This window comes from Chelonia mydas, chromosome 25, assembly GCF_015237465.2.
Source record: "Chelonia mydas isolate rCheMyd1 chromosome 25, rCheMyd1.pri.v2, whole genome shotgun sequence".
In the NCBI taxonomy this organism is placed as follows: domain Eukaryota; kingdom Metazoa; phylum Chordata; order Testudines; family Cheloniidae; genus Chelonia; species Chelonia mydas.
Window position 1 is genome coordinate 7762327 of NC_057858.1, and position 137714 is coordinate 7900040.

At 54.9% G+C, this 137714-nt stretch overlaps 6 protein-coding genes across 17 annotated transcripts; 5 read left to right on the forward strand and 1 right to left on the reverse strand.

Moving 5' to 3' along the window:
• The first annotated feature begins 1931 nt into the window (after positions 1-1931).
• Positions 1932-4355, forward strand: LOC102941370 (relaxin-3 receptor 1). Its single transcript, XM_007072231.3, has one exon. The coding sequence runs from the start codon at positions 2003-2005 to the stop codon at positions 3116-3118; it is 1116 nt and encodes a 371-aa protein (XP_007072293.2). The 5' UTR covers positions 1932-2002; the 3' UTR covers positions 3119-4355.
• Positions 4356-20532: 16177 nt separating this feature from the next.
• Positions 20533-42696, reverse strand: SIRT6 (sirtuin 6). Of its 5 annotated transcripts, none has more exons than XM_037885704.2 (8): positions 42435-42688; positions 40925-41052; positions 33764-33946; positions 26006-26113; positions 24700-24795; positions 23367-23447; positions 22229-22352; positions 20533-21006 (listed from the first exon to the last, which is right to left on the reverse strand). In XM_037885704.2, the coding sequence occupies exons 1-8, from the start codon at positions 42498-42500 to the stop codon at positions 20659-20661; spliced, it is 1134 nt and encodes a 377-aa protein (XP_037741632.1). In that variant the 5' UTR covers positions 42501-42688; the 3' UTR covers positions 20533-20658. The 5 variants fall into 5 exon arrangements, with proteins under 5 accessions (XP_037741632.1, XP_037741633.1, XP_043391771.1 ...); XM_037885705.2 differs by having other exon boundaries at positions 26054-26113; positions 42435-42684; XM_043535836.1 differs by lacking the exon at positions 33764-33946 and having other exon boundaries at positions 42435-42696.
• A 781-nt stretch (positions 42697-43477) lies between these two features.
• On the forward strand, positions 43478-74260 carry ANKRD24 (ankyrin repeat domain 24). 7 transcript variants are annotated; one of them, XM_043535832.1, is made up of 21 exons: positions 43478-45171; positions 46642-46722; positions 55496-55626; positions 56054-56142; positions 57677-57741; positions 60145-60202; positions 60527-60597; positions 62496-62602; positions 63198-63496; positions 63880-63908; positions 64189-64281; positions 65934-66035; positions 66126-66233; positions 66538-66582; positions 66914-67012; positions 67288-67360; positions 67837-67958; positions 69034-70569; positions 71291-71452; positions 72065-72130; positions 73684-74260. In XM_043535832.1, the coding sequence occupies exons 2-21, from the start codon at positions 46687-46689 to the stop codon at positions 73759-73761; spliced, it is 3369 nt and encodes a 1122-aa protein (XP_043391767.1). In that variant the 5' UTR covers positions 43478-45171; positions 46642-46686; the 3' UTR covers positions 73762-74260. The 7 variants fall into 7 exon arrangements, with proteins under 7 accessions (XP_043391767.1, XP_043391763.1, XP_043391764.1 ...); XM_043535828.1 differs by lacking the exon at positions 43478-45171 and having other exon boundaries at positions 45183-46722; XM_043535829.1 differs by lacking the exon at positions 43478-45171 and having other exon boundaries at positions 45183-46722; positions 66541-66582.
• EBI3 (Epstein-Barr virus induced 3) lies at positions 74123-84554 on the forward strand. The gene is made up of 8 exons (XM_027834327.3): positions 74123-74190; positions 76138-76413; positions 78813-78928; positions 79979-80224; positions 80542-80659; positions 80964-81136; positions 82093-82256; positions 83210-84554. Exons 1-8 carry the CDS (start codon positions 74123-74125, stop codon positions 83360-83362), a joined length of 1314 nt encoding a protein of 437 aa, XP_027690128.2. The 3' UTR covers positions 83363-84554.
• Positions 84555-88270: 3716 nt separating this feature from the next.
• On the forward strand, positions 88271-97866 carry YJU2 (YJU2 splicing factor homolog). The gene is made up of 8 exons (XM_037885756.2): positions 88271-88470; positions 89452-89552; positions 90684-90828; positions 91300-91434; positions 91843-92024; positions 93693-93813; positions 95069-95234; positions 96775-97866. Exons 1-8 carry the CDS (start codon positions 88447-88449, stop codon positions 96891-96893), a joined length of 993 nt encoding a protein of 330 aa, XP_037741684.1. The 5' UTR covers positions 88271-88446; the 3' UTR covers positions 96894-97866.
• Positions 97867-100165: 2299 nt separating this feature from the next.
• Positions 100166-125328, forward strand: SHD (Src homology 2 domain containing transforming protein D). Of its 2 annotated transcripts, XM_043535882.1 has the most exons (7): positions 100166-108053; positions 108151-108727; positions 115010-115136; positions 115699-115920; positions 117197-117368; positions 118679-118798; positions 122542-125328. In XM_043535882.1, the coding sequence occupies exons 2-7, from the start codon at positions 108395-108397 to the stop codon at positions 122726-122728; spliced, it is 1161 nt and encodes a 386-aa protein (XP_043391817.1). In that variant the 5' UTR covers positions 100166-108053; positions 108151-108394; the 3' UTR covers positions 122729-125328. The 2 variants fall into 2 exon arrangements, with proteins under 2 accessions (XP_043391817.1, XP_037741687.1); XM_037885759.2 differs by having other exon boundaries at positions 100170-108727; positions 117200-117368; positions 122542-125325.
• Positions 125329-137714: the final 12386 nt, after the last annotated feature.

Consider the following 137714-nt stretch of genomic DNA (forward strand, 5'->3'; position numbering starts at 1 on the left):
TGGGGGCTCGCTCCGGTCACCGCTATGCTCGTGACATGCCTCTGATGCTCACGGGAAGTGCTTTTGACAAAGGTGTAATTTAAGATTAAATAGCAAGCAGTCAGCCTCTCCAGCCAGAAGCTGCCAGGTGAGCTGCCAGGTGAAATTAGGAGAGCATTCAATTTCCCCTCTTGCGGTTTTCAATCTGACTGGCAGAGGATTTAAAGTGTGGGGAGAGCAGTGGTTATCCACAAAGTGGGTCTCTCCTCTGGAAATAGTGGGTTTTTTCAGAGGATTAAATTGGGTCAAAAAGCATTTCACGATTCCTGTATCCAGTTCTGACTCCTAATGCCACCACCAGGGAATGCTGGAAATGAAGATCTGGACCCCCTGGATATTCAGCCTGGTGAACTGAAATGCCTCCCCCAGTGCTTGCTTCCATGGGTTGTTTGAAGACGACACTGGCTGATCGGTAGGGTAGAAGAGATCAAACTGCAGGGGCCGGATTCTTCCCCCATTGGTGTAAATCAGGAATAAGTCGAGTGAGCGTGGAAGGAACACCGGGCCAGATTCTCCGCTGCCCTGCAACTTGAATTATCACCAGAGCAAAGTGGGTGTGAAGCGTGACCTGCCTGTCATACACGACTGTGTAAATTTGCTGTATTCTGGTAATCAGCTGCCAACATTTCACACCAGAGGGGGCTGCATTGCAATGACAGGTGGTGCAGTTCCCCACCACAAGCTTTGGGATACTATAGCGGGAACAGATAAAAACTGGAGTGGAATGGAAGGCCTCTCTTACTTAGACTGTAGGGACCACCTTTTTGTTCTGTGTTTGTACAGCGCCTAGCGCAACAGAGTGTTGGGCCATGACTGGGGCCCCTATGTGCTATGACAATACAAACAACAACTTACAGTGGAGGCGTGGCTGAGGTGCTGGCAAACCTGCATGAACAGAGTAATAGACACAGGCAGCTGGAGGGCTGCGTTGCACACGGCTCGTCTGCACTGAAACGAGTTCATGCTGCTGAGGCCACCTCCTCTCCTGTCCCCCACCCCACCCTCCGATTGTCTCTCACCCACCTATTGCACCCTTGCCATTGCCCTAGGACTCCAGGCCCTGCGTGAGACGAGCCAGGGGTTAGGGCTGAGCTAGCCTAGTGCTCGGGAGACACAAGTTTGAGCCCCTGCTTTGCCGCAGATGTCCTTGGGTGCATCCCCTAATCTCCCAGCCCCCCTGCTGTACAGTGGGGATCACAGCACTGCCCTTGGGAGGATAAATGCATTGGCGATTGGGAGGAGCTCAGATATGGTGGTGATGGGGGGCCAGAAACCTACCACAGCTAGTCAGATTATTAGCAGGTATATTCCAGTAGCACCTAGAGGTGGTATGGACCCTGGGGCACTAGGCGCTGCCCAGACACACAGTGAGAGACCGTCCCTGCCCCAAGGAGCTCACGGTCTAAATAAACAAAGGGCGGGAGGGGAAGCCGTTTGTCCAAGGTCACCCAGCAGCTCAGTTCCCGGCTCTGTGCCTCAGTTTCCCCTGTTTCGAGCAAGGTGTGTCATTTGACTACACGTCTGGATGGCGTCGAACGCAATGAGACGCTGACGCCAAGTCAGGGGGTCTGGGCGCTGCTGTAGTGCAAAGAAGAAATAATCATCCTACGAGGGACGTTGGTAAAAGTCACCTTAATATTACTCCTGCTCTCCTTGCACAGCGTGCGCTGCACTGGCCACACTGCGATTCCTCTCCCCTCCCGCCCCCTTTCCTTGTCGGAGCCGCTCCGGCACACCGTCCTCTCCTGCTGTTTCCCTGCCAAGTGCAGGAGAGGAAAGAGTTAGCTGGGGGAGCAGGCAGCAGGTTTGTGTGGCAGGGAGGGGGGCTCTGCGTGGGCTGATCAAAACGGAGCGGTGCCGCGAGATCGGATCAGAAACTTGGTGGAAGCAGCAAAAAGCAGAGCCCAGTGCGAGCCGTGGCTCTGAACGGGAAGGCGAGGAGAGGCCAGGAGCAAGCACCAGCATGTCTGAGCACAGCTGCTGCAGCACGGATGAGAAACTCCTGGCAGGAGGCAACAGGAATATCTCCAATCACAGCCTGGTGGACCTGGTCTCCTTCCTGCCTTTGGACAGCACCAAAGCCACCCGGATCGCTATCGCTATTGTCTACTCCATCGTCTGCACCTTGGGGGTGCTGGGCAACCTGCTGGTGTTCTTCCTCCTGGGCTCCAGGCGCCGCCGAAGAATGTCCAGCGTGACTTTCTTTGTGCTCAACCTGGCGGTGACCGACTTCCAGTTTGTCCTGACCTTGCCCTTCTGGGCGGTGGACACGGCCCTGGATTTCAGCTGGCCCTTTGGCAAGGTCATGTGCAAGCTGATCTCCTCGGTCTCGGCCATGAATATGTACGCCAGCGTCTTCTTCCTCACCGCCATGAGCGTGGCCCGCTACTGCTCTGTTGTGTTGTCCCTGAAGGCCAACCAGGGCTCCTCCTCCACGTGCCTGGCTAAGGTGGCCAGTGCCATCATCTGGCTCTTTGCCGCCATAGCCACCTTGCCACACGCCATCTTCTCCACCACCCATAGGGTCTCCGGGGATGAGCTCTGCCTGGTCAAGTTCCCAGAGCTGAAAGACATCGACCCCCAGTTCCTGCTGGGCTTGTACCAGACCCAGAAGGTCCTGCTGGGCTTTGTCATCCCCTTGGTCATCATCTCAGCATGCTACGTCCTCCTCCTCCGGTTCCTGAGCAGGATGAGGATGAGCAGCAGCAACCCCAAGATGAGGTCCCGGGTCACCAAGTCGGTCACCATCGTGGTGCTCTCCTTCTTCATCTGCTGGCTCCCCAACCAAGCCCTGACGGCCTGGGGCATCTTCATCAAATTCAACCTGGTGCCCTTCACCGAAGCCTTCTACAACACCCAGGAGTACATCTTCCCCATCACCGTGTGCCTGGCTCACACCAACAGCTGCCTCAACCCCATCCTCTACTGCCTGGTGAGAAGGGAGTTCCGAGAGGCGCTGACGGGACTCTTGCTCAAGGTAACCCCTTCCTTCAGCAAACGTGCCAGCAAAGCCCACCCCAGGCAGGGCTCAGCCCTGCCAGCAGAGCGGGAACTGCCTGAGCCTCTGTCCTGTGCGTGAAGCTCCGCTCATCTCAATTTAGAGGTGTCACGGCTGAGGCACCAGATTAGGACCCAGGACAACTGGGGTCTTTCCCTGACTCTGTGCCTCCGTCTTCCCTCCCACCTTTTGTCCGTCTTGTCTATTTAGATTGTGAGCTCTCTGGGGCAGGGACTGTCTCCTGCTTTGTGTATGTACAGCGCCTAGCACAAAGGGGCTGCAATCACTACGTGCTATCCGGATACATTTAGGGCAGTAGCATCTGTTCATTCAGCCCCCTGCACTATGGGGAGCTGACTGGAGTCTTTGAGGGCCCCTGGAATACAAATAATGACACTAAAGGGGGAGCTGTGTATGTGTGGGGGGATCTAGTAATTTTTTTAAATTTATGTGGGATCCAAGGGTTTAGGGGACAAAAATCCCTGGAGATCAGGTCTAGGCAGAGATTTTCCAAGCTGTCTAAGGGCTTTGGACTCCTGATTCCCATTCAAATGAATGGGAATCAAGTGTCTCAATCCCCTCTGGTACACTGAAAGTCACAGACTTACAGGGTAAAGAGAAGAGTTGCTAAGGCAGGGTGCGGGGAGGAGGGCGAGCGGGGAGCTCCTCTGTACTGTTCTTCCTTTAAAGTCTTGCGTTGATGCCCCAAGCGAAGAAGGATTTCAGCACTCCGGACAGCTCCTCAAGGAGCCTTGGGAAACCCCCAGCTGAGGCAAGAAACCCAAGACAGAATGGTCCTGTGGACATGAATTTGTGTTTTGGTGACAGCTGCTCTGTCCAATTCTCCCTTGCCTGGGGGAACGAGACCGGGGCAGCGCCCAGGAGCAGAGCCGGAGCTGGGCACCCAGCAGTCCCTGCTCCGGATTGTGACACAAGTGCTTCGGGAGGTGGCGGTTTTGGGGACAAAGGGCCCTTTGTGCCGCGCAAAGAAGGGGATGTGCTGTTGCGGGGGATCTGTTCCAGTGTTTCAACTGCTGCCACTGCGACAAAACCCAAGTGGCGTGTGAAAGGCTAATGGTAAAGTCATTAAAGAGGCCGGGTGTCTCGGCCCACAACTGGGGAAAGCGATACCGCTTCTGTACTGCTGCTTGGCTGCGAGAGAGAGCGCGTGTTGGTGAGTGAAAACAAGTCACTGTGTGCGAGAGAGCAGGCACACGCACACACTGATCCTACCGACTGCCTGGCAGAGAAGAGAAGTCCTGTTCCCATGAGCCCTAAGCCCCTTTTCTCCCTTCCCCACACAGAGACGACCTCAAAATAAACAGCAGGCTCTGGCTTAATGCAGTGGGGGAGCAGGGAGTTGAAATCTGGCTCTTTGATCAGCCCCCGGGGGCGGGCAGGGCTTGTGAACAGTAAGGTTCTGTCTCAAGCCCTGTTTTAGCAATCACACACCCAAGGGGGCAGGAGAGGATGGAGTCTTGATTGCTCATTTCAAGTCAGGTTTAATTGCAAGTGTGTGAATTAGCAGATGAGGAAAACAGAACAACATGCCTCTTCTAGCTGTTCCGGGGGGCTGGCTTGGGGCAGCAGGGACTCCTGCATGCCTGTGCCTGTATGTCCCGTCATCAGGTATGCAGGAAAGGCAGTTGTGTAAAAGGCCCTCATTGGCATATGTGACGAAGTGGGACTGTTCTTAATGTTTCCTCTGAATAGTGTGGGGGTGCCTCAGTTTCCCCTATGCAGTTCTTAAGTATCTAGGGGGTGGGGTAAGGGTGTATGATCATTGCAGAGCCCTAGAGGGCAGGTGTGTGCAGGGGTCTGGACACAGACAATGGCCGACACCTTGTTTCCTGGCAACTGATGGCCTGGGCCCTTCCCCCCTGCAAGGTGAGAGCTAAAGGGTTGGAGAACAAAGGAATCAGGTGACCTCCTGGCCCGGGAAAGGAACAAAGCCCAGAGGAGGAGGGGCTGGAGGGAGTTTCAGTTTGGGGCTGGCTGGGACATGGAGTGAAGGGCAGACGTGGTTGTCTGGCTCACTGCCCCCCAAAATGGACCCAGTTGAGGGGTCCGGTTCTCTGCACCTACAAGCTCTGTGTTAGACCATGTTCCTGTCGTCTAATAAACCTCTGTTTTACTGGCTGGCTGAGAGTCATGTCTGACTGCGGAGTTGGGGTGCAGGACCCTCTGGCTTCCCCAGGAGCCCCGCATGAGCGGACTCACTGGGGGAAGCTCACGGAGGGGCAGAGGATGCTGAATGCTCCAAGGTCAGACCCAGGAAGGTGGAAGCTGTGTGAGCTGTGTGTCCTGCAGACAGGCTGCTCCCAGAAAGGAGACTTCCCCGGAGTCCTGCCTGGCTTCATGGGGAGCAGTTCCAGAGCATCGCCCGGGGACTCCGTGACAGCATGAATGAAAACAGGCTTGAGCTCCAAAGGTCCGTTGCCCAAGCAGGCGTTGTGCGGCGCGCCCTGCATGAGTGGCTCTGGCACATGCAGGCTTGGATGCCAGGCAATGCCAGCCCTTTGGGAACGTCCTAAATCTTTGTTTCTTCCAAACACCAAGAGCAGGCAGCCAGGGTCATGTGTGTTATGGGGCAGGAGCGAGCTGCACCCGGGATCTCTCTCTCCATGGGCACTTCGTCCTACACCTGCACTCCTCTCTGAAGGGAACCCCACCGTACACGCCACATTTGATCTGACCACCAGGTTACAGCACCCCACTGCTTCCCAACTGTATTACCTCCAGCCTGGCCGGCTGGGTTTGGTCCCTGCTCTAAAATCTCCTTTGGGAGCTGTGACAGCTGCTAAACGCAGCGAGAGAGAACAGCTTGTTCCAAGCAGAGCTAGGTTTATCTAGCCCTAGGAACATCACACACAGAGAGAAAAGGGCTAAAATAACAAGACCCCAAATGCGTCTTATCTCTTTTCATTCTTGTACTCTCCTTGCCCACTTGTCCCAGCCACCCTTTCTGAGTCTGAGGCTCAGCCAACATCTCTCTGAGTAAGTGTCGGACTCTGAGTTCAGAGGCTGTCCTCGATCCAGTTCACAGCTCCTTGATCTTCCTGAGACCCTGAACCTGCTCCAAACTGGAGCAGGGGAAGGGTGGGAGGGTCAGGTTAGACTTCAAAGCAGTAGGCTCTCTGCTTTGTCCTTTAATTACTGGTGAGTGGTTAGCTATTGGAAGTATTGGTCTACTCCTCCTGTCTACAGCCCCTGACCTGGGGTACTACAGGATTAGCCAGAAATACAATACCCATCAAACCTGCAGAGAAATGTATACAACTTTCATAAAAACTAATATGGACACTTCCCAGGCCCTGTGCACCATGTTATACACTCCTAGGAGTCTCTTACACCTCCAGCAGCGAGATCGATCGGGTTGGAGGCACAGCTGAGCTTTACGCAGCTGGGGTCCTTGGGAGGAGCCCCTAAGAGCCACAAAATCACTGCACCACAAAGTCTACACAGTGTTGTGGACCCCACTGATATTTTCACGATCTCTACCGTTTTCCTTACAGCCCCAGCTGCTGGAATGAAGCAATTGCAGGAGAATCTCAGCTTCCGGGGGGGAAAGTAAGTTTCAAGCCCTCACGGTTGCAGAGAAAAGCTTGACAACGTGAAGCCAGGGTACCCGAAAGGCTCAAAAGCCAGAAGGGAAATAAAAAGAACCCAACATTTATTGTTCTAAATCCATCACTCAGTAATCTCATGGCATTCTGAAGGTCGGGGCACGGCCACAATGTCCTTGCGTTACGCTGTTTTGCACCATGACACTGCCACGTCTGCAGCCAGCAGCAGCATTGGGTGGCACCCCTGCGGCAAACACTGCATGCACGGTCACAAGAACGTCAGCCTGGCTGGGCCCAGCAGACCTGAGGGCCATGACCAACACCACATCCTTCAGAGCAAGTGGCAAGAAAACCCAGAGGTGGGACAACCTGCCCCTGGGAACCCTTCCCCACCCCCGCTGATCGCTCTTTATGACCCCATTCAGCACAAAGGGCTGAATCCAGGCCTGGGGATTTCAAGGGGGTTTCACCCAGACCTCTGCTCCCTGGCATGCCGTGATGTTCTACCTCCTCCCGGCTTCTCGGAGGGTGAAGGAGCTGTCTCAGTCTCTCTTGCTCCAATCTGCCTTATGCACACCCAGCAGTCTGAGGAGGAGCCCTGTGTCTGGTGCGAGTCCGTTGTCCCAATGCTCCTGGCAGGGGAGCTGTGCTGGCATAGCTGAGTGTCAGGCCCCCAGCTGTGTCCAGTTACAGCCTAGACACAGTCAACGTTTCTGCCAAGAGAGCTCAGCACCCATTGTTTGCCGGGGCAGCTGCTAGGCGCTGAGCACTTGGGAAATCCGACCGTTTCATCTAGGTGCCTAAGTGGAAGCCGTGAGGTTTTGAAAATCCATCTCTTAGGCCCTTGGCATAACCCCCAAGCAAAACCTGGGCCCAGAGCTTTCGCTGGTGTCATTCGCCATAGCTCCAGCCGTCGGCACCAGCTGAGCATCTGGCCCAGGGTTTGTAACGGGAACGGTGACAGAAGCATGGTCCAGGAGTGAAAGCACAGGACAGGGGGGCAGGAGAGCTTGACTCTGGTCCTCACTCTACCACGGTCTCACTCACGGTCTCCCAGCCCCGCTCTGTGCCTCAGTTTCCCCTCCATAAAAGGGGGATCAAGAGAGTGACCCAGTGCGTGGGTTAGGCGTAATTGCGGTTGCAAAGCCCCATGACTATGAGCCTGTGGGGTGGTCTCAGACTCCACTCCGTCCCGTTTAATCTCTTGTCAGACATACAGCGTCAAGCATGGCAAGCCCGGAGACGCTGGAGGCTGTGCTGTCCAGCGCAGCTCCCTTATCAAGGACTGGAAGCCGATAGGCGCTCCTGCGGGAGGGCAGGAGTGCTGGAGAGGCTGGCGGCTGGGAATTAATCAAGGCACGCAACAGAAATCACAAGCGGCTTTGACAGCAGAAGCCCTTGTCTGCTCGTGGATCAGGGGAGACGCAACCTTTTGGATAAATGTAAAACCCAAATGTCAGCGCCCTGATTCTAATGAAGTATTTTATTGCTCGTCTCCGATCCCACCTGGGAACGTGACGTGTCACCCTCTGATGCGATCCCCACACGAATGCACGGCTGGAGAAGCATCTGCCTCGCCTCCCTTTTGCTGTGGCCACAAATGGAGCCGATGGATATCTACACACACACACACACACACACACACACACACACACACACACAGCTTTGCTCTGCTCAGTTCAAGAGGCTGCTCCGGGCAGCTGGGAAAACACCATCAGAGCCCTCGGTGGTTTAAGCGAGACTAAGAAACAGCATCGGCGATCAGCCAAATCGCCTCGAACGTGACACTTCCCTGCAGCTCGGGAGCCGGGAAATTCTAAGCTGGAGATTAAAGTGATTGACTTGCTGTCTCCTTTGCTCCAGGGGTCAGATCTCTCTGCTCCAGGCAGTAGATGCCATAAGACGAGGGCCTGAAGGGGTGGGCTGGGGGAAAAAGGATGAAGAAGAGGTTAAGGACCAAGCTGCAGCCCCAGAGCTTGGGAGAGGGTGGGAGCGGCAGCTCAGTGGTTTGAGCATTGGCCTGCTAAACCCAGGGTTGTGAGTTCAATCCTTGAGGGGGCCATTTAGGGATTGGTCCTGCTTTGAGCAGGAGGTCGGACTAGATGACCTCCTGAGGTCCCTTCCAACCCTGAGATTCTATGATTCCTGTCTCAGTCCCCGAGGTGTAAATTGGGAGCAGTGCTGGACTTGTATCCAGTGAGAGGACAACCAGACCCTTCACTTTGCTGTCACTGGCAAGTTAAGGTGTTGAGTGCAGCGGGGGGGGGGGGGGGCAGACTAGCCTCGCCTGGGATTGAGCCCTAAATGCTTGATCCTGGTCCCAGTCTAGCAGAGGGCTGAGGTATGCGCTTCCCTCCCAGCCCGTGCGTGGTACTACTGACCGAGAGGGCTTCATATGTGCTTGAAGTTAAACATCTGCTTAAGGGCAATGCTGGGTCAGAGAACCATAGGGTCAGCAGGGACCACAAGGGTCAGCCAGTTTAACCCCCTGCCAAGGTGCAGGATTTGTTGGGTCTAAACCATCCAAGACAGATGGCTCCAGCCACCTTTTGAAAATCTCCAGCAAAAGAGCTTCCAAAACCTCCCTCGGCAGCCTGGTCCATTGGACTACTGCTGCTACAGGAAGTTTTTCCTGGTCAGGGCCAAGGCGCTCAGCACCCGCAGGATTGGGCCCTAAATCAGACTCTTTAATAGATTTTTAAATTCAATTGAGTTTTTTTGTCTCCTTGCTTAAAAAAAAGACATTTTTATCAACTTTTCTGAACTAAGAATCAATTCATTTTCCTACAGATTTTTCAACAGTCTTAAGCAAAGCAGATTTGCAGGGGGAAGGAGGGGGAAAACCAGCCCCCACTCCCAACCAGCCACACACACAGAACACAACTCTACAACAGCAACTCTGCTACCTCAAGGGCAGAAAGCGGTCATCTCCTGGACCTGGGGAAGCATCAGCCACTGGCCCGGGTTCTGATCTCAGTGTCAAGCCGGAGTCACTTCCTGGCAGTCAGTGGGGTTTACCAGCATCACTGAGATCAGAATCCCACCCTGCGAGTGAGGACAGATGTCAAGAAGAGACCCATCATCAGACCTGACTCCATCACTGACTTCTCCTAGCAGAAACAACTTGCAAGGCCCCAAACTTTGGCCAGTCGCTTGGATCAAAAGGGGTAACAGCATCATTGTGGGTCTCTGGCTGCTGGCCTGATGCACGCACCAGTGGGGATGGTGGGGATGAAAAGAGAGCCCGCAGGGAAATGACAGAGCTAATCCCTCCAGGAGATGACATGGTCTCAGGGGAAGTTGCCTGAGATTTCAGTTTGATGGACGCTATCAGTGACAAACACTGCTCTGCCTTTGCCCGGTGGCTGCTGGGGGGAGGGGATGTCCCCCCCCTTAGTGCTCAGCATTAATCAAACCTTCCCTTCCCCTCGGATCCAGTGTTTGGTGGATGGTGCCTATGCGGGGGGGGGGGGGGGGGGGGGGGGGCGATCAATGGGAGAGGGCTCCTCGCTTTCTCCCAAGTGCCTGGCCCCATGGCGGGTGGGAACAATCACTGAAGGCTGGCAGCTGCTGTCCCGCAGAGAGGCTCTAATTGCTTTTTCCCCAGCCCGCCACTTAATCCTAGAGACCCCAGATCGCTGGCCACTTAGGAAAACGTTGGCTTAAGAGACAGGCACAGCCAGCAAGCCCCTGGCAGAGCCCTGTGCTAAGATTACTGCGGACAACAAACAGTAACGAGTCCCCTGCAATGCTCAGAAAGCCCCCGCAAGCCTGGTCGCTCTTCACCTGCCATGCAGGGGGCAAACGTTTTCTCTCTGGGCCGGGGCAGGCATGTCCCACTTCAGTGGAAGCCTCGGGGGACAAACACCTCCCTGGCTCAGGGCTTCCCGTAGTCTCCAGCACTGCAAGATTGAAGTTCCTCTCTCAGGTGAAGGAGATCCACAGGGTGATTGCACTAGAGGACTCCAGGGAAGGCTTCCTGAGACTCCGGAGAAGCGTCTCTGCCAGGGGAACAGAGAGCTCTGTATAGTTTGCCAGTGCTGGTGGAAACGCTGTGGCAAAGAGGAGGGTTGTGTAGCGTGCTCTGCTAGCGACCAGATCCTGGAGTTGGGTTGATGGAGAAAGACGGCTCCAAAGGCCAATCCCCGCTCTCCGTCCAGCTTGTACGTGCTCCATAACACCCTGCTTTCTCGGTGCACCTTCGCTAATTGGAATACACTCAGTTACCGGGTCCTGAGCCCGTACCCACCGCTGTGCTGAGGCCTGGACCCCCACCACAAACACCTCCTGGCAGGCCCCTTCGTTCTACCTCTCCCCACCTTCGAGGCGGAGGGCTGCTCACTCTGCAGCTAGAACTCTTCCAGCAGCTCGTCAAACCGGGGGCTGGACGTTCCCTTGTGCTTGAAGCCTAAACGAAGCAGGGGAAGGGCTAGCTCAGTGGTTTGAGCATTGGCCTGCTAAACCCAGGGTTGTGAGTTCGGTCCTTGAGGGGGCCATTTAGGGATCTAGGGCAAAAATTGGGGATTGGACCTGCTTTGAGCAGGGGATTGGACTAGATGACCTCCTGAGGTCCCTTCCAACCCTGAGATTCTATGATTCTAAGCCACGTGAGCAAAACAGATCGTTCACACTCAAGCTGAGGTTGCTGTATTGGAAACTACAGCAGGGAGCCTGAGAAAGCACTGAAGGGAGGCCGTGCCAAGAGGATGGATCGAACCCGGCTTGAGGTGCAGCAATGGCTCAGAGCAACAGTCAGGAACCTGGGATTTCGGACTGTTCACGGGCTCGGCGTCACCTCCGTTGCGTTAGATGTGTAGGGCTGAGCCGCCGAACGAAGCGAGCAGGGGGATAAACATGATTGTATGCAAGAAATGCAGAAGCCCTGTCAATGCAGCAAGGAGTTTGCAAATGTTGACAAAAATGTCAGGCAACTAAACAGCCAGGCTCTGATTCTCATTTCCACTACAGCCAATACTCCAGCAGCATGTTTGCCAGAAGCTGGGAATGGGCGACAGGGGATGGATCACTTGGTGATGACCGGCGCTGTTCATTCCCTCTGGGGCACCTGGTACTGGCCACTGTCGGTAGACAGGATACTGGGCTGGATGGACCTTTGCTCTGACCCAGTCTGGCCGTTCTTATGTCACTTCCCCCAGCCCGAGGCCCCTTTATGCTGACAGACGTATAAATGCCTTCCGTGTAAATGAGACAACGGCCCTCGGGGAAATCGATCCTGTGAAATGACCCCCTCTTAGGCAACCGGCCTGCCCTGCCCTGTGAGGGCTGCAAGTGGGAACTGCGCCACGTAACGAGATAACTGCCTGCTCCCTCTCATGCATTGTCGGTGGGATTGTTCGGCTGGCAGCTCTGATCTCTGTTCAATCGGGAGCCATCAAAAGCTAATTCCACCCTTCACTGCAATCTGAGACAGTCGCAGAGGGAGGTGACGCCACTCGAGGTGCAGAAATAGAGGGAGACATATAATGGCCCCAGCAGTAACATCACTGCCTAGCTCCTATGTCGCAAAGCGCTGGGCCCTGCCTGGGAGGGTCCAGCAAGGATCTGGAACCCCTCCGTCTCCTAAAGACCTCATGAGATCAGGGCCCCCATGTGCCAGGCCTTGAACGGGCAGTGAGAGACAGCCTCTACCCCAGAGAGCTTACAGTCTAAATGGACCAGACAGCTATGGGGTGGCGGAGGAAGACACAGACAGGGGCCTGATGTCACTCAGTGAGTCAGAGGCAAAACTGGGAGTACAATCCCCTGAAACATGCTGTCTCTCCCCCTAAACTACGTGGATACTGAGAACAGGGGTGAGGCCGGATGACTGGAGGGTCAATAAGGGGGTATGGCGCCTTCAGCGTCTGACTCAATAGATAACAGTCCGGGCAGGCCAACAGCGGTCAAAGGCCTTCACCAGCTGCTGCCTTTGGAAGAGGGCACGTACTTGCGATAGGACAGGTGCCCATGGCACAGCCAGCGCCCCCCCCACTTGCAGAGAGACTAAATCACGAGTGGGCCACAAAGAGTAGACTTGGCTCATTCGTAGAGCTGACCCCTCCTGTTCTAGGGGAAGGATCCATCGGCTGAGTGCCGATGGCAGCTTGCAATGATGCAGTCCATGCTAGACGGCTGGAGGAGCGCTGGGCCGATCTTCCACACGTAATTCCACCTGGAAAACAAGCACCAGCATGGTTTCCTCCTGTTGCACCAGGCTCGGGTTTAGCTACATCTTCTTCGAGTTTTTGCCTCGCAGGACAACACTCTGCTCTGCTAAGCGCAGACACCCAGCAAGCGCCCAGCCCAATGGACACTTCTTCACGCTGTTTGCCATCTGACGTGCAGAGCCCAATCCATTTTCAGGCTGCATGGAGCCACTTCTCCCCTGCCTGCCTGATCTCCCCACTAAACGCAGTAGCAGCAGATGGGGATGCATCTGTAACGAGGCTGCCTGTTGCCACCTCCTACCCACTTAGCCCTCTCCTGTTCTTCACACGGCTCCTCCACGGAGCAGAAGGCTTCCTTCACTCCTTCCTCTGCCCCTAGAGATGGCGGTCGGCAATGGTCTAAGGTGGCTCAACTCCTTCTCAGCTGTTCCAGGGACACCAACCTGCTCCTACTGTCCCAGACTGATAGGTGAAGAAAACGGATTTATGGTACTTGGGTTGCACAGTTGGGTGTTAGACGCACCTTAGGGATCCGGCCAAGTCTTGCTCAGACCAGTGGGTCTGATGCGTGGCCCAGAGCACTGGTTAGACTCTTGGGACCAAATTCCAGACACAGCCCCTGCTGCTAGACAATCCACAGGAGTAGCGACAATTCACAGCAACGGGGCTCCTCTCCGTGTTTGTTCCATTCTAGGCATTTTAGGTACTTATTTGGTCCCCGTTACCATAGTACGAGCACTTCACAATCCATACTGTATTTATCCGTCCAACACCCCTGTGGGTGATTCACTTCCCCCCTCCATGCCTCAGTTTCCCCTTCCACCTGCAGGGTAGGGCAGAGCTATTATCCACAATGGATCGGGCTGGGGGGGGGGGGGGAAACTGAGGCAAAGAAAAATGAAATGACTCGCCCAAGGTCACAGAGGAAGTCTGTGGAAGAGCAGGCTCCTGAACACAAGTCTCACAAGCCCCGAGATAACGCCCTAACCCCCGGACCATACTTCCACTCCAGGAACAGGAAAGTAGAGCAAACGGCTGCTTCCTTTGCCTGCCTGGACAGGTGGCCTAAACCGCAGCAGGACCGAGATCCTCAGCAAAGCGCAGCCTCCTGAGGGAGGAGCCTTGCAATCGGAAACCCGAAGAGCCAGCAAGCTGCGATCACCTTGCCCAGGATTAATACCTTACGTGCAACTCTGGCATTGTTCCAACCAACTTGTTTCTTTCCCCCCTTCTCTCTAAGAAACTCAAGATTTCAGGAGATATTTTTAAGCTACTGATCAGTGACCTGTTGAATCTATTAAACCGGGGGCCAGAAGAGTGGGAATGTTCTGATGGAAATGGTGCTCAAAGGTCATTAGATGCCTAAACTCCTTTAAGGATCTGGGCTTTTTTCTCTGTGGGCCTCCCCTCCCATCTGTAAAATGGGCTTGCAGTGTAGTTTAGTCCAGTGATTCTCAACCAGGGATTCAGGTACCCTTGGGGGTAGGCAGAGGTCTTCCGGGGGGGTCCATCAACTCATCTAGGTATTTGCCTAGTTTTACAACAGGCGATATAAAACGCACTAGCAAAGCCAGTACAAACTAAAATTCCATACAGACAATGACTTGTATACTATACACTGAAATGTAAGTACAATATTTATATTCCAATTGATTAATTTTATTATATGGTAAAAATGAGAAAGAATCAATTTTTCAGTGATAGTGTGGCTGGGACACTTGTGTATTTTTATGTCAGATTTTGTGAACAAGTGATTTTTAAGTGAGGTGAAACTTGGGGTACACAATCAGACTCCTGAAAGGGGTACAGTAGTCTAGAAAAGTTGAGAGCCACTAGCCTAGTAGGTAGGGCGCTGGACTGGGAGGTAGGAGACCTGGCTTCTACTCCCAGCACTACCACTGACCTGATGAGTGACCTTGGGTAATTCACTTTGCCTCTCTGTGACTCAGTTTCCCCTCCCACCATGTCCATTTAGACTGTAAGCTCTTTGGGGGGAGGAACCGTCTCACTCTGTTTGTACAGCACCATAGCACAGTGGCGTTCCAACCCTGGCCAGGCCTCCCAGACACTCCTGTAATACAAATAAGGAATAATAATAGCTGCGAGCCCTGCTTGAGCTTGCAGCTTGTTGCTCAGACAGCTCGTGTTTCTATTCCACCCTCTGGATCATTCCCACTGAGATAAATCATAAGTGATATTCCAGATGATGATATGCAAGCTCTGGGAGTGGGGCAATCCTCCATCGGTTCTGCTTAACAGCCAAGGAACAAGATGTTGACACAGTAAGTCAAGCAGGAGCCCCCAAGGAATAGGTCAATATTCCACGTCACCGTAACGCTCATTTCAAGAGAATTCTGCACACTTGGGATAATCCGCCAGTGCTGTCAGCAACATGATCTCCACACCAAGGAGATGGCACCAGCCCAAGGTCAATTTGCCTTTAGACACCATGTTAAATTTTACCAACCCTCTTCAAATAATTGCTCTCAGATGTCACGCTGGGAAAGATTAATAACGTACCCCCCCCGGCCCCCAGAGATCATCTCCAGGAAGGATGGAATCCACAGCCCAATCTCAGACAGCACAAAGAGCAGCCAAAGTCAGAGAACTGTGGGATTTAACTGGATTTCCCAGGAACCTGGCAAGACTTCCAGGGGCAGTTTGATGGACACATGCCAGAGAAGGTTTCGTACACGGGCCACCTGCCAGCTGCCAATGAAAACGTTAGGGTGCATTTTCTAGACATCTCTTCCCCCGCCAGGAAAAGGACATTAGGATCTGGGGGGAGCCTTTGCGGGAGAAGGGTGTGATGCCCCAGACTCATCTGGTGAGCAGAAGAGCTAGGTCAGTGGTCCCCAAACTTTTGAGGGTCATGCCCCTCCTTACCCTTCTGCGCCCCCCCTCCATCCTAGGGCTGGGAGCAGGGATGCTGCTCGGGGTGTGTGTGTGTGTGTGGGGACAGGATGAAGGGGGCTGCCGCTGGGGTGGGTCTTGGCCAGGGGCAGCGGCTGGGGGCGGGAGCCAGCAGCCGGGGTCGCGGCCAGCTGCGGTTCCACTCCCGGCCCGCCCCCAGCCTTGGCCCCAGGCCAGGAACAGAGCCATGTTGAGGCTTGGGGTGTGGCCAGGTAGGTGGCTGGAGGTGGGACCAAAGCAGAGCACGGGAGGAGGGGCTGGATGGCACTCCCTCCCCGCCCTCCATGGGAGCTGGCCCAGGTCCTGCCATCTCCCCCTCCCCTGAAGATTCCTCCGCGCCCCCCTAGGAGGGAACACCCCACAATTTGGGAACCTCTGACCTAGGTAGAGAGAAAGGATTGTCCAGGATTAGGGCGTAACATGGGAGCCTGGGTACAATTCCCTGCTCACAGACTTCCTGGTTGACCTCAGGATTGTCACTTAGCCCCAGGTGCTCAAAGGTCATTAGATGCCTAAACTCCTTTAAGGATCTGGGACTTTTTCTCTGTGGGCCTCCCCTCCCATCTGTAAAATGGGATGACAGCCCTTCCTCGCTGCCCAGGGGTGCACAGCGCATTAAAGACCGTGAGGTGCTCCAGCGATTGGGGGCCATGTTCTGTAGGGAGAGCACTGACCTTTTCCCAGGGCTCTGAAAAGGAAACACGTGGAAGTCATTTAGGAAAATGAAACCCCTGCATGGCATTCAAAGCCAGTATCTTACTTTATACATCTTCTATATGCAGACCCAGAGCTAGTCCTTCATGCTGCCCACACACAGGAATAAAAAAATTAACAAATTCTGATCATTTGGAGTAAATCATTATATGATCCTTCCTCTCCCTTCTAACATACTTTAATGAGCAGTGAAATAGTTAAAAATTGTCATTAAAGGGATCATCTTCAGCCCCCACTGATATTCACAGGGTTGCCTCTTGTTTCAGGCTCTCTGCAAACTCAGGCAGACACTACTGCAGGAGTCAGACTTGCTTCACATTTTCTTTGCAACAGTCGGAGATTCACTAGGCAAAGCCTGTCGAAAAGGCTAAGTTTTCCCTCTCAGGGAGTCAACAGGCTACTGAAACAAAGCAATAAAAACTTCCACAGACTGGGGAGAAAAACTCAGCTTCTGGTTTTAGTTCAGGCATGGTTTTCATTTACAATTACACATACATTTCAATATCCCTATCCATTACACAGACATGCGGGTGGGTTTTTATAGCACTCTCTTCCTGTTCTTTCAACTCAAATCCGATTTCTTTTCTATTTTTGTACCTAGTCTGTTACACTGGTGCTCAACCCTAAACACGTGGGGTCCTTTTATCTGGTTCCCTCTCCATGGTGAATGTTGCACTATTTAAAGTGCCATTTAAAAAAATAAAGAGGGTAAAAAGGTCACCTGGGCAACTCACTTCCCCTCTCTGTGGCTGTTTCTCCTCCCACCCCTCTTTGTCTCCTCTGTTTAGATTTCAGTAGCTCAGGGTAGGAAGTCACTTCCCCTGTATGTACAGTGCCTGGCCCAAGGGGATCCTGATCTTCGCTGGTGGTCCTGCCCCATATTATAGCGAGAACCCAGGAAGGCAGCCCTCAACACTCAAAGAAGGGTAGTGTCATGACAGCAAAATCTAATGGTTTACCCTCCCTTGGATCAGTCCCCAGCCCAGATTGTGTAGAGCAGCCAGCCAGCTGATCAGATAGAGAGGAGACCTGTCTGGAGACTGAACACCATAGGCCTTTCAGCCCTAGTGAGCACTCACACCCACAGCAGGACACACACACTCACCCACAAGCCCCATGCCACGCTGCCCTCAACACAGAGCATCGCGGCAGATTACCCATGTGGCCGGTACCTTGCTGCTCATGCGGAAAAGGAAGCATTGCAGGGGCAGGGGAATCACAGCAAGGAGACCGGGACAGCGAGTTATCCTGTCACTTTGAATGAGGCTCATCAGACGTTTGGGCTCCCTGCCCAAACACAAGGACACTCCAAAGGGGAGCTCTGCTGGAGAGCACGGCTGTAAATCACTCAGAGCCACTGGGGCCCAGAACTAGCAGCTCCTCGATCCAGCACCACCGAGGCTTTCAATTAACGCAGGACCCAGGCCTGAGGCACGCTGAGCTTACCCAGTTCTCATGGAAGGCAGCAGAAGTCAAAGGTGCTCAGCATCCTCCTATCTCCAAACTATTATCCCAGAACCCCCGGGTAACTGCTAACACGGGCCTCCTGCTTTTCGATCCAGATTCAATCCCCAGGCAGACGGCCCTTGCAGGGGTGTTGGAACAAGGCCATATGCAGCAGCTTTAAAATCCAATGGGAAAAAATTAGGGATTGGGAACTGGGCAGCCTTCAAGCTTCCAGGTGTTCTGGGTATTCTATGCAACTCCATCCCCTATCAAATCAGCAAGGGAGGGAACTCTCAGCTGCAGTGCCTGTTGAAGGTGGTGCCTGATGCCACCAGCTAAGAGTGCCCATGATGCATGGGTGCCCAAACTTTGGCCATACGGGGGGACACAGGTAACTTGCCAGGGTCCCAAGAACTGCACCTAGTTTGCATGTATATTTACATAATATTAAAACAAACGAGCCCAGCCCCAACATTCGTTGTAACTCCCTTAATAGCAGAGCCCCACCTGTTGCTGCAAGGCAAAGGGGTGACCATGAGCTGTGTTTTAATCCTGTGAGGCCTCATGTAGATTGTACACCAGACTTTGAGGAGTCCTGTCCCACAGTCATCCCTGTCTAGCTGCAGGTTTATGGCCTGCTTCCTTGCTGTAGCTAATAAGCTGCATCTCAAGGATCTCCGATTGCTTTACAAACTTCAGTGAAGGGTCACATCATCCCTGGTAAGAAGCAAAGGGCTGTGCAAGTGTAGGGATTACTGAAATGCAGCCATGTCTGGGGTGGATCCCAGCAGCAGTTTAACAGAGCACAGGAATGCCCCCGGCAGTTGAGGATAGGAAGTGAAGAACATACTATCCCGTAGAAACCACAGGAAAAATGGGGTAGGCAGAATAACTACCAGAGAGGAACGTCAGGTCACTGGGGTTAACTCAAACTCTTACACCAAGTACCATGAGATCTTTACGTGACAAATGGCCAGGGCCTGAAGTGTAAGTCTTGTCCAACAGATACAGTCTTTGTCAAGCTGTATTTTTATACAGCATCTCGAGGCGACTCCTACAGTACCCACTGCTGTGTTTTTGGGATATACTGGAGGTTGTAGATACAGCATGTTCTAGGACTTTTCAAATTCTGACCAGGAGACTGAGACTGGAAACTGGCTCCAAGGAAAGTTTCTGTATCCCAACCCAGACTCTCCCAAGTGGCTCAGAAGATCCGCACCTGGGCTGTTTAACATCCAGACTGCACTGGAAAACTGGCAGGAATATAAATACTGAGAATTTATCCGCAGCCAGTCACCTGCACCCCCAACCATTTCCATTTCTCTTTACTACTAAGACACAAATGGCTGCAAGTAAACTCAGTCCCCAGTGGCAGGCTTGAATAGGGGAGTGGAGACAGCTGGGACCACACAGCTTGCGTTCCCTACAACCCACCTTCAATCAGAAAAATGATCACACCATATGTAAGGAGGCGGCCCTCGGACCACAAAGCAAATCTCTGCCATGTCTCTTATCAGCCAGTTGCAATTACCATCTGTTTACCTTAGCAGAGGCCAGGCTGCATTCAAAGGGCAATCGCTGCATCTCATTATGTCAACAAAGGCGTCTGCCCCTCTTGCGCTCTGGTGACAGCATCCCGCTACCAGGCCATACTCAAAGAAGAGACATCCCGGCTTGTAGCGCACATTAACAATCACACAGAGCCATGCCAAATGGAGTCTGGCTGAATTCCTCTTGCTGCTGGACAGCAGCTGCCCTTTCGCTGCTAGGAACCTCAGCTAGTAAGTCTGCAAGGCAAGAAGAGTAACAGGCAGCTCGACTGCAAGTGTTCCCAGGGGCCCACAGAGCAGACCTGTGAGGGCACTCAGCCAGCTAGAACGCAGACTTAGCCAAAGAAACGGATGCAAGTCAGGCTCTTCCACTGACCTGATCTGATCTGACCGACTGACGTCAGTGATTGGATTTAATGCCACGCAGCAGGGAGGGAGGGTTAGTAGGGAAAGGACAATGAGGGAGACAAGCCAGGCTCTGCCACTGGCATGGAGGAGCCCTGGGCAAGTCTCACAGGGTAACATTTTCAAAAAGTGCCTGTTGACTTAAAAGCCTGTGTCCCATTTTCTAAAGCGGCGCCTGACTCTCACCGACTTTCCATGGGACGTCTTCAAAATTTTACCCTCACTTCTCTGCATCTCCGTTTGCCCACCTGTCAAATGGGAAATGAGCGTCACCCCTCCTGCAAGAAGCGTGCACGCGTAAACGTGAGATCTTCAGGCGAACGGCTCAGGAGACGTGCAACCGACATACCCACGCTTCCCGATTATGGCAAGGCTGCAGTTCTCATGCCGTGGGCAGCGCAGGATTTGGGGGTCGTGAACCCATCCAGACTTCAGCTCATCAGTGTTGTCGCCTGGCTAAGCGCTGCTCCCCTTACTCAAGGACGAGTCCTTTAGCTCCTGCTGCGCCTCCCACAACGCCGAGCCAGACCTTGTAGCCCTTAGGCCAGATCTGCCAGAGAGGTCGAGGGAATTCTGCAGTCCTTCCCCAAGCAAGGCAGACGGCAGCGTGTGGGTCAGCAGCCAGCCACCCTCACAATGGACGGAGCAGCAGCAACTGACCCCTACACCATAAGCGCCGCTGGGTAGCTGGAAACCAGCTCACCCATGACTGGCGATGCAGCCGCACAGACACACACCATTGAAGTATATTTAATACTTACAAAAAGGGAGGTGATATTTCAAGGTATAAAAAGGACGGTAGGAAAAGCGGCCCAGGCTAGCTGCTAAGACCAACGACCAACTGCCAAGATGTGAGTAAGTCAGGTGAGCAGCGACTCCACTCTCACTCTCTTGGCTGCTACGGGGCTGCGGCCTGAGCCAGGACTTTCCTGTTTCAGACGGTCACCGTGCTCCTCGCGTGCCGTGCCGAGCCCCGGGCATGTCCCATCAGCCCCCTCTGCCGTGCCATTGTGGTGGGAGCAGGGCTCTTCCTTGGCTGGGCGCTGAGCATCCGGGTCGAGTTTTAGGGCTGGTTCGGGCTTCACAAGCTCAGAACTCTCCACCACCATCGGCCCCGTCCACTCGGGGATCTCCAGACCAAGCTGCTTCATCAGCCTTGTCATGACTTCATCCACGTAGCCATGGATGCGCAGGTCGGCTTGCCGGTCCTAGAGCCAAGAGACAGGAAACCAGCTCAGGAAGCTGATGTCACTCCAGCCCTAGCATTTACACGTGCATCCAGAGGGCAGGTGCCTTTCAGCTCTACAACAGGCCACAATCCAGCCCAGCTCTGGATCCACCAGCTCTGGATCACCATCCAACAGCTCTCTGGTCGCCCAGATGACAGGAGCTGGTGACCTCCTTTTACTAGAGAAGCCCCAAATTCAGCCACAGGCCCCTAGTATGCAGCTGCTCTCTCCCCGTTAGGACAGGCGGAGGACAAAGCTGACTCGCCTCAGGGGAATTCCAAACACCAAGCAATTTGAGGACTCTCTCAAGGGAGATCTGACCTCAACGATTTCGCTCTTGTTTTCAAGGGCTCTGCGTGCGCGTGTGAATTGGGCGAGGCCTAGCAACTTGCATCACACCGTGGATTAACTCTCAGCTCCGCACTGACCAGGCAACATTTGGGACAGATTTCAAAACTGGCCCTACAATTATCTTGATGCAGAACTAAGGGTGAGTTGGCGGTGTAAGGAGGCAGGATTATTCCTCCTGGAGTTTAAGAGACAGGGATCTGTGCGGATTTCAGGAACACAGCCCCCGTGAAGTGCTCAGTGAGTATCACTCTCAAGACAGCTAGAAATGTAGAGCCTTTCAGCCAAGATGTGAAATAGACTGGTTCAATCACTACAGAAAAAGTTCTGTAGGGAAGACTCCTGCACTGCCTGGGACAGGGACTAGATGACCCGAGTGGTTTTTTCCACCTCTAACCTTGATATACTTTGCAGATCTTGGAAACACACTGCCTTGGTTATGTAACAGGATCCTAATGATTCGGGTATTCGAAGGAGGTCGGAACATAAATAAAACTGGTCAAATTCTATAGTCTCGCAGCAAGGACTTAACTCAGGGGCTTAATTAACACTCAGGATTCCAATTCACCTGGGGATACGTGAGGGGTTTTGATCCCACCGGAAGGTTTATTTTTAATCACAGATCTAAGGTCTTTGGTAATGGGGACCCAGCATGTTTACTTACTAAACTAGGTTGATTTCTTCTAGCTGGCATTGTAAGCGGGCCGCCTGGCTCCTGGACTGACCCACTTTTGCAGGATTCAATCAAGCACCCACGAGTGCTGGGTGCTACGGCTGGAATAAAACCAAGGCCTGTCAGACTGTAGCTGGGCAGCTCTGAGCTCAAGGCGCCGGTCAAAGCATTTTAACTCACATGCTTCGTTGCTTGCAGATTTACTATGACCAGCTTCCCTCCTTTCCTTTTCGTGAGCAGGGGGAGATTGCCACTGGGTTTGATCTGAAGAGAGGTCCCCAGAGTGACTGACAGGTCAGCTTTCCTGCAGGTGGAAAATAAAACAGTGAACCCATGAAAAGGAACAGAGCCAGTCTCAATGACTAAAGTCCCCTTCTCTAAGAAGACAAAAGGCCAGACTCCCGCCAGAATGCTACACACTGGTCTTACTGCCCCTCTGACAAGCCATACGTTACAAGTGTTATAATAAACTGCATCTCAACTTAGGTTCAGAATTGGAACCTGTGAAACCAGGGAACAAAACCCCATTTCAAATGATGTGCAACAGACTTGGGGGCAGGGACTCTCTCTCTTCTGTGTTTGTACAGCAGCCAGCACAATGTGGTCACTACGTCAGTATATATAATAATGAACCAGGCCTTGGAAAGTCTTGTAAATATCCACCCAGCCCCAGCAGCAACGATTATCCTTTCATTTCCTCCTGTCCCTTTATACTGCAAGATCTGAGAGGCAGGGACTTATTTACTTGGCACTAGTCACTTAATATACATTGCTACGTCCTCTTAAGATGCTTGATCAATAATAAGGAACGAGACCCAGGAAATATCCTTCCCTCTTGGGGAATACCACAAGCACCTGGGATCATCCAACCACCACCTCGCTGGCAAAAGCTGTTGGTTTCTGAATGTTTCATTTACCCCACTATCTGCAAAGCCTTTTGGTGATAGGCCAGGTACAATCTCTGTCTCAAGAGGAAAAGGGGATCTGCTTAGGGGATGCACTCAATACACTTTATTCACCTTTGACTCTTGGAATCCAATAGTAACACGCTTCCTTTGCGATTTATAATTCTGGCCAGCTACAGTCATTCTTAAGGATTAGCCAGGGTTAAAAGCCTGGAACAAAAGGTCATTGAACTGGGAATGGCAGGTCAGATTCCAAGTATCTGAACAGCCTAATTCATCCCAGCAGATGGCAAGAAGCTTGGAGAGGTCTCATAGCAACAGGTTTCATGCTGAACGAGTTATCAGGTGGTTTTATTGAAGTACTAGGTTTTAAACAAAAGGGTGTCAAAACACAGTGCTGCGGAAAGCAATACCTGCAGGCGTCGTCCGCTAGACTCAGGTCCCGATCAGGCAGAGAATCTTCCCAGTCTAAAACAGTGTCTATTAACTTTCCTCTGGGGAAAAAAAAAAAATCCAACAGGAAACAGGGTTAGCTTTGCTCTCAGACAAGGGACAGATCAGGGACAGGGACCCAACCGCAGAGCTGCTGAGGAGAGGCTCTTGATTTCCATGTCCAATTAGCTCCATCTGTAAGATGGATGTTCTAACTCCTGCCTGCATAAGTTCAGCAGGGGATCTGAGAGTCAAGCTGGGTTCAGCAAACAAGATTCTGAGGGGCAGATTCTGCTGTCAGTTACACCTGTGAAGCCCCCGGCACTGAGGTCAGAATGTGGCTCTGCAACTGGAACTTTGTTAACAATTCTGTGATGATGGGTGAGCGGGAATGGAGTCCATGAGATTGACTTTCTGTTGCTCTGGACAACGTGCAGTCACTGAAACCAGTCCATACTGGGTGTGAAGAGCTACTAAGTCAGAACGGTGGTATCCTACACCCAGTTTGCACTGGTGTAAATGACCCTAGGAGGTGCAGAGGCGTGGAGAATCAGGCCCATTCGCTCTTGCCCAGACCTATATTCCGTTAACAGGAACGAGCAGCAGTAAGAAGCGTGTCACTGAAGATGGCAAGTGCATTTGAAATGCACAAAGAGCAGATTTGCAGACGCCATTTTCACAGAGCCACTTTTCCAGCCCTAAGCCCAGGTTACGATGAAAATCACATTGCAAAGAATCTCCACCTTAAAGCTAAACAATTAAAAACAAAGCTAACATACCTAATGCAAGCAGCAGCAGGACAGAGTGGAATCAAACATACTGCTACAGGGGAGAGAATGCGCCTCTCAACACAGCAATCACACAATGCAGTGCACTTCAGCCGCAACGGACCCACATGTAGCCAGGATTCAGGGAGCAACAGAAGGGGGAGATTTTCAAAGGGCACCTAGGTACCCAACTCCCATTGACAGACGATGTGAATTGGGTGCCAAGCTCCCATTTGTACCTTTGAAGATCTCCTGCACAGTCTCTGCTTTTCATAGGAGAGAGTTTAACAGACTGAACCTGACCTGAAGGGGTTTGAGTGTAGGAACTCACCCACTCCTAACACAGAGACGCAAATGTGAGCCGTTGGCCCTTCCTTGAGTACCTAGAGAAGCCCTCCAGGTACGCTCGGACTGCGCCATGTGGTAAAAACCAAAGACACACACATCCAGGAAATGGTGGAGTCCAGGAGTTTCATAATTGGTACGTTTCTGCAGGATGCAATTCTGCCCTTCCCTTCCCCCGAGGCTGTCATTCCAGGATACATACCGGCAGGCACGAAGCCCTCTTGCTTTGGAGACGTCGCACAGCCTGCCGGTCGGCTTGAGGCCCATGGTGCCCACGACAGCGTCCCGCACGTACTGCCTTCACATGCAATGAGAAAGGACGCAATTCAGGGTGTGAGACAAAACAAGAGTCTGTTCACAACCGTTAACATGCAAGTGCACTGATAAGAAAGATGCTAGAACGCACCCGCCGGGAATGGGGAACCGCGGCCAATGGGAGCTTCGGGGGAGGTACCCGCAGGTAAGGGTAGTGCACGGAGCCCTCTGCCTCGCCCCACCCCTGGGGCCGCAGGGACGTGGTGCTGGCCGCTTCTGGGAGCGGCACGGGGCCAGGGCAGGCAGGGAGCCTGCCTTAGCCTCGGTGCGCACTGCTGCCACGCCAGAGCCGCTAAAGGTAAACGGTGCCGGGCCGGAGCCTGCACCCAGAACCCCTCCTGCACCCTGCAACCCCTGCCCTGAGCCCCCTCCTGCACCCCAACCCCCTGCCCTGAGCCCCCTCCCGTACTCCGCATCCCCTCCTGCACCCCGCACTCCCTCCCGCACCCCAACCCCCTGCCCCAGCCCTACATTCGTGGCCTTGCATGCAATTTCCCCACCCACATCTGGCCCTCGGGCCAAAAAGTCTGCCCACCCCTGTTCTAGACCATGCGACTGAGTAATGGGAAGGAAGATATAAAGGCAGAAAAACACTGAGAATCATGCCCTTTTGGTGCTAAGAGAAGCTGGAGATGAACATTATTGGCAAATCCATCCCCAGTGTAACTAGTGAAGTGAACCACCAGGGATCAATTTGTCCCTACTCCATTGTTCTACCCATGGCACTCTTCCGCTCAAGGAGTTTAAAGCAATAATTTCAGAATTTAGGATTTGTATTTCCTAGAATCAAAAGGCAAAATCCAGACTGCTGTGACCTCTTACTCATATTTGGCGAACATGTATAAACAAGACCTGGCTACATGGAGAGACCATTGATATTTAAACTGGGCATGACCAATATGACGAACAGATTACAGGAGCTGTGAGGATCTTCTATGGGGGCAGGAGTTAGTGTTCTCCCACTAAGTGGCAAGATTTAGGTGTTTATTCAGGATTTGCTCATAGCGCACGCCCTGTGCTCTCTGCATCATGGGCTTATCTGCCAGAAGCTCATGTAGTGATCGCACTTGACTCATGCTAGAACTAACAGTTATATAAGGGAATCCAGAACTGCAGCGACCATCTGTACCCCAGAGACACGCCCAAGGGCTACAGTGCTTCTCAGCACCATGGCAGTGGAGAGACTCACTCACGCTGCCTTTTTACAAACGAGTGTGTCTTGACCGGCAGGGATGACATACTTGCTGCATTTCACACATTCTTCCACAAACATGTTCCCGTGCAGCTCGGCCAGCTTGTCCCTGCAGAAGAAACAGCAAAGGTTAGCGGAAACCCGGAGGCAACACTGCCCCTTGGTGACTCAGGTTGCTCAAGAAACTCTTATTTACAGCCATCGTGGATACATCAGGCCCACCCGGTCTCTAGTTAAGGTTCTGACAATGTCTAACTCCGGTGAAAGGGGTTGTTCTAGATGAAACACTCCTGTGCTGGAAGGGATCAGGCCATGTGGCCCAAAGGTTTCTGTGATGGCAACGCCATAGGCTGAGTGACCCTAAAGGTGAGCCATGTTATTTCCTTGTGTGCCATCTCCTGCTGGCGCCCTCAGCCTTGCTGCCAGTTTCCCACAGCTCCCCAAAACCAAATAAACCCACAAGCCTAATCCAATGCAGCTGATGGGATTCCCTTTATTAGTATATTGACTCCTAATAAAGAATAATGGGTCTTTTTCTGTATGTTTTTTGTATTGTGGTAGCATGTAGGAGTCCAAGTCCTAGATCAGGGCCCCACTGCGCGAGGTGGTGCACAAACGGAACAGAGAGAGACTGTCCTCGTCCTAAGGAGCTCACAGTCTAAGTAGGTTCAAATGAAAAGCCAGCAGCTCTGTAAGTTAAACACCACAACAGCGTTCCCACTCTAGCTGCTACCGGAATACAACTAACAGTAGCCCGTGCACTGTGTATGCATGCAGCGAGAGGCCCTGCCCCAAGCATTTACCATCCAAACAGACAAGACAAAGGATGAGAGGGGGAAACAGGCATTGAGAGGGGAAGTGACTTCCCCAATGTCACAGCAGGCAACTAGCAGAGCCAGTAATGCAATCCTGGTTTCCTGCCTGCCGGTCCAGTGCCCTATCCACTAGACAGGGGCTCCCAAGCGGTGACTCCTGTCCCCCTCATGCTACCTGAGCTTGACTTTCCAGCCATTCACTTCACCTTTCTTCGAGAAGGTGGCACATGAGCCACTGAAGTCAGGGAGCCACTGCACTAGACCATCCTGCATCTAACTAGTTAGGCCTCCGGCCCTTTGCTACATGGCCTCTGATGTAGATGATGCACATTTACCAACCTGCTTGCTTTTTCAGCACCTAGTCCACTCTGAAGTTTCACCCAAACCAACCCAAATGTGCCGAGACACGCTTGACTAATGCTAAAAGCAGGCATTTAAAAAAAAAAGTTTGGAATTGAACGGGACTGTTCTCCCGTGATTATACTGCCACCATTTAGATGGAACACCCGGCGGCACAGCATCACACCCCACACTAGAGGTACAATTTTCACTGTGAAATGCTAGAGGAGAAGGAAGGAGGAGTTTCAGATTGCATACACCAACCACATTTCCGATTTCTTCCCCCTGTTCTGGACCTGACCTGAGATTTTTATTTGAGATCAGTAATGAAATGGGTCCAGAGCTTCTCTGATTTTTTTAAAATCATGATTATTTTGTCTTTGCGCCGTTCCACTTCTTCGCTGTCAATTACATCAAGAGATTTGCACCGAGACTGCGAGAGTAGCGCAACCTGATCTGCCAAGTACCTCGGAAACCGCCTTCCACTGCTTCTGTAAGATCAGTGCCTCTTTGTAAAGTCCTTTGTTGTGGAAAGTGCATGATTTGTTTTGATCAAAGTTCCCCTTGTGCTCAGTACAACTTTCAACATCTGCTCGCCGGATGCAGATGCAAAGACACAGCCTCCCTGAGTTCGGCAGTCAGCAGCTGGAAGCTGGGCCAGCAGCCACGAGGCTGACTGTAGACTTTCAATAATTCTTCGACAAGCACGACGTACACCCTTAGGCTCCAGTTCAACAAAGCACTTAAGTGTATGCTTAAGTCACGTTGACGTCAACGGGCTTAAGTGCTTTGCTGAATCAGGGCTTTAGTGAGGTTTACATGAGCTTATAACAGGGGGACAGTCCCCTTAACAGTAGTAGGGACAAAGAGATTAGTCAACATCTGTTTTGTGATGTGTCCCTTTAAGGTTCCTGGGATTTTGAAAGCGGACACAGTGCAGATGGGAGAGGGGACGACAGTCCCAGGGGAATAGTTAATACTTGGGAAAAACCTTGGCTACTGTTTCTTTAAGGGCCTTCTCCTCTTCCACTCTTGGAGTCCCAGACAACAAGTATTGACTCGCCCCTTTCCTACGGTTATGGTGGATCATATTAAAGAAGTTCTGTATTAAAATCACAAATGAGTTTGATTCCCCCTCGTTTAAATTCCGGGGTATTACTAATTAAGAGGTCTCTTGGTTTTTGGTCTCTTGTTTTTACTATTTCTCTCCCTCTCTGTGTGAAACTTGCAAGCTGCCAGTTGCGTTAGTACATCCTAAGACAGAGTCTGTTCTCAAAGCAATGCTTTGTAACAACAGCTACTCACACCGAGAGAGACTCAAAGCGATACTCTGTAACAACAGAAACAGCACCCGGAGACTCCCCGCCCTTTTGTTGTCTTCATCTCGCTTTGTTAACAATTGTGATTAAAACAGAGATAGAGGATGTATGTGGATGGATGCTTGGTGTGGATAATAACTGAATGATCAGGGAGGTGCCAGCCTAAGAATCCAGTGTCGATCGGCCGAAGAAGGTGTCAAGTGGAAACAATCAGAGGACCCCCGGAGGGCAGACTGGAATCCACTCAACAGCCTCAAGGATGGGAGAACCAAAGAACAAGGTAACATCTGGCAGCACGGAGCCATCAGGAATGTGCCATCTGCTGATTGATTCAGCAACAGCATGACGAAACAATTCCCATAGACTGGCAAAGGAATAAATTCCTATAAAAATGGACTCTAGAAACTGAGAACTTTGGGGTCTGATTCTGCAAACCAACTTCCAGGAGCATCAGATGAGCATCTGACAAGGCCCTGCTCCCTCCTTGTTTCCAGGCCACCTGGCCAGTGGCTTGACATGAGCAACTCTAAGGCTGGTAACTATGATAACAACCTTGCAGAACCTGTGTGTGTGTATGAATGAATGTGTGAATAAATATGAAATTGAATGGAATGTTATAGCTATAACTAACTGCTTACTATGATTCTTTCTGTATTCACAATAAATGTGGCATTTTGCCTTATTCCCTTTAATAAGACCCTGCTGGTTTCTATTTTATTGGTATAACACTATTACCCTGAGGGGGTATAGTCAAGCTGTTACAATGCTCAACCCCCATACAGAAGTAGTTTAGGATGACTGCTCCAGAGAGCTCACCTTTTCCCCACTTAATCATCATTGTCCGGATAAATGGCAAAGGCATCTGTCATACTTTTCTCTGTACTCTTAGATAGTATCTTCAGCAACTTGGAAACAATATTCTTTTGAGGAGGAGGAGTGGTTCCCATATGAAAGGCAGTACTATTAAGTAGAACATATGGATGCATCTGGCTATGTTCAGGTCATTTCTCATGTTAAACCAAACATCTTGCATTAATGGCAAGGTTAATTCTTTTGGTTCTTCCTGTCGTTTTTCTTGTTTCTTCCCTTACAATTTTAACTGTGGGCCTGGGCATTTAAGTCTGTCTGGAAAAGAATATCCAGGGCAAACTGCTTCAATATTTTCTTCAAATTGCTCGGGTTTTGCTACATGGTGAAATTAGAGTAAGAGAAGGCTGCAACTCTTATCAAGTCAAGTCTTTGCCTTTCAGTTGTTTTAATGGCATAGCCACTGTTTGATCTTTGCCATTTTTTGGTGTTAAGGATGAACAGAGATTGTTCCTGAATGAAACTCATGTAGAGCTGCTGGAAAGCCCAGCCCTGGGACAAGAAAAGCATCTCACGTGCAGGCTCAGACTCAACGTTTTGCTTTTCCGCTTCAGTGAGCAAAATTTCATTCAATGACCTTTGATCTTGAAGAAAAAAATGGATTTCCTGCACTCCAAGATGAGTGCAGATGCTTTCTACTTATCAACGCTTGGCAGTGTGAATATTGTCAGTTAGACAGAATTGTGTATTTTCACTACTCCAGACACTTGTTTTCTACCACTTCCTTCAATCTACCCATTTTTTGTCAGAAATTCACACATTGATATTTGACAATTAGTGACCATTTTGCCATATTGGTCAGTAGCTTTGACATTTCCTTTAGCTTTGAGGAGAAACTGCCACCTTCCAAATTCAGTACTGAAGCCTAAAAATACGTTGAGCCATCCTGCTTTGGACAGGACCCGATCATCAGTTGTGTCCATATAATCTAGATTCTAGCAAACCAAGCCCTAACAGGTTTCAGAGTAGCAGCCGTGTTAGTCCGTATTCGCAAAAAGAAAAGGAGTATTTGTGGCACCTTAGAGACTAACAATAAGCCCTAACAGTTCACAGGTTCACACATTTCCCTAACACGCAAAGACAGTTACCACCACCCACTAGTCACACACCCCTCAATAACCAGTGGTTTAATGTATTCCCCTTCTGTTCTGGGCTTTTTTAGGCAGTTCGGTTGCTTTCCTATTGTTTCAATCACTTCCTTTTTATCATTTTAGAACTGTTGAACTTTTCATTCATAGATGGAAATAAGAGTCTAGTATTTCTCTCATAAAAAATCTTCTTTCAAACATGTGTTCATATCAGTATTTGAGAGTGACACACAGGCCTTCCCAACACAGAAACTGCACCAGTTAAACTAAACCAGCTAAAAAAACCCCTCACCCCTTCAATTTAACTGCTGCAAGTGTGTGTACGCACTAGGCCACAGAAATAAAAATAAAAAATAAAAAAAGAGAGAGACCAGAGGGACCAAATGGGACAGCCCAGTAGTTCTCAAACTGTGGGTCACGACCCCATTTTAATGGGGTCACCAGAGCTGGTGTTAGACTTGCTGAAGCCCGAGTCCCACTGCCCGGGGCCAAAATTGAAGCCCAAGGGCTTCAGACCTGGGTGGTGGGGCTCAGGTTACAGGCCACCTGCCTGGGGCTGAAGTCCTTGGACTTTGGCCCCCCTTGCCTAGGGCGGTGGGGATTGGGCTTTGGCTTTGTCCCCCTCCCTCCTGCCCACCTGCCCGCCCAGGGCGGCGGGCCTCAAATGGGCTCAGGTTTCGGTCCCCCCTCCTGAGGTCGCGCAGCAATTTTTGTTGTCAGAAGGGGGTCGTGGTGCAATGAAGTTTGAGAACCTGTAGGATAGCCCATAGTCACAGCTCTCATTCGAACGTTCTTGAGGTGTGAAGTTGGCTCTGCCACATTCAAAAGAAAATTAATCAGATTTGTAGAGAACAGTCTTTTTTCTAATCACTCCGGTCTGACTTTGTCAAAGGGCCATTTGTATTGCTAAGAAAAAGAATTAAGCTCTGAGCTTCCTCAGGGGACAAGAACATAAGTAAATATCTTCTCAAGCCAGACAGCTGCTAGATTTGCTCTTTAGCTAACACCATGTCATGCTATTTGTAAGCTGCACCTTCTCTAAGGAAGCAAGTTCCCATTCACACACCCGCCTCACCACCTCCTTCCTTTATATTTTCTTTCTTGAATTAAAATTGCATTCTCGTCTACCAGCCGTGTCTCATTCAGGCACTCCAGCACACAAGGCAAATAACCCATTTGTTTGAAGTGCTAGAAATGTTCTGTCTGGGGTATTTTTATTGTAGATTAAAGTTTCTGTCCAAGGAAGAAGCTGCCTTTTCCAGACTGAGCTAATGGAAAGGCAGGTTCCTTTGAGGACGTCTTTGAAGAGGGCTTTACTTGACTAAGTGCAACTCGGTCTCTACCGCCATACATGGGGGGATTGGAGAGACTGCATCCACACATCAATCAAGTGCACAGCTCGCAGGTGGGGGCACACAGCCGTGCGGTTTTGGACTTTATTATAACGAGAATGCAGGAAGAGAAGCAAACAAATCAAGTAAACCACAGTGCTGCTAAAACGAAGATTAACCTGAAACCCAGGACTATCTCCCCCTTGTGCCCTTTCTAAAGTGTTACAGATCTATGCGGGAAAGCATAATTTCAAGGCACTCCAGACCCTGTCAGGCGCCAGTAAAGGTTCTCTCACTGAAGAGAGGGAGTAGGGATGGAGTTTATTAACCTTACCTAATGAAACCCAGTTTACCTAAAACAAAAACTACTGCAAAATGCACTACTTGGAGGTGAATCACTTGAGAAGCTGTACTTGCACAGAGCAGCGAAAGGGTTAAGACAGCCAAGTTAGCCTTTTTGAAATGAGTTTGATGTTCTTAGTCCAGTTCCAAGGGACAGGTGTTCACAACAGGCCACAAACTGCACCCATGTTGGCAGTTTTCATAAAGAAGCCAAGGTCTGACTAGGTTACAGAGACCAAATTCCCCTTTCTCCAATGGGTCCCTCTAGATTAGCACTGAGGCCCATGGACAGGATGGCCTGGGGGAAGGTTGCTGGATCTGATCTGCAAGAAGGGACTTCGGTCTCCAAGACGAACAATCCAGCACTTGTCACAAGCATTACATTATCTGTGTCAGCATCATACTAGCAAAGGGAAGCTGACCTGGCTCTAAGCAGAAGCACAGACATGCCAACTTAAGAGGTGTGGTAGCCAATATGTGGTCTACGAAATTTTACAACGCAGCCCTCAGTTATCCTCCTTTTGAACAGAGATGCCGCCCACATGGACTACAAATCCCAGCATGCAGTATTCCATCCTGAACACCACATGCTGGGATCTTTAGACTTGGCAGGCCACACCTGCTTCTAAGGGGTGGTTGCACTTTGTTCCTATGTGCACGCAAATTCGGCTCTTGTAAGGCAGGCTATGCAGCCATCAGCTGAACTTTCATTCCCTCTCTATCCCAAGACACCTCCCTACAGACACAATGTAATTCTGTACATTCTTTCTGTACAGCTCCTTGCACGCTAACAGTGCTCTGTAAATATTAGTACAATTTAGAATCAGCTTGTGACCAAACGGAAGTTTTCCCATTTTCGCTTGAAAGGGTCCTACAGACACACACAGAGTAGAACTAGCAGGCTAAGATGACAGCTCCCCATAAGCCCACAAGGGGAAGGTGATGGCAGAGCGCATTGATGTAACCTGCCCACAAATTCAGTCCTTACAGACACAGCCAATCATGATGCTTCCCATGGCCAACAATACCAGCTGCTTTACATGAGCCAATGTCTGCCCTCTAACACAGCGAGTGGGTGCTAGATCTTGTAGGGTAGGTCAAATCCATTTGTAGCGAGTCCCAGCACAGCTTTGGGAAGGAGTCCTGGAACTATATAGGTCATTCCCCTTAAACAAAATAAGGCCCCGCCTTTAGAAATAGCAACAACAATTGGGTTTAGGGTGGTCCATGGAACTACCACAAGAGCATTCGATAGTGCTGATGCTGTTAGATCTGCCTCTGTCCTCGTCCCACAGCCTCTCCCTCTCTTTAGATCCAATGAAGCTTATTTTCCCCAAAGGCATCCCGCAGTCCCCCCCAACCACACACTCACTATAGCAGTGGGACTAACAGCTGTTTTAGTACAAACATGATTAAGAAGCCATGTTGCTTCTAAAGCTGAAGGGGTTCGGGCCCCAGGCATTGCTTTCATCTCTGGAGAGCACTGAAGCATTAACACCTCTGTTGTTACAAGCATTAGCAGAGATTTGTGCAGCATCCACACACACACTCCTGCAAAGCTGCACTTGATAAAAAGCAACAACGTGGCAAGCTTTGATGCCTGTTACAAGCATCTGGGCCCTGCCAGGTCGCGAGATGGATAAGGGGAGGTGCAGTACCGTGGGAATCCAGAACGCACATGCAGGCCATCCACGTTTTGGCTGACCAGGAACTTCAAGATGCCGACTCTCTGCAGCTCCAGCAGTGCCATATGGGTCTTGGAAGGCCTTGCATTCTCAAAGGTAGTGTCAAACTTGGGGGACAATCCCCTCTCTTCCATGGTCCATACGCCATTGGGCCCCCTGTTTGGGGGGGGCAAGGAAGGGAAAGAAATCAAGTTATAACTGGAAGTAGCAGGCATTAAGCAGCAGTCAGCAGACACCATGTGAGCTCTAATTAAGGGGGAGAAAGCAAAGTGAGTTGCTAAATGAAGGTGACCTGATACCATGGCATTTCTGTCCTTGATGTGACAAGAACATGGCTGGGCCCTATAGCTGTAAACTTGGTGCTTAATTCAATGCTACTGCGGGCAACATTTTAACATTAAAAAGTAACTAGCAAGATGGAAATGAGAATGATAACTTCTGCACTGACCCAAATCAAATTCAATACTGAAAGTACAGGCATGAAGAGCGGGCAGAACTGGAAGGAGAGCATGCAACATAGGGCAAGGCCCAAAGGGCCTAAAACCGACAGGGGAGCGCTCAAAGCTGCCTGTGGACCGCGGGGCATGATAGAGGTGCAATGACATGAGGCTTAATTTAGGAGCAGCTGGGGGAGGAACCACTGCCTGACATATCAGTAAGAGCATGATCTCTGCAAACGAGGAAGGAGGGATGCCTAGATGGGAAGGGAAGCCAATGGCATAGTCCACAGCAGTCTCATTTCGGCCAAATCCAGAGGCTTGCTCAGTGGTGACATGAGGCACACCACATGGAGTTAACATATAACTTGAATGCTGAGGAGACTGTCGATTGTAGCCGGAGGTTCAGCTAACAAGAGGCTGTAAGAAAGAAAGATGCACTTCATCTTCCCTCCACTCATTTTCCTGCTAGGACTCTGCCCGTGCACAAATTGCCCCTCATTTACCGCCATGTAACATACACTTATCCTTTAAGTGGCCTCTAGATTCAACCTCAAGAGTATCTCAGAGTCACTGAATGGGGAACGTGTGTGTGTTGGGGGCTGGGAGCACAGTGTGGTTAGCTGGACACAAATCAGAAATCAAGAAACTGAAGAGACCTATTAAGTCAGGTCCAGGGCAGGATTATACTGTAGGGAATATTCTCCAGTGCTTTGTCCAATCTTAAATGAATTGAGCAATGCCACTTCCATTACTTCCCCTGAGAGAAGTCCACAGTCTGAGATCTTTCCATGATCAAATGCTGAGCCTGCTTGTGTCTTATTACTCCTGGCTACATCCCCTTAAAACACTCTCCTCCCCCCCAACCTTTACACCCTTCAGAAGGAACACAGGCCAATGTGTGTTCTAGACCGTGTTACCTACCATGGGACCTTGGGCAGGTCAATTCACTTCCGTGCCTCAGTTTCCCCATATTTGAACATGGATAGTAATACTCTCGTACCTCCTAGTAAAAGCACAAGTCCGCAGTCCAGAGGAGCCACCAAGGAGATTCTGGGCACCATTATATTACCACTTAGTAGTATGTTCCAGAGGAACCCCATTCAGTTTAGACTCAGAATCCCCTCACTAACAAGACAGGCTGACAGAAGCCACAACTACTGAAAGTGAAAGTTACCAGCCAGGAACAAGCATGATGGGACATTTTACTGTGCCAAAAAACAAAGTTTGCAGCCAAAAGCATAACAGGAATTGCACTGCCCAGACAGCGAATGTGCATACCCTGCTTCTGGGGCAGCTCAGATGGGTCTGCAGAGAAACAGCACCACCTGCTGTTTCAGAGGAACAGATGGGCCTAGAAAACAGAAGGAATCAACAGACAGAACGAGGAGGACTTGTGGCACCTTAGAGACTAACCAATTTATTTGAGCACAAGCTTTCATGGGCTAAAGCCCACTTCATCAGATGCATGCACTGGAAAATACAGTAGGAATATATATACACACACACACACACAGAACATGAAAAATGGGGGTTGCCATACCAACTCTTAACGAGACCAATTGATTAAGGTAGGCTATTATCAGCAGGAGAAAAAAAACTTTTGTAGTGATAATCAGGATGGCCCATTTTCAACAGTTGACAGGAAGGTGTGAGTAGCAGTAGGGGAAAAATTAGCATGGGGAAATAGTTTTTAGTTAGGGTAATGACTCATCCACTCCCAGTCTTTATTCAAGCCTAATTTAATGGTGTCTAGTTTGCAGATTAATTCCAGTTCCGCTGTTTCTCGTTGGAGTCTGTTTTTGAAGGGTTTTTGTTGAATAATTGCGACTTTTAGGTCTGTAATTGAGTGTCCAGGGAGGCTGAAATGTTCTCTGACTGGTTTTTGAATGTTATAATTCTCGACGTCTGATTTGTGTCCATTTATTCTTTTGCATAGAGACTGTCCGGTTTGGCCAATGTACATGGCAGAGGGGCATTGCTGGCACATGATGGCATATATCACATTGGTGGATGTGCAGGTGAATGAGCCTCTGATAGTGTGGCTGATGTGATTAGGTCCTATGATGGTGTCCCTTGAATAGATATGTGGACAGAGTTGGCAACAGGTTTTGTTGCAAGGATAGGTTCCTGGGTTAGTGTTTTTGTTGTGTGGTTGCTGGTATTTGTTTCAGGTTGGAGGGCTGTCTGTAAGCAAGGACAGGCCTGTCTCCCAAAATCTGTGAGAGTGAGGCATTGTCCTTCAGGACAGGTTATAGATCTCTGATGATGCACTGGAGAGATTTTATTTGGGGGCTGAAGGTGACGGTTAGTGGCGTTCTGTTGCTTTCTCTGTTGTATCTGTCCTGTAGTAGGTGACTTCTGGGTACTCTTCTGGCTCTGTCAATCTGTTTCTTCGCATCAGCAGGTGGGTATTGTAGTTGTAAGAACGCTTGATAGAGATCTTGTAGGCGTTTGTCTCTGTCTGAGGGGTTGGAGCAAATGCGGTTGTATCTTAGAGCTTGGCTGTAGACAATGGATCGTGTGGTGTGGTCTGGATGAAAGCTGGAGGCATGTAGGTCATTATAGAGGTCAGTAGGTTTCCGGTATTGGGTGCTGTTTATGTGACCATCGCTTATTAGCACTGTACTGTCCAGGAAGTGGATCTCTTGTGTGGACTGGTCCAGGCTGAGGTTGATGGTGGGATGGAAATTGTTGAAATCATGGTGAAATTCCTCAAGGGCTTCTTTTCCATGGGTCCAGATGATGAAGATGTCATCAATGTAGCACAAGTAGAGTAGGGGCATTAGGGGATGAGAGCTGAGGAAGCGTTGTTCTAAGTCAGCCATAAAAATGTTGGCATACTGTGGGGCCATGAGGGTATCCATAGCAGTGCCGCTGACTTGAAGGTATACATTGTCCCCAAATGTGAAATAGTTGTGGGTGAGGACAAAGTCACGAAGTTCAGCCACCAGGTTTGCCGTGACATTATGGGGGATACTGTTCCTGACGGCTTGTAGTCCATCTTTGTGTGGAATGTTGGTGTAGAGGGCTTCTACATCCATAGTGGCCAGGATGGTGTTTTCTGGAAGATCACCGATGGATTGTAGTTTCCTCAGGAAGTCAGTGGTGTCTCGAAGATAGCTGGGAGTGCTGGTAGCGTAGGGCCTGAGGAGGGAGTCTACATAGCAAGACAATCCTGCTGTCAGCATACCAATGCCTGAGATGATGGGGCATCCAGGATTTCCAGGTTTATGGATTTTGGGTAGCAGATAGAATACCCCTGGTCAGGTTTCTCGGGGTGTGTCTGTGCAGATTTGTTCTTGTGCTTTTTCAGGGAGTTTCTTGAGCAGATGGTGTAGTTTCTTTTGGTAACTCTCAGTGGGACCAGAGGGTAATGGCCTGTAGAATGTGGTGTTAGAGAGCTGCCTAGCAGCCTCTTGTTCCTATTCCGAGCTATTCATGATGACGACAGCACCTCCTTTGTCAGCCTTTTTGATTATGATGTCAGAGCTGTTTCTGAGACCGTGGATGGCGCTGTGTTCTGCACGGCTGAGTTTATGGGGCAAGTGATGCTGCTTTTCCACAAGTTCAGCCCGTGTACGTCGGCGGAAGCACTCTATGTAGAAGTCCAGTCTGTTGTTTCAACCTTCAGGAGGAGTCCACGCAGAATCCTTCTTTTTGCAGTGTTGGTAGGAAGGTCTCTGTGGGTTAGTATGCTGTTCAGAGGTGTGTTGGAAATATTCCTTGAGTTGGAGACGTTGAAAGTAGGATTCTAGGTCACCACAGAACTGTATCATGTTCGTGGAGGTGGAAATGTACCTGATGCAAAGCCCTGACTTATAGATGGCCCATCTAATCCAGTATACGGTCTCTGACAGGGATCAGTGTTAGGTATGTCAGAGGGAAGACGCACAACAGGGCAATTTCGAGTGATCCATCCCATGTCGTCCACTCCCAGCTTCTGGCAGTTGGACGTTTAGGAACTCCTGGAGTATGGGGTTGCGTCTCTGACCACCTTTGGCTAATAGCTATTGACTGACCTACCCTCTATGAACTTATCTAGCTCTTTTTTTGAACCCAGTTATACTTGTGGCCTTCACAACAACCCCGGCAACAAGTTCCACAGGTTGACTGTGTGTGATTTAAAGAAGTACTTCCTTTTGTTTGTTTTAAACCTGCTGCCTATTAATTTCATTGAATTTATATAGTGGCATTGTGATATTTTCTGTCTTATTATCTGTCTCTTTCCTAACAGTTCCTAATATTCTATTACCTTTTTGACTGCCATGGTACACTGAGCAGATGTTTTGAGGGAACTATCCACGATGACGCTAAGATCTCATTTTTGAGCGGTAACCGTTAACTTTAGATCCCATCATTATGTATGTATGCTTGGTATTATGTTTTCCAATGTGCATTACTTTGCATTTATCACCACTGAATTTCACTGGCCATTTGGTCACCCAGACAGCCAGTTTTGTGAGATCCCTTTTTTAACTCTCTGCAGTCAGCTTTGGACTTAACTATCTTGAGAAATTTTGTATCAACTGCAAATTTTGCCACCTTGCTGTTTACTCTTTTTTCTAGATCATTTATGAATATGTTGAACAGCACAGGTCCCAATACAGATCCCTGGGGGGCGCCACTATCTAGCTCTCTCCACTGTGAAAACAAACAATTTATTCCTTTTGTATCCTATCTTTTAATCAGTTACTGATCCAAGAGAGGACCTTCCCTTTTATCTCATGAATGCCTATTTTGCTTAAGAGCCTTTGGTGAGGGACCATGTCAAAGGTTTTCTGAAAGTCCAAGGACACTATATCGACTGGATGGCCCTTGTCCGCATGGTTGACACCCACAAAGAATTCTAAAAACCTTGTGAGGCATGATTTCCCTTTTCAAAAGCAACGTTGATTCTTCCCCAACATATTGTGTTCATCTATGTGTCCGATAATTCTGCTCTTTATAGTAGTTTCAACCAATTTGGCTGGTACTGAAGTTAGGCTTACCAGCCTGAAATTGCGAAGATCACTTTTGGAGCCTGTTTTAAAAATTAGCATTACATTAACTACCCTCCAGCCATGTCACACAGAGGCTGATTTAAGTGATAGGTTACGTACCATAGTTAGTAGTTCTGCAATTTTATATTTGAGTTCCTTCAGAACTCTTGGGTGAATCTCATCTGGTCCTAGTGACTTACTACTGTTTAATTTATCAATTTGCTCCAAAACCTCCTCTACTGACACCTCAATCTGGGACAATTCCTCAGATATGTTGCCAAAAAAGAATAGTTTGGGTGTGGGGATCTCCCGCTCATCCTCTGCAGTGAAAACCGATGCAAAAACTTCATTTAGCTTCTCCGCAGCAACCTTGTCTTCCCTGAGTGCGCCTTTAGCACCTCCATCATGCTTGTTTCGCAGTCTTTCTGCTTCTGATGTACTTAAAAAAAAAAATCGCTGTTGGTTTTTGTGTCTTTTGCTAGTTGCTCTTCAAATTCTTTCTTGGCCTGACTAATTATACATTTACACTTGACTTGCCAGAGTTTATGGTCCTTTCTGTTCTCCTCAGCAGGATCTGACTTCCAGTTTTTAAAGGCTGCCTGTTTGCGTTCTAACTGCCTCTTTTACTCTGCTGTTTAGCCACGGTGGCATTTTTTTTAGTCCTCTTACTGTCTCATTTTCATTTGGGTTATACATTTAGTTTGAGCCTCTATTATGGCGTTTTTAAATAGTCTCCATGCAGTTTGAAGGCGTTTCACCTTTTAATTTCCATTCACCTAGCGTCCTCATTTCCCACCCCCGAAGTTCAGTATTACTGGGGTTATACTATATTGTTGTTACGCTATTAACCAGCATGCACAAATAAGCTATAAAAAGAGGACACCAGATACCAAGTACTTTCACTGCGTGGGTTGATGAAAGTTAGGTGTGGGTGCTAGCCTCGGAAAATCATCTCACTGACTTCAGTGCCTCATCACAGCCCACTTTGGCCACTAAATAGCAAGCTTTTGACTTTGGGAGCGAACTAGAGCAGAGACTATAGACAGACAGGAGAGGAAACCTCTCACCTCCATTTATCAGAGGGTTAGAAAAAAGGGAGTTTTCCAAAAGTAAGTTATAAGGCACTAAAGAAATGGACTATTTTCCCTACAGCACTTAACACACAGGCTAACTGGCCAAGTACCAGGGATGGAGCCATAAGACAACTACTCGTTTCTCATTAATGAAATATTTTCACTATAAATACCACAAATACGATCACTAACCCAGCAAAATAACACTTGCACTCCTACAGCATCTGTCCTCCAAGGATCTCCAAGCACTTTATAAACATTAACCTTTTGCCAAACTCAGACACGTTTTCACAGGTGGGGAAACTGAGGCACTGAAAGGCAAAGTGACTTGCCTATGGTGAGTCAGTGGCAAAGCCAGAAATAGAGCCCCCAAGTTCTAACTCAGCACGTCGCTCTGACCACTAGCCCACACTGCTCCAGTGATTACTGATATTTCTTCAGTCAGTTACCAAATTACCAAAAAATACCAGCATCTTTAAAAATAAAAAATAAATAAATAAAAAGCTGTGCCATCCCCCCTGCCCTCAAAGAAGCTCCAACTGATCAAATCAGTAAGTAGTGTGGAACTATACAAAGTGTCACAGCAAAGTAGAGTTGGAGTTTAAAGAGGCTCCCTGGACTTTCTTCAGTCAGTGCCTTTACCTGAAGTCAGGGATCCCGGAAGCTGTACTGATCCCGGCTCCTGTGTGAAACACTACATTGGAAGAACCCCTTATCAGGTCTGCTAACGCACGCACTTTCCTCTCCAGCTCCTCTGGCGGGTCAAAAATCTGAGGGGAAAGGAAAATGGAAATGGAGAGCCAGAGAGACGCATCCCCGCCACGCCAGCACACCAAAAGGCGGATAAGCCATTGCACCCAGGCCACCACGCTGAACTGCACAGCACGCCGAGTACAAGATCACAAGTTGACTGAAGGGAAAAAAAAGTGTATTAGCATGGCATGAGGATAAACCAGTGCTGGCTGCCAAACCCCATGGCCTGGCACTGGGAGCCGTACGTGGCCTCAGGATGTTCAGATTTAAACCTCAAATCTGCTTCAGTGAGGTGAGGAGTCAGCGAGGGGAGGGAAAGCACCCCCATGGGGGGGGGAAGTGAGGGGAAGCACCCACAGGGGGGAGGGGAGCCCAACAGGGCCCCGTTGGGGGCTGGGGAGGGGAAGTGCCCCCAGGGGCGGGAGGCAAGCCCAGCAGGGCCCTGTTGGGGGGGGGGGGAGGGGAGCCCAGCAGGGCCCATTGGGGGGTGGGGGGGGGGGAGGGCCTCCGCTGGGGGGGGAGAGGGCGCGCCCCCAGGGAGGGGAATGGAGTGCAGGGCCCCGTTGGGGGGTGGGGGGGAGGGGCTCCGTTGGGGGGGAGAGGGAGCCCCCCGGGGGAGGGGAAGCGCAGGACCCGTTGGGGGGCGGTGGGGAGGGGAGGGGAGCGCAGGGCCCGTTGGGGGGCGGTGGGAGGGAGGGGCTCCATTGGGGGGGAGAGGAACCGGTCCGGGGGGGAGGGGAGCGCAGGGCCCCGTTGGGGGGCGGTGGGGGGGGAGGGGCTCCGTTGGGGGGGAGAGGGAGCGCCCCCAGGGAGGGGAAGGGAGCGCAGGGCCCCGGTGGGGGGCGGGGTGGGGTGTGTGGTAGGGAGGGGAGCGCAGGGCCCCGTTGGGGGGCGGTGGGGGGGAGGGGCTCCGTTAGGGGGGAGAGGAACCGGTCCGGGGGGGAGGGGAGCGCAGGGCCCCGTTGGGGGGTGGGGGGGAGGGGCTCCGTTGGGGGGGAGAGGAACCGCCCCGGGGGGGAGGGGAGCGCAGGGCCCCGGTGGGGGGCGGGGTGGGGTGTGTGGTAAGGAGGGGAAGCGCAGGGCCCCGTTGGGGGGCGGTGGGGGGGAGGGGCTCCGTTGGGGGGGAGAGGAACCGCCCCGGGGGGGGAGGGGAGCGCAGGGCCCCGGTGGGGGGCGGGGTGGGGTGTGTGGTAAGGAGGGGAAGCGCAGGGCCCCGTTGGGGGGCGGTGGGGGGGAGGGGCTCCGTTGGGGGGGAGAGGAACCGCCCCGGGGGGGAGGGGAGCGCAGGGCCCCGTTGGGGGGTAGTGGGGGGGGGGCGCAGGGCCCGTTGGCGGCGGAGGGGACCCCGGGGGGCAGTGGGAGGCCCGGGGGGGGGGGGGCGCTGCTCCTTCGCTCGCACCTCGGGGAGGCCGCACTTGCCCTTGTCCGAGTAGGGGGAGAGCCCGGCCGCGTAGTTCACCGCCATCGTCCCGCCGGCCCCGGCCCAGCGACCGATAAAGTTTTCCTTGTTGTCAATTCCTCTCGGGCAGGGCGAGGGCGGAAGCGGCCGGGCCGGGCGGACTGAAGCCGCCGCCGCTCAAGCCGCCTGCGCAGAGCTGCCAGGACCGCGCCGCCCGGCGCCATGTTCGCTCCGGGCCCCAGCTGCCCGCCCCGGCGCGGGGCCGAGCTCAGGCGCGGAGCCCCCGGCGGGGGCCGCCCCTGGCCAGGCCGCGCGGAGCCTGAGCCTGGCTGGGACGTGGTGGTTTCGAGGGTTTTGAACAGCAGATTTGGGATGATGTTGCTTTGCATTCTGTGTTTTGAACCGGGCGGGGGGGGTGGACAAGTTGGAGGGTTGCCAGGCGTCCGGTTTTCCACGGGAACGCCCGGTCGAAAAGGGACCCTGGCAGCTCCGGCCAGTGCTGCTGGCCGGGCCGGCTAACGCAGGCTCCCGGCCCGCCCTGGCTCTGCGCGCCTCCCGGCAGCGGCAGCATGTTCCCCCTCTCCGGCTCCTACGCGTAGGGGCGGCCAGGGGGCTCCGCACGCTGCCCCCGCCCCAAGCACTGGCTCCGCAGCTCCCATTGGCCGGGAACCACAGCCAACGGGAGCTGCAGGGCAGGACCTGCGGACAGGGCAGAGCACAGAGCTGCCTGGCTGCACCTCCGCGTAGGAGCCAGAGGCAGGACGATGCCGCTGCTTCTGGGAGCTGCTTGAGGTAAGTACCACCCGGAGCCTGCATCCCTGACCCCCTCCCGCACCCCAACCCCCTGCCCCAGCCATGATCCCCCTCCCACCCTCCGAACCCCTCAGTCCCAGCCCAGAGCACCCTCCTGCAACCCAAACCCCTCATCCCCAGCCACAAGGAGAGTTTGCCACAAAGGGAGTGGGGGATGGAGTGAGTGGGGGGCGGGGCCTTGTAGAAGGGGTGGGGCCTCAGAGGAGGGGCAGGGCAGGGGGCGGGGCAAGGGTATTCAGTTTTGTGCAAGTAGAAAATTGGCAACCCTAGGGTTTTGACATATTTTCTGATTCTCACATACACTTGCCTCTGGGTGCTGGGGCTTTAAGAAATACCCCAAATATCACAAGATTTGCAATAAATTCACCAACGTTGGCTATGCTGCCTAAGGGACGCATAAGATGACTGGCTGCATTTAAGGGGGTCTGTGGAATGCCTGGAATGTAGCTACAGAGTCCTAAAATGTATCTCCTGGGATCCTAAAATGTGGCCCACATGCTCTCTCCCATTAACCATATGGTGAGAACAAAACTGTTTTTAGTATTGGCCTTCTCAAGCCATTTCTAGACATCTCCCAAGGACAATGCAAGCACACACGCAGGTCCCTTACCGTAATAAAGTCTAGGCTCTTGTGTGTTTTTCCCATCATATTTCCCAAGAGACATTTTTACTGTACCTTTGTTTGGCAGGGATAGTACCTCCTTGTCCATCTACAACATGCCCACCATGCTACGGTTGTTATAGGAAAATAAAACAATGATTAGAAAACACAGGCCCCAGTCCTGCATGAAACTCTGTGTTGGGTGCAGGGTGGTCAGTACAGAAGCAGGGCCATAGCACTGTCTAGTGATTAGAGCCTAGTGATTATGGGACTGTGGGGGGGAGGGTCAGAATACGTGGTTTTTGTTCCTGACTCTGCCACTGCTTCATGCAGTGATCCTGGGTAAGTCACTTCACTGCTTTGTGCCTCCGTTTCTCCATCTGTAAATTTGGGAAAATAATATCCACCTCACAGTGGGGTTGCATGAGGCAGACTCAGCCCTTGGGGAGCGCTATGAAGAAGGAAACACATCATTTAATAAAATGGTTAAACATTTTGGCCCAGAGTCACAAAAGTATTTAGGTTCCTAATATCCATTGAAAGCAATCGAAGTTATGACCCTAAATACCTTTGTGGATCCAGGCCTTTGGAACTAATGCCGAAGGGGAACATTTCACGCAACAAACTAAGGCCATGATCCACCAAGCTGCTCCACGTGGATGGGCGTCTGTGACCGCACAGAACCTGGCCGATGGATTTCAGTGGGGCTCTGTGTAAGTGCTGGGATCCACCCACAGGAAGCAGCTTGCAGCATCACGGTCTAAAGAAATAAGGCCCAGATCCTCAAAAGTACATAGGCTCCTAACTTCTGAGTTGGGCCTAAATGAACAAAATCCTGGTGCAGGTGAATCATTTCCTTTTGCTGCTGCCTTCCAGGTCCTTAAAGGTACAGAGAATATGTAGCCTGGTTTTTGGGAGCTAGCAGAAAGTGAAAACAAGCAGCCAGGCCTGGTCACAAGTCGAGAGCTGCTGAGCACCCATGGCTCCTGATGAAGTAACTGGGCTCGGCAGCCCCTATGCACAGAAAGGTGTTCAGTCAAATGCCGTCGCCACCATCCAGTACTGAGCAGCATCCTGCTTTGGAGAGGTAACTGTACCTGCAGCAGGTGAGTAACTTAATTCCCACTGCAGCTAAGTCCCACCCCTTGCCTATCCTCATTGGTGGTGACACCAGCCAGCTCCAGCTGGGCCACTTCTGATAGTGTGAGATTCCTTCAATGAGACTGAAGTAAGGAGACACGTCTCACTTTCTTCTGCCCTGGGCACAGAACAGAGCGTGAGTGAGAAGGAGCCCACCCTGCTGCGCTCAGCACTACCAGCAAGGTAGGGAAGGGGTTTGGGAGGGGTGATGGAAAGGCCCCAGGGCTGAGTGAATAGCCACCCCGTTCTGCCGAGCTCTTCCAATGCAGATTTCACATCTTTAAGATCAGAAATGAGGGAATCTCTGCTGCTGGAGCTCAATAAGTGTTGGGTCGAGCCATATAAATCACACTGCAGAGAGACATTTCCCCATGGCATGAGGCATGTCCTGAAGGGGACCCTCCAAAACTGCTGAGAATAGCGAGATTAGCAAGGAGGCACATTCCCCCTATGAAAGAGAGTGAGCTTGATGTTTACAAGGCAATGCCCATATGCCATGCTACATTGAGTCAGCTCCTCTCCTGGCAGGTTGCCTTGGCAGTAGAAGGCACGGCCCAGGCAAATTTAACAATCCGGTGTGGGATGAGGAGGGAGAGAGTGCTATCTAGTGGTTAGAGCAGAGGACTCAGAATCAGGACTCAGGGTTTCTGTTCCCAGCTCTGCTACCAATTTGCCAGTCAATCTTGGGCAACTCTTAGCTTCATCTCTCAATTTCCCCACCGGTAAAATGGAAATAAGAATGTCTAACACTAATGAGTGTTCTGAGGCTTCATTTATTGGCTCTAAAATGCCTTGAGAGCCCCAGGGGAAAGGCACTAGAGAACTTCTATAATAGAAGTTTATGTAATATAGAGTGCAGTGAACAAGGCAGAGGCTAGGGTAACAGGACACAGTGTGGCATGCATCCCAACATGATGTGCCCAGAGGACAAGACACCCCATTTCTAACACAGGGTGCAGGCTAATGGTACCTTGATGGAAAGATCACACGACTCAGTGTGCCATGATGCATCTCAGTGGCAGAGCACAGAGCAACAGGCTGGCAGTTCCCTATGCCGGCCAAGTACAGGCCTCCTGCGAGAAATCAAACGTCAAGTGTTTCGAGGCAGTTGATGCTGGTGCAAGCAAACAAATGGAAGAGAAGGGACATGTGCATTTGAAATCAGCAACTGGCATCCCCTAAGCCAGTGGTTCTCCACCCATGGCCTGTGGTCACTTGCGGCCCATGTGACATCCTCAGGGCCATACGGGTAATATATATATTGTGTGGATGTGGCCCACATAACACAGAGAGCTGCATATGCAGCCCACAATGGTAAATAGGTGGAGAACCACGGCCCTAAGGTTTGGCTTATTTTGGTGACAAGTCCATAAAGAAAGGTTGCATGAGTCTGAATTTTTGGATCGGGCCAAGCACCGCCTTGAGCCTCCATGAAGGCTACACTATGTCTTCCCGTTGCTCGTACACAGCAGTCTATTGAGTGGCTTGGTATCATGACGGGAGGCATCTCCACCTTTAAACACTGAAAGGGTTTTGATTGCCTCACTTGCAGAGATGTGGGGAGAGGTGGGAATTTTGGAATTTACACCCGGCGTTTAGCTTCTGATAGAGAGCCCAGGCTTCACTTAAAACATCATTATGTTCCTTGTTCAGAGACTTCCCCTGAAACAGAGACAGAGCGTGAGAACTCAAGCCAGAATGAAAAGCCTGAAGGCCAAGTTTAAGAAGACTGAAGTGAGTATTGCTGAAGGGGGGCTGGGGTTTCAGTAGGGGGCGCTCTCCTTTGTGGCACTGCCAGATTGATGCCCCAGCATGATGCTAGCGGATACTGTGCTGCTGTTTCTCCAATGAGAAATGAAACGGAAACCCTAACTGCGATCATTCATTTTTGAACCCCATGGCATTTTTGCAAGAGTGAGGGTATTGCCACCCACGGCCAAATGACAGCTCGGGTCATTTACATTTGAGCAACCTAAGTTCCCCCCTGCGGTTTCAACTGGATGCAACATTATCCACTCCTGGTCCGTCACCTAGGAGTCACAAAGGGTGTGTTTCATACTGTCAGCTTGGGAAGCACTCTGGGCCCCCTCTGTATGAAGAGATGCTGAAGTCATTATCTTTCCAGCCAAGGGTTCACCAGAACTAAATCTGAACATCCCCCGCCATTCGCTACTGGAGCAAAGTGTCCTGGTCAGGCTAGAATGACGGCCTCCTCCCCTACTCTTGTGCTGTCCTTAGTCAACTGGTCTTTCTTTTCACCTGTATGTATTACTCTAGTTCTGGCCTTCCATCTTCTAGGGCACAGCCAGCATCTGTGCTGTCTCACATGGCCACCGAACTGTTTGCTCAATTCCAAATCCACTGCCTAACGCTGCCCTCCTTTACCTCCCTGCACTCCGCTGAGTGCCATGGGGTTGCCCAGGGGTAGCTGGACTCCTCTGGGCAGTGGTGAGTCTCCTGGTCTTCACTTGAAATGCTACCGCTGCACTGCTTCAGTGTAGATACTACAGCGACAGGAGAGTGACAGGAAACAGAGAAAGGCAGACAACTCACAAGGCTTGTTTGTGGCCTTTACATCTGTCGTGTGAGCAAGTTTCTTTCCCAGTCTGCTCTACAAAAGGTACCACCCTGCTCCCTGAGATTTGGCTTTATTAGCAAAACACTAACAACAGCACCACAAAGCTCAGATCATGCCTTTTGCCCGGGCTTGACTGGTCCTAGCGTTCCTCCCTCCAGAGTGCTCAGCCCACTCTCTAGATCCTCTCTTGAAAGATCCACTCCCACCTCCTTGACTCAATGAGCCAGTAGACCCCGCTTGATCCTGCTGGGAAAGGGTTAACATCTGCAAACAGGGTGGGACACTTCAGCTAGTAGTCCCATCGAAGTCAGTCGGCCCAACTGTGCTCCCACTGAAGTCACCAAGACTACCGCAGACAGGACACCAGGCTGGGAGCCAGGGGAACCTAGCTCTGTTCCCAGTTAGCTTCCTGACTCATTGTTTGACCTTGGGCAAGTCACTGCCCCCTATGCCTCAGCTTCCCCATCTGTAAAATGTGGATAATAATGCTCACTCACCTTTGCCAAGTGTTTTGAGACCAATGGATGCAAAATGCTCTAAAAGTGTGAAGTATTCTCATCACTCCTGGGAGTAGGGTGAGCGGGATTTGGTTCATTGGGCTTCATGCCAATGGCCCGAAGAAGCTGTTTCTTCCCACTCTCTGTGGAGTCCAGCATATAGACTGGTTTTTCCTGACAGAGGGTCATTCTCTATAATATCGCAGTGCGACAGGGTGCAGTCACTGATTCAGCTGTCAGAAGTGGCTGCTTCTGTGCAATGGATCAAATTCCAGCTGGAAGCAGGATCGTTCCAGAGAAAGGAACCGAAGGAAGGGGAAGAAATAAAGAGGGGAGAAAAGAAAGACAAAGCAGAGTAAAGGAGAGGGAGCGTGGGGAGCGGAGGTGGAATTTTAGGCCACGATTCTACAGCCGACTCTGCATGGACAGATCCTTGTGCCTGACAGAGCCAGCTGCAGGTTTGGGGATTTTGTATTGCATTCACACAGCGAGAGTGCATGGTCAAAGATCATGGATACGCACTCACTGAGCAGCCAGACGTGCAGTTATGTCTGCTCTCCACCTGGCACAGAGAGCTCTGGGTGGATCCATCCAACAGAACAGGGTCGCCGGCTTGCCATGGTACAGGAGAGGTTTCTCACTCAGGTTTCCAGATCTGCAGAGCCAAGTGAGTCAGGTTTCCACTGGGGCGGAAGTAAGCCTAGGAGGCAAAATCAACACTCTTCAATTATTTAGCAACAAAGAGGAGGACTCCAGAGCGCCAGCCTTAGCTTTGTGCATGCCGAGTGGATAAAAGGGCACTTCCCCTCCCAGCTGTAAGATGAAGGCAGAAGGGACGCTCTATTTCCCCATGTTATGTATTCTCACATCTTCTTGTCAACTGTCTAAATGGGCCATCTTGATTATCATTACAAAAGTTTTTTTCTCCTGCTGGTAATAGCTCATCTTAACTAATTAGCCTCTCACAGTTTGTATGGCAACTTATCTGTATGTATATATATTTCTTCTTACTATATGTGCCATTCTATGCATCCAGTGAAGTGGGCTGTAGCCCACGAAAGCTTATGCTCTAATCAATTAGTTAGTCTCTAAGGTGCCACAAGTCCTCCTGTTCCTTTTTTGGAGGAGGAGGCTGTCTGTGGATCAGCCATATGTGCAGAGGAATGGAGCTCGGAATAAAAACACAACCTCAAATTAGAAGGCAGAGAGAGAGCACTCTAACCTTGGCGTCTGGGTGCCAGGGCTGCAGATTTCATACCAAGCAGACACAGAGCTCTCATCTGAGGAACTGAATACGGAGTCCACATTCCACAGAAATAGGTTCACGTTGGTACTATTTTTTAAATTTTTTTTTAATTTAAAGTTTCCAGGTGGAGTAACATAGTGGAAGCAGGATGCACGTGCCTGAGATGTTAGTCTCAGCCCTCTCCTTGACTCACCGTCTGCCTCTGGAAAAGTCACTTAGCAATTCTGTGCCTCAGTTTCCCCAGTCTACATAAGGGGAATAAAGATACGCACCTCCTTTGTAGCTCTATGGATTACAAGCGTGCCTAGTGCTAGGCGTGGGGATCGCAGTGGGCATTTAAAGGCACATCCTGTTAATTTGAAATATTGCCCTTTAAAGCTATTAACCGGTGGGATGGCTCAGCAGGAAACAAGAGGTTGTCAGCCAGGTCCTCTCCTCAAAGGGTAACATTCATGACAAGCCCTGTGCCTCTGGACAGGAAGCCCAGTCTTCCCTTCCCACTGACATTCTCCCCCCCAACTCCTTCCTAGCGACTAATGTAGGGTCCTTCCCCTTGGCATCTGTGCAAGGCAGAGCTGAGCTTGACTCTTTGCTCACCAGGGTCCTGGAAGTCCCAGTGCATCCCATCACACCATGATTTAGGGGGATTTTACCAGCTGAAGCCCGTGATTCCTGGCCCCCTGACTCTGATCACGCCAAAGTAGGCATCCAAACTGCTTCAGCCTTCTTCAGAGCCACATGGAAACAGGGACCCCAGTGTCAGCAACAGGGTAACAGGCCGATGTTGCTGTTAGTAAAGCAATAGTTCATATTTGGGGGTGGGCATCCCTATGGCCTGGGGTCACTGTCCCTTTGATTTGGGGTGGGAATCCTTGCGGGAGGGGTGCCTCTGCTCCCCCGGCTTTGGTTTGGGGGTCCTTTCTGGGTTCCTGATCCCCTGCCTTGGGGGGGGGGTGCAACTGCTCCCCCGGCTTTGGTTTGGGGTCCTTTCTGCCTGGGGTTCCTGATCCCCTCTGCTTCCCTGGCTTTGGGGGAGGTCCCTGATGCCTGGTGTCCCCACTCCTCTGGCTTAGGGCGGGAGAGGAGGAAAGAGTCTCTGCTCCCCGGTTGGGGGTGGGTGGGTTCTCCGTTCCCTGGCCCTGTGGGGGGGTCGGTTTGGGGGGTCCCCCCCGCCCGTGGCGGCTCTGCTCGGCAGTCGGGTCTCTCCGCAGGCAGGGGGCAGGCGCCGCCCGGGCTCCCCCGCCGCCGGCCGAGGGAGGGAGGCGGATCCTCCGCTGCGGCTGGAGCCCGGCTCCGAGGGGCGGCAGCGCCGGGGTCCGGCGGCGCGGAGGGTCCCGGCCGGCCGGGCTGGGTGGGTGGATGGCGGCCCGCCCGCTGCTGGGCACCATGAAGCAGATCTGCCTCTGCGCCGCCGCCTCCTTCGCGGTACGTCCCGCCCGACCTTCCCCGGCCCGGCCCGGCCGCCGCCGGCCCCTGCTCCCCGCCCGGGCTGCCCCACACCCCTTGCCCCCAGCCGGGCTGCCCCACACCCCTGGCGCCCCAGCTCCCCGGGCTGCCCCTGCCCCCCAGCTCCCCGGGCTGCCCACGCCCCCCTGGCCCCCCAGCTCCCCGGCCGGGCTGCCCACGCCCCCCTGGCCCCCCAGCTCCCCGGCCGGGCTGCCCGTGCACCCCTGGCGCCCCAGCTCCCCGGCCGGGCTGCCCGTGCACCCCTGGCGCCCCAGCTCCCCGGCCGGGCTGCCCGTGCACCCCTGGCGCCCCAGCTCCCCGGCCGGGCTGCCCGTGCACCCCTGGCGCCCCAGCTCCCCGGCCGGGCTGCCCGTGCACCCCTGGCGCCCCAGCTCCCCGGCCGGGCTGCCCGTGCACCCCTGGCGCCCCAGCTCCCCGGCCGGGCTGCCCGTGCACCCCTGGCGCCCCAGCTCCCCGGCCGGGCTGCCCGTGCACCCCTGGCGCCCCAGCTCCCGGCCGGGCTGCCCGTGCACCCCTGGCGCCCCAGCTCCCCGGCCGGGCTGCCCGTGCACCCCTGGCGCCCCAGCTCCCCGGCCGGGCTGCCCGTGCACCCCTGGCGCCCCAGCTCCCCGGCCGGGCTGCCCGTGCACCCCTGGCGCCCCAGCTCCCCGGCCGGGCTGCCCGTGCACCCCTGGCGCCCCAGCTCCCCGGCCGGGCTGCCCGTGCACCCCTGGCGCCCCAGCTCCCCGGCCGGGCTGCCCGTGCACCCCTGGCGCCCCAGCTCCCCGGCCGGGCTGCCCCTGCCCCCCAGCTCCACGGCCGGGCTGCCCGTGCCCCCCTGGCCCCCCGGCTCGGCTGCCCGTGCCCCCCTGGCCCCCCGGCTCGGCTGCCCCTGGCCCCCCGGCCTCCCGGCTCCCCGGGCTGCCCATGCACCCCTGGCCCCCCGGCTCCCCGGGCTGCCCCCGGCCCCCCAGCTCCCCGGCCGGGCTGCCCCACACCCCGGCCCCCCAGCTCCCCGGGCTGCCCCCCAGCTCCCCGGCCGGGCTGCCCCACACCCCCGCCCCCCAGCTCCCTAGGCTGCCCCTGCCCCCTGTCCCCCAGCTCCCCGGCCGGGCTGCCCGTGCACCCCTGGCGCCCCAGCTCCCCGGCCGGGCTGCCCGTGCACCCCTGGCGCCCCAGCTCCCCGGCCGGGCTGCCCGTGCACCCCTGGCGCCCCAGCTCCCCGGCCGGGCTGCCCGTGCACCCCTGGCGCCCCAGCTCCCCGGCCGGGCTGCCCGTGCACCCCTGGCGCCCCAGCTCCCCGGCCGGGCTGCCCGTGCACCCCTGGCGCCCCAGCTCCCCGGCCGGGCTGCCCGTGCACCCCTGGCGCCCCAGCTCCCCGGCCGGGCTGCCCGTGCACCCCTGGCGCCCCAGCTCCCCGGCCGGGCTGCCCGTGCACCCCTGGCGCCCCAGCTCCCCGGCCGGGCTGCCCGTGCACCCCTGGCGCCCCAGCTCCACGGCCGGGCTGCCCCTGCCCCCCAGCTCCACGGCCGGGCTGCCCGTGCCCCCCGGCCCCCCGGCCGGGCTGCCCGTGCCCCCCTGGCCCCCCGGCTCGGCTGCCCGTGCCCCCCTGGCCCCCCGGCTCGGCTGCCCCTGGCCCCCCGGCCTCCCGGCTCCCCGGGCTGCCCATGCACCCCTGGCCCCCCGGCTCCCCGGGCTGCCCCCGGCCCCCCAGCTCCCCGGCCGGGCTGCCCCACACCCCGGCCCCCCAGCTCCCCGGGCTGCCCCCCAGCTCCCCGGCCGGGCTGCCCCACACCCCCGCCCCCCAGCTCCCTAGGCTGCCCCTGCCCCCTGTCCCCCAGCTCCCTGGCCGGGCTGCCCGTGCACCCCCTACCCCTGACCCCAGCTTCACTGGCTGCCCTTTCATCCCTTTCCCTGCATCTCCTCCTACCCCCGACCCCTGGGCCAGACCTACACCTGCTGCATTTCTCCCCCCACCTGCTCCCCCTGTGCCAGGGTGGGGGAGAGCATGGGGTCTGGCTCAGGGCCTGCCTTATCTGGGGATCAGCTGGATCCCATCCCTGCTAGAACACCTGCAATTCCCTCTCCTGCCCACCCTATCAGATGGTGCCCTGGCCTAGGCTCCTTGTCTTGCCCCTGCCCCTGCCCCTGTCTGACCTCGGGGGAGCACAGGTTATATCTCCAGCCTACCCATCAATTTCCTCATCCCCGGGAAGCTGATCCCCCCACTCCCTGCCCCCTACCTACCTACCTGCCCAGGGGTTACTCTAGGCTGCTGGCACCAGCGTGAGTTCATGTCAATGAGATCCTTAGGAACAAGGCAGCTGTTCCTCGTGGGATGTGCTCCCCAGAGGAGCTGGGTGTCTGTGGCTTCTGTTGATTTCAAGATGAATTGCGGGGCTCAGCACCCATCCGGCTTGGTGGTGTCAGTGTGGCCCGGGGTTCTGAGGACTGGACCATCAAAGGTGGCTAGTGGTAGCATGGGCCCTGGGATTAGGAGTAGTTTAGGAGCCGGTCTGCAGGGATAGACGACATTCCCCGCTCTCTAAAGGTGACTTCCATTTTCACCGCAGCTGAATCGTCCTTTATAGGCAGCCACTCTCTTGATTTAATTAGGAGCCTCAGTGCTTTCCCCCTCCACCAGTGCTTGGTGTCATTGAATTAAACCTGCACCCCGGCACTTCAGTACCCGGGGAGAGCAAATGTGGAACCCTGCAGCCCCGATGGGGTGGTGGTGATTGTGATTAGGCCCTGAGTCTGCAAAAGTTTGTGCCCATGCTTAGCTGCGTGCACCGTGATGTGCAAATGTAAGCACATATGTAAGGCTTTACAGGATCAGGACCTTAATGGGGAACTGTGGCTGCATCTTGACTGCAGGGAGACAAGCAAGGGATGAAACCTAGGAGAGGTGTTCTTTAATCTGCTGGCATGGGAGGGAGGTGAAAAGTGGCGTGTTCCCACAGATTTCCATGAATTCTGCTGTGAGTTTTCTGGGTAGAGTTCACCTCGCTTGGTTCCCAGGTGTTGGTGGCAGCTTGCAACGCAGACCAGTGGATTTTCAGCGTTTTACAGAAAAGTAAAACGCAAAGCTGGTTACAAGACAAAAAGAAAACTTCTCTGGCAGGCACGGAGATCAAAGCGTGATGTCAGCTGGGATTCCCCGGAACCAGGTTGCCAGCCAAACCGCAGGGAGTTCAGAGAAGAGCAGCAAACCTGCGGAGAGGCTGGAGGGACTGTCTTGTGAGCACTGCGTCAAAGAAGGAAAGCCGTTTTTCAAAAGCAGTCACTGATTTTGAGGGCCTCGGTTATTGGTTGCCCTCTGATTTCCAGAGGGGTTTGGTGACGGGTGCTGGGCAGCTCTGGAAATCAGGCCCCAGGTGTCTGAAATTGTGCAATGAAAGAGCAGTGGCATGTCTATGCTAAGGGGAAATACAGCGCTTCCTGTGGCTACGGAGGGGGCTCGTCTGTCGATGTAGGTAATCCCCCTCTCCGAGTGGCAGCAGCTAGGTGGGTGGAAGATTTCTTCCATCGACCTGACTACGTGTACACCCAGGGCTAGGTCAGCTTAACTCTACGGCACTCAGGGGTGTGAAAAGGCGGTAGCTAGATGGCTGGGAGAATTCTGTCTGCACAGGGGGTTAGGTTAGTTTAATTGCATTGCTCAGGGGTGTGGATATTTCACACCTGTGAGGTCGTTATACTACCTTGTTTCCGAGTGTAGACCAGACCTAGGCTGATCTAGATGTGCAGCGTGGAACAGGGCTGTTGCACCCAAAGTCAGCCGACACTTCTGACAGAGCTGGCCCAAATTGGGCTAGTTTGGCTAAGGGGGCCTGAGCCTGACTCTGAACTCAAGGAGAGTTTTGCCCCTGTGTTGTTCTCTTTATTTGGGTTCTTACCCATTGCCTGTCACCACGGTCTCAGGGCACCCAAGGAAAGAAACCCCACGTAGTGAAGGGCGTAAACAGCAGGGAAAGAGCAGAATTATTTAGACCAGCAGAAGGGGGCGAAAACACTAGGGGGAATTGGATAAAATGAAGAAAATGTAGGGTAAATATCCGTACAATCTTCTAAGATTGCGGAATGGTCTCCCTCAGGGAAAGGAGCCCCATCAGCCGGGCCCTTTCAAACTAGATGGGACGAAGCTTGAGAAAATAGAGGGGACAGCCCAGCCCTGCCTTGGTTGAGGGACTACACCAGGTGGGTCGAGGAGTCTTTTCCATTTCTGATTTCTGTGCATTGCGGAGACCATGTCGTGCGCCAATCGTGGGGACTCCATTGTGGCACTGAGTGGAATCCTTCGTGCCTGGGGTGTGTCAGTTCCCTCTTAAGATCCGACTATGGCTAAGGAAGCTCAGCTGAACAGCCTGCGATTGGCCTGCCTACGGAGCTCATCTGCCCCATTCCTGCAGTACTGTGAGCTCCCCTCCGGGGTTAATGTGTTCATCCTCGCGGCACCCCCCTGTGGTAGGGCAGTGATGATATTTCATTGCACCGATGGGGAGCAGAGGGCCCGGATCCTCCAAGGTATAAAGGTGCCTAACGGCAGGATCTAGGCCTAAGTGACTTGCCCAAGGTCACACAGGTAATCTGTGGCAGAGCAGGGAATCAACCCTGGAGCTCCTAGGTCCCCGGCTAGCATCCCAACTTCCTCTGTTGGATGTATCCTTTTCTCCTCCCCCTCTGGTGGACTGCAGTAGGGCTCCGAAGTCCCTGATTTTGCCCGTGTTTGGGTTTCAGAGCCACGACTGGGGTAAGAATGATGAGAAGCTCCTACAGGCCGTGGACTACAACGACCCCGAGAAGGTGACGGCTCTACTCCTCCGCAAGGGCCTGGTCCCCACCAAACTGGACTCGGAGGGCAAATCCGCGTGAGTCACTTCCCCTGCTAAAGAGACTGGGCCAGCGTCTCAGTTCCCTCCATCTCTGGGTTTGGGGTGATAGCTTTAAGGCACCGTTGTCCTCTCCGTAGTGTGGGGCCTTGCCTGGGCTGTGGCGTATGTGAGAGCAACCCCAGGGCTGCTCTCTCACACGCTTTGCTTCTCACAGCTCCCCTATTCACAAGTGACCCTATGGTAACAAACCAGTGGGCGTGGCCAAGAGTTGATCAGCAACCCTACGAAAATAAACCAGAGAGGAAGAGACTGGCAAGGAAACAGATTAGTAACAAGTTGGGGTTTTTAAAGAATTTTTTGTAAATACGGAAATTTCTTGGACTCTAGCCTTTTAAGCAGAGGTGGTGGCGGGAGGGGTCTCTGGAGTATGAATGGTGACGGGAGCTCCCCGGTTGTGCCACAGGTTCCACCTGGCTGCAATGAGAGGGAACGTGGACTGCCTGGAAGTGATGCTCGCTCATGGAGCGGACGCCATGACCACAGACAGCTCCGGTAGGCAGCGCGGTCTGACTCCCCCTGGTGTGACGTGACAGTGGGGACGTTGACTTGGGCCATTTTGAGCTGGACAAAGCAGTAGAAAACATTCTGCTGAGACCGCTCCTGTACTGTGCAAGGGGCATAGGAATTAAATGGGACCTTATGGATCTCTGCCCTGTCTAGTTTCTGTGTTTCCCAGCCATAGGATCAACCCCATTCCTGTGGAGCTGCCAAGCTTCCCCTTTCTGAGGGGTGGCAGGCTCCTCTGGGATCCTTTAGTCCAATCTCCTGGTCGTTCGCCAGCCCTCCCCGGGATAAAAGGGACGGATCTCTCCAAATCCCTGCAATCTCTGGCTCAGCGGCTGAGTAAGCTTGGTGATCCTCGGAAAGAAGGTGTCAAAGCCGCTCACCATTCTTACTTTAAAAACTCCCCTGCAGGCTTGAGCTGAGCACGGGCAAAAGGGGTGATGAGAAATCTTGTGTCTGTCAGAGCCCGGCTGCATCTTGGGACCCTGCATTCCACGGCAGTCCTAACGGCAATGGTTAGAGCAGTGGACTGTGTCCCAGGTGGATAAGAATCATCACGCACTTGCTAATTGCTGGCAGTGGTCCTGGCAGTGTGTGTAAAAGCCATGTCCGGGACCCGCCTCCTTCCACATACTAGCGTGTTCTACTGTGCTCTTAGGAGGGGTACGGGCGTCTCCTCTGCATGCTTTGGACTCAAAATAAAAATGGTCTCAATATTTTAAAATGTACACTGTAGGAATAAGAACAGGAGGACTTGTGGCCCCTTGGAGACGAACAAATTTATTTGAGCATAAGCTTTGGTGAGCTACAGCTCACTTCATCGGATGCATTCAGACTAACACAGCTGCTACTCTGAAACTTGGCCCTATAGGAATAGCTTCAATGAGGTCCTGCAGCCTGCTTTGGGCCGGGCTTTTGTTGCATCTCATGAGCTAAGCAAGGTCTGGCCAGTTTGCTCTTTGGATGGGAGACCTCCATGGGCCACTGAGGTGTTTCAGGAAAGGGGTGTTGGCCATTCAGTGAATGTTCTTCTCTTTCTCCCAAGCTGATAATAAAGTAGTGCCCCAGCTGGGTGCTAGGGGGCGCCGTGCTGCTGGATTTCCTGTTGTTTGGCTCCTGACCGCTTAGAGCGATTCCAGATCTGATTCCATGGTGCTTCTCCTCATGCTAGGAGAGTTAACCCTGGATTCCTAGTCAGATTCCAGCCTGGCAAATTACATTGTCTCCCTGTTTTTCTCATGCACTTCTTATTGGATAGTGGAGTCCCCATTTCTTAAGCCACCCCATAGCACTGCTGTGAACTACTGTATTAACTAGCTGTTGCGTCCTTCCCCAGAGGTGGCTGCAATTTGGTGGTGGGTGACGTGATCCATGGATGTCGATTACCTGCCTCGGGGTGGGGGGTGGGGGTGGAGAATAAATTGTTTCATGCTGACGATTTGTTTTGATCTCCCTGGGTGCACATATAAAGGATCGCCATCATTATGATTACCTCTTGACCTGCCAGTCTGTCTCTTTCCAGGGTACAACGCGCTCCACCTGGCCGCGAAACACGGCCACCCGCAGTGCGTGAGCAAACTGCTGCAGGTAAGAGCAGAGCAGAGCAGTGGGAGCCTGGAGTTCAACAGGGAGGGATGTGTTCATTGTTGGTGTTGAAGCACTGGAGATCAGGGTACAGGGAGCTTGTGGGGAATAGAGCAGCCCTCATAAGATTCAGCTCCTGCGGATGCTCCTGGCCATGTAGAGATATTGGCCATGTGACCGTTCAGTCTAGGGAACAACCTAGGCAGGGTTGGAATTGCCATCTGGAAGTGAAATCTCCATACTAGGGCCGGTCAAACATTTTCCATCTAAACTGGTTTTCAATGGAAAATTGGGATTTTGACCAAGTGTTTTGTGAAGTGTCTGCTTTCCGGGGAAAACTTGTTTGTTTGGCTTTTTGTGTGTGTGTAAAAAACCGGAATCCCTCAAAAACCAAAATATTTTGATTGGGATATGCCGCCACAGTGCCTCACGGGAGGTATAGTTCAGTTGCCATGTACCTATTTTCCTCTATAGGCTGAGCTCCTTGGCCAGACTATGTCTCCCTTGATGCACTATGGCCGGGGACTCCCAGGATGGGCCTGCCTCCCCGGCCAAGAAGGGAGACCATGGTGCATCATGGGAGATGTAGTCCGACCAGGGAGCGCTGCCTATAGAAGAGAATGTGAGCATGGGGCACCCAAACCTACAGCTCCCAAGAGGCACAGTGGCAGCATTTGAGACATTTAAATTTTTCAAGAAAAATCTTTCAGCGTGCAAATTTTTGGTGAGAAAAATGGGAAAATACCCATTTTCTGACCAGCTCTGTCCAGTCCATGAATGACCCCCCTGAGCTGTTTGGTCTCCTCCGGAGGCTATTACATGAATAGGTCAGCAAGATAGAGTGTAGGTCAATACATCCCATCCCTCAGCCTTTCTCTTCTGCCTTCCCTATTGAACCCAGCAACGAGTGACTGGACACAGCAGAACTCCACAGCTTAGCATTACACTGTGGGCACCTGCATGGAAAAGGGAACCTTGATCCTGGCCAGTTACCCTTCCTTGTGTGGGTGACCTCAGACGGGGCCTTGCTGAGCCAGCCAGGGATTTGCAGAAGGTGTCACCGTAGAGCAGCAGTGCCTTGGTACTGTGAATGAGGGGACGGTGCAGCAGTGTAGTCGAGAGTAAAAGCGGGAAAAGGGAGTTTTCCCACTTCTCATGTGGGGAATGTGTTTTTTAGTTCAGGTTAGTTTACCTGTGACGTTTTGGGGGCCCTGCAACGCTGGGTGCCTGGAATGCTGCACTGTTGTTGCTGACAGCCAGCAGACAAGCATGTGGGTCACACCCTGGCTTCCATCTCCCCGTTACTGTTTGCAGAGTGACCCCGGTCCTGAATTTCCCCAAAACCACCTGTCTCTCCAGCATCCAGCCCTCTCCTGGAACACACAGAAATTATTAACTTCATTGCCCCTCTGAAGAGTCAATAGGCGGCAGCTCATTAATGGAATTGGGGTTTGACAAACACTCTGATTTCAATCACAGCACTGCACTGGTTTACAGAAAACGTAAAACAAGGTTATTAAACAAAAAGTCAGAGGCTTGGGTGATCCCAGATGTAAGGAATAAAGATAAACAAAGCAGAAATAAAAAGATGCCTCTAAGACTAAACCTTGATTTGAGAAAGTTACAGTCTTGGCCCAAGTAGGTTTCTCACCTAAACTTAGTTCCCAGGAACTTCAGCCCCCTTGGTTGAAGGACCCAACTTTCTGTGATTTCAAGGTCTCTGCCCCCTTGAATCCCCCTAGTGATGGATCACTACGGGGTTCTCTCCCCTTTCTTTTTATAATCCAGGAAACCTTCGCAATGTATTCTTTGACAACTAAGCCCAGACCAAGGTTCGCTCTCCTGTCACAGGCTTTCATAAAAGACCGTACCTGCTACACTTTTATAATACAGTAAGGTAAACAATCCGCTGAGTCAACTGCTTATCATCTGAGGTTCAGACAACTTGTCTTTGCACTGGACGCTATCTCCCCCATTTGCTAGGTTGATGGCTTGGTTTACCTGTTATGTAAACATACCTTCGTTGTCTCTGCCTGACAACCAGGCTGGTCAGACAAGCAAATACACGTTCCTTTATCTAAAGCAGACTGGTCTTGTGGATTGCTTGCCCAACACACTTTAAGCACGTAATTCTGGTACATATAACTGTTTGTACACACCCCGTACATCTTAACGATTAGTGAGTTATGAATTTTTCATGAATGTGTTACAGGCAACCTTTCGGGTGTATAGCATGACAATGGTGCGTTAGGTGTAGTGAGTAAGAATTGCTGACACACAGTACTTCCCCGGGGGTCTCTCTGACAAATTACCCACTTCTTTTTTTTTTTTTTTTTTTTTTACCCCTACCCCACCGGGAAGGTAGTGGTCACCTGTTCTTCTCTCACCATCTTCTCTGCCCATTAGGCATCTTGCCCGGTTGATGGAGCCGACAGCAGCGGTCGGACAGCGCTCCACCATGCAGGTCAGCAGAGCATCCTCCGCTCCCCCCTGCCCACATCTTAAACGCTGGTGTCAAATCAGCTGGGTAAACCGCCTGCTGGTAACTTGACTTGTAGTGAGGATTTCAAAGGCAGGTGGCTGCGCAGAAGGGTGAATGCACAGGGGAGTAAGGGCCAGGAATGTGCCCAGATTCCATGCTGATGGAACCACGGGGATCCAGTTTGCCTAGACAGAAGAGTACGCTCTCTCCAGTGTAGTATTTGCCATTCTGGGCCAGATCCTGGCATGGAGGAGGGCTATGGAGGGGCAGTGAGCAGGGGTTCACGGTTCCTCTCTTCCTCTCTAGCTGTCAGCGGCTGCATCTCATGCTCAGAGATTCTCTGCGATTTCAAGGCCTCCTTGAATACCAAGGACAAGGTGAGGCAGTTCTTTCCATCAGGTTTATGCTTTGTTGACCTTCAGGGGGTTGATTTCCCTTGCACAGAGAGTCAGCACAAGCCTAGGTGCCCCTTCCGCTCCATTGGAAAGGTGGTGTAATATAGCAGAGAACCAGATGTGCAGAGATCACCTCACCCACTATTGAAATGCAGCCACCTCTTGGGTGGAACGCAGCAGCTGTTTAACAGAACACAACAATAACAGATATATCTATTTTACCTTCAGCTCCTAATGGATGTTGTTGTGTATGTACCCGAGATAGACAGAATAATGCCCGGTGTTAAAGGACATGAAGCGAAGAGGAATCTTGCATCTAAGGCTATATCTACCCTACGGCTTTGGCAAAATTTATGTCGCTCAGGGGTGTGAATATTCCACCCCCCTGAGTGACATAAGTTATACTGTGTCAAGGTTCCTTCCCCACTCTGAACTCTAGGGTACAGATGTGGGGACCTGCATGAAAACCTCCTAAGCTTACTTTTACCAGCTTAGGTTAAAACTTCCCCAAGGTACAAACTATTTTACCCTTTGCCCTTGGACTTCCACTGCAACCACCAAACGTTTATCTGGGTTTATTTTTATTAGGATAAAACGTCTTTTGGAAACGTCTTTGGAAACGTCTTTCCCCCCCAAAATCCTCCCAAGCCTTGCACCCCACTTCCTGGGCAAGGTTTGGTAAAAATCCTCACCAATTTGCATAGGTGACCACAGACCCAAACACTTGGATCTTAAGAACAATGAAAAAGCATTCAGTTTCTGAAAAGAAGGATTTTAATAGAAGAAGTAAAAAGTAAAAAAGAATCACTTCTGTAAAATCAGGATGGTAAATATCTTACAGGGTAATTAGATTCAAAACATAGAGAATCCCTCTAGGCAAAACTTTAAGTTACAAAAAGACACACAGACAGGAATATTAATTCTATTCAGCACAACTTAATTTCTTAGCCATTTAAAGAAATCATAATCTAATGCATATCTAGCTAGATTACTTACTAAATTCTAAGACTCCATTCCTGTTCTGTCCCCGGCAAAAGCATAACACAGACAGACCCTTTGTTTTTCCCTCCCCCCAGCTTTTGAAAGTATCTTGTCTCCTCATTTGGTCATTTTGGTCAGGTGCCAGCGAGGTTATCCTAGCTTCTTAACCCTTTACAGGTGAGAGGATTTTTCCTCTGGCCAGGAGGGATTTTAAAGGGGTTTACCCTTCCCTTTATATTTATGACATACTGCCATAAGCGTTCATGTGCACAGCGCTATGTTGGTGGGAGAACTTCTCCTGCCGATGTAGCTTATGCCCCTCGCGGAGATGGGTTTTCACCAGATGCACTGCAGCAGGCCCTGGGTTTTACGTCTCTGTTTAGTTTGCTTTCTTTGCACATGGTGTCCACCTTACAAAATAATATCTTGTCCAGCATCAGGAAGGATGGCCCAGTGGTTAGGGCACTAACCTAGGAGTTGGGAGACCTGGGTTCAGTTCCCTTCTCCGCCACAAACCTCCCGCGTGACCTTGGGCAAGTCATTTAGATTTCCTGGACTGTGGGATAATAGCCTTGCCCTGCCTCATGGGGGGCGGTTAAAGATTGTGAAATGCTTTGAGGTCCCCAGCTGGAAAGCGCTGTAGAAGAGCCAGGTGTCATTATGATTAAGGGAAGGGTTGATGTCCATCCCTGCCTGGTGATGGGACAGCGCGTGCTCCGTGGGCTCGTTGTCCGTCTGCAGTGGGGTCTGGCTCTGGACGGATGGGAGGCGGGTACCAGACAGCGAGGAGGGCTGTACAAGAACCTGAACTGACTAGACTATATCCGAGCCAGGCTACCCACTGCTGCTCATTTACCCTGTCCCCCCATTGACGTTCCTTCGCCATGCCCCAACTTTAGGATGGCTCCACCCCTCTGATCCTGGCAGCTAAGATGAGCCATTCAGAGCTGTGCCGGTACCTGCTGCATCACGGAGCTGCTGTGAACAGCAGAGACCAGCAAGGCAGGTGAGCTCTGAAAGGCCCTGGAAGAAAAGGGGGCTGGAGAGGTGAGGGTTAAAGTTTGGGGGTGGGGAGACTCATGGCAGAGAAGTGAGTCCTACCAGGCGAGCACCGGGGTCTGACTAGGGGCTAGAGGTCTCCAGCTGGCAACCTCTGGGTGAGCTGCTCAGGGCCTAGATCCCTCTTGACGTGGGGTGGGGGGGTCTGGATGAGTCAGGCAGGCACCGGCTGAGGCTCTGCGAGGAGGCGTCTTACAAAGCCGTAACCTAAATGGCCTGCGTAGATCCTGCCTTTGCCTCGTGTGGGCAGGGTGACACCCCACCTTGAGATGGGGTTCCCCCGTGCAATGCCTGCTGGAGTCTGGCAGGGGTTCTCGCTCCCGGCCTGTTGCTGGGAGATATCCTGGCTGCCCCAAGCCTGATTGCAAACCTGGGCAGTCCTGTCCTCAGGGCAGAGAGGGGAGAGTGGGCAGGAGCAGGGGGAGAGAAGGGCTAGGAGAGCTGGCCCCAGCAGAGAAGGGGGTTCCCATCCAGTTCACCAGCCTCATGCCGCTGGCTCTGGAGGGTGAGTGGGGCCATCTCTCCCCCCACCCCCGCTGTAGAACGGCCCTGATGCTGGCCTGCGAGAACGGCAGCGTGGAGACGGTGGAAGTCCTCATCCACGCCGGGGCGCGGGTCGGCATGGTGGACGCCAGGGGCCAGGACGCAGCCCGCTACGGCCTGGCCACGGGGAACGCCTTGATCCAGCACTACCTGCAGGACGCCTCCCAGCGCCACTCCTGGGCCAGCGGTAAGGTGCCCTGGCCACGTCCTTCCCGAGGTCTCAGAGCACCTTGCGATCACCCATGCGGCAGCGTCTCGCCCCTGCCCAGGGGGAGGCGGCAACGTCCCTGCTTTGCAGGTGGGGTGACTGGGTGGGGTCAGGGAGCATGGTGTTTCCCTGGGGGTGGGGGTTACCCGGGGCACCCCTCCTTTTACTCGCCCTGCTGCTCAAACTCTGGATGGGCTGTGCCTCTCCCTGGACTGGCCAGAGGGGGGTGCTGGAGAGTGACGGGCGGCACTTGCTTCCCACGGGCTGAGAGTGCGTCTGTCAGCTGAAGGGTAGGAGTTGGGTCCCAGGCTTGGATCTGCCACATGGCACCATGGAGCCCGGAGCCCCAGAGAGGTGTCTGTCTGTCTGTCTGCTCCCCCTCGAGCTGAGGGGACCAGGCCACGGGTGGCCTAGTGCCCCTGGTCCCTCTAACCTCCTGCTGGTTTCTGTTTCCTCCCCTCTGCCGCCCACAGAAGAGGAGTCGGCTGAGCGAACGTCGCAGGTAAAGACGCAGGGGGCCTGGCCTAGCAGAGAGCCCCGCGTTCCAACCGCTCAGGGGCTTGGGCCGTCCTGACCCGGCTTGGCCGCGTCCCAGGGCAGGGGACGGGCTCGCGGGAGAACAGAGGTCCCGTGAAGTCCTCCTGGAACGTGAGGCTTTTCAGGGGCCGGGGTGGCTGGAGGGATTAGGAGCCCCTGGGGATGCTCCCGTCCTTGCTGCCCCCTCCCTAGTCGGGTTTTGCTGGGAGAGCTTCCATAGCCCTCTCCTGTCGGTGTCTCCGCAGACGGCGTCGCCGAGCCAGCCTCCGCCCAACGAGAGGAACGGCAGCCCGAGAAAGAGGAAAGCCCCTCCACCGCCCCCCGGCACCTCCAGCCAGGTGAGGTGGCCACCGGCTCTGCCTCCCCCTCCCCTCCCCACACCCCAGCAGGCAGCCGCAGGAGAGCGACCTGAGCGTGTTGTGATGTTCCCGGGGGCTGTGGTGTTTCACGGTCTAGGCAGCTTCCTCAGTGGCGGTGACACACCCTTTAGTAACCAAGCCAGCTGCAGCATTTGTGCACAACTAGGATGTAGCGATGGGGGGGGGGGGGGCACAGCTGAGACAGCCAGGGAGGGGACCTACGTAAAGGGATTTGACCATAGAGCTGCAAAGGTGCTTATCTGGCCGCCACCCCCCTCGCATCTGGGCACCTCACAATCCTTACCAGGTTTATCCTCACGACACCTCCATGCTGTGGGCCCCATTTTACAGATGGGGAGACTGAGGCCCGGGTCCCTCAAGGTCAAATTGTTGACTTCCCGTGGGAATGAGTCACCAACATACCTTCGAGGATCTGGGCCTGGGTGACTTGCCCAGGGTCATCCAGGAAGTCTGTGGCGGAGAAGGGAATTGAAGCCGGGCCGTCCAAGCCTTAGACTAATGCCCTAATCATTGTGCCATCCTTCCCCTGTGCAGCCCTAAGGCATTTACTTGCCCCCATGGGACCTTGCTAATGCAGGCGAGCTCTTCCCCCAGGCCTTTCCTAAGGGTGTGATCGACTTGTGTCCCTTGGCAGTAGAGAGAGACAGGAAGCCTGTGAGGCTTGTGCCCCTGGCTCTGACAAAGGGGCATGATCCAGCCGCAGACTGGCACTGGCAGGCCACGGGTCGATCTTATGGGCATGGGGGGGGGTCTAGTTAATTTCTCTTGCCCTGGTCCAGTTGCTTGTCTGCAAAGAGGGTTTCCCCATATGCTGTTCACTGGGTAAATGCCCCTTCCCGGTGGTGGGGGTGGCGTCAGCAGGCAAGGGCTGGATACGCCGCTCAGTGTCTTTCTGATGACGGGGTTCTGGGGGAGAACAAGAACTCCAGCCCCTTCCCCTGCTCTGGATTTCCCAGTGCTGTCTGAGCCCCTCTTTGGCTCCAGCTGCCCGGCCACTGAGTGTCGTAACCCTGCCATGTCGCTTAAGCTAAGCAGGGGCAGGCCTGGTCAGTGGCTGGATGGGAGATGGTGAGTCAATAGGAAGTGCCCTTCTCTGAGTCTGTCTCTCATTAGCAGGCCCCATGCTGCTGGAAGTACCATCTGTCAAAACTTAGGTGTAGACCTCAGCAGTATTGTTGTCCCATTTTAGGGGGGGAAACTGAGGCACAATTTGCCCAAGGTCACCCAGCAGATCAGGGGCAGAACACAGGGCTCCTGAGTCCCAGCGCAGTGCTCTGATTATGCAGCAGTAGTCCCAGTGTCATGGCCAAACTCCAGCTGGCAGGGCCACCCCCTCATGGTTGCAGTTGGGCCCGAGACTCTGCTTTTATTTCCATAACCAACGTGCGGTGTGAAACAGCTGCCCCGCTGCCCCCTAGAGCTGGCTGCATCGGGGGATCGGGTGAAATGATCCCTGCACGTGTCTGTAAAGCCATTCTGTCCATTTCGGGAGGAGGTGGAAGGCATAAAGGGACTTCTGCGGGAACGGAGCTGGGGGCTTATTGGCTAAGCCAGCCGCCCTTCTGGCGGCTCCTCGTTCTCTCTGTGTGACGACTGTTACTGTTTTCAAGCGCGCCCTACGCTCTCTGGAGCACAGCTCCCCTTCCACAGAGCGGAGCAGCCGGATAGTCACCGCCAAGCCTGCCAGGGCTCGCCCCGCCCCAGCTGACACGGTGAGGATCCCCTGGCAGGGATACCGGGATGGGGTGGGCTGGGTACCCACTGCTTTACCCTGACTGCCCCACCTCTGGGATTCCCCGCAGGAGGACAGGGAGGCCTACGAGGAGATCGTCCGGCTGAGGCAGGAACGAGCTCGGTTCCTGCAGAAGATCAAGGGCTTAGAACAGCAGCAGGAGAAGCAGAAGCGGGAGGTACTGATGTGATTCCCTCACCCCGCGAGGGCCAGAGCCAGCAGGAGCCGGGTGACTGGGCGGGTTGGTGGAAGGAGGATGGGAAGGAAGGGAGCTGCTTGTGGCATCACCTTGGCTATTGCCAGAGGGTCTTGCACTGGCAAGGTGGGTGGGGAGGAAATTGAGAGAGGACGTCTTGTGGCTGGGAATGCCTGGCTGCTCATTCTGCGGCTCTGAGCCCACGGTCAGACCTGCTGATGCGTGACCATGGGCAGGACCAGGCTGCAGAGTTAACCGTCTTGGACTCTCCTTGTGTTCCCACTAGCAGCTGGAGTTGGAGGAGGGCTCCCTACGCTCCATGGAGAAGCAGGTAGGCCAGGTGTTATGTCTCCGGAGACTGGACTCGGAGAGCTCTGAATGGGGGATGGGAAGGGGAAATGGCTTCATGTGGATGCTTCAGGGCATACGCTGGTCATCAGCTGGGGGTCAGGAGGAAATTTTGGGATGCCAGTGCCAGGTTAGGGATATAACGGGGTGGGGGTTACCCCATCCTCCAAAGCATCTGGGATCTGCCACCATTGGAATAAGATACTAGACTAGATGGAGCCTTGTGAAAGATCCACCCCACCTGGTTTGGAAGGTACGGATGGGAATTGGCGCGAGTGTCCGGATCTAATGATGTGTCTAATTCTCTGATCCAGCTAAAGGAACTCCAGCAGCAACTGGCGGACAGTGAGGGGGAAAAGGAGCATTTGGGGAAGGAGGTTGAAGTGCTCCGGAGCCGCCTGTCCTTGCTGGAGGTAGGAGAGAAGGGGACAGGGAGCTTTAGGTCTTACCGAGTCACGCAGGAGGCCAGCGAATTGTGGGACTTTCCCTGACGCTGGCGCAGCTGTGATAAGGACTGTGCGGCCTTGTCTTAATGCATCAGCCAGGCGCTGACCTTGTCTTGGCACTATCATGTTGGCATCAGCCGCTGCATGTATCGGTGACTGGCGCCGTGGGAGAGCGCAGGGAACGTGGGGGGGAGCTGTGATCTTGGGGGGGGTCCCTGACTCCCTGCCTGTCTGTGCCCCAGACCGAGAAGGAGAACACCAGCTACGACATCGACACGCTGCAGGACGAAGAGGGGGACCTGCTGGAATTCCCAGGTCGGTCATCGCGCCCGGCCTGTGCCCGCCAGGTGCCGGTGCTGCTCCGCACCGAGGGCACGGCCCAGCGAGGGGCTGAGCGTACCCTGCAGAGCGGGGATTGACGCTGGGCTCTGCGAATCTTTAAGCACGAGCTCCTGCTGCCTGGGCTGAAAGACGCAGCTGTATTCGCCAAGAACGTAGCAGGCCCCTCCACCAGTGTACCCGGCCCAGCCCTTGCCAGGGGGTGGAGCGCCGCACTGGGTCCATGAGTCGCTCCCATGGGAGAGGAGGGCCCTTGGCACCTTGCAGGATTGGGTTTGTGCTGGTTAATGCCTGGGAAGGTTTTGCAGGAAGCAGGTGGTGGAGGGGGAAGTGCCCTGGTGTGGCAGGGGGCAGCTCTCAGGGTGGGGATGGGGCTGTTCAGGTCAAGGACCAGGGTTAGTTAGTGATGGGTCTTTGGGGGGGGTGGGGCGGGGGTTCTGCTGCTCTTTCAGGGGCAGAGCTGCTGCTGTCCAGGAAGACCCTGAGTTTGTCCACGGAGGAGCTGCTGGCCACGTTGCAGGGCCAGGTGCAGTCGCTCACCATGCAAAACCAGGAGCTGCTGGAGAAGATACAGGTACCAGCCCATCCCCCCCTTCAGCCAGGTGCACGCTTCGGGTTTCCCCTGCTAGCATCCCCCGCTGGCCCTCTCTGGTCCCCCCTCCCAGGGCCAGCATCTCCTTAGTGTGCCGGTTCCAGGTTGGGGCCCAACGGGCCTGGGGGCTGGGTGAGCCAGCGGCTGCTGCCTTGTGACAGACGTGGACGGCAGGTTTCTCACCCCTCACGCACGGCAAAGACCTCAGCCTCTCCCCATCTCTGTCTGTAACCTTGGCAGTGTTCTTCATACGGAGTTCTCCTCCCCGTTCCCTTTGCCTGCACGCGTTCCTGCTGTCACCACGGCGCCTGCTCCATCTCGGGGGGAGCCCTCCAGACCCTCCGGTGATGACACCAATGGCTCTTCCCTCCTCCATGATCTCTCCAGACTCAGGGAGGTGCAGGAAGCCGCCACCTGCCTTACTGTGTGTGCAGAGACATCAGACCATGCAGCCGTCCCCGTTACCCGCCTCAAATGGCTCTGCAGGCTCCCTGCTTCACTGCAGGATCCAGCTCGAACTTGCTGGGAACGGCTTCCGAAGTCATGTTCCAGCCTCTTCTCTTTTCTCTCCCCCGTCTGCCCCCAATCTTTGTAATGTCACGGTGCAAGAGCCTTCTCCCATGCAGCTTCTGGCCTCTGGAGCAGGCTTTCTAGGTGGCTTCCCTTTGCCAACTCCTACTGTTCGTATCAAAGCCTAATCTTTTCTCCTTTGCCTTGTACTTACCCGCTCGACTCCAAGGCCCTGCTGTTTAACTGTCTCTGTATCATAGCCCTCTGTACAGTTAAACTACAGGGCCTGCTTCTCCTCCCATGCTGGTGTAAATCCAGGGTGAGTCCACCCACATCAGTGGACCTGGACTGGTGTAATTGAAGGAAGGAGAGATCAGGCCCTAGGAAGAATCGGCGGGTACAGGACCTCGGGGCCAGGGGAGCTGAGCAGCTCTGTATGGCAGGCACAGTTGTGTGGTGCTGCTGTAATATCCCCATGTAGTGGGGGGCTCAGGATCCCAGTGAGGAAATCTCATTGTTTTATCCCCCCCCCGCCCGCCCTTGGCAGATCCTGGAGAATTACGAGAAAGACGAGAGTGACGTCTGCCCGTCTGAAGTCTTCGTCCCCATCGTCCTCTACAACTCCCTCAAGTCGGAGTTTGACCAGCTCAGAGAGCAGCACGCTGAGGCCCAGGCTGCCCTGCAGGCTCTGGAAGGCAGCGGGCCCCACGGGGCCTCCTGTGAGCTAGTCCCGGTAGAGGCTTACAAGCAGCTGAAGGCTGAATACGAGATGCAGATCCAGGCCCTAGAGCAAGAGCTTCAGGGGAGCAGCGCCCCAGCTGAGCCCGAGGGGAAAGGCCAGGCTGGGGTGCAGGCAGAAGGAAGCAGCAGGGAAGGAGGGGCTGGAGATGCGGCTATGGAAGAGCTGACCAAAACGCTGGCTGAGACGCGGGAGAAGTACGAGGCGGCTGTGGCTGAGGCATGGCTCCTGCGGGAGCAGATCCAGCTGGGCATCCTGTCCGTGGAGGAGCCGGAGGCGGCTGAGAGCTCCGGGAGCGAGCTGGAGACGGTGAGGGCAGCTCTGCAGAAAGCCCAGGAGGCCCTGCTGGAGAGAGACCAGAGGGTGAAGGAGCTGGAGGGGCGCCTGGATGCCCAGGAAGAAGCAGCCGGTGGAGGCCGCTCCGCCGAGGAGACGAGGGCGGCCCTCGGCGTCTCCTCGGGAGAAGCCGCGGCGGAGAAGGCCGCGCTGCTGGACAGGTGCCGCCACGCGGAGGCAGAAGCGGAGCAGCTGAGGAGGAGCGTGCAGGAGGGAGCCGGGGAGCTGCAGCAAGCGATGGGCCGCCTCTCGGAGAGCCAGAGGCTGGAGGAGGAGAGCCGGCAGCTCCACGAGCAGCTGGCAGAGCTGCGGGGGCAGTACGAGGAGGTGCAGGCCCAGCTCCGAGAGGATCAGGGCAAGAGGGAGGAGGAGCTGAGCGGCCTGAAGGAGCAACTGGCTTCTGAGAGCATCTCCAGGCAGGAGCAGGAGGAGGTGGCGGGGAAGCTGGGCGGGTCGTTGGCCGAGGCCAACAAGAAGCTGCTGGAGCTGGAGGAGAGGCACAGCGCCGCCCAGAGGGAGGTGAGGGAGCTGCAGCATGCGGCGGAGCGGTACAGGCGGGACTGGGTCCCGCCGGCCGAGCACGCCCGAGCCAAGGAGGCCCTGGAGGGCAGCGTCCGGGAGCTGAAGGCCAGAGCCCAGCAGCTGGAGCAGGAGCTGGCCGCCAAAGCCCAGGAGGCCTTGCGGCTGCAGGGCGAGCTGGCCAGCACTCGGGAGGGCACGGTCCCCAGGGAGGAGCACGAGCAGCTGCGGTGCAGCCTGCAGGCGGAGGCGAGCGCGCTGAGCCTGCAGCTCAGCGACCTGGAGCGCAAGCACGAGAAGACCTGCACGGAGGTGTTCCAGGTGCAGCGCGAGGCCCTCTTCATGAAGAGCGAGAAGCACGCGGCCGAGGCCCAGCTGGCCGCCACGGAGAAGCAGCTGCAGAGCCTGCGGGCCGAGTCCGGGCGGATCCAGGAGCTGCACGGCCACATCGAGGACTCAGCCAAACTGGTCAAGGAGAAGGACAGGAAGGTGGGTCTGGGCTTCCCCATCACCCCGCCCACGCCAGAGCCAGGTTAGATGGGGACCCCCTATCCCTGCCCACAATAGAGCATAGAAATAGGGGTGAGAGGTGGGTTTGGCAGTCCCAGATCCCAGGCCGAGATAGAGCCATGTGAGGGGGTGAGAGGTGGGTCTGGGGATCCCAGATCCCAGCCCGAGACAGAGCCACGTGAGGGGGTGAGAGGTGGGTCTGGGGACAGTGCAGCGTTCCCCGAATGTACGTTTGTTTCGAAGGAGGAACACTGCACGGGAAAGAGGTTCCAAAAGGGGGAGAAAGCGAGCGGGGGAGGCTCCCCCCAGGGAAATGAAACGGAATTTTTCACCATCTTTGGTCGCAGAGCAAAAAACCTCCAAGAAAACAAATCGTTTGGCACATTTGTGGCAAAAGAGACCGACCCACCTCCCGCACCAGCTCTGGTAGGGACAGGAGCTGGCTGGCCAGCAACAGACATTTGTTCGGCTGGTTCTTTAGCTCTTTATCTGCCACCCAGAGCAGATCATGCCCTGCTGATGCCCAAAGGGCCGATGCCCCAGTGGCATGCGGGTGCCCCCAAAGGAGGAAGCAGCAGCAACCCAGGGAATCCCTTGTGTTGCATGTCCTAACATCATGCGAGACTTTGCCCTAGACTCGAACCCGCCCCGGTGAACTCAGCCAGCCCTTCGTGACCGGCCGATCTCTTTGCCTTTGCAGATCACCGAGCTGTCCAAGGAAGTCTTCAAGCTGAAGGAGGCCTTGAACAGCCTGTCTGAGCGCTCCGGCCAGGTGGGGGCCCTGCCCAAGGCGGCCCCACAGAACCCGCAGGAGGTGGCGAAGCTGCAGAGCATGATAAAGGCCTTGGAACAGCAGCTGGCCGTGGGTATCTGGGACCAGTGGGACCGGGGAGCGGGGAGGAGCAGAGCCCGGGGTTCGTGGTGTTAGTCCCCTGTTGGGCTCGGGGACAGCAGGGGCGAAGTGCTGAGCTCGGCTGAGTCTGAAAAGTGACGTGCAGCTCGGGACCGGCGGGCACCGTCCGGGCAGGTGGAAGCAGCGGAGTCGCTGGGACGGCGGCTCCGAGGGCTGCGTGGACCATGCTGGCTCGGGGGCCCAGCCCCACAAAGGTATAATAGGCTCCTGACTTCCATGGGAGTTCGGCTCCTACATACCATTAAGGATCTGGGCCAGTGTGTCTTGGCCCGATGCCTTCTGCCCTTCCGTCCCGGGTCACAGCAGAGGTCCGGCAGTAACCCCTCTGCTAAAACATCCGCTTCTTTCTACGGCACTGGGGGAGTTGCTTTAGCCGGGTGCCGGAAGGGGAGTGACACCGGTTCCCCTCGGCTGTGTTCGGTGTGAGAGCCAGAGCAGGATCCGATTCCCCCAGCTCTGTGCCGTGTCTGGCGGGGGGGCACTGGTCAGAGGTGCCGTGAGCGGAGAGTGGCCCAGTCCCATTGGGACCGTAGCGTGACCCCCCTCTCGCCTTGATTCCAGGAGACGGAGACGCACCACCGCAAGGTCGTCTCGCTCTACCGGAATCACCTGCTCTGTGCGATTCAGGTCAGTGCGTGGGGGCAGGGCTGGGCTGGGGGCGCAGCATCGCGCGGTGATTGGGCAGGTGTGTTCGCTGTGCCGGGTGTGTCCGTCCGTGTGTCTGTCTGTGTGTCTGAATCAGTAGAAGTGTGTGTGTGTTTGCACACCTGTGTGTCAGTGTGTGTGCGCTTGCATGTGGGTGTGTCAGTATACGTGGCTGTGTGTTGGCACACGTGGGTAAGTATACATGGATGTGTGTTTGCACATGTGGGTAAGTATAAGTGAGTGGGGGTTTGCACATGGGTGTGTCAGTATAAGTGTGTTTGCACACGTATGTCAGTATAAGTGGGTGTGTTTGCACATGGGTGTGTGTAAGTGTGTGGATGCATGTGTCAGTATAAGTGTGTGTATGCATGTGTGTGTCAGTATATGTGGGTGGGTGTTTGCATACGGGTGTGTGGAAGTGGGGGGGTGTTTGCACATGGGTGTGTCAATATAAGTGGGTGTGGGGGGGTGTATTGGGTGACTGAATTCCAAGCATTTCAGACAGTGTTTACTAGGCCTGTTTGGACCTACAAAAATGACATCCTGGTCTCCCCCCATTCCCGTCCCTGCCCTCAAGCTCCCCAGCACGTGAACGACATGACCTTGGAAGTGCCATGCCCCTGGGGGTGGGGAATCCTGCCGTTGTCCCTTGAAGCTCAAGTGGGAGTTTGGAGGAAGGGCGGAGGGTCTCTGTGCACATTGGACAGGAGCTGGCGGCTCATGCTGGGTGGAAGGAGACTTGTGCAGAAGGCAGGAGCCTGTGAGCCATGTGTATGCCGGTGTGCGTGTGCATGTCGAGTGCACGCTCCTTGCCACGGTGTGTCTCTCACGCGCAGCGTGTCCAAGGCCTGTGGTACACGTGGCGACGTCTGCGTCTCCGTGCCCGGGACGCGCCGCGTGTCCAGGGCGTGCGGCGCACACGTGGCGACGTCTGCGTCTCCGTGCCCGGGACGCACCGCGTGTCCAGGGCGTGCGGCGCACACGCGGCGACGTCTGCGTCTCCGTGCCCGGGACGCGCCACGTGTCCAGGGCGTGCGGCGCACACGTGGCGACGTCTGCGTCTCCGTGCCCGGGACGCGCCGCGTGTCCAAGGCGTGTGGCGCACACGTGGCGACGTCTGCGTCTCCGTGCCCGGGACGCGCCGCGTGTCCAAGGCGTGTGTGCTGTGACAGTATATGTGAAAAGCAGGGAAACCAACCCTGGAACAACCTTTTCCATGTGAGCTCCCGAAATGTAGCGCTGGGCCAGAACCAGCTCCCCAGCTCTGGGCCCCCCCAGCCTCTGGGGCAGCTGGGATCTGGAGCTGAACTTCGCACCCTGAGTCCATATCCGGCAAAACGAAGGAATTATCTCACTGAGCATCCGGCAATGGCCACGTGCTCCTGCCAGGCACCTGCTGAGATGGCTGCCTCTGGAATCGGCACAGTCCTGCCCTGCCTTAGCCAGTGGGGCTGGTGTAGGGTGTAGGTCAGGGCACCCGCTGACCTGCTCTCGGGGAGACCGCTGTGATTTCCCCGCCTCCGTCTCCTTTGCAGGGCCACATGGACGAAGACGTGCAGAGACTCTTGCACCAGATCCTGATGATGCAGAGGCTGCAGGAGCAAGGCAGATGAGCTCCCCGGGGCCAGGGAGCCCGGCCCGGTTCCTGGTTCTGAGCAGGGGAGCGGAGTGGATTCGCACGCGGAACCGGCTGGACTCCAGCGTCAAGCGGTGTGGCGAGGCCCTGTGGCCAGCTGGCCCTTTTTTGCACGCACCTCCTCACCAAGATCAAGGCACACGTGTGTTGGGTGACCCCTGGGGCGGCACCTTTGCTCCCCGTTCCTGGGCAGCCTGTGCTGGGAGGTGCCCGTGGGCAGGTGGCTGGAAGGTGCCTCGTGGCAAGGTGTAGGCCCAGCTCACACGGCCCTTTCCACGGGTGCTTTCACCTCGGCAGCCTCCTAGACGGGATGGGGGAAGCAGGCTCCTGACTGGGCGATGCCACTGGGCGAGGGGCCCATCCTCGCTCCGTGGGCAGAAGGGAGCAGGGATGGGGAGAGGCTGCGGTAACTCACCAGCTCCTGCCTGCGTCTCTCAGCAGAGCATCCACAGCAATAAACTCTTTGTACTCACTCAGCAGAGGCTCGCTGGTTTTCCTGCGTGGGGAAGGGACACGTGCGGGGGCGGGGGTGGGGGGTCGTACACGTGGGAGCTGGTGCCAGGGAAATGCAGGCAGCTGTTGGGCTGAATGTCCCACTACTGCCCTCCTGCCTTGCAGCACCTGCTGTTCCAGGCTGGAGCCCCTCCTGACATGGGCCTGTCTGGACCTCCACGGTGGTGGTGGGGGGGCTGCAGGCCAGGGTGGAGGTGCACTGACAGCATTATGGCTGGAGCTGACCATTGGAAAAGCAGGGGGGCTGCAGGTCAGAATTGAGTGGCGCTGGCAAAGCTGGGGGTGGGGGAAGCCTAGGGCTGGAATAGCAGGGGGGCTGCAGGTCAGGAGTGAGGGGTGCTGGCAGAGCTGGGGGTGGGGGGAGCCTAGGGCTGGAATAGCAGGGGGGCTGCAGGTCAGGAGTGAGGGGCTCTGGCAGAGCTGGGGGTGGGGGGAGCCTAGGGCTGGAAAAGCAGGGGGGCTGCAGGTCAGAATTGAGGGGCTCTGGCAGAGCTGGGGGTGGGGGAAGCCTAGGGCTGGAATAGCAGGGGGGCTGCAGGTCAGGAGTGAGGGGCTCTGGCAGAGCTGGGGGTGGGGGAAGCCTAGGGCTGGAATAGCAGGGGGGCTGCAGGTCAGGAGTGAGGGGCTCTGGCAGAGCTGGGGTTGGGGGAAGCCTAGGGCTGGAATAGCAGGGGGGCTGCAGGTCAGGAGTGAGGGGTGCTGGCAGAGCTGGGGGTGGGGGGAGCCTAGGGCTGGAATAGTGGTGGGGGCTGCAGTTTGGGGCTATTCCAGCCCAGGACTCTTCCCCCCTAGCTCAGCCCATCGCTCACTCCTGGACGGCAGCTCCCACTCCACCTGTTATTCCAGTCCTGGCCTCCTCTGTAGCCTTCCCACGCCACTAACTGCCAACGCCCATCGGCCCTGCAGCCCCCTTCCCCCCCAAGTCACCCCAGCTCTGTCAGGGCCCCTCAATCCCGACCCGCAGCTGCAACCCTCCTCTGCCACGCTCTGGGCCCCAACCAAGCAGACTCTGCCATGCTGCTGGACTGTTAACCAGCGCTCGCTGGCTCCTTCTGCAGGGACTAGGCTGAGACCCTGCCAAACTCATTCTGTCTGTGGCCGAAAAATGCTCCTTTTCCACTCGGCCAGCTGGGAAACGTCATGAACAGCACCCCACGAAATGGCAACATTTGGGAAACTTTGGGATTGATCCCAGTGGCATCAGCCCAGGGGATGCACTCCCAGCGGGGGATTGGGCCCCATTCTGCTCCAAGGGAGCTCTCAGCTGGGGACCGACGCAGCCGAGGTGGGGGAGCCCAGTGCTAGCAGGCAGATAAGCAAGTATGGGGAGACTCCAGGGACAGGCTTTGATGAAGGAGAGCTGGTTGGGCAAGAACTCGGGAGCAGAAGGGGCTTTTGGGGGCTCATGGTTTCCTCCAGGACTAGCCATTTTGGGGGGAGGGTCACCTGGGAAGGGGCTTCCCCCAGACACACCTGGGAGTTAAAAACAACTTAGTTAAAAAAAGGAAAGTTGAGCAAAAATCCTATTGGCCGCAAGTGGCTGCGCTGTCCCGAGACACATCCAGGCCCCTGGGGTGGGTCTGCCCCGAGTACAGCTTTGCCCATGCCGGGGGGCTGGACTCACGAACCCCACCTTACGGTGCATACAACCCCGCTCCCTCTTGTTTCAGGGCAATAATTCCCACTGGCTCCTGAGGGGCAGGATCCAACCTTGTCCAAGCAACAGGCCTCTGAATAACCCGGTCACTGCCTTTTTCTGAAACCCTTGTTTAAAAACGCTTTGCCCCGCGGTAGCAGGGCAAAGACCAGCTAAACACTCCCCCCCCCCCCCCCCCGCCAGCTGCCCCCGCATCTCCGAGAGAGACCTGGGCCCACGCACCCCAGCCACCAAAACCCCGCCTGGCCCGGGGCGGGGACTTGCGGGCTTTGTGGTTTGTTCCGAGTTGTCTCCGGGAACCGTGGTGGGAACGGCTGGTGCATTTCCTGAGCGTGTTGTGTGCGAGGAAGTGAGCAGCGGCCGGGCTGAGGTCAGACGGGGATTTTGCTTCCCGAGCCGAGGCGACTCCAGTTGCCTCCGGTTCGGCGCGGCATCAGGACGCCGATTTGTGCGCCTCAGGTGAGTCTCTGGTTTCCTCTGGGCGTTGGTGGCAGGTGGGGCTGTTTGTTGCCCGGGCGGCTGGCGTGAAGCATCGCGGGGCGAAACCATGACATTCGCTGCCGTTCATGCCCTCCTCTGCGCCCGGGAGAGGGGTGGGTAACTCACCGTCCTGGCATCTAGCCCTGCTCAGAGCTGCTGTCCGCCCTCGAGGGCAGTGGCGGAGTTGCTTGGGGGCGGTGGCCAGTGACAGATCCCCCCACACACACCCCGAATGTCCAGGTAAGAATCTAGGTCACCGATGAAGTGAGCTGTAGCTCACGAAAGCTTATGCTCAAATAAATTGGTTAGTCTCTAAGGTGCCACAAGTCCTCCTTTTCTTTTTGCGAATACAGACTAACACGGCTGTTACTCTGAAACCTGAAATAGGTCACCAGCTGTTTGGATCTGGCAGGGACTGAAAACCGCTGCAATTTCATAGATATGGGCTGGGTCCTCAGCTCAGTGCCAGGCAGGACAAAATCCCCCCTGCCACTTGCCCTCCTGACTGGGGTAGGAAGCGTGGTCTAGTGGCCAGGGCATGGGACTGGGTCTCGGGAAGATCTGGGTTCAATTCCTATCTCTACTACAGACCCCTTATGTGCCCCTTCACTTACCTGGTGCCTTGGGGCCCCGGGCTGTAACCCTACCTGCCGGGGAAGCTAAAATCCCTGACTGGGGGGGAGGCTTTCAGACATGTGGGCTCACCGCGGGGTAAGTGCCCGGGCAGAACAGGGGTAGCGGCGGCAGGGCTGTCTGGGAGAAGGGGCTGTGGAGGCTGGACCAGAGAACAGAACAGCTGCTCTGGGAGCTGCTGTCCACACGAGACCTGCCTAGCAGAGAGGCAGGATTGTCCACCAGAACCCCTAGCTCTGAATTCACCCCGCTAAACGACAGAGCTCCGGGGCCGCAGGGGAACATTAATGCTGAGCCCTGGCTCTTGTCTAGCATTTCCCAGCAGTAGAGCTCAAACCTCACTGGTCGTCATCACCCCTATTGTACAGAGGGGGAAACTGAGGCACGGAGCAGGGACATGACTTGCCCAAGGTCTCCCTGCAGGCCAGGGTCAGAGCTAGGAATAGAACCCAGGTCCCCCCGGGGCCAGAGCTCTAACCAGTAGGTCAGGCTGCCTCCAAGAGTGGTTTCGCCACGAGAAGACGGTGTCAGCCAAAAAAATCCCCTTTTCTGTCCCTGCCTTGCTGGGCTGCCAGTAAAACAACCCGACCTCACTGCGGGGCCCACGTGCTGGCCTGGTGTGTCCTGGTCCCGGCCCCTAGCAGAGAGCGGCAGGCTCTTCGTACCTCTGCCAAAGAGCAGCATTTACCGCAGGGCCCCCTCTCGGCCACAAAGCCACAACCACTCACCCAGCCTGGGAAACCCCAGCGGAGACGCCTGCCCTGCACGCGTGACTCTAGCTCCTGCTTGGTGCTGTTTCCTTCTTGCCGGCACCACACCCTCCCCTTGGACCCGTTAACCCCTTGGGCGCGGGCCAACGTCGTCTGGAAAGGGTTAAATTGCAGGTCTAGGGCTCGGTCTGGGTTAAGCCAGGGGTGGGGAAGCGCGTGGTCCGAAGTCCCCTCTGTGACTGGGGTCTCCAGATCCCCGTGGAAGGAGACCCAGGGTAGTTTCCTCCCAGCCCAGCGTCGCTTCTTCCCCAGGAGACGCTGCAGGGCCCTCCGGTGGGGGGAAGCCCAGCTGGGCTAAAGGGCTTGCCGCAGTACACACCTGCTTCACCCCGGGGGAGGCCTGTTGGGGACCCGCTCTGTTAGCAAAGCAGCAGCCACCGAGCATGGGGCTCGCACAAATTCAGCAGCTTCCTTGAAGGTGCTGGGGCCCGACCCCAGTGGAAGCCGGGTGGGGCGGCCAGACGGATGGATTCCCTCCCCTGGAGCACAACCGCCAGCATGTGCCGTTTGGCGCAGGATTCGAGCTGGGGGCCTCGTCCCCAGCATCAGATCTGCCGCGCTTGGCTGGCAGGATGCTTTTCCTCACCGCAGGATTGTTGTTTAGCCGTACGCCGGTAGCAAGCAGGAGGCCCAACCCGGAGCAGGGCCCTGCCCTGAAGGGCACCCAGTGAGAGAGAGGAGCCCTGCCCTGAAGAGTTCACAGCCTAAATAGACAAAGAGGGGGAGCGGAAACTGAGGCACAGAAGGGGGAAGGGACTTGCCCAATTGCTGGGCATAGAACCCAGGTCCCAGGGCCTTTCTTCTAACCACTATACGATGCTGCCTTCGTGCAGCCCAAACCCTCTCCATAAATGACATCAATCTCTTGCACCAACCCCCCAGGGTTGAGCCCCTCTCGGGAAGACATCATCCATTCCCAGCCACACCCACTTTCAGGCCCTGATTTTGCTCCGCTCCTGACGGCTTTTTCTCCAGGCACCCGTTGCTGACCGGCGCCCGCTGGGAGATGAAGTGGATGGTGATCGTCGCCTTGGTCCTGCCGGCCTGGTCCGCCCCCTGCAGCAGCACGGCTGGGAGCGATGGAGAGGAGGGTACGAGGAGGAAGGGCCGGTTCCCAGTGGCCCCCGGCAAGGCTTTGTGTATTTCTCCTGCCCCTGGTCTGCGGGGTTGGTTCTGTGGTGCCAGGATCTGCCGAGCAGATGGTCCCTTGCACTCCGATGCGCCATCTCCCCCAGTCGCCTGACTCGGACCCAGCCAATGACTCATGCAACAGAGACAGCAGCAAACCCTCTTCCCCCGAGCGCCTGACTCATGGGCGGGGGGAGGTGAATTTCTCCTAACCCCAGCTGGTGATCGGCTTGTGCCTGATGCTGGCGGGTGGGCAGCCCCTAGGAAGGGGATAACCCCAGGCGTGGGACTGATGCTGGACTCCTTAGGTTAACAATGAGAAGGGCGGGGAGGAGGGGAGGCTGCCTCCTTTGGTGGGGGGGGTCACATTGCTTTGCAAGCTAGTGAGTCGGGGCCCCATGTAGCCAGGATCACACCGGGCAGCACCACCTGTCTTGGGAACTTCCCCCTGCTGGGCCAGTCATTTACTATGAGGTCAGCGGCAGAGGCAAAAAGAGAACCCAGGAGTCCTGGCTCCTCAGTTTGCTGTCCTGGCCACTGGGTCACAATCCTGGGGTGAGGGTTTCAAAAGCAGCTGAGGGAGTTAGGCAAGTCAACCTAGCGGCGGAAAGCAGGACAAGACCCAGCGGGTGGGAGCAGAGGCCAGCCGCATTCTAGTGAGAACTGGGGCCCCAGCTCTAACAGAGAGGCTGATTAACTAACGGGACGCGGTGGATTCTGCATCTCTCGATGTCATCAGATCAACTCTGGCGGCCTTTCTGGAAGAGATGCTTTGTCCAAACAAGTTACCGGGCTCACGATGGGGGTAACTGGGTTAAATTCTCCGGCCTGTGATACCCAGCGGATCAGACCAGATCTCCTGCTCCCTTCTGAATTCCCCTACGTTGTAATGGGATTTGAGCACCTCACTTCTCTGTGGGCTTTTAACCCCTGCCCCAAAGCAGCACCCACTGCTTGCCCGAGCTCCGGGTAACATGCCGGGCACCCTGTGACAACTGGCCCTTGCATTCTAGGCCTCTGCCACGTCCACCACGGCGCGCTCGGCACCGACCTCCTTCTTCGCTGCGACGGGCCCGTGGGGGCCGCCAGGGTGGAATGGAGAGTGAATGGCACCAAGGTGGCCGTGTCCGAGGACGCAGCGGGAGGAGACAAGGACCAGCTCTTGCTGCGAAACGCCAGCCTGGCCCAGGAGGGGGAATACAGCTGCCACCACCCGGGCACTGGGAAGACCCTGCGCAGGATTCGGCTGCGGGTGGGCTGTGAGTGAGCTCCATGGAGGGGGGGTCTCTCATTCTGCCCCTGCACCCACAGCTGCTGTGTCACAGGCTGTCAGGAGTGGGGGAATCGAACCTGGGACCTCGGGCTCTAGATGCACGTGCCTCTGCTAACTGAGCTAAAAGAGCAGCTTCTGTTAGCCAAGGCTGGGGCAGGCTGATCAGTGGGGCCCCGCCAGGGACAGAGTGCCAGGCTGGGTGGGGTGGGTGACGTGTGTTGCTCCAGGACCGAGCTGTCCTGGATGTAGTTGGACTTCCCGCTGCGATGTCTGTGTGACTGTCCGTCCCTCCCCCTCCTGCAGCGCCCCCCGAGAAGCCTGCCATTGAGTGCTGGGCTGTCAGTTACCCCGAGACTGTCAACTGTACTTGGAAGCTGAAGTCTGAACCGCGCCTGGAGACTTATTTCATCACCACGTACAGGTAAAATCCGTCAGGGGCCAGCTGGGGACAAGGAGGTGAGGGAGGGAGAAAGGACCTGCCCTCTAGGTGCACCCCAAGTTCAGTCCCCAGGTGCAATCAGTCGACTCTTGGGGGCGTCACTTTTCAGCTGGGATGAGAGGCGAGCGCAGACTCCCAGCTTGCCCTGGTGAGCCGTGGTAGCCCAAAGCCCACGGGGTATGTCTGTGGGCAGAGGATTGAGACCCTCTATGAGCAACGGGAGCCCACTGGACAGAGAGCAGCGTCTCCACAGCAGGGCGCTGAACTGCGTCCGTCCACACTGCAGGCATGGCCTGGGGGCCAAGGAGAACAAGTGTGTCCAGCCGGAGGCCGGGGCCAGCAGCTGCTCCATCAGCGACATCCAGATGTTTTCCATCACCCCCTATGTCCTGAACGTGACGGCCGTGAACCCGCTGGGCGCGACGATGAACCTCTTCCCCTTCATCGTGGAGCAGATCAGTAAGAGTTCACGGCCCCTCGGGATACGCCGCCATGGGTGGAGTAGGGCAGGGATCCCCGCGGGTTGGGGGGCAGGGCTCCAGGGCATAAGGGTGCATGGCACCATGGTTAGAGCTGGGCCCTGGGAGTCAGGACTCCTGGGTTCTGTTCTCAGAGCTACCAGTGATTTGCAGCCTGACCCTGAGCCCATCACTTAACCTCTCTTGGTTAGAGCAGCGGGAGTGGGAGTCAGGACTCCTGGGTTCCATGCCACCTCCACGGTTGTGCTTTCCCTGCACTTGGTGACCCAGGTAATGGGGCCAGGGTGAAGGGTTACCTAATGGAGTGTGGGGCACCAGAGAAAGAGAAGCTATTTCAGCGAATCTGACAGTCGCGTTTCAGATACCAGTGGCACTGGCTGGATTGGGGTTGGAGGCTGGGAATCTCAAAGGAGACCTACGGGACAGACCCACCCCCTCTTGGGTTCCGTGGGAAATCCCAGCCAAAGCAGGCCGGGTCCTTGCTGGTTCACCTGGGATGGAAAGTCCCCCGGGTCTGCTGGCTGCTTGGAGGCCTTTGTGCAATGAGCTGTTGGCTCTCAGCCTGCTGTGCGAGGGGCAGGCGCTACTTCCCAAAGCTCATCACCGCAGGCCGGGACTGGACGGACCATGCTTAGAAGTGCTCCCTCTCGCTCTGGGGTGAGACTCCCTCATGGGGGGCTGTGCCTGGGAAACCTCCCCTGCCCCCGCCGTATGGTGCCAGTCTCCAGCACCAGGCCTTACCATGAGGACGTTGGGGTCTCAGGGGCCCCAGCAGGGCCCCTGGTAAATATCAAAGAGCACAGCCCTGGGACACTCATTGTGCTGGGCTCCTAAGCTGGCGCTGCCGGGCAAAGCAGCTGTTGCTGGCGCGGAAGGACTCAGGCTGCCGGCCTCGCCAGACGCTCCGGGGTGTGATTGTTCTGTGTGTCTTGTTAGTCCGGCCGGATCCCCCGGAAGACCTGAGGGTCTCCCCCATCCCTGGGGAGAGCAAGAAGCTGCTCCTGGAGTGGCAGCCGCCCAGTTCCTGGCCCTTCCCGCAGTACTTCCCGCTCAAGTACCTCATTCGCTACGCGAGGGCGGGAGCCAACAACAACCGAACGGTGAGTGCCCGCGACGCCCCAGCGTGCTTGGCTCCAGCAGCTTGCGGGTTGCTGGTGGTTCGCTTTGCTTCGCGGATAGCACTGAGGGCAGCCAGCGCACTCCACCCACTGGAAAGGCCCTCTCTGCCCTCCCAGGGCCGACGGTCCAGGTCTGGGTCAAAGCCGTTATTTGCTTTGGCATAGAAATTGCCCAATCACGTCCTGCCCGCTGCCCACACCAGGCCTGCAGGGTCTGCGCGAGGGCAGAGAGTCACTCCTTTGCTTTTCTGAGCATTCTGAAGAGCCTTCGAGCTGATTCATGGGGAGGTGGGGGGATCCCTATCCCCCCAATTCTCCATCCCCTGGCTCTGTTCCTCCTGGGAGCAGATTATCCCGCAGCTGCCTGCCGCGGGATTCTTATACCTTCTTCTGAAGCAGCGAGTGCTGGCCACTGTTTCAGGCGGGAAGCTGAGCTAGATGGGCCCCAGATCTGATCCACTCAGGCAATTCCTCTGGTGCCCTAAGTATCCAGCAGCTGCTCCTCCTCCTCTGTCTTTCTGCGCAGCATCTCGTACAGCGCCGAGCACGGTGCCTCCTCGTATGTACCTTCGCTTTGCCACCCCCCCCCCCCAAACTGCCCCTAGAAGCAGTAGGCGGCTGGGGACCCCCAGAGCGTCACATCAGTGGTAACATGTAACTCTGATACAGCCCTTTCCCGAAATGGATCTCAGAGCCCTTCCCAAAGGCAGGCTGGAATCATCAAACCCACGCTGCCGATGGGCAAACCCAGGCTCGGAGAGGGGGCATGGCCTGCCCAAGTTCACGGGGCGAGTGCGTGGCAGAGCCAGGTATAGGAGCTCTGTTTCCTGCCTCCCAGTCTACTAGGCAACCTCCGCTCGCACGTGGTCCTGCAGAGTTTCTGAGGGGCATGTTCCTGGCCTAACCCCACCTCTGCTGCGTGTGTTGCTTCCCAGATCGGCCCATATGAGCAGACCTCCTTCACCCTGACTGGGATCCGCCCCAGAACCATCCACCATGTGCAAGTGGCAGCCAAGGACTTCACGGACTACGGTGACTACAGCACCTGGAGCCCGCTGGTATCAGGCACCCCCTGGACGCAGCCGTGAGCGGAGGGGGTGTCTGGCGCGGCCGGAAGCTCTCGGGGTCAAGATTTGACTTGCTTTTGCCTTCACCTTCTGCTCAGGCCGCTGCAATTCACCTGACAGAAAACACAGGAGCTGGGTTGGGATGGGAGAGGGTCCCTATGCTGTGATCCTCCTTGTTACCTTTTTTTACCCACTAAGGGCTCCTGCCGGATTCAACCTGCTGTGAGCCTCAGATGCTGGGGATGAGTTTCCTTGGAGCAGAGGAAGTACGTGCCCCACTGGTTGGCGTGTGGGACAAGGCCCGCTCTGGGCCGGTTCACCGAGGACATGAGTCTGGTACAGACCCATCTCCAGAGCAGCTCGGGAGGTCCCCAGGGTGTCTGTCACGCCTGCCCTGTCTGTTTCACTTAACCATCCCCTGCTAGCCGGGCCAACTCAGAACATGGTTCCCGAGAGAGCCGGGGCTAAATTCCAGCCCAAATCCTGCTCTTCGGACAAAGCATGGTTCAGCTCCTGATTCAAAGCCAAGCTGGCGGCAGGAAGTGCCTGCCACTCCTTCCCAGGGCCCCTGCCTCAAGGCTGGCTTTGGCCAGTTCACTTCAAACGCCCCTTTTGTCAATGGTGGATCCTCCTCCCGAGCCTGGTTCCCCACCCGCTGGCCCGCTGACCCTCTTCCCAGGGCCCAGGGCCTTCTGGTTTCCTGCCCCTTCTCTGGCCAGTTCCCTTCCTGTCATCCTCCCCCACGATGGATGCCCTTCTTTCCCTGTGTCCCCATCCTCTGTGCCAGACCCACCATCCTACTCCTAAAGAGGAGACAGCACGGGAGGCCCTGTGGGACCAAATCATGGTGTTGTGACACCAGCTTCTAACATCCCATCTGTCAGTGCCTTGGAACTATGCACGTATTTTCTGGCTTTGCACGAATTTAGCAGCTGACCTTGTAACCAACTGACATGTGTGTTGATGTCACAGGGATAGGAATATCCCGTGTCCACAGGCATCGCTTATATGTCAGATTTTCCTATAGACAGGGCATCTTGTAATCAGGTTAAACATATTTAGAATAACCAAAATACTCACTCACTTTTTAGCCAAAGAAGTCAGAATGCTCCGGCATTCTGTCCGAGAACGTGCTCTTTAATGCAGAATGTGTACTGTAGAGAAATCAAAAAGCGAATGGATAAAAGAAATAAAGTGCATTTATATTACACGATAATCTGGCTGATGTACCTTTCGGCTTTGGGGATTTAGGTGTATCACATTTCTATTCCTCCTCAATTTTATTCGATTTTGCCAAGAGACAGAGGCTGTTCAAACAAAGAAGATAAAAAAAATCTTACTTTTAAATCGCACCTTTCGTTGCAAAGTGTCCACTCCTTAAAGTGTTTTACAGTCTAAGCCCCAAACCCTGCAAAGACTTAACACACCTACTTAGTAAGACACCAGAGGGGCTGCTCGTGCGTATAAAGGGAAGTACATGAGTGCCCTGGAGCATCTCAGCCTATGGGCCTGACCCTGCCAAAGCTTCTGCTGCTGTGCGTAGGATTGTTTACTATCACGAATGATCCCATTAAGTAAACGCCTCACATTAGAGAGCGCTGGGCCTGGCAGGGAATGTCTGCAGGATCAGGCCTTAAAATACTCTACTTGAGGAGAGCTGAATGCAGCCACCTCTGGGGTGGCGCCTGGTGGTTGTTTGACACAAGAGTGTAGAACAGGGAGAAGTAAGAATACCATACCCATTTGAAACTACAGTTAAGCATGAGGGCAGCGTTTTGGCCTGCTCTAGTATATTTTATAAGGACTTTCTTATGTCGTCGTAAGATTAAATTTGATTTTTAAATCTAGATTGGACATTTGCACTAGCAGATATGTGTCAGTTCAAACAGGAATTAATTCAGGGATGCCCTAAGGCCTGTGTTATACATAGGTTTGGCAGCATTCGATTTTTATTTTGTTATGATTTGGATGGATAATATTGCTGCTTATTTTTAAGCATTTTTTCCAGTTTTTAATCTATTTAAATTTTCACGGTTATGGGAAACAATAATTATTTAACGACAATAGACTTTGAGATTCAAAAAGTTAAAGCTTTATAACCATGAGAGCACCAATTGTCAACACCACATGTAAATATACAAAGTAAATAGCCTTACTAGGATTGCCAACTTTCCGACAGCAGAAAACCGAACACCCCTGCCCCACCCCCTGCCCTTCCCCTCCCCTGTCCCACCCCTTCTCCGAGGCCCCGCCCCTACTCACGCCATGCCCCCTCCCACCGTCGCTCACTCTTCTCCACCCTCGCTCATTTTCAGAAGGCTGGGCAGGGGATTGGGCTGCAGGAGGGGGTGAGGGCTCCAGGGTGGAGCCAGAAATGAGGGGTTCGGAGTGTGGGAGGGGGCTCCAGGCTGGGGCAGGGCGATAGGGTGTGGGAGGGGGAACAGATTTTGGGATGGGGTGCGTGCTCTGGGGTGGGGCCAGAAATGAGGGGTTCAGAATGTGGAGGTGGGCTCCTGGCTGGGACACGAGGGGCTCCAGCTGGGGGTGTGGGCTCTAGTGTGGGGCTGGACCTGAGGGGTTCAGAGTGTGGGAGGGGGTGTGGATTCTGGGAGGGAGTTTGGGTGTGGGACAGGTGTCAGGGCTGGGGCAGGGGGTCGAGGAGCAGGAGGGGGTGAGGGGTGCAGGTTCCGGGTGGCGCTCACCTCAGGCAGCTCCCAGAAGCGGCTGGCATGTCCGGCTCCTAGGAGGAGGCACGGCCGGGCGGTTCTGCATTCTGCCCCCTTCCCAGGCACTGCCCCCGCAGCTCTCATTGGCTGCGGTTCCTGGCCAATGGGAGCTGCGTAGCCGGCACTCAGGGCGGGGGCAGTGCGCGGAGTCCCAGTGGCCACACCTCTGCCTTGGAGCTGAAGGGAAATGCTGGGTGCTTCCGGGAGCCATGTGGAGCCAAGGCAGGCAGGGAGCCTGCCTTAGCCCCACTGCGCCGCTGACCAGACTTTTAACGGCCCAGTCAGCAGTACTGATTGGAGCTGCCAGGATCCTTTTCCAACTGGGCGTTCCGGTCAAAAACCAGCCTGGCAACCCTAATCCTTACATCAAACTCTAAGTTCTCAAGCATCATTTTTCTGACTTTGTACATTTTGATTATTATTGATAGAAATATTTTTCATCTGTGTGCGTATGGTGAAATCAACAGTTACTGGCATTTACCAATACAAAATCAAACCCTTGCAAGCCTGGCTAGACAGCAGTCAGACTAGATGATCACAGTCGTCCCTTCTGGCTTAATAAGATATGTTTGAGGCCATGCCTTCATTTTGGGGTATGCTCAGCCGTGTTGCCAACTTCTGCCATTTTATCACAAATCTTGCTTTAATGGGATTTGTTTGCTTGTTTCTTTGTTTTTTAAAGCCCCAGAAGCTCCAGTGATGTAAATACATAAGAATCTTGGCTTTAATTTTTTTTTTAAAGACAGTTTCTAGTCCTCGGAGCTGTAGAGGAAAGCAGGAAAATGTGACCCAAGTACATCCTAAAGGCTCAAAAACAGGAAGGCAAATGAAAAGGTCCCCAAATGTATTTTTTTTTTAAATCTCATGATTTTCAGAACCCACCTCATGATTTTGGAAGGCTTGGGACTGGCAACACTGGATCAGACATGCTAATAGGGTTACCAACTGTCTAATCACACAAACCCAAACACCTTGCCCCACCCCTTCCCTGAGGCCCCTTCCCTGTCCCTTCTCCAAGGCCCCGTCCCAGTCACTCCTCCGCCCCCCCCCCCCCGCCCCCGTTGCTTGCTCTCTCCAACCCTCACTCACTTTCACCTGGCTGGGGCACAGAGTTGGGGTGCAGGCTCTGGGCTGGGGCTGAGGGGTTTAGAGTAGGGAGGGGGCTCCGGGCTGAGCCTGGAGCAGGGGGTGTGGGGTGCAAGCTCTGGGAGAGAGTTTGGGTGCAGGAGGGGGCTCAGGGCTGGGGCAGAGGATTGGGGTGTGGGAGGGGGTGAGGGGTGCGGGCTCCGGCCATGTGGCACTCATCTCGGGCAGTTCCTGGGCGGTGACGCAATGGGGCTAAGGCAAGCTCCCTGCCGGCCTTGCCCTCGCCCCCCCCTCCTCGCCGCTCCCAGAAGCAGCCAGCACATCCCTGCAGCCTCTGGGAGGGGGGGGCTCCATGCTGTCCATGCCCTCAGGCACCTACCCCCACCCTCCCCACAGCTCCCAGCCAATGGGAGCTGCAGATTTGGTGCTGGGGGCAACACACAGAGACCCCTGACCTCCCACCTAGGGCCAGCAGGGACGTGCGGGCCACTTTCAGGAGCAGCGCGGGGCCAGGCCTAAAATCTCCCAGGGCCAGGCCTAAAATCTCCTGGTTTGGCTTCAGTAGCCTCCGGGAGATAGAGCCTGATTCCGGGAGCCTCCTGGTGAAACCAGGAGGGCTGGCAACCCTTCCTGCTCACGGCAGAGGTGTGTGTGTATAAAACTGGACCATGTGGGGGATTAGTCCTGCTTTGAGCAGGGGGTTGGACTAGAAGACCTCCTGAGCCCCCTTCCAACCCTGAGACTCTATGAGTCTATGATTACTGGGGCATGCTCTTTTAAGGGGCAGCGAGAGCTCTGGCTGCGTTACTGGACCCTCTTGCCCCGGCGGTGCCGCGAGACCAGCGTGGCATTGCACTATAAACCCTGCACGTCTCCTTGCAATGGGCAAACTCAGGAGTGGGCGGCTCGCTGCCTGGTTTCTCTGTACACTGCATAGGAGGGTCTGAAATGGCCTGGGAAAGCAGCCCCTAGGCGCGGCCAACGCACTGAGCCCCACAGAGCCTCCAACGCTGAGCCAGCCCTGCAGCAGCCAAGACTCAACTCCTCCCGGAACCTTTCTCGGCAGGGCTTGACGCGTAGACGGGCCTCTTTAGCTGCAGCACGCGAGCCAGTGGGCGGGGTTTGGTCGTGATGGGCGGCAGTACGAGCCAATAGGAAACACGTCTGCTCGGCGGCTCCTTGTTTCAGGCCAATGGCAGGGTGCGGGGCTGGCTCCCGGAAGTGCTGGGGGAGCTGTGCGGGGCGGAGAGTTAGCGCGGGGCGGACCCGGGCTGGGCACAGGCCGGGGGCAAAATGTCGGAGAGGAAGGTTTTGAATGTGAGTCGGGGGCGGGTCCTGCAGTGGGGGTGGGAGAAGGAGACGCGGGGGGGCCCGTAGCGGGGGCGGGGCGAGGGACAGGCAGTGGTGGGGCCCGTAGCGGGGGAGGGGCGAGGGACAGGTAGTGGGGGAGGGGAGAGGGACAGGCAGTGGGGGAGGGAGACCGGGGGGGGGCTCCGTAGTGGGGGAGGGGAGAGGGACCGGGGCGGGGGGCTCCGTAGCGGGGGAGGGGAGAGGGACAGGTAGTGGGGGGAGGGGAGAGAGACCGGGGCTGGGGGCTCCGTAGTGGGGGAGGGGAGAGGGACAGGCAGTGATGGGGCCCGTAGTGGGGGAGGGGAGAGGGACAAGGAGTGGGGGGAGGGGAGGGAGACCGGGGAGGCTCCGTAGTGGGGGAGGGGAGAGGGACAGGTAGTGGGGGGAGGGGAGGGAGACCGGGGAGGCTCCGTAGTGGGGGAGGGGAGAGGGACAGGTAGTGGGGGGAGGGGAGGGAGACCGGGGCTGGGGGCTCCGTAGCGGGGGAGGGGAGAGGGACAGGTAGTGGGGGAGGGGAGAGGGACAGACAGTGATGGGGCCTGTAGTGGGGGAGGGGAGAGGGACAAGGAGTGGGGGGAGGGGAGGGAGACCGGGGAGGCTCCGTAGTGGGAGAGGGGAGAGGGACAGGTAGTGGGGGGAGGGGAGAGAGACCGGAGCTGGGGGCTCCGTAGCAGGGGAGGGGAGAGGGACAGGTAGTGGGGGACGGGTGGGGGTCGTAGCGGAGGAGAGGAGAGGTGGCATCTGTCCTGCTGAGAGGCCTTGTAATCTTTGCGTGCGGGTTGGCTCTGATGTGAGTGTGGGGAGTCCTGACATTGCGGCTCTGCTCTGATCCCCAGTGGATCCCAAAGAGCTAGAGCAATGGGTGATACCCTGCTTCCCCCCCACCCCCGTTTCACCCTCTCACCCCACAGCCTCCCCACTGATGCCTTTTCTGCTTTGTTCTTGTAGAAATACTACCCGCCCGACTTCGATCCATCTAAAATCCCAAAGCTCAAGCTCCCAAAGGACCGGCAATATGTTGTGCGGTTGATGGCCCCGTTCAACATGAGGTGAGAGAGGTGGTGCTGGCCGCACGTGTACTGGAGAACCTATGGGAACGCTGTTCTGTCACAAGCATTTGGCAGATTTCGTAGGATATCCCTCCTCTGGGTTCTTACTGTGTTTCCATCGAGCCGGCCATATACTGGGATGGAGGGGGAATCCAGCTATTTGCTGAATGTACTGACTGGATTTTGGTAATAAGGAACGCTTGTGGGGTTTTGGCTGCTTTTTTTTTTTTTTTTTTTTTTTTGAGCAAGTTACTCTGTGCACCGCAATATTTACAACTGATGTAACCCTTTGGGGTGCAGGTCTACTTTGTATAGCTATAAACTAAATAGCAGAATCTCCTCTGGAATGACTTAATCTAGACACTCTCAAACTACTATGTATGCATGTTTAGCCGGCTGCTTAAATGCTAGGGCTGACCAAATGTTCCCCTGCTGTATTCATAAGGGTCTTTCAGGCAGGCCTGAGGATCGCATGACTAGACTCAAGTCCACCCGGCCTTTTACTTGGGATGGACAAACCTGCCTCTTTAGATTCAGCTTCTGCTGTTACTGTAAAACAGCTGACAGAAACCAGGTAGAAAGGATGGTCTAGTGGATAAAACACTGGACTGTGACTGGTTCAATTCCTGGCTTGGCTACAGACTTGTTGTGTGAGCTTGGGCAAGTTACCCAATCAACCCTGTGCCTCAATTCCCTGGCTTTGTTTTTTAACTAGTGGGGGGGCAATACCTGTTCACTAATAATAATTATATAATAATATCCATTAATGATGGTGAGGTCCTCAGAAACTACAGTGATGAAGGCCATATAAATACCTAAATGTCCAGAGTGTGCAGGAACGCCCCACTCCAGAGCAGTATGTGAGAGGGAGGCAACTGTCAATCAACAGAAGTGACACTGATCAAAGATTACATGGAAAAAATAGCAATGTATCGAATGTCTTTCTATTCTGGTCATCTTAGAGGTTATGTATAACAATAGGTACCAGATGTTCAGATGGGAATGTGATTCTCAAGTTACAATGCCCATTAAAACTAGGCTCAGCCCCCATTTATGTCAGTTAGACTCCTGTCTTTCTCTAGTTTTTTATTACACTGTGGACCTAATACACTTTTTCTTTGCTTCGTGTAGGTGCAAGACATGTGGTGAATACATCTATAAAGGCAAGAAGTTTAATGCTCGCAAGGAGACTGTTCAGAATGAGGTGTACTTGGGGCTTCCCATCTTTCGCTTCTACATCAAATGTACCCGCTGCCTGGCAGAAATCACATTCAAGGTGAAGATTTTGGGACTTCTATAGCTGGGCTCTTGATATCTGGGGAGGCAGCCTGGTGTAGATCCGGGCAGTGAGTGACAGGAGATCTCCGTTCTAATCCTAGACGGTTCCCAACAAATGCTACTATTTTAAGACAACCAGAGGTCAAATTTTGCATCCAAACTATTTGATCTCTATCCCCCTTTTAACAAACAGTAAAGTATCTCATCCACAGTGTGAGTAGGGCACTATTGCTTCTCAAATGTCTGAGTACAGTGGGTGTTTCTAGGGCATAAATAGTCATTCTTTTGGCAGGTGATGTGAATAAAACAAGGTTGAAGTGCTTTGTGTAGTTTTATGTGTTGCTTTGAAAATCATACTGGCTGTTCATTACCAGCACTGAATAGATGAACAATGATTGGAGCAATAGCAGCCTGTCGTGCATATGGCATGTTCACAATCATTCCCTTATGTTGCCCCTGTCTTCCTCAGACGGATCCTGAGAACACAGACTACACAATGGAACATGGCGCCACTCGGAACTTCCAAGCTGAGAAGCTGTTGGAGGAAGAGGAGAAGAGGGTGCAGAAGGAAAGAGAGGAGGAAGAGCTGAACAATCCCATGAAGGTATTTGAATGCATCCTTCCCTTTCCCCTTAAGTCCTAAATATTGGACTGAGATCTGCAGGCCTCAGCCACTTGCGTTTCAGTGCGTTGAAGGAGGCTACTGCCCCAGTTCTGCAACTTTGGAACTGGCCTAGGCAGAGATGGTAACTGAGGTCTCTGTAAGTTCTGTTTTATCCTGGAATGAGTAAAGGGAGTTTACCACAATCTTTAATTGTGCTTGTTAAGATCTGAAAACGAGGCTCCCCATACTCATGCTATCTCACGCCTAGTACTCACGCTAAACTTTGTCACTTAGGTACCATGGCAGCAGGCACTTAAGAATTGCCATGGTAGTAATGGAAGCTACAATTCATGAGTTGTCGGTGAGGCTTACTCAGTACTTCAAGGGCTTTCTTGCTTTCCCTACTAGGTTTTGGAGAACCGAACGAAGGACTCCAAGCTGGAGATGGAGGTTCTGGAGAACCTGCAAGAGCTGAAGGAGCTGAACCAGCGTCAGGCAAATGTGGACTTTGAATCCATGCTGAAGCAGTATAAGGAGTATGAGGAGGAGCGGAAACGAAGGGAGCTAGAGGAGGATGAGACGGAGATGAAGTGAGTCATCTGGAAACATTGCTTATGTTTGAGTTCTGGTCAGACCTGGATATATGAAACTTTCCAGGCTGCCACCTGTGGGCTGGGCAGTGGTCTTAACAGCCCCCCCACATCAGTATTTTAATGGGAGGGACAGTGCCAGAGATCCAAAAGAGGGTAACACTTGCGATCTGAGGGTGTGGGATTTATGCATGGTAGGGCTGTGATGTGGATTGGGATGTGAGGAGATCTAATAGGATGACTGATATCTGACCTATCTAGACATATAGGTAAAGGACACACATGAGGTGCGGTGGCCCTAATATTGAAAGAGGTAAGGGAAATATAAGTGACCCTCCACGGGGCGGTGTTTGCACGCCAAAAATCACTGTCCCGGTTGGCATCTTTGGCAAAGAGATCAGAGACTGAGCTGGCCTCTGAGACTGAACTTGCCTTGAGAGGAGACCTCTTCCAGGGTGTAGGGCTAAAGTACCTTTGTGTCAGGGTGTGGGGAAAACCCCTATCGTTGTGTCCATGGTATTATTCTGGGGCTAAATGAAAGACCTTTCAGCAGCACTGAACTGCACCTAAAAAAGGGGACTTGGAGTGCTGCAAGGATTCCAAGCTGTAACAGCTAACAGACTGGGAAGGGAAGATGGGGTTCAGCAGCAATGTGGGAGCTGTTGAATTCTGGCAGAGTGGCTGTCCCAGCTCAGTTGTAACATATCAGAACTACAGTGTATGCAGGACAACACTGCTCTCAGCAGGGCTTATGAAGGTGGATGTTTTTTATTGAGTCACAGACTCGAAGGCCAAAAGTCCACAGTGGTCATCTAGGGCTTGTCTTCACTACCGGGGTAAGTTGACCTAAGTTATGCTACTTCAGCCACATAAATAACGCTCTCTGGTTGACTTCCTTTACGCTTCTGGAAGAGCTGGAATACTGGGGTCCACTGGAGAGCGCTCTGCCATCGATTTAGTGGGTCTTCACTAGACCTGCTAAATCGACCCCTGCTGCTTCAATTGCAGCAGCAATCTCCCCATAGTGAAGACTAACCCATAGTCCAAGGGTGGGCAAACTTTTTGGCCCGAGGGCCACATCTGGGTGGGGAAATTCCATACAGAGCCATGAACGTAGGGCTGGGCCAGGGGGTTGGGATGTGGCAGGGGGCTCAGGGCACGGGGCTGGGGCCTGGGTGCAGGAGGGGATCGTGGTGCGGGCTCTGGCCCAGTGCCACTTACCTGAGTGGCTCCGGGGTGGCAGCGGTGCGCAGGGGGGCTGGTAATCCCACAGGCCGGATCCAAAGCCCTGACGGGCCGTAGTTTGCCCACCCCTGCCCTAGTCTGACCTCCTGCATAACACAGGCCAGAGAACTGCCCCAGAATAGTTCCTGGAGCAGATCTTTTAGAAAAATCATCCAGTTTTGATTTAAAAGTTACCAGTGGTGGAGAATCCACCAATGACCCTTGGTAAATAGTTCCAATGATTAATTATTCTCTCAATTAAACATTTAACACCTTAGTTCCAGTCTGAATTTTAGTTTCAAGTTCCAGCCATTGGATTGTGTTCTACCTTTGTCTGCTAGAATGAAGAGCCCATTATCAAATATTTGTTGCCCGTGTGGGCACGGATAGACTGTAATCAAGTCACTCTGTTACACCTCTCTGGGGGATCCCTTTGCTTTGCAGAGCTATGCTGGAACAAGCCCAGAGCAGGAGGTTCCTGGAAGACTCTGACTCTGATGAGGAAGCTGTCCAAGTGCCCTCAAGATCAGTGCTGAAAATGAAACCTACTGACATCTTGCAGGAGGTAAATCCTGGGGGTAGGGGCTTTTCCAGCAGTGTGTCTCTCTGAGACGGGAGATTTTTCCACAAGTGAACAAACTAAAACCCAGCGAACCACATTGCATGAGAAGTCCCCGGTTTTGGAGACTTTGAGGCACAATTGCCTCTCTTGCGGGCCCAGTTTAGAAAATGTGGCTCATTGTGTATTAGACTGAAAGGAAGAAGTGAGAGGTTTTGGTCGAAGTAGACTTTAGCCTGTATCAACTAACAAAGAGGCTCATCTCTGTGGGGTGAGCTGCCGCTAAGAGCCCCCACCCTCACGGTCGTGCCTGATGAAGGTTCAGTGGTCAGCACGTTGCTGCTGGTTTTGCTCCCTGGTTTTGGCTTGTACCCAAAAGGATTGTAATGGTTTAATCGTTATACAAACGTAAGTTACATCAATACAAGATTAGCAGTGGTGGAAGATGCCAGCTGGACATCCCTGAAGAATGAAGCCCTGTGTTTATCCACAGCAGGGCAAGCTCCCCTGCATGATCACAGCCTATTGTTCTGATGCTCGCTCTGAGGCGGAGGGAGTTCAGTCCTTGGTATAATCTCCACAGAGGATCCAGCATACGGGCCAGTTAGTGCCAATGGCAGCGGTCTCTCTCTTATGTCAGTCCCTGTCCACTGAGACCGTCAAACAGTGCAGGCTGGTGAAAGCTTTCAAGTGACTCCCAAGCCAGGCTGGAGTTGAACTGTGAGATGTTCCCTGTCCCAGTGCTAATCCTTCTGAGCCATCTCGTCACAAGTGTGTTAAACCCAGTGGTTGGTCCAGCAGCCAGCATGTGAGATCAGAGAAGCTGGATACTGGAAAGTCCTGTTGCACACATCTGGATCACCCCTCTGCCAATGGACAACTGTGCCCGCTGACCAGTGTCTCTTCCAGCCTTGCTGTGGATGCCCCAAGCAACGGGGCATCAGCCCCTGGGGAGGCTCTTCCACACCCTTCTTGATCTCTGGGACAGCAAGCTTTCCCTGGTATTCAGCCTGAATCTTCCTGTGCTGATTTCGTTCCTGTGCACCTAACAATGCTCTGTCCCATCCTAGCCACACCTTTTCTTCACACCCTGTAGATATCCAGCGAGGGGCTTTCTCCTTGCTGCTCTGTGACATGATACCTCTGTGTCTGCAGCTCAAACCACCCTTGATTTGGATGATGATGATGTGGCATTTTGCATAGTCTCCCCCCCAGCGGCTCCAAGGACCGAGAGCGTTAATATTTGTGCTCCCTTCTGTAGGACATGGAGCCCCAGAGCAAGAAGTTAAAGACTGAAAGCTGGGAGAGGAGTGTGGGCAAACTGAACAGCAAGTCCCAGCTGGCCGGCCTGGTCACTGTGAAGAAACAGACCCCGGGCTCCACCACCACGAACGGTGTGGGGAAGCAAACTACACTACAAAGCTCAGGTAACTTGGGTTCTGTCTCAGCTCCATGGCAATGCAGGACCTGATTAGCCACTTAACTCCAGGCCACCAAGGTGGGTTCTAACAGGCTGGGGACATCAAGCAGCTTAATCATATGTGTCTGTGTTGTCTTCAGTTATATGTTGCAGTTTAGTGATTCACGACCCAATAGAATTTTGTCAGAATAGCATCGAGTCTGGTGTTGGGATTTCCAGTAGGGGCCAATGCCCAATGTTTAAGAGAGGAAGCCATCTCCTCTCTCCTGCCTCCCATATAGTGCATTGTTATGGGGAAGTAAAATTCCTTCCTGACCACTCTGGCAAAGAGCTTGTGTCCTGAAGCATGAGAGCTGATTGCCAGTGTCTGAACTTCTGTATTGACATTTTGGTGCTCAGATACAGTGATGGTGCCAGTCTGTAGAAGTATTATGATAAATATTTTGATATTATTGCTCATAAAATTATTGAGCTCCTCTGTTTGTTCTGTGTCTGTACAGCGTCTAACCCAAAGGCGTCCTGGCCCATAACTTGGGTTTCCTGTGCACTACAGTAATACAGACGGTAATGCGAGACCAGGCATGGGATTTGAATTTACTGTGCCATTCCAAAACGTACTTTCCACAAGGAGGTTGGGGCTGTTGACACAGCTGTCTGCTACAGTAACATAAACAGCTTGCAGCTGATCAGAAACCATCTTCTGTCTTCATTTTACTGTCCAGGGGGTTTATATTGTATGCTGTGATATTTGGGACATGCTGTTCTGCCTTCCCCAAACTCCCCTGCGCTTTCAGTTGCACACAGTATTCTTTCCTTCCTGTCCTAAACTGTTGCACGGGATTGCTTTGTTCTGTTGAGCAGCGGCTGTGTTCCATCGCAGAGGTGGCTGCATTGTGATGGCGGGCGAAATGATCCCAGCCCTCTGGGTAGTTTAATCTTTTTGAATGACAGGTGCTTTGTAAGATTACATTGGCTGCTGATCCAAACCTGGTGTTCCATGAATGGCCCAGCTGAATGATGTTTTCCCTATATCATCCACACACCAGTCCCTCCGCCCCACCTTTCCAGCCTGAGAGCTTGTACAGCAAAGACAGTTTCACACACAGGAGGCCACCTCACAGAAAGCATCTGTGTTAGACTGAGGTTTGGCTCACCTCACCCTCTTCTAGTTAGGTGGAATCCGCGTATGCTCAAGTATCTCCGACGTTTCCATTCTCTTATGTCACCACAAGGGGGCAGGAGGAGAGCCTCCGTAGAAATGCGACTGTCTCTTCTCCCAGCAACATCAAACCTTTTAATCCTCTTTGAGACTCAGACAGGGTACTGAGGAAACTGTTTTACTCCAGGTGCTAATGCCTGGTGTTGCAGTGGGTGCCCAGAGTATGGCAGTGCCTGGGCCCGCCCATCGGGGTGGTAGAAGCCCATCCATGCAGCAGCAGGAGTGCTTCAACTCCTGATTTCATCGGGCGTCCGTAAGGTGCAGCTCTGTGTTCTCCAGCAGTGGGTGTGGGGTGTGAATGATTGAACCTGCTCTGTTTGGTTTCTAGATGCTGGAAGTTGGAGCTCCTCGTTACCTGCTGTGACCCAGCCCCCATCAGCAGCCCAGGGCTCTTCCCTCAGCCTGTTGGGGGCGTATTCTGACAGCGAAGACAGTACCAGTGACTGAGTCTGTGGGTCTCTGCTGAGAGCTCTCACTCCGCTGCCTTATCCAGTTGGGGTAGAGCGAGGCCAGGGGTTGGCAATGGGATGCAGGGAGGGCAGAGTTTCCTCTCTTCACCCCACCACCAGGCAGCTGCTGTCCTAACAACCAAATCCTGCCAGAGAGCTGGCATCCTTGTGCATAGACAATCCCAGTGGGATTCCCGGGCAGTCTGCACACATGGCCAGCTATGTGTAATCAGAGCTGCTCTTCCTTCCTGGAAACCCCGAATATACCGTCATGTTGCAGCATTCCTTCAAACTGGGATACAGGAGTACCACTTCCAATGCAACCAGATTGCCTCCAGGCATCTCTTCCTATTAAACATCCGTCAATCTGAGCTCCTGTCAGCCTGTCATGAGTGATGGTGGCACCAGCAAACCAAAGCTGCCCAGGGGAAGAATCTCTATTAGATGAGACAAGCTTCCTCTTTTCAGGCTTGTTTCCCACATCTTCCTGACCATGTGTTTGGGGAGATTGGGGAGTAGAAAGTGGCTGCCTAGTCTGATAGCAGGAGCAAAGCCCCAAAGAATGTCGGAAGGAGTTGAGAGCAGCAGGTCACCTACTATGGCTGGAATCCATCATGCCGTGTTTATCAAAAGCCTTGTCATCAGCAGCTAAGTGGAGGGTAATGAAGTGTGTGGTTCTATATACCAGCATCTCCCTCACCACTCCAGTCTCCTGGAATTCCTGTAAAGCCCAATCTGTCTCCAGGCCCCTCTGTTAACTCTTACCATGTCTGAATTCTTGGCATGGGACTCCGGTTTAATGTGTAACTTGTTTTGCTCTTCTCTTGTGTCCTCCCCGACATTGCTGCATTTAGCCTGTGCGTCCCGATACAAGGTAGAGGCGATGTTAGTGCCTATTACTCCCCATGAGGATCGTGCCATTTTTAACACAGTTGTTTAACTTCAGATGTAATAAAGGATTCTGAAGAGCATCTCTCCCTTCCCCTGTCATTCTTTGTAAAACCGTCTTCAGATGGTGTTGCCTAGTGGTGAGGGTAGGAGATTGGGAGTCAGGACTCCTGGGTTCTCTTGCTGGCTCAGTGTGTGACCCTTTTAGTTGAGAAGCAGGGAGTCACTAAACCACCTGACCAAGAGGCCGACAGGAATGTGTTGTGCGTGGATTAATTAATCCATAGGATCGCTGGAGTTGGGGATGGAGCAGATTTAAAGTCCTGGATCAAACCTGTGCCCACAGAATACACAGGGCATGCAGCTGAGTTCAGCAACCGGGTGCTCGCTTCATGCTATTGTTTTGTCCTTAGCTCATAGACTTTAAGGTCATAAGGAACCATCCTGGTCATCTAGTCTGATCTGCACATTGCAGGCCGCAGAACCTTCCCCCCTCCCCCTCCTGTAATAGACCCCTAACGTCTGACTGAGTTACTGAAGTCCTCAAATCATGATGTAAAGACTTCAAGTTACAGCGAATCCACCATTTATACTAGTTTAAACCTGCAAGTGACCCATGCCTGATGCTGCAGAGGAAGGTGAACCACCCCCCCCCGAGTCCTGAAGCCCCTTAAGGTCTCTCAGCAGAGTCAGAAAAAAATCCCCAAACCTCCCTATGGTCTCTCTGTCCCCCCCCAAGTCCTTCCCTAGCTCTGTGTAATGTACTTTCCCTGGGTTCTCCAGTTTCTGCGACATGCTGTTTTTCTTGCTTTGAGTATCAGTGGAGGGTTTCTGTCTCCCTGTGGCCTTCTAACTGGGTGAGTCAGACAAGACGAGGTCAAACAACTGGCTGATACTCGGGCAATAACCTCTTTGTCTCACATCATTCCTAACTACGGCCTGGACCCCCGCAGCCATCAGGGCAGTCCCGGCTCCATCAGCTTTTTACCCCAATGCTCAGGAGCAGCCAGTGGAGAGTGACCACAAGGGGCAAAGGCAGCCTTGAGTGTCCCCCTCTGTCCCTGTGGAGCGGGGGTGAAGCTGCTCAGCTGTAGCTTTCACTGGAACCAGCGACTCCTCCAAAGAGCGCTAGGAGGATGCAAGTGTGAGCGCCTGCCAGAGGCTTTGATTTAGGGGTGGGACGAGCCAGAGACTACTGCCCTTGCAAAGGCTGGAAGCCCTGCTCAGGGGGACAGTCACAGCAGAGCCTCGTCTGAGCAATGGCAGGCTTAAGGAAGGGCGAGCTGTGCAGTGCTCTGAACTCTTGCCAGGCTTACAAAGGTTAAACCAACAGCTGCAGGGAGAGGAATCCAGCGCGGTGCCGTCTGGTGCTGCTGCTTGGTCTCGCTCTCCCCCGCCGCCTTTCTGGGAGTGGGGGCTGGCAGGGGAAGGGGGCTGGCCTCCTTAAAAACAGAGCGCTCCTTGGGAAAGGCACTGGCCAGGCTGCTCCCGCTGCACTGCCTGTCTCTGCGATTGGGGATGCACCCCGCCAGGCCCCAGAAAGGAGCCGGCAGCCAGGAGACGCTGACTCCACTGAGAGACATTAATGGGCTTCAGAACTCTCGTAATTAGATTAATCTAAAAAGGGTGAGCAAACGCCCCCGGGGGAGCCTTGCTGGCGTAGCAGTACCAGTCTGTGTCCGCCAGACCTGCTGGCACCATGCGTGTAGCAGCCCTGCGGCTCTGGTTTACCCACGGCGATCAATGGAATTACTCTGTCTCATTGGAATCCCATTTCTCTTGGGCCTCTGTCTCTTTTCCTTTGTGATGACAACGGGGAGGACTCCGTGCTCTCCCTTGCAAGAGGCACGTACCGCATTGCCGCTGTTGGAGGAGCACCGTGGCCTTTGGCAGGGACGGCTTGCTTTTGTCGTCACGTTACCAGCATTTCTGCGATCGGGCTCCCTCTTGGCGGCCGGTTAGAACTGGGCCGTGGCATTGAGCGCACATGGCAACAGCTGCCGGGTGACACTTTGAAAAGATGGGGGTAACTTCTCGTTTCCCACGTGCCAGGCTCCTCCCCCTCCCGCCCCAAATCCCACTGCTAGCCCCTGCAATCACCTTTATTTGTATCACAATAGCACCCAGAGGCCCCAAGCAAGATCAGGGTCCCATTTTGCCTGGTGCTGTATGTACCCCTACAGCAGGGCTGTCCCTGCCCCAGAGAGTGGGGGAGAACGCTGCTATTGCCTCTTTCACAGGTGGGCGGGTAGCTCAGGGCTCACACAACTTTCTTCCTGAGGTCGCCCAGGCAGTCTGCAGCAAAAGTGGGGCTTGAACCCAGTTCTCCAGAGTCCCACGGCGATGCCTTCTCCGCAAGCCCATCCATCTTGCTGCCGTGCACTAGAGAGAGATGGGTCTGCCTGGAGTCAAGAGACTTCACTTCATTCCAGGTAAACAGAAGAGTCTGCTAGCCCTGTTTTCAATGGGGCACCTTGGCACCCTCCCCTCCAATGAGCCTTCCTGTCTGCTACGGATCTTTGCCTTTGGTGAATCTTTCCCACATGCCTTCACCACTCCTTGCTCCATGGGGTCATCTGCTCTGCTGTGGCCACTTACGACCCCCCCGCCCTGCCCCCATCTGATCACGTGCTCCTAGGGGCTTTCCATTCCACTGCCTGGTGCGGGGTATGATCCATCTCTGCCTCATTGCCTCCCCAATCGTTCCATTCTTCACCATCTGTCCTCCTTGATCGTTATCATCCTCTTCAGGCAGCGCTTGTCAAACCTTATCGGAGCTGGCTTTCGTCAGGCTTGCGTTTCCCTGGGTCTCCCAGCTGCGTAGCACTGTTGGAAGAGTCTCCCATCCGTTTGACAAGAGGGAGACAGTGACAAAGATGGCCGGGAGTATGGTTCGTGGTAAGGTACGGGCCTGGGAGCAGTGGGTTCTATCCCTGGCTCTGCCACTGGCCATAGGCAAGCCGCTTGTCCTCCTTCTGCCTCAGTTTCCCTGTCTGTTAAAGGCTACTCTGACCTGCCAGGCAGAGTGCTTGTGACACGTGGTTAATGCGTGTTCATAGAGCAGGTTGAGAACGTTGGATGGAAGGAGCTAGGGAAAGGCAATCTGTTATTAAGAGGCTGGAAATGTCAGAGAAACAGCATTAAGCGACTGTAACAAGTGTTTGTTGTAACGAATGGGAGACCCAGTGCAAGTTATTTATGGCCATCCTCAGAGGGACTGAAATCAATGGAATGTCGGAGCCTTAAATATCTTTGAGGATCTGGACCTTTGGGCTTTTCTGCACCATGCTGCAGGGCGAGCTACAGGAGTATGAAGTGTAGAGTGCTCGAACTGCCCCTGCTGGCGCGAGCTAACAGGTACCTCGCTCACGTTGACGCAGGCCTGTTTCAAACAGCGCTACGTCAACGTGAGCGAGGTACCTGTTAGTTCGTGCCAGCAGGGTCTATGCGGGGCGCTTTGAGCGGGTGCAGGACATTTGAGTGCCCTTCAATTCACACCCCCGTAGTCTGCACTGCAATTTAGGGCTTGATCCTGCCGAGTCGTAATGTCGGTCACCCGATGCCTCCCCATCACGCGCTCATGGGAGTGGGGGGCGGTTCTGGGCAGACTGGATTTACATAACGGCAGGGCAAGGAGCGGTTAAAGGATTAAGTTCAGCCCTTGGCCAATGCAGGATCGGTCCAGCTCCTGTCGTCTCAGGGTTCTGGCTGGTAATGGGGGGGGTGGCCCTTTAACCGGGTTCCTGAAGGTCTTTGGCCCATGGCTCTTGGTGCCTGCGCGTTAGGCAGGGACTCACCCTACACACTCATGATGGTCTCTTCTGGCCTTCAGATCTATGCAGTGAAAGGTGGCACTTGCCCTGCCTAGGGATAGCTTTATAGAGACACAAGCCAGGCCCCAGTGGCTACTGTCCGCATGCATGACACGCAAGTGAGCAGCTCGGAGTATTCTCGCTGCCTGGCTCTGAAAAGCAGGGTCACAACTCCCCCCTCTCCCCCCCGCCCCAGCCCGCTTCTCCGCCTGCAGAGCTGCCGTTCATTGCTATGGGAGGCGGGCGTGCAGCAGGGCCAGCGTTCCCACTGCATTCTCCGTCTCCGCCAATTGCTCACGACAAGTCTCAGGCTGAGCTGATCCTGTGTACATGGTGGTGGCACCTCTCTTTACCCCCCCCCCCCCCCCGAGGCACTCTTCCCCCAGGCACAGCAGTAATGAACCTTGCTCCATCCTATTACCTCCCCAGTCCTGCTCCGCCTCCACCAGGTTAGCAGCTCCCACTGGCTTAGTGCGCCGTGTAATAAACCCGTATGGAGGCTTTTGATTTTGCCAGCACAATCACATTACTCCCTGTTAAAAATGGCTGGACCTGGGGTAATAAATTGGAGGTGTCAGAGCTGTTTGCTTCTTCATCTCCTTTCATTACCCAGAGCAGCAATTGATCTCCTCTGTTGCTGTCCTCCAGCGGCGCTGGGGGAAGCAAATAGGAATTGCGAGTACCAATGATGCTTCTCGGGGGAGAGCGCGGTTTGCAGGGGGACAGTTGGGTCTGTTTGGGGGGCAGACGGGGGAACTGTCCCACTCTTCCCCCCCCCCCTTTGTGGGAGCATTTTCACAGCATTCTAGCATTTGGAGAAAGATGAAAGATCCTCGTTAGGCTGCGTCTGATCCATCCCTCACTGCAGCCGGGTTGTTCCCTTGAGTGTGCTCTCCAGCGCTTTGTCCAGTTTCGAATGACTCAATCGATGCGGCATCCACTGTATCCTCGGGGGGACCATTCCACTGTCTCCATTTTCCTCCCCACGGCAGTGATGGGGTTCTAATGGGGTGTTTCAGGTAATAAAGGCGGGGGGAGAATTCACCGTTGTGGAGCAGTCTGTTCCAGGCCCGGCTCTTTGCCCGGTGTCCCAGCCGAGGGGCAGCATATGCCAGACTCAATCAGTTCACCCCTCAGGGAGTTCACTTCTCTTTCTTTGCGAAGAGTACCAGGGCAGATGTGGGCTGAGCCACCAGCTGATTTTTCGCCACTTGGGCCCTGCTTACAAGGTCCAGCGTGGGTGGCGTGTGGAGCTGGATTTCCAGGCGCTGGTCCCATTTTTGCCAGATTCCAAGTTTCAAAGCCCAGCGCTTCAGCACCCCAGCTGCTTTCGGGTAGGTCTGCACTGCAGTCATGGAGTGTGATTGCAGCTTGTGTTGACGTACCCAAGCTAGCTCAGGTGTCGGAGCAGTGAAGCCAGGTCCGCACTCACTCCAATGCAGGCTCCACCAGCCCCCTGGAACCCTGGGCAGTTACTCACAGGGCAAGCCCCTGCTGAAGCTTCTGGCACATCCTGGTGCCAAGCAGGGGTGAGCCCCAGCTGTGCCAAGAGCAGCTTAGCTTGCCTGCACTATCGGGGGGTTTGCAGTGGTTGGCTGGCCTACGGGCCTGATCCAAAGCTCCCTGAACTCAATGGCTGTCTGTCTACTGACTTGCCCAGATGTGGGATCAGGCCCTGTATTCCCAGTTCAAGGCACCCAGCCCTAATTAATGAGCAGGATTTTACTAATGAACACTCATTTAAAAACAGCAAACAGGGACCTATTTCAGCATGGATTTAACACACCCAGATTATTTTGGGTGCGTGTGCGCGCTTGGGGGAATGAGACGGAAGAATTATTAACCCCTGCATTTAAAGGAAACAAAGAAACAAGTCTAAATCAGATTTTCCTCTTGATTCTTCTGTTACTAGAACAATTAACATTCCTGGCAAATGAATTATAATTAGCAGCCCCTTCCAACATTAATACTTCAGATGCTGGATATTTATATAGGGCTCTGGTATTTATATTTGATGAGATCTGTCAACAACTGTTCTGCTAGACAGAATATTTTTCAGCCGAGCACATTAAACAGGACAATTAGCTGGCTCTTATGCTTATTCCCCCTAGAAACACATTTAGGCTACTTCTCAATTGCTGATTGGGGAGCAGGGGCGGGGGAGGGGTTCTTTGTTCTGAAACAGAGGAATAGATTAGGGTCCCAGGAGGTGGCAAAGAACGGTACCGGTTTTATGAATACTAAGTACAAAAAGCTACATTGAGGTCAGGACTACAATGTACCAAAGGCAGAGCATTCAAAGGGAAGCAGCGGCAGAGTTCAGGGCTCAGGTTGAAAGGATGTCTCTCTGCTTTAAAGGGAAAACAATGAAACTGTGCCCTTTTTGGCTGCTCAATGGTGAACGAAGAAGACTTGAAAGATTTCATTTCCTTCTCCAAAAAAGAAAAAGTGAGGGGGTTTTTAACCTTAGAAAAATCAGAAAGATTAAATCCGGTCTTCCCTGTTTTTCTGCTGGGTGTCTCCTTGAAAGACAAGAGAACTAGGAAGGGAGGGGTCTCAGCCCTTAACTGAAGAGGGGAGGAATCTTTAAAGACAGCTTTTCTCCTGAGCGTTTGTCAGACCTTTGAGTTAAATCAAGGAGAACAAAAACAAACAGATCCAGAGCCTTGAACAATCTGACTAAAAATCCCTCCCACCGTGGCTCAAGTTTCACTTCTTTGGTTGCCATGTGGTGGTGTAATCCTACTAGTTTTCCAGTTGTCCATAGAGACCTCCATAAAAAACAGTATACAAGATTTGAATGTATAGTGGTAGGTCTTTATCCATCATAAAGAAACAATGCAACTACAGAGCACTAACAACCACTAGGAGTTAGGCACCTAAATAATTTTGAGGATCTAGCTGTAGGGCCCTGCTCCTGCTCTGCGTAGATGGACTCTTGTTTCCATACAGAGCCACCTTGCCTTGAGCAGGTACTTCAGGACCATGGCTGCAGGAACCATGCCTAGCTGCCATGCAGCAAATTGAGTGCTAGCAGCTCTTCAGAGCCCTCATGCGCTTGCCCTCTTAACCTCAAAGGACACCAGGTAAGGGCCCCCCTGCCCCATCCTGCAAGTAGATCTATGTCCGTCGAAACCCACTGGTATCAGTCCCGCATGGAAGAACATGCAGGCCTGAGCCTTAATTAGGAACAATGAGAAACTGAGAAATGAGGTCGTGTTTCAAATGTCCACTCGTCCAACTTTCGTCAATGTTTTCTAATCGGCTCGAAGTAAGAGCCTGTTTCTCTTCCCTGTTGTTATGTTTTGTAACATAGAAATAGAGAAGTGAGATGAAAACATAAAATAGTCTTGCTGGAAGGTTGCAACCTAGCACTGCTTTGTTTTGTAGAATTCAGAATGATAAAAGCAGAGAGAGACAAAGCAGGCTGCTCCCAGAGGTACAACTCACCCCACCTTGTTACTCTAGGTTCCCTGGCTGCAAACTGACTGCTGTGGTCACACTTCCCTACAGAGGCTCCTGCCTGCAGGACCAGGAAACCCCTGAGCATTTAAATTGATAGCTTTACAATGTTAATAGTTTTCCATACACCACACCTGTGAGCCCAGTTTTCCAGGGCTTGCAGCATTCAGACACACACACATCCATGTAGCCCCAAGGATATTTTTAAAGCTATATAAGTTCTTATGAATGTATTTTTATTACAGTAGCACCCAGAAGTCCCAGCTGAGAGTATCTCTACACTCCAACTGAACTGCAATTGGGGGGAGAGGATTGAGCTTGGGTAGGCAAACCCGCATTAGCTTTCATCTAGCTGGCGTGGCGGCAAATAGCAGTGAGGACGTGGTGGCATGGACTTCTTCAGCATCAGCCGTTCAAACCCCCCGCCGTGCTCCGGGCTATGTACGTGTTTGCATTGCTAGCCCGGGCTGACACCCGTGCCACCATATCTTCACCGCTATTCGTAGCCTTGCTAACTAGATTAAAGCTAATTTGGGTATGCCTACGTGGCACACCTTCCATTGCAGCGTAGGCCTGCCCTGAGATCATGGCCTCATTGTACTCGGGGCTGTAGAGAGACATAGAGACAGTCCCTGCTCAAGAGACCTCACAGTCTAAATAGTCAGCAGAAGGGGAAACGATTTACCCAAGAACACGCGGTAGGTCAGTGGCAGAGGTAGGATTAGAACCCAGCGCTCCTGGCTCCCCAGCCGGGCCAGTGCTCGACCACCCAGCCTCGATTTCCCCCTGCTGCTGCCACCAGTGCTGATACACATCCAGTAAGAAAATTTAAGGTACCCCCCGCCCTCCAGGTGAAATTTGGCTTTCACAGTATTTCATCTCCCCACGCAAAATAACCCTGGCCTGTCAAAGCTGCAGATGCTTGTCCCCTCCCAACCCACCAGGGAGCAACCAGCTGCCACTTTAACAGACCTGATCGCATCTCCTTCTAATCCATACACCCAGCGTCATTGTTGTGTTTGTTTTTCCTTAATTCCTATCGGCTCAGTTTCTCTCTCTCCACCTCCAGCTGCCCTCGCCTTTAATTCCCCCCTCCCTCCACTTTCCCTCTCTCCCCGATCTCCCTGTTCTTTATTTACAGCCACCTTCTCTCTAGCAAGGAGAGCCAGTTGGCAATTTCACACCTCAGGTTGGGCTGGGCGCCAAGGAGCAGCCGGCATGTCTAGCCAGGGACAACCAGGGAAGATGGGATGGAGAAGGCTAAAAAAGGAAGAGATTTAAACCTCCCCTCCATGCATACATGCAACTTTCTTTTTGCCTGCTCAATTTCAGCTTCTTTTATCCCTCCCTCCCTTTCCCCTGGTCAGTTTCACTAGGCTCTGTCCTCTGGGGGGAATTGAATCTATTGATGCTTCCCTAGGGGATGCTCCATAAAGAGCAGGGATCTGGAGAAAGGGCATTTTCTCTCCTTCCTCCCTTTTCCTGTTGCAGGGGAATGACACTTCTTTGGGAGCCGGGAAGGGGGGGTGCTAGGTATCTGTCCCTCCAGCTGGTGCCTTGCTTCTTGCTGAAGGTCTCTGTAACCTTTGTAAACTAGAGGGAGCTGTGCCTGCAAAAACCCTAGGGCCAGGAGGAGGAGGCGAAAAACCCTTTGACGTATCAGGAGCAACGATTGCAAAGAGGCTTCCAGACCTTCCAGCCACCGATTTTTTTTTTTTATCTCCCGCCTTTCCCGAAATCATCCCCAACAACCGCATCAAAACTATGACTGGCTTCCTGAAGCTGCAGCTCCTGCCATCCTTCCTCCCAAAAGTAGCCCGCAGGTCCCTGAAAACAAGAAACTGATGGATGCAAAAGGCTGAAAAGTCTCTTCCCACCCCAGCCCCCTTTTCTTTGTGCAGTTACCTTGCAAAAAGCTACTGGTGGTGTCTGGAGATCACTGTTGCAGTTGTTTGGGCTGTGTTGCGTTTGCAGTTACTTTCCTGGATCCTGTAAAGGAGACGAGCTCTCAGGGAAAGCATCATAACAACCCTCTCAAAATCTAACAAAGGAGAAGAAAGCTATAACTGGACTCTTCCAAGCTAGACTTTTGCTAAAGTTTTCCAGTCCTGCTTTTGTGAATGTCTCTTAAGAGGGAGGAGGTTTGATTTTTTTTTTTTTTTTTTTTTTGGGGGGGGGGGTAAGATCCCTGCTTATTTGGGCTTTGGAATAAATCACTCTCTTCCCCCCCCCACCAGAAATAGAAACCGAATGATGGATGTGTGCCAATGTGTACTGGAGATTGTCTTGTTTGTCCAGGAATTGCGTGTGTGAGGGTTTGACGCTTCAGCAACCTTAACTGTAAACCAAGGAAGTTTCTGGTGGCGATGGGAAATAAATATATACACATCTTCGTATCTGACAAGAAACGGTAGCTGGGATGTGATTTCGTTCCCTGGATCTCTTAAAGGATTCTAACTGGATAGACAAAGACTTACGAGAACCTCTGGTTATATATTTATGTATTTAAGAGGAACTTTGTAAAGGCAGTTTTAAAATGGACATTAATGTGCCTGGCTAGTGTTTGAACGGGTGAGGTGTTCATTGTCTAGGGTTGTTTTTGTTTTTTGTTTTTTAAATGTTTCTTTCCAGACCATAGAAAATTGTCTTTGCGGGATGCTCTATTGTTGCTTAGATCTGATCGTTCCATAATGAACTGGTAAATTTCTTTTCTCTCTCTTTCTTTCTCCTTTAAAAGCGCTAATGCTTTGTAAATGCTCGGTATCGCAAATCCGTTTTAGGGATTAAAACCTATCTCTTGGAAAGGCACTCTGGAGCTTTCATTCGAGACAGGTTTTTGGCCGTGTGTGTCTATTTTTTGAAGCTTAGTGCAGGGGAGATGAATTTTTTTAAAAAAAAAAGACTTTTTCTCCCCTCAATTGTCCATTGCATTTGAACTGGTAATAGAATGTGAAAACCTTCCGTGATCCATCCCCCACACAGAGATCTGGTTTGATGTAAGTATTTTATTTCATAAGGTCTATAGGATCTCCAGACAGGAGTGTGTTGCTTTTCATTTTGTGTTAAACACCTTTGAAACCCTTTCTATTAAAGGGAGAGAGGAAATTTCATTTCCAACTCCTGGAGCAGCTCGCTCTGGGATAAGACATCAGTCTGAGACATAAACATTGGAGACCTCTCGATGCTCAGGGTCTCCTGAAAGGAAGATGAATGACACCCAATTTGGATTATAAATCATGGGGAGCCGCTAAGGCTTATCTGATGGCAGCTTGAGAATTCTTCCAAACCCACTTGTTCTGCCCAGAGAGGTCGGGGTTTTGTTGTCAGGCTGGAACAAATGGCCAAGTGGCTGAAAGATTACTTGAGTTTTGGGAGCAGGAGGTCTCCTCCACAGCCCCCCAAGCCCGACTACACAGAGAGTGAGATCTTAAAGGCTTACAGAGCGCAGAAGAGCCTGGACTTTGAGGATCCCTATGAAGACAGCGACAATAAACTGGAGCCAGATCCCGGGGGCTCGGGCTCCCCAAATATGGCAGCTGCTGGTGGCTGTGCGGAAGGGAAATACACCTCCCCAAAACACAGGCTTATCAAAGTGGAGTCCACCGACCTGAACAGGAGCAAAGCTCTGTTGGAGACGGCAGCTGAGGAGCTCAAAGGCAGGCAAGAGCAGGTAGGTGCTGGGAGCAAGGGGATTTACTGAGCCGGTGTCCTTCAGGGGTCTGATCACACTCAGGCCTCGCCCTCTCGGCCTGGGTCACATCACATCTCTCATGCTCAGCAGGGCTGGGTCAGGTTGCTGCTTGGACGGGGATTTCCAAGGTGCTGCATGCAGGGGGATTCTATAACTGGGGCTCTTTGCTCTGAGTCAGTTGTTTTGGCGGTGGTAGGGTGCACTGTGCAGCGGGCGATGTCCAGCTGATCCTGAATGCTTTCTGTAAGAGCTGGTGTGTTCAGCCCAGCAGCCTGGCCAGAGGCCCACTCGGGTGAGGATGCGGGGCTTCCATGAATTCACCCCGATGTTTCAGTTAGCTGCAGCATTGTTCGCTTCCCATCCTACAGTGCTTTGGGGTGAGCTATTACGACAAAACGGCTGCTGGTTGTGCCCCAGAGGTGGCTGCATTTTGGCGGTGTGTGCAATTACGCTCAAGGGGAGAGTTTGCTGGGTATTGTGGGATATACCCATGAATTGGAGAAAGGAAGGAGGGAGGGGGAGAGAGGACCGCAGCCTGGGGCTCCATGGGCAGGGAAAGATTTCAAGCGGCAGCCGCGCTTTTCGGTTTGTTTCACCTTCTGGCAAGAAATGTGCAATAAATGATCCTTCCTGACAGCATCAGGGAAAGAGCCGACTTTCTGATTTCATAGCTCTGGAGCTGAGGACTGGGGCCCAGGAGACCTAGAGTTGATTCCCAGCTCTCCCACCAATGCCCAGTGGGACCTTGTGCAAGTCCCTTCCCCTCTTTCAGGCCATGGTTTTCCATCTGTAACATGGGGCTAAAATGCCCCGTCCTTTGCCGCAGTCTGTCTGTCTTGTCTGGTTAGATTGTAAGCTTTTCAGGTCTCGCTGCGCATAGGTACAATGCCTAGTGCCCTGAGGCCTGGTCTCATCTGGGGCATCTCGGTCCTCCTGGAATACCGGTCATTATCAATGCTATGTAACACTTTCCCAATGGCATTTTCTGTATTTGTTCCTGTGACAGTCACTGAGCCTCGTCTCTCCAGCCCAGATCCAACCATGCTAGTCCTCCGGAGCTGCCCATGCAGAGAGCATGCTGAGCTGCACGGGGAGGTGGGAGAGGGGCAGCTTTGGAGTGTCGCTCAGCGTATACCTGGGGTTGTCCAGCAATCACTCATTCTGGGCATGACTGTGGTGCAGGAACAGCAATGGGCTAAGTCTGTAACTGGCCTGGCTCAATAGGGGTTTCAACCTGCTGCACTCATTGGTCCTCTTTGGAGCAGTGGATCCGTGGGCGTATTATTCTGCTGCTGCTTAGGGGTAGCTGTGCCAATGCCTGCCCATTCAGATCGTGCCCATGGGCACTGATGCGGGGACACCTCTGCCCCGTTCACTGGACTCTGGACGCATCCTTTCCATTTTCCATTGAACTGTGGGCACTAATGTTCCATGAAGGAGATGGGGGACGCCATGGATACGTCTACCCTGCAGTCAGGAGGTGCGACAGGAGGATGTGTCGCGTACTCCAGGGAGCATAGCAGTGAAGCCACGGCAGCAGGGGCAGAAGCCCAGGTTAGCTGGTCGAGCACATGCCGAAGGACCCGGGCGAGCTTGTACCCAGGAGTCTATATTTAGCGAGCGAGTGTGGGCAAAACCAGCTTGCATATGTCTCGTGATTGCTGGGTAGACATAGGGTACAGAGGGGGGATTGCCAGTGGGTGGCACAGAGGAGTGGGGAGGCAGGACTCAACAGGCTGGGAGTGGTGCCAAAGGAGAGATCAGCGCGCTGACCCCTCTGTCGGGGTCACAGATGACGGGGGTGGGTCTGCGGTGGCTGTAACACGGGGCCGGTGCAGCAGGCGAGGGGTTCGTCAGCACATCAGTGAGCTCATGGAGGAGTGTGTGAAATCCAGACCAAAGCGTGAAACCGTTGGCAGGCTCAGCTCCAGGCGACTGCTGCTGGGATCGCAGGTTCCTGCCCTCCTTAGCACCCCTGCTCTCAGCCTTATTAGCAGTGACGTGTGGCAGGCAGAGGTGCCGCTGGCCCAGAGGGATTTTTCACACCTCTCTCCACATGCGGCCTCTGCCTTCCCAAGGCCTGTGTTTGGCAGGGCAGCACGTGTCACCATAACCCCATCCCAGCATGCCCAGCGATCGCTAACGAGCCCCACTGTGGGAGAGGTCAGTGTCGCTGTCCCCCCAGGGGGAAGTGAGGCCCGGGGAGAGGGGACGTGACAGCACGACAGTGGCAGAGCTGGGATTAGAACCCCCGTCTCCGCACTCCTCCGCTCTGCCTCCTCGTCATAATTAAAGCATCAGCCATAATTCCCATCTTCAGCCTCTGCCTTTGATGGTTAATTCATTGGTGACAATAAGTGGGTGACATTTAATACGGGGAGCGACGGTGCTTCGGGTGCCGAACTCCAGCCACCCCCTGCGAGAGGCCCAAGGAGTTCTGCGCGAGATCAGGTGGAGGGGTGAGCTGGGAGGACATTGTACCCAGTTTATGGATTCAGGCTGTCAACCACAGACTGCCAGCTCACCTAACCCACACCTGAATCATCCCTGTGACCCTGTAACGTGGCTGTTCTGCAGGAGGGCTTGGGCTTGACGGCAGCTGCAAGTTATGTCACAAGCCATTAGGAAGGTGAGCAATTCTACAGGCAGAAATAACCTAGATCTGACCTTGACTGCATGAGATTCTAACCATCCTGGGTAACCGTGCAGCCAAAGGCTGGTGGGGGAGGGGGGCTTAGGACTGCATTCCTTTAGTGGGTTACCCGGAGGAAGAAAGCCCCTGTTTCTTTTAGAGAGGTCTCTACTCTGCCGTAAGACTAACATTGCCAAACTCAGCAGCAGCGTGGTCTAGTGGTGAGAGCAGTGAGCTAGCGCACCTGGAGTCTGGTCCTGGCTCTGCCGCTGCCCTGTTACGTGACCTCGGGCAAATCCCTTCCCTTCTGGTGCCCCGTCCATCCTCTCTCTTTAGATCATAAGCGTTTCTGGGCAGGGGGTGTCTCTCATTATATGAACATGCAGTGTCCAGGGCAAGGGGGGCCCTGATCTCGGTTGGGATCGCTAGGCAGCACTGCAATAATATGATGTTTACGTGATAGTGCCTCGGTAAGCCTGACACCCCCTAAAGCGGGTATGTATTGGCGCCCCCACGGCGCTGATGGAGACGCTGCAGCTGGGGATGTGTGACTGCAGCATGTGTGGACGTCCCAGGGTAGGTCTACACTGCAGGCGGGGAGTGTGATCACAGCACGCGTGGACATACCTGAGCCTTTGATCTAGCGAGCTCAGGTACTAACGGCGGTGGCAGCAAACACTTCAGCACAGGCTCATCCCCCCCCAGTGCGTACCCAGGTCCTGGCTGGGGGACATGTACAGCCCCCCCCCCGAAGCTCACGCTGCCAGGGTTTCTTTGCTGTTGGTGTCTGACCAAGCTAGATCCCAGCTAGCGCTGGCATGTCCATGCCTGCTGTGATCACCCTCCCCGCCTGCAGTGTAGACCTGCCCACGATCAGTGCCTGAGCTAGGAAGAGGAGCCAGGAGTCAGAACGCCCTGTGCGTTGATCACTAGACCATGCCCCCTCTCGAAGAGCCTGGTCCTCCTCTCATTTACACCAGAATTTACTCTGGAGTGACTCTGATTACTGCTGGTTTACGCCAGAGTATATGAAAGGGGAAGTCAGGCCCTGTGTTCTTACCGTGATAATATCAAGCACATTTCTGCTCCCCCCTAAACTATTCCTTGACCTTGTTTGTAGTGTCCTAGGGGAAGTTTTTGTTTCCCTTTTGAACTGGGCCACATGTTCCTCTCTGCTACTGATCACTTTGCGTTCAGAGACAGTCCCTGCTGGATGCTGGCCTTTGCTGGCCATACTTCTCACTAGGGGAGTTATTTTTCTTTAACTCTATGCGTGAAGTTGTTGCATACACACACCTTACATTTATACAGTGCCTTTCTTCCCAAAGCATGTTACATATGCAGGGAACGCTCACCCAGCACTGAAATGCAGCCACCTCTGGGGTGGAACGCGGTAACTGTTTTAACAGTGCACAGCAACACTGCACAGGGATGATTCATCCACTGCTGAAATGCAGCCACCTCTCAGGTGACCGGTGACAGCTGTTTAACAGTGCCTCTGCATAGGGCTCACTCATCCAGCCCCGAAATGCAGCCATCTCTGGGCTGGAACATGGCAGCTTTAAGAGCACACAGCAACACTGCGCAATAGTTCAGGAGGTGAAAAAGAAGCCAGACAGTCATTTCCCCATCTGGAATTTGAGCAGGACACAGGGGCTAACACCCTGCCCCTGGCAGAGAGCTCCCTGGGGTTGGTAATGAGTACAGGTGATCAGCACCCCTGCCTGTTTTCCCACCCAGATCCTGCCCAGGCCTCACGCTACTGGCGTGAGGATCCCAGCATGAGGGGCTGTGATCGGTTGGGCTAGTGCCCTTTCCTCACAGTAGCTGCAGGTGCCAGTTCCAGCCTGGCTGCCATTTACTCTGTCTTCCCTGATGAGCATCAGCTTCTGCCAGCACCACGCAAATGCTGGTGTCCCCCGCCGGCTAGAGAGCTCCCCCATCTCCGATCCTCCGCCCGTGCCCTGCAAAGGGGCAGGTGTCCCCGTGCCAGTCGGACAGCTCCCCCGTCTCTGATCCCTGGCTGTCAGGCCTTGTCCCCCTACTTGCCGCTCGCTGCCCCCGACAGCGTGTTAGACACGCTCAAACAGCCCGCGGAGGAAATGTTTTGAGAGCTGCAGGCAAATGAGACAGGCGCATGGAAATTGCCTCTCAGCCGCTCCTCGAAGCAATTACCCTGTTTCTCCCCTTTTGTGTCTGTGAATTGAGCGCTGAGAAATGAGGTGGATTGACAGCGCTGTGGGCCGATGTTTTCTTTATCCACAGAGCGGGTGCAATCTGGGCTGTCACAGGACAAGACACGCACGCGTACACACACACACAGACACTCTCTGTCCAGCCTACGTGCCTCTACCCTCTGACCTAGAGGACCAGGGAGAGCGGTCTCCATCCTGCTGAGACTGGCAGCCAAGGCAGCGCTAAATGCGTTCTGCCAGCTCTGAGATGGCCCTGAGACCAAATAACGCCCTGCACTGAGCAGCCACCGGATGGCAGCTTCTCTCAGGCCTCCCTGCCCCAGCCTGGATTCAGACCAGAACCCCAGAAGTGAAAGGCTCCAAAGCCACAAGGCTACACAGTCCCACTGATTTTATTGCTTTCTATTACCTCTCCACCCAGGGCGTAGCACTCCCCATCTCTGCAGCTGTACATCAGGCTTAGACTTGAGCCCGCTTGCTGCCTCTCTGCCTCCAGAGACGTGGGATCGGCTGTGACAAAGCTTAGGCCAGATCCTCAGTGGTATTTAGGAGCCTAACTCCCAGTGGGAGGATCTGGGTCTTAATGCCTTCCTTCTCCATCACACTCTGCAAAGATCTCCCAGCAAACCCATGGGAAGCATGTGAAAGGCAGGCTGGTGTCACTAGCCCTGTGTCACCGATGGGGAAACTGAGGCAGGGGCTTGCCCGAGATCATGCAGAGAGTTGGTGTCAAAGCTGGAAGTAGGACTCAGGGCTTTCCAGGCTCACATCTCCTCTCCTTCTCTCTGCACTTTTCACCTGGCCTCTGATGAGATGAGCTTGCTGGTGTCCTCGGGTTTGGGCTGCTACCTGGCTCTGACTGGATTCTTAGTTTAACTCTTATGTCCATAGAGAAATCGTAGAATTGTAGGGCTGGAAGTGATCTCGTGAGCTCACCTAGTCCAGCTCCCTGTACTCAGGCAGGACCAAATAACCCTAGACCATCCCTGACAGGGGTTTGTCCAACCTGTTCTTTGAAACCCCAAATGACGGGGATTCCACAACCTCCCTTGGGACCCTGGTCCAGAGCTTAACTCCCCTGAGTTAGAAAGTTTTCCCTAATATCTAACCTAACTCTCCCTGGCTGCAGATTAAGCCCATTGCTTCTTGTCCTGCCTTCAGTGGTCCCAGAGAGCAATTGGTCACCATAGTCTTTATAACACCCCTTTGAAGGCTGTTTTAACCTTTCCTCATCCGTGTGGACGCAGTGAAGTCCCTTTGTCTCTTATTTTAATTCCCACCGATCTGGGTGCTGGGGGAGAGGGACTCCTGCTGGCAGGGCTGATCAGTGCCCTGGGCTGATTCCCCGGGTTGCTCCTGCAGCTGGGATGTTTGGGTGCCGCTGGGCCTGGCCCTGCCTTTTCTGCGCTGAGTGTCGCCCCTCCTTGCCCACAGGGCGATGCTGACAGCGAGTACTCTGACCCCTTCGATGCCCGCCAGGAGCAGCCAGGGGACACCAAGGAGCCAGTGCCGGAGAACAACGGCTACATGGAGCCCTACGACGCCCAGCGGGTGGTGGCAGGTGAGAGACACCAGGGCAGGTGCAGTCGCCGGGGGTGGGGCAGGACTCTGTGCTGCATGGAGCAGCTCCTAGCTGCGACTGCACAGGGGGGACTGGGGCAGGGCTCTGTGACGCTGCTTCTCACTCTCATTGAGGCACCTGTGCCCAAGGGGCAGGACAAGGCTGTTATCAACTTCCCTGCCTGGCTAGCTAGCTCCTTGGGTGAGTAGGAGGGCACCCAATGTACCCCCCATGCACATGGTCACTTGGCACCCAATCTCCCCCCCTGCACATGGGATCCTGGCACCCAATGTACCCACCACACACGTGGGCACCTGGCACCCAATATCCCCCCATGCATGTGGGCACCAGGCGCCCAGTGTACCCCCCCATGCATGTGGGCACCTGCTGCATGGCACCCAATCCCTCCATATATATGAGCATCTACTGCCACCCTCCCCACCCCCTCGCCTGCACATGGCCTCCTGCTGTCTGCCCTCCATGCCCTGGCACACGTCTATACACGGGCTCCTCGGCCCAGCCTTGGCCCTGCCCAACTAATTCCCTTTCGCTGGACTCCCAGATTTCCAGGGGAAAGGCGACTGGGAGGGCCGGCAGGGGAAGAAGTGCCTGCAGGGCCTGCAGCTTTACGACACCCCCTATGAGGAGCAGGAGCGAGATCCCAAGGGTGGCCCGGCCAGCCCGGCCCGCGAGAGCCGCCTGCCCCAAGACGACGAGCGGCCAGCAGACGAGTACGATCAGCCCTGGGAGTGGAAGAAAGACCACATCTCCCGGGCCTTCGCAGGTATGTCCCGCCCTGTTCCGCTGAGCCGGCAGAGCCCCTGGGAAGGGCCAGTCTCTGTGGGGAGGGGAGCGGCGCAGTGCCAGAGACACGGGGCTCTGCTGGAGCCCGGGAGGGCATGGCTCTGGGGCTAAGCCTCAGGTGTGAAATCCCCAGGAAGCTCATTCTGCCTAGGCAGGTGGCTTCAGCTCCAGGCATTTCCTGTGTGGGGCCCTTTCCAGCAAGATCATAAACCCTGAAATCCCTGCTGCTCTGCCTGAGCATTAAACCCCCCAGAGCACTTTCCAGTAGGCTCAGGGGGTTCACCCTAGAGTCCTTCAGCTACAATCTCCTGGCCCCCGTGGGGCTGTGTGTCCAGCTGATGCCCCAGGTGGGTTGCAGCTCCATGGTCCTTTGGGATCTTCTAGGGTGAAAGGTGCCATCGGGATGTAATTGATTAACAAGAGCCAGTCATGGGAAGCGGCCCTGATGGTGCCAGAAAAGGGAGGGAGTGGCAGGGACCTGGTGCCCCGGCCTCCTGCCCTGCCCCGGCACAGCAGTGGGAGATGGCACCGGAAGGAAAGGATGTGGCATTAATAATGGCACCTTCAGGGCCCATCAGGCCAGGGGCTCCAGTCCAGTCCCAGACCGGCTCCATGGGGTTAAAGACCCCTGCTGCAAAGAAGCCACAGGCCCGAACCTGCAGCCTCTGCAGTCTTCCCATTGGCTTCAGTGGCCTCTGAGTCCGGCCCAATGAGCCGAAGGAGCAAAGTAATGTAACTGGGAAATGGGATGCGGGTTTCCCCCGCGGCTCAGGTGGCGGGGATCAGGCACAGAGAGTGGGGCTGAGGGCAGAGTTTGGATCCAGAGCTCTGACGTTGTGTGCTTGGGTTCCAGACACTCGGCGTCCCCCATCTCGATGGACGCGTGGGCAGACAGGCACCGGGGGACGCGGGCTGAAGCTAAGAGGAATCCAAGGAAGGGTCGGGCCTGACGGAGCTTCTCCCCACCAGGCTGGGTACAGGGCGGGGGTGGCATTTGTGGGGCAGGAGTTCACCCTCCTTTGGCCCTGGACCAATGATACTGGCTAGAGATGGGTGCAGTGTCCTCCAGGTACCCAGGTGTGGGGCCCAAGGCTGCTGCTGGGTTGATGAGACTATGGCTCACTGGCAGCAGAGGGTGGAACCAGCAAGGGGGACTCGGCGCTCCGCTGAGCCAGGGTCGGGGAGACTGTGGCCCAACCAGGAGCAGCCTGCCACCTCTCCCTCCCCGTGTAATGCATTTTTCCCCCCCACCCAAGCAGTGCAGTTCGAAAACCCCGACTGGGAGCGCCCCTCCTCCCTGAACAAAGAGCGCCGTCAGCCGCCAAAGCACCTGACGGCAGGCCCCAAGCACGGCCGATCGCAGAGCCCGGAGCGCAGTCCCCCCATGGCCGAACGCGTGGACCCCTCGCTGCCACTGGAGAAGCAGGTGTAAGTCCCAGGGCGGGCAAGCCGGGCAGCTGGATGGGCACCAGCATCCTTTAGATCCATGGTTCCCTGCCTGCTCCGGATGCCCTGATGGCAGGCCACACAGGGCGGGAGCTGAGGCTGTACCATGCCCCCAAGCCAGCCATGCTGGGTGCAGCTGTGGCCAGAGCTCTGAGCCCATAATGTATTTGTCCCAAGATGCACTGGGGCAAGGCATGTGTACGGGTCATTGGTCAGAACACAGCGCTGAGCTCGGGAGCTTTGAGCCACGAGCACCGTCACATGCCACGGAAACTGTTACAGACCTCGGGACCCTGGAGGAAATCTGGGAGTTTGACCTGTCTCCTCCCAGAGGATGGTTTGCAGTCGCCCCACAATGCACCACATTTCGGAGCACCACTGGGCATTCTGGGATCCGTGCCCAGAAGACACTGCTGCTACCACACCTGAACACATGGCCAGGGCCCACAGGGGGTAGGTATTTAAGTCATTCCAGGGTGCCCCGTGCGGACAGGCCTGGCTTGCGTCTCCTGCAGCCCAGCTGATTGCAGCAACAGGCCCCGTCTTCAGTCACCCTATGTCTTGGGTGGTCACTCACACCAGGGCAAAGGTTCTGGTAGCGTGTTGCTCCCACTCTCCACTGGTGTAAAAGACATCATGAGGTCCAGGGGGATGGAGAAGAAGCTTGAGGGGTGGGATGGGGACAGGAGGTTGTGCTCTTGCCATGATAACACAGACCTTGCCTGAAGCATGGCCAACCCCAAGCATTCAAAATTCCTGAGTCAGGCCCCTAGAAACCAAGAGATGGCCTTGAACAATCCTGGGATTAAAACATTGCGGAGAGGAGGTTCTTTCAATTTACCTTCCTGGTTCTGAGCTTTCAGGATGCTCTTGGGTTGTGTTTTCAGGATTTTCTCTGCAACTAGGAGAGCTAGATGCCCACTTAATCTTTTAAAGGAAAGCTGAGATTCTCCTGTATTCACGTGACTCCAGTAGCTGGGGATTTGAGAAAAGGCAGGCAACTAAAAGAAGATGTGTGAGGAGGGAGGTTCTGGAGCAGCCTCCCAATAGGAGGCGTGGGGGAAACCAACCTCGCTTGTTTGAAGATAGAGCTTGCTAGGTTTATGGCCGAAATGACACAATGGTGTTGCCTGGGTAGCAGGGGACTGACCCTAAGACCCAGGAGCTCCCGTCTAGCCCTGTGTTCTACATTCCTAAAAGCAGCAGGTATCGCAAGGCTGATGGTGAAATTGTGAGCACTGGGAGCTCTGTGCCTGTCGCTGTGTGACCCTCTCCCTCTCCCCCCACCCCAGGTGGTACCATGGCTCCATCAGCAGAGCGGACGCTGAGACCCTGCTGACTCTGTGCAAAGAAGGCAGCTACCTGGTGCGGAACAGTGAAACCAGCCACCACGACTACTCCCTGTCACTCAGGTTAGATGCCCACTCGCTGTCTTTCCCAGCCTCTGCGGAGAGCTGCTGTGTCGGGGGATTGTCTGCAGCGGGGGTACTCACGCCCTGCAGCTCTATGACCCAGCCACCTGGAGCTTCCCAGGTGGGGGGTCATTAATTAAACTGGCGCCCCCACCAGGAGGAGCTGTTAGCCCTGTTGCAAAGATGGGGAAACCAAGGCACGGAGCAGGGAAGGTCTGGTCCGCAGTGGTGAGATATTGGCAGACTTGGGTATAGAACCCAGGAGGTCTGACTCCCAGGAGGGTTAAGTGCAAGTTGGTAGCTAACTCCCATAAACTCCTTTGAAAGTCCCAGGCTAGACCACACTACAAGGTCCGAGCGTAAAACCCAGGAGTCCTGATTCCCACTCCCCCTGCTCTAACCACTAGACTCCCCCTTTCTCTCCCTCTCTCTCTCACTTCCCAGGGCTCCCATGACACCTCTCTCTGCAGGTCAGAGCGAGGGCTCATGCCCACGGTACGTGCATGGGAGAGAAAGCATCTCTCTGAATCCCTGTGTAGTGCAGGGAGCCGGTGTGTGATTGCCTGTGACCTGCTGTCACCTCCAAGGGTTGTGAGGGGAGGAAGTGGGGGGGAGAAGTTGGTTGCGTGGCCTGGGAGTAGATGGAGACACGGGCTGCAGAAACTGACGTGGCTCGACGGTATCGGAGGAGAGCGGCTGAGCAGTGGCATCAATACACTTCACTTCTTCCAGGCGTCGGATGGCTTGCAGGCCGCGGGGGGCTGGTGGGGCTGGCCGGGCGCTGTGCTCACTACATTCCTGCCCCACTCCCTGGCACTGGGGAGCCAGAGCTCTTGGGACACATGGTGCGTTGTGTTGGGGCATCTCGACTCCTGGAGCCAAGGGGGTTGATGTAGGTGACATGACGGGGGCATTGAGGGGTGATAACATGGTGTCGTCAGTCACTGCCCCGAGTGCCAGAGCCCACCGAACAGGGGGACGTCTCTGCTCTCCGGCCCTGTGGAGCCAGCCCTGGTGGTGCCCTGTGGACGTGACCTTCTCCTGGAGGCTTTTGTTTGTTTTAAACCTGCTGCCTTTTAATTTCGTTGGGTGACCCCTGGTTCTTGTGTTATGTGAAGGAGCAAATAACACTTATTCACACTTATTCACACCTCTAACACTTATTCACACCTATTCATTTTCTCCACACCATTCGTGATCTTACAGACCTCTGTCACTGGGGTTCTCAACCTGTTCCGTGCTCAAGGCCCCTCAGCATGCTCTAAAAACGCCAGGGCCCAGCAGGTGTGGGCGGGGGTGGAGGGGAACTCGGGGCTCCAGGCCGGGGGGGGACCCTTGGGCATAGGTATAGTTTTACTTCTGTTTGCGGGGGCCAGGGCTGGCGGAGCTGGAGCCAGTTCCGCACTGCGGGGGCCAGGGAGGGAGCGCCACCTCCACCCCCTGACTCCCGGGGGTGGGGTGACAGGATGTCCCGATTTTATAGGGACAGTCTCGATATTTGGGGCTTTGTCTTATATAGGCACCTATTACCCCCCGCCCCTTGTCCCGATTTTTCACACTTGCTGTCTGGTCACCCTAGTGGGGGGATGCAACCAAAAAATATAACTCAAAGGGGGGGACTCAGTTAAAAAGTTTGAAAACCGCTCAGGATGCAGGCGAGGGGCGGGGGGTAGCTCAGGGTGCAGGCAGGGGATAGCTAGGGGCTGGGTGCAGACCCCCAGGGGGCCGCAGACCCCCGGTTGAGAACCACGGCTCTATCCTGTCCCCCATTAGTCGTCTCTTTTCCAAATGGAACAGTCCCAGTCTTTTCAGTCTCTCCTCCTACAAGAAGCTGTTCCATCCCCATCATCCATCTCTGAACCTTTTCCAATTCCAATAGATCTTTTTTGAGATGGGACGACCAGATCTGCACGCAGTATTCAAGGTGTGGATGTACCATGAATTCATATAGCGGCATTATGATATATTCTGTCTTATTACCTATCCCTTTCCTAATGGTCCAAATATTCTGATCGCTTTTTTGACTGTCGCTGCACGCTGAGTGGATGTTTTCAGAGAACTATCCACGGTGACTCCAAGTTCGCTTTCTTGATGGGTAACAGCTAATTTAGACCCCATCCTTTTGTATGTGTAGCTGGGATTATATTTTGCCAGGTGCATTACTTTGCATTTATCACCATTGAATTTCATCTGCCATTGTGTTGCCCAGTCACCCAGTTTTGTGAGATCCCTTTGTAACTCTTCACAGTCTGCTTTGGTCTTAACTACCCTGAGTAATTTTGTATCATCTGCAAATTTTGCCACCTCCCTGTTTACCCCTTTTCCCAGATCATTGATGAATATGTTGAACAGCACAGGGCCCAGGACAGACCCCTGGGGGACATCACCATTTACCTCTCCCCATTCTGAAACTGACCATTTATTCCTACCCTTTGTTTCCTGCCTTTAAACCAGTTACTGATCCATGAGAGGACCTTCCCTCTTACCCCATGACTGCTTAACGATGGGCGAGTGGGTTTGTGCGGGAGGATGAGAGTCCAGACTCTTGTTCCCAGCTCCTAGGTGAATGTGTGATCTGCTGGGTTAGCATAGCGGAGGGCTGGGCTCCCTTGTCCTGGAAGAAGGCTCCTGTTCCCAGCTCCAGGAGGGGAGTGGGGCCCAGTGGTCAGAGCAGGGGCCTGGGAATCAACATCTTGTAAGCTTAGGCCCTTAAGCTTCCCTCTTGGGGTGGGTAAGTTTTTAAGTCATTCCTGGCTGTCAAGGGCTTGGAGAGCCTTGGATGGGGGAGGAGCAAGAGGCCCGTTCTCCTCTCCCCAGGATCCTCCAGGCCCTTCCCCCGGCTCATGGGCACAATCCCCCCCCCGACAAGTAGCTCCCCGTGAACTCTCTGCCTGCAACATCTGCTTCTTATTAGCGGCCGGCAAGCACATCAAAGGGCCAGGCCGGCAGGCGCTTTGTCGGCTGTCTGTGCACAGAATGAGCCACACGGCCTGGGGAGCAGCCGGCATGAATATTTCATCGGGTTAATCGCAGCAGCATGCTCTGATCCCCGGGCCCCGCTCCCCCCGCCGCACGCTTTGAAATATTTATCCCCGTACAGGGATGGGAGCTGGGGTTGGCTCTATCTCTGCACGGTGTCTCCGAGATAGCCCCCAGCCTGGCTCCGGAGAGCAGAGCAGCTCCTCTCCTGGCTGGCTTGGATCACGCAACCTGCCAGGGTGCTCAGGGATTCCACAGCCAGCAACATTCCTGCGCTGGGATCCGCCGGCCTGGAGATATTGCAGGACCCTGCTCCGATCCCCAGACAAAGCGGCCAGGCGTCGCTCCTGGGTTCTGTAGCTGGGACTGGTTTGCTGGGATGGTGAGCGAGTGGCTTCCGCTTCTCCGGGGCCTCAGATTCCACCACTGTGCAATGAGGAGGATGCTATCATGGCAGATCACATGGCCCCCAGTGACTACTGAGTACCGTGGCTACTTGGCAGCAGCTGGGCTAGAACTCAGAGCCTCCTGCTCCAAAAACCACCAGCTGTTGCTGTTTCAGATAAGGGAGAATCCCCAGCAACAGCTAACAGTATAGGCCCTATGACACACAGCTGAGCAGCTCTGCTTAGCATGACCATATCTCCCTCTAGTGGCTGACCGCAGCAAAGACAAGAGCTCGGGGCCAATGGGGTTACTCCTGTGGCTCCAATGCGAGGGGATGCCCGTTGCTAATGATCTTTCCCCTCTGCCTCCATCCCCAGGAGCAGCCAGGGCTTCATGCACATGAAGTTCACCAGGACCAGGGAGAGCAAGTATGTGCTGGGCCAGAACAGCGCCCCCTTCGAGAGCATCCCCGAGGTCATCCACTACTACACGGCGCGGGAGCTGCCCGTCAAAGGGGCCGAGCAACTCTCACTGCTGTACCCCGTCGCCGTGCAGACCCTCTGACTCGGGGGGGCGCTGGATGCTTGCTGACCGCGCAGGACAGGGGCTGCTCCCGCCCTGCCCGCCCCCAGAGGCACTGGCTCAAGGATGGGGCTGAAGGAGGAAGGGCTTGTCCGGAGCCTGCAGCTGGGGAGGCCCCAGCCCAGCCCCCAGGGGCGAATGGGGCGGCACTGTTTCAGCACAGGGGAGTCATGCTCCGAAGCAGCCATAGCAAGTCGCTCTGGCTGTAATGCTGCATCCAGCGCCCTCCTGCTGTCCCAGCCCCTGCGTCCTACTCTGGGGGGGGGGGGGGGTGGCCTTTGTCCTGAGAGGTCCCACACAGGGAAGGGGTTAGCCCAGGGTCATCCCTTCTAGCCACATCTGGGAGCTCCTGCTTCGGGGCTGTTTGTCCCGGAGATTGTCCTGCTGTCCTTTTCCCTTCCCTTTCCCCTCCGCCCCCAGCTTGGTCTCTCCTCCTCCGGGATACTGCTGGCCCCAAGGTCCTGCTGGGCCCTGCCCCTGAAAATCTCCTCTGCCCTGCTCTGAGGGGGCTGTGTCCCAGAGCCCCCCAGCCCATCCTGCTCTGAGAGACACTCCCAAGTTACTTCCCTTGCCTCCAGGCCGGTTTGAGCCCAGGCTTCCCCTTCCCTTGTGCAGTCCTGGGAGCTGCCAGTGTAGGGGAGGGGGTTTCCGAGCATGTCCCATCCTGGACAGTCCCCACTGTCCTGCCCTGGGAGGGACATGCCCGCCGCCCCCGGGAAGGCTCTGAGCACAATAACATGTAGAGACAATAGGTTCATGTAACTGCCCTCCGGTGTCCTACCCCCGGTGTCATCTCGCCTGAGCCAGCTCCCCCCACCACCGCCCCGGCCCCCTGAGCCAGGTGGGCCCCCTCCCCCTCCAACCCGTTCCCCCGGCGTGTGTGTGCGGGTCCGTCGCGCCGTGTGTGCTCTGTGCTGCTGTGCTCGTGCTGCCGTGGCAAATAGGTTTCCATTAAACGCCGTAGTCCAGACTCGGCCCCCGCCCGCCCGTCCGTCTGTCTCTGCCTGGCTGGGCAGGGGTCCCACCGGGGCCCCAGGGCTCCGTGCATTACTCACCAGGGGACGACGGGGCGAGAGCAGAGCCGGCCCCAGGGCTAGAGGGTCTCCTGTCCACCCGTGGCAGAGGGGCTGCCTCCGAGATCCGAGCCCGGAGAGAGCAGGTGACTTGCCAAAGCACCTCATGATTCAGGAGCGAAAGCCCCATTTGCACCTAACTCCCTTAGGTGCCCTGGGGAGCTGGGCTCAGTTTGGTGGGTCACCCCGCCCCCTCGATCCAGTGGACACAGCTCTTCCTGGAGAGCAGGGGGCCAGCCCGAAGGGGCCTTCCAGCCTCCTTTCCCCCAAGGGCGGCTCCCCTGCTGGGAGCTGAGTCTCCTCCCTCGGGCCCGGGTCCGGTAGCTGGGAGAGTTTCTTGGCCTCGCTTAACTGACCAAGCGCCAGCTAAATTAGCACCTGCAGCCGCAGTGCCACCTCCTGGGACGTGGCCACCCCCAGGACGGGAGGGGGGCAGCTCTCCCCCTCCTCAGCTCCTTCAGCACCTGTCTCCTTCCTGCCCTGGGGTGGTGGGGGGACTTGCGGCTCCTTGGCCCATTCAGCCCTGGGCCTCTGCCCGCAAGCGCCAGTTAATGCCCATGGTGGCGGTGGCTCTTCTGATCTGGGCTGGTCCCCCCAGCTCTCCAAGTAGCCCTCCATGGGGAACGGCCAACCTAGGCTGGATTGGGGCTGGGGGCCTAGTGGGGAAGATGGCCTCCTGCTGCCTGTTTTAGCCTTGCCCCACTCCCAGCCCCCCGGCCCACTCCCCCAGCCACTGGAGGGGTTCGAGCCCTTGCTGGGCCTGGGCAACAGGCCTAACCTGGCACCCCATTAGTAGGGCAGAGGGGCCATGATCTGATGTGGGGGCGGGTGGGGAGAAATGGGCCCAGCGCCGACATGATGGGCCTGGCCCAGCCCCCTCAGAGCAGGCGGTGTCAGGGCAGAGGCGATACAAGGATGTGGTGGAGAGACCCCCGCACTGAGGGCTCGGCAGCTGCCATTCCTGATGGAGCAAGGGTGGGGTGACCAGATGTCCTGATTTAATAGGGACAGTCCCGGAATTTGGGGATTTTTCTTATCTAGGTGCCTATTACCCCCCCGCACTCTGTCCTGATATTTCATGCTTGCTATCTGGTCACCCTTGGGGTGGGGGAAGCCTCCGGGACACAGACGGAGCGAGAGAGAGACGCCGAGGGCTCTGCTCAGCCAGCGGGTCCTCCCCGGCCCTTCCCGCCGCGCCACTCCGGGTGCCTGCCCCTTGCAGACCCTCACCAATCGCCGGGTCTGGGCAGCCCCCTTCCCCCGCACCTGGACAGGCGGACACATGGCTGGGTGGACACCGGGGCACCCACCCGCAGTAGGGCCAACGCACGGCGCTGTATGAGCGGGTGACAGGCTGACTGCAGGACACCCGCACGCACGGGCACGGATGCACGTCGGTGACGCTGGCTAACGGGCTGCAGGTGAGTCCCCCGGCCCGGCCCCGGGGCGAACCCCGCCCGCCAGCTCCTAGCCCAGGGGACTGGCCCCTGCCCTGCTCTGCAGCCGCACCCCCTGCCTCATGCCCTCCAGCCGCGTGCCCGGCGGGGGCAGCGTTCTGCTGTGAGTCCAGACGTGCTGCACATGGGGGGGGTCTGATTAATTCATAGATGGGGGGGGCACCCAGCGCCCTTCCCATCAGCCCTGTGTGTGGGGGGTGTCTGATTAATTCATAGATGGGGGGGCACCCAGCGCCCTTCCCATCAGCCGTGTGTGTGTGTGGGGGGGTCTGATTAATTCATAGATGGGGGGGCGCCCTTCCTATCAGCTGTGTGTGTGGGGGGGGTCTGATTAATTCATAGATGGGGGGGCACCCAGCGCCCTTCCCATCAGCCGTGTGTGGGGGGGGATAAGCTGCTGCCTCCCCTTTTCTTAGCGTCTGACTTTCTCTCCCTTCACGTCCATCCGCCTGCCGCTGCCCGTTTCTCGTTTCTCGTTTCTCATCCTCGTCAGGTCCGGCCCCTCGTCCCGGCTCCATCCCAGCCCCGGCTCCTGGAGGACACCTGTCGCCATAGAAACAGGGGCAGCCCGCCAATCGCAGCTCCTGTCACTTCAAGGTGAAAGATGCCTGGCGCAGAACAATGGCAGCCGGGCGGCCTGGCTCCCTCCGCTGTGCCCTGAAAGCATCTGGTTTCTCTCCATGCTTACGCGCCCTCCCTCAGCTGGGGGGAGCGCGGAATAAACTGGCCCCGATCCGGCCCCGGAGCGATGCATCCGCCGCTTCTGGACGACTCTCAAATCCCCCAAACACAACAATGGGCCAGCGCCTGCGCGGCCCAGCCAGCCTCCAGCCGGCTTTGTGCACAGCCGGGCACAGGTGGCCATGTCACCAACAGAGGCACCAACAGCCTTGATCAACCCGTGCCAGGCACACAAAACCCTCCTCCCGAGCCGACAGCGGAGCAGGGATTGGCAGGCCCCAGGCCAGCACCCTGGGCTACCATGCTGAAAGCTTTGGCTATTCTTAGTACCGTTGTGGCCTCAGTCATGGAGCAAAGAGCCTCTAATTTAAGAAGCATGGGGTGGGCGGGGGGAGAGAGAAGGGGTGGGGGGGCATCAGAGCATTATGTGTGGGAGGGTAGCTGCATTGTAGGATGAGACGTAGCCCTGGGAGGCAGGACACCTGGGCTCTTGTCCCATCTCGCCCCCACGGAATCACCTTGTGGGCCATGGCGGCCTCTCTATGCCTCAGTTTCCCTGCTGGTAGCATGGGCTGCTGACGAGTCAGATTTAAGGGTATAAAGCGCTCCAGACTGGAGCTGGCTGATGTTTATTTCATGAAGAAAAATGGCTTTTGGCCCAACCCTGACATTTTGAACCAGAAATCGACACCGTTTAAAAACCTGCCTCGCTATGAAAATGTCCTGTCCAGCGAAACAAAAAAATGTTTATTTCTAGCTGACCACAGACGTCGTATTTTCATTGTTTCGGTTCATGTCCCGCCCCTTTCTCGCCCAAACCAGCGCGGTCCCATGGGTGGGCTCAGGGCTGGGATGTGGGTTCTGCTGCGGGCTGCCTTGGGCAAAGCCCTTAGCCTGTCTGGGCCATAGTCCCCCAGCTGTAAAACGGGAACCTTCCCTTCCTGACAGGGGCCGAGGGTGTGAGACGCTCAGGCCCAGAGCCCAAAGGGATTGAGATCAATGGATGTGTGGACCCTAAATACTTGGAAGAGCTGGGCCTCAGACACTGCAGTGCTGGTGGCCGGAGACATACCTACCGCAGCGACCCAGGTGTCCCGAGATAACAGCTCCCAAGGGCCATTTGTTTCCTTTTCACACAAAAAGGAACATTTCTGGGAGGAAAATATCTTTTCAAACCCCCCCCCCCCCCCGAGAAAATGGGGGTTTCTTTTGAATGCTTGCAATGGGGTGGACCTAGAGAGCTGCTGTCAGTGCATGAGAGACGAGCATTCAGATTGGGGGGGGGCGCTCAGCGGAGGAGCCCACCGCACCAGAGATGGGGTGGGGGGGGGTGCAGATCTTGATTCCCTGCCCTGTTGAGTGTTTCCCATCACCACACGTTGCCGACTCAGCGTTTCCTGCCTTGAGCGTTTGCAGAACTAAAGCAGGCCGGGAAGGTGGCGGAGGGGCCGAGACACACTGTGGGGCAGGATCCTGGTGCATTCGGGGTCAGGAGATAGGAGAGGAAGAAGGAAAGGGGCGGGAGTGTTCGATACTTACACTGCAGCTGCCACCCCTGCCTGCCATTCTGTCTGCAGAGCGAGGGGCAGGATGCCCTGGGGTGTGTCCGGGGTGTCTCAGCGGATGCTGTATACGATGCGTCCCAGAGCTGTCCCCGGTATGTAGGGCAGGGGGCAGGCAGCAGGCCCTGCAGACTGCCTGGGAGCTGTGGTTGCATCTCAACCTGGCTTCTGCAAGGGCTTGGAATATTTGGGGTCAGGAAGGAATTTTCCTCCAGGGCAGATTGGATGAGGCCCTGGGGGTTTTTCGCCTTCCTCTGCAGCGTGGGGCCCGGGTCACTTGCTGGAGGATTCTCTGCTCCTTGAAGTCTTTAAACCACGATTTGAGGACTTCAGTAGCTCAGACATAGGGGAGAGGTTTTTCGCAGGAGTGGGTGGGTGAGATTCTGTGGCCTGCGCTGTGCAGGAGGTCAGACTAGATGATCATAATGGTCCCTTCTGACCTTAGTATCTATGAATCTATGAATCTACGATTGTGCCAACCTCGGCTGGCCTCTCCAGAGCTCCTCTCCTTACACGAGACTGGGTGTCCCTGCAGCCTGCAATGGGGCAGTGGTCACCCCACGAGGCCGTCTGAATCATGGCGCTCCAGAGCCTGCAAGGCTGGGCACACGGGAGTCTGGGTCCAAGGGGCCAGCACCGGAGAGGGGGGACTCTGGGATCCAGACTGGGCCATGGTTCTGGGATCAGGGCTGTGGGTGGCTGCCAGGCCTGTGGCTCTGTGATCTGGGATGTGGTGTCGTGGCTTTGGGATCGGCACAGTGGCATCATGTGTCCAGGACCCAGGCCACAGGTCTGGCTCTGTATCTCAGGGTCCCCGTACCCACAGGGGGGAGACTCTGATCTGACCTCATGCCAGTTTTGTTTGACCTGGCACTGCCTGCAGCTGCCCACATTCCCCAGGACTGGCAAGTTGCTGCCCTTGCAGATGGGGGGCCCATGGGCCCCTGCTTTCAGCAGCAGGCCCCAGAGGTCCCATCCCCTACCCCCTGGAGTGACAGGTCAGAGGGGTCAGTTAAGGCCAGTTTGGGGGAATTGAATGAAATCAGATCAGCCTCCCCGTCTGCAGCTGCCCCCCTCCTCTTGCGATTGCAATGCAGCCAGACACCCCCGCCCCATCTTGCCCTGTTCCCCTTTATTACCTCCACTGAGCCCCACGATGCCCAGCCCATGGACCCCTCTGGGGGAGCCGTTTGTCGGCTAATTGGAGCTGAAAGGCAGTCAGCAGGCATCAGCGTGAGCGCTGGGTATTTTTAGTAAGTGCCCCACTTGTGGGGCTGTGGGAGCCCTGCCGGCTGATTCATTATTAAGCCGACATGTTCTGGCACTTCCCGGGGCTGAATTATTGATGGCGCTCAGGGCCTCAGCTGTCTGTAACAATTAGCCCTCCCTGGTTAGGGAGGGGCGCACGGCTCTGAAAGCTCTGGCCTCTGCTCCCCCCGCCTTCCTTTCCTCCACCCCCTTGCTCCATCTTCCCCTCTCCCCGAGTACGCCTCCCCCCAGGATCTCAAAACACTCAGAGCTAGGAGGACTCTGGATCTGCCCACGAGTTGCATTGTGGTGACCAGCCTTGTTTCAGAGAAGGGGAAAGTGAGGCACGCAGAGGTCAACTGATTTGCCCAAGGTCATGTGGCTGAGCAGGGAACAGAACCCAGAAGTCCTGATTCTCCATCCAGCTGCTCTAAAAATAGCCCTTCCCCCCTCGAGGGTGGGTACAGAACCTCATCTCCCACTGGGATTTGGGGTCAGCGGTGTCTGGCTTGGCTGGATGAGTGATGGTGATGAGCTAGACCGTGAAAGCCAAGCAGCAGTGCAGGGCCTGGCGCAGAGGAGGCTCCCACATCTGGAGCTCATGCACTCGATTGCTAGCTAGTTCACACCAGCCCGCGGCGCTGGGACTGGACGCTGTCGCCTTCCCAGCTGGAAACACAGGCCTCCCCCTTTGAGCGCAAGGAGAAGCTCCCTTTGCTCCTAACAGTAGTAGTAGGGCCCTTATCCGTGCTGTGGTCACTAGGGGTGAAAGAAATATTTGCCCAACGCTTGGAATCAGAAGAGCAGCCGCCAGGCTCAGCCAAGCCGGGCACAGGATAATTAGCTGGAGGCTGACAGCTGGCACGGGGAGGGGGGGCGGGGGGCTGGGGAGCGAGACCTGGAATGCAGCAGCCAGGGGCGGATCCCCATCAGTGCCAATGCCCAGCAGTTCGTTAGCTGGATGCATGTGGGGGTGGCAATCTCATTTGTAACCTGCTTGGGGGGGGGGGAAGAGTCCCCTTTCTCCACACACCCCCCAACACCCCCTCCTGTGCCCGGTGCCATCCCACGCGCCAGCTGCCGGGGAAGCTGGCTGTGCCCTGATCGGTAACAAAGAGACGCAGCCCCTTTGCAGAGGAGAAATTACAGGAGCTTTTTCCATAGCACAAAGGGATTCTCCATCTCTCCCCCGGGGATTAAAGCCACTAACGAGCAGCTGGTCTAATCAAAGTTGTCAGGGAAGGAGCCGGCACAGCAGAATGAAAAACTACCCAGATCCTGCTATTGAATCTCCTTTCTGTGGTGCTGGGGCAGGGGGCCGACGGGCGCTGGAGACTGATTCGGGGGGGGGGATATGCCCAGAGGCCCCTTCCCCCCACTTGGGACTGGTATAGATTCTGCTCCTGCAAGGGGAAGGGGGTCGTGGGGAGTGGAGGGGATTCTGGGACCATTGTAACCGGGGCAGCTGTTGGATCGCTAGGTCCTGTTCTGTCCCCTCCCAATGCTGGACCCCCCCCACCCCAGCTGCCAGGCTCTGTGCACGCTGCCAGCCCCTTCTGCCCAGTGCTGGTTGCCGAGCTGGGGGCCTGCCTGGCTAAGATGCTTGATCTTGCTGGGGGCGAGTTGACTCCATCCACTCCAGTGGAGTTTCTGCTCCCCCCCCGGGCATAACGGGGCCCCGTGGCGTGAGCCCTGCCATCCTTCTGGATCTGCGCTCAGGGAGCAGTGGGCAGCCTGGGAAAGGCCCAGTGGGAGCGAGGAGGCAGCTTTGCCCCCTGCTCTGGTTTATGGTCCAGGGCCCCGCTCTGCCTACATCCAGCGCCCCTCGAGGTCTGCGGGAGCCTTTCTGTGGGCAACACATCAGATCCTGGGCAAGGTGGGCAGTGGTCACTCCTCTCTGTGCACTGCCCATGTCCAGGCCCGGGAGACAGGACTCCTGGGTTCCATTCCCTGCCATAGTTTGGACTAGTGGCCTGTGCAGGGAACTAGCAGCCTGGACTCCAGGGTTCTGGTCCCACCGCTGAGAGGGTGCGTGGGCTAGATCAGCCTCTGGATTGTGACCCATAATTGGGCCACCAGAATGTGTCAAAGGGTCACTGGGCTCAGCTCCCTGCTTGGGGGTTGTGACCTGGTTCACAGGGGTGCAGTGCTGCTCAGGTTTGGCCCAGTTGCCCTCCATCTGAATCATAGAATCATAGAATATCAGGGTTGGAAGGGACCTCAGGAGGTGTCTAGTCCAACCCCCTGCTCAAAGCAGGACCAATCCCCAATCAAATCATCCCAGCCAGGGCTTTGTCAAGCCTGACCTTAAAAACTTCTAAGGAAGGAGATTCTACCACCTCCCTAGGTAACGCATTCCAGTGTTTCACCACCCTCCTAGTGAAAAAGTTTTTCCTAATATCCAACCTAAACCTCCCCCACTGCAACTTGAGACCATTACTCCTTGTCCTGTCCTCTTCTACCACTGAGAATAGTCTAGAACCATCCTCTCTGGAACCACCTCTCAGGTAGTTGAAAGCAGCTATCAAATCCCCCCTCATTCTTCTCTTCTGCAGACTAAACAATCCCAGTTCCCTCAGCCTCTCCTCTAACTCATGTGTTCCAGACCCCTAATCATTTTTGTTGCCCTTCGCTGGACTCTCTCCAATTTATCCACATCCTTCTTGTAGTGTGGGGCCCAAAACTGGATACAGTACTCCAGATGAGGCCTCACCAATGTCGAATAGAGGGGAATGATCACGTCCCTCGATCTGCTCGCTATGCCCCTACTTATACATCCCAAAATGCCATTGGCCTTCTTGGCAACAAGGGCACACTGCTGACTCATATCCAGCTTCTCGTCCACTGTAACCCCTAGGTCCTTTTCCACAGAACTGCTACCTAGCCATTCGGTCCCTAGTCTGTAGCGGTGCATTGGATTCTTCCATCCTAAGTGCAGGACCCTGCACTTATCCTTATTGAACCTCATCAGATTTCTTTTGGCCCAATCCTCCAATTTGTCTAGGTCCCTCTGTATCCTATCCCTGCCCTCCAGCGTATCTACCACTCCTCCCAGTTTAGTATCATCCGCAAACTTGCTGAGGGTGCAATCCACACCATCCTCCAGATCATTTATGAAGATATTAAACAAAACCGGCCCCAGGACTGACCCTTGGGGCACTCCACTTGACACCGGTTGCCAACTAGACATGGAGCCATTGATCACTACCCGTTGAGCCCGACAATCTAGCCAACTTCCTACCCACCTTATAGTGCATTCATCCAGCCCATACTTCTTTAACTTGCTGACAAGAATACTGTGGGAGACCGTGTCAAAAGCTTTGCTAAAGTCAAGAAACAATACATCCACTGCTTTCCCTTCATCCACAGAACCAGTAATCTCATCATAGAAGGCGATTAGATTAGTCAGGCATGACCTACCCTTGGTGAATCCATGCTGACTGTTCCTGATCGCTTTCCTCTCCTCTAAGTGCTTCAGAATTGATTCCTTGAGGACCTGCTCCATGATTTTTCCAGGGACTGAGGTGAGGCTGACTGGCCTGTAGTTCCCAGGATCCTTCTTCTTCCCTTTTTTAAAGATGGGCATTACATTAGCCTTTTTCCAGTCATCCGGGACCTCTCCCGATCGCCATGAGTTTTCAAAGATAATGGCCAACGGCTCTGCAATCACATCCGCCAATTCCTTTAGCACTCTCAGATGCAACTTGTCCGGCCCCATGGACTTGTGCACGTCCAGCTTTTCTAAATAGTCCCGAACCACTTCTTTCTCCACAGAGGGCTGGCCATCTCTTCCCCATTTTGTGATGCCCAGCGCAGCAGTCTGGGAGCTGTCCTTGTTAGTGAAGACAGAGGCAAAAAAAGCATTGAGCACATTAGCTTTGTGAGAGGGGTCTGGCCAGGACTGAAACCGGGAGGGTGCTGTTGGTATCATATTCTGTAGGTAACGTACCCTGCAGCCAGGTTCCACCCTGTCCTGCCCACAGTGTACCCCTCACCCAGAGCCGGGCAACTCCCCCTCTGTCATACCCCTCATCCTGGACCCCAGATTTTCTTCCATTGCATCCCCAGGACCCCAAATCCCCCCATCCCCTTCACTTTCTCCCCTATCAGCTGTGTGTTTTTGGGGAGCTATCAGCTTGCTGCCTCTCCCATCGACCCCTCTGCCCCCATATCCTTCCCCTAGCCCCCGCACTGCATACACACATCCCTCTGCCCCCCAATTCTTTCCCCAGTCCCCCCAAACCCCTAAATCCTTCCTCACTACACCCCCAAGCCCCTGATCTCCCCACTTCACCTCCAAGCCCCCAGATCCCCTGAACCCTTACCCTCTGCCCCCATAGGCCATATGAGGGGGCTGTGTGTTTTGGGGGATTGTCTTGGTCACCCAGGTGCTGAGGTGGGTTCCCCAGCTGCTCACAATCTTAGCTCCGAGCAGCTCCCTCTGCTCCCGATGGACCCCTGTGGGGGAGGCATCGGGTCAGGGGATGTCTTGGGCGGTCTCTGGGTTTCCCCCCCAGACCATCTGTGTTTAAAAATGAGTCCTGAGCCCCGAAAGGCCGCAAACCCAGAGCAAGAGGGGTGGAAGTCAGGACTCCTGGGTTCCATTTGCAGCTCTGTGGCGCCAGCCAAATCACTCTGGCTTAAAGCGGCCACTGATTTGGAGTGCTTGAGTGTGGCTGCCCAGCCTGCGGACGGCTGGGGCTCTGGTCTCCAGAGGTGCCGAACTCCTGCACGCTGTGGGAGAGGCGGTTCAGGCCCAGTGGATCGCACCGAGCTCGGGCTGTGGCTCTTTGCTGGAACCGCTGGAGGGCAAGAACCCTGACTGGGCACCACCCTGGGAAATATGCCGGCTGGAACAGCCCCGCGCTGGGCCCCGTGGCTGCAGGGGGCCTCCCCCATCAGCGATGCTCTGAAGGAGACAACCTGGCGACAGGCTTGGCAGCCGGAGGGGACGCTCTGTCCCCGGGGCGCGACCCGGCGTGTAAGGAACGCCGGTTATCAGCCTGGCAGAGCGGCGCGATAAGGGCACAGACCCGCCGGCTGCATTGTCTCGCCTGTCTGCAGCTGGGCCACGCATTCAGCCGCCGCCTCCCTCCAGCTACGTGTGGCACAAGCCTGTAATGAAGTTTCCCAATTAATTACTGCCATTAGGAATCCAATTAGTGTCTCAGAACCGCTGGCAGGCGGGGGGAGAGCGGGGGGAGGGGGGGCTTGGCACAATGCAGAAAACCGGCGTGGAATTGTTGCCATTGCTCATCCCCTGCCTGCACCCCAGCTCGTGGCCTGCCCAGGGCGGCGGGGGCCAGGCCTGGATACTGCTCTGCCTGCTCTGGGGCAGCACCTAGAGGAGAAGGGGGCTGGGGGGGGACCTTATCTGTGTGGGTCAGATCACATTGCACAGGCATGTCTGCCTGTGCGACGCTGCGGCCGCATGCCCCGTGCTCACCTGGCACGCAGCGTCTGCAATCAGGGCCATGCCCGGCTGCGGCCTCGCCTGGCACCCCTCTCAGCAGATCTACAGCGTACGATCACGCCCGACAGCCAGACAAAGGTACCGCACCCCCCCCCCGGCTCGCACCCGCAGGGCTGGGCACCCCCATGTGCCTACACTGTACTCAATCACAGCGAGCATTGCAGCACACAAGAGTCAGTCGCACCTAGAATCAAATCCGTGTGCACCCATAACGTCCATTCACACCTGGACTCACACCCATGTATGCGCACAACATTCATTCGCAGCCAAAATCACACCTGCATGTGGGCAACACATCAGGCCCTGGTCAAGGTGGGCAGTAGATATACATACACTAGTCATGCCAGGTAGAATTACACCCCTGGGTACACACTTGTTCACACCCAGGATCACACCCATGGGTAGGCAATCCAGTTAATCCCACCTAGGATCACACCCTTGTGTCTACGCCACACTTGTTCACAGCCAGAGTCACTGGAATGTCCAATCACACTCATTCACACCTAGAATCACACCCATGTACACGTGCACGCCTATGAGCACGCCCAGGTGCATACAGTAGCGGGTCTAATCCTCTGTGTGTGTGTGTGTGTGTGTCCTGGCCGGCCTCCCCACCACCCCGTAGCAGCCACGCCCTCCAGGCCCCCACATGCTTCCACCCAACAACCCCCCCTGCACCCCAAAACCTCCTCACCAGCCATGGCGGCAGCTGCTCTGTGTCCCCGCTCCCGCCCTGAGCCATTAGCAGGCGCAGCGCCCAGCCCGCATTGATCAGCGCGGTTTGAAAAATGAGCCACAAAGCGCTCTGCTAATCAAGATTAATCAGGCCTGTGGGCTCTCGCTGTCTGGCCAAGGGCTGGGCATGCAGCACGTCGCAGGGACCAGCACCCTGGCAGCGCCAGGGAGCCCCCCCGCACCTCACGCGCAGGCGGGCGAGTTAGTGTTACAGGCTTTCCTTGAAAATTCATCGTCACCAGGGCCCCGTGGGGACGTGGCAGGGCCAGAGCCTGCCTTCACGTGGACCTTGCCGTCCCCGCCAGATCCATGGAGCGCACAGGGGTGAGTCCCAGAGCACGAGCTGGCCCAAAGCCTCTCGCAGCCATAACACACACACACACACTGCGGCATACACACATTCCTACCTAGGGACACCCACACAGCGCACCCACTCCTGAGCAGCTGTACACAGTCAACCTGCACACACACACACGCACACACACGCACACACACAAGCAAACTCCAGAACACACATGCACCTACCCAATCACACCTTTACACACACACACACACACACACACACACACAAGCAAACTCCAGAACACACATGCACCGACCCAAGCACACCTTTACACACACACACACAAGCAAACTCCAGAACACACATGCACCGACCCAAGCACACCTTTACACACACACACACACACACACAAGCAAACTCCAGAACACACATGCACCGACCTAAGCACACCTTTACACACACACGCGCACACACAAGCAAACTCCTGAACACATATGCACCTATCCAAGCACACCTTCACACACACACACACACACACACACACTTTTGCATAAACACAGAAACACAGCTCTCCCCACGCATGCACAGGGGCACACCTGAAAGCAGGAGTATATGCGTTTTTGTTTGTGCACACCCCCTCACACACACATACACACACACACACACGCCTGTATTGGTGAGTGGAGGAGCAGACGCCAGGTGGGGGGCAAGGGGGAGAAGTGAAATAGAGAATCCAGCACAAGTTCCTTTGTTAGTTGGGGGGGGGACATACAGGGGTGCATGTGTGCTGTATATGGGGATGACATATGGGGGGGTGTATGGCATACAGGGTGCATGTGCGATCACAGGGGCTCGGGGGGGGGCCATGCCTTGGGGGGAGTCAATGAGTAACTCAGCCAAACCACAGGGAGGCTGGTCCCAGCCCTGCCGCGCTGCAGCCTGGGCCCCAGTGAGCCATGGCTGCTGCTGGGTCCATTTGGCCATGTTGGTGACGACGCTGCTCGTGCTCTAAAGGGCAAGGCTTGGAGCACAGACGGCCGCAGCTGACCGCCGTGGCCAGCAGCTCAGCCCCTCCCTGCGCTCGTCAGGGCCGGCACCAGACGGGGGATTCAGGTGCAGGCTTAGCCTGGCATTACCCAGAATGCTGTGCCCGCAGCCCGCGGGGCTGGGGTTGGAGCTCTGGGGGCAGACTGGGAGGCTGCTGGGGGCTCACTGTGGTTAGTGACAAGCTGCTCTCTGGAGCCCCTTTCACCAAGGGCTCACCAGCCTCCTGACTGCTCAAGGTAGGGGCCCTGCAGTAAAATGGGGAAACTGAGGCAAGGAGCAGGGCATTGGCTTGCCCACGGTCACACTCTACAGAGACTGGACCAGAACCCAGCCGTCCTGAATCGCAGTCCCCTGCTCTAAGCGCTAACAGCACCCCCTCCCCAAATAAGTGATTCTAGGATGCTCCCCCCCAGGGCTGCGGAAGAGACATGGAGCCCTGCAGCCCCCAGCCCCAAGATCCTGCCCCCCATCTCCCCCTTCTTCCAGCAGCTCATGGAGCTGGGGGGCTTGCGAGGCACTGAGGGGTGCAGGGGTGACTGGGCCAGGCTGGGACTGACACGGCTGGGCTGACAGCGTCACGGGGATCACGCCCTCGTCCCTGGAGAAGGGGAAGAAAGAAAGACCAGAGAGGAGGGAGGGAGAAGAGAAGAAGGAGAAAGAGCGAGAGCCAAGGACTGAGCAAAGCCTGGCCCAGCAGGGAATCTCACAGCCCAGCTGCCACCCAGGCTAAGATGCGATGCTGGTGCTGGCCCTGGTCTGTGGACTCAGAGCGCCCTCCCCGGGCAAAGCCAGGCACTGCACCATCAGCACCCTGGTTAGTCTCTAAGGTGCCACAAGTACTCCTTTTCTTTTCACCCATGTGATGTAGCTGCTAGGGTCTGCAGCCAGAGACCCGTCAGGGCAGGGGCAAAGGGCACTGAAGTCCAGCCAGGGCCCATTTCTGGGCTGCTCGTCTTAGCTATCGGCGTCTGTGCCAACGCCGGGCGCGGCAGGGGATCCCCAAGGGACGGGCTACAGAGAGCAACCAGAGTGACTGAGGAGAGAATCAGACCCCGTATCAACCCCCTCTGTGACCCAGTTACACCCTGGGGACACTGTTGGCCACCCGGCCACCTGGGCTGCGGCCCTGGAGATGCTGCTAGCCACCTGGCCTCCTGGGCTGAGGCCCTGGGGATGCTCCTAGCCACCCGGCCACCTGGGCTGAGGCCCTGGAGACACTGCTAGCCACCCGGCCGCCTGGGTCAAGGCTCTGGGGACACTGATAACCACCCGGCCGCCTGGGTCAAGGCCCTGGGGACACTGATTGCCACCCGGCCACCTGGGTCAAGGCCCTGGGGACACTGATTGCCACCCAGCCGCCTGGGCTGAGGCCCTGGGGACACTGCTAGCCACCTGGGCTGAAGCCTTGG

Excerpts from the sequence above, each read along its gene's own strand:
- EBI3 (XM_027834327.3), top strand. The coding sequence starts at position 74,123 with ATGCCACTGGGCGAGGGGCCCATCCTCGCTCCGTGGGCAGAAGGGAGC. Across the intron at positions 76,414-78,812 it reads CGCCGATTTGTGCGCCTCAG|GCACCCGTTGCTGACCGGCG; the intron begins GTGAGTCTCTGG and ends CTTTTTCTCCAG. Across the intron at positions 82,257-83,209 it reads GAGCCAACAACAACCGAACG|ATCGGCCCATATGAGCAGAC; the intron begins GTGAGTGCCCGC and ends GTTGCTTCCCAG.
- SIRT6 (XM_037885704.2), bottom strand. The coding sequence starts at position 42,500 with ATGGCGGTGAACTACGCGGCCGGGCTCTCCCCCTACTCGGACAAGGGC. Across the intron at positions 33,947-40,924 it reads TCCGGGATCCCTGACTTCAG|GGGGCCCAATGGCGTATGGA; the intron begins GTAAAGGCACTG and ends CCCCCCAAACAG. Across the intron at positions 24,796-26,005 it reads CTCGTTTGTAAAAAGGCAGC|GCAGTACGTGCGGGACGCTG; the intron begins GTGAGTGAGTCT and ends TTGCATGTGAAG.
- YJU2 (XM_037885756.2), top strand. The coding sequence starts at position 88,447 with ATGTCGGAGAGGAAGGTTTTGAAT. Across the intron at positions 88,471-89,451 it reads CGGAGAGGAAGGTTTTGAAT|AAATACTACCCGCCCGACTT; the intron begins GTGAGTCGGGGG and ends TTGTTCTTGTAG. Across the intron at positions 91,435-91,842 it reads AGCTGAACAATCCCATGAAG|GTTTTGGAGAACCGAACGAA; the intron begins GTATTTGAATGC and ends TTTCCCTACTAG.
- SHD (XM_043535882.1), top strand. The coding sequence starts at position 108,395 with ATGGCCAAGTGGCTGAAAGATTACTTGAGTTTTGGGAGCAGGAGGTCT. Across the intron at positions 108,728-115,009 it reads TCAAAGGCAGGCAAGAGCAG|GGCGATGCTGACAGCGAGTA; the intron begins GTAGGTGCTGGG and ends CCTTGCCCACAG. Across the intron at positions 117,369-118,678 it reads CTGCCACTGGAGAAGCAGGT|GTGGTACCATGGCTCCATCA; the intron begins GTAAGTCCCAGG and ends CCCCCACCCCAG.
- ANKRD24 (XM_043535828.1), top strand. The coding sequence starts at position 46,627 with ATGTTCCTTGTTCAGAGACTTCCCCTGAAACAGAGACAGAGCGTGAGA. Across the intron at positions 60,598-62,495 it reads CCTTGAATACCAAGGACAAG|GATGGCTCCACCCCTCTGAT; the intron begins GTGAGGCAGTTC and ends CCCCAACTTTAG. Across the intron at positions 64,282-65,933 it reads CCCCCGGCACCTCCAGCCAG|CGCGCCCTACGCTCTCTGGA; the intron begins GTGAGGTGGCCA and ends ACTGTTTTCAAG.
- LOC102941370 (XM_007072231.3), top strand. The coding sequence starts at position 2,003 with ATGTCTGAGCACAGCTGCTGCAGCACGGATGAGAAACTCCTGGCAGGA.